The 144,179-nt window shown below is 43.5% G+C and overlaps 1 protein-coding gene across 19 annotated transcripts; it reads right to left on the reverse strand.

Moving 5' to 3' along the window:
* Nucleotides 1-25,393: 25,393 nt before the first annotated feature.
* On the reverse strand, nt 25,394-119,945 carry st3gal5 (ST3 beta-galactoside alpha-2,3-sialyltransferase 5). 19 transcript variants are annotated; one of them, XM_059650113.1, is made up of 9 exons: nt 119,664-119,945; nt 103,801-103,948; nt 98,865-99,022; nt 85,908-86,012; nt 67,584-67,704; nt 58,269-58,612; nt 42,220-42,406; nt 31,348-31,506; nt 25,394-27,675 (listed from the first exon to the last, which is right to left on the reverse strand). In XM_059650113.1, exons 3-9 carry the CDS (start codon nt 98,936-98,938, stop codon nt 27,400-27,402), a joined length of 1,266 nt encoding a protein of 421 aa, XP_059506096.1. In that variant the 5' UTR covers nt 98,939-99,022; nt 103,801-103,948; nt 119,664-119,945; the 3' UTR covers nt 25,394-27,399. The 19 variants fall into 19 exon arrangements, with proteins under 19 accessions (XP_059506096.1, XP_059506085.1, XP_059506101.1 ...); XM_059650102.1 differs by lacking the exon at nt 103,801-103,948 and adding an exon at nt 118,869-118,962; XM_059650118.1 differs by lacking the exon at nt 119,664-119,945 and adding an exon at nt 119,520-119,655.
* Between the last annotated feature and the right edge of the window lie 24,234 nt (nt 119,946-144,179).

Raw genomic sequence — 144,179 nt, forward strand, 5'->3', positions numbered from 1 at the left:
GAAGTGATTTTTCTTCCTTTTCTAACATCAACAAGACGACAGTGTGCCAGAGATACAGCTCAGCAGTGCAAAATAATCACTAGAAAGTTGAGAAAGGATAGGAATACAATTTGCTCGTCTCTGTTAAAAAAAAATTGCAATTAAGTCTGAATGGTTGCACAGAACAATTGTAAGGTGTTGGTTCTCAGCAATGTGTTTAAGGGGTGCTGTCAAAATTGAGCAACTAGGCCAAATTCAGAAATGATTAAAACAAACAAAACATGTACGCACACAACAAACTAAGAAATAAGACTTTCCACAGGCAGTGTTGCGGTTTGATTTATAGACTGCCTGAACGGCTGGTGAGACGTCAAAATGACATTGAGGTGCCAAATCCCCCAAGTATCCTCTTCCAGCTTCTTTTTTATCCCCTTTGCCATCTGTGATCTTGTGCTTTTCCTTCTCTGGGAAACTCCAGCATCTGACAGCGGCAGCTGTCTCCAAGGCAAAAATAAAAGTTTCAATCGAGTGCATGTGACCGAAAGCTCTTTGACAATATAATCAAGCACATGTGTGGAGGCAGGCTAGTGACTTTACAGAATCAAAAAATGCTCACTGCACAGAAAGAGGGCATTCAGCCTGTCTTCTGTGTGCTGGCCCTCTGAAGAAACAACTCACTCAATGCCCTTCTGCCTCTCCATTACCCTGAGGGATTGAATCTGTCTCTACTGCACTCTCAAACATTGCATTCCAGATGCCAACCAGTTGCTGCTTGAAAAAGCATTTCACCATTACGTTGGATTGATCCCCTTTGGGTCTTGTTCCTGCCCAGCAGTGGGAACAGACTTTCCTGACCTACTCTGCCCAGACCTCTGATGATTTTGAATATTGAATCTCTTCTCGAACCTCTCTTCTCCATAAGGACCAGTCCCAACTTCTCCAAATTTTCTACATAATAGAAGTTCCTCTTTCCTGGAGCTGATCTTGTGAATCTTTTCTACACTCTCAGTGATACTTTCACATCTTTCCTAAATTATGGTGCCCACGACTGGACACAATACTCCAATTGAGGCTGAACCAGTGCTTTATAAGATGTTAACAGAATTTATTTGCTTTTGTACTCAAATAAATAAAGTCTAGAAACAAGCATACTGGAGAAACTGAACGGGTCCAGCAGCATCCATGGAGAGAGAAAGAAGTATAGAATCCTGTTTGCTTCATTAACAGTGCTTTCAATCTGTGTTCGTGCCTTCAGTGATTAATGCACATGTACACCCAGGAAGGGTCCTGCCTCCCCCTTAGAAATGTACCCTTTGTCATATATTGTCTTGTCCTACCATAATGAATCACTTCACACTCTCTGCAGTAAGTCTTATCTGCTGGTGGCTTGTCCATCAGTGTTCCCTCTGGAAACAAACCCTTTAGTCCAACTCATTCATGCCGACCAGATATCTTAAATTAATTTAGTTCCATTTGCCAACATTTGCCCAATAGCCCTCTAAACCCTTCCTATTCATATATTCATCTAGATGCCTTTTAATTATTGTAATCATACCAGCCTCTACCACTTCCTCTGGCAGTTCATTCCATACATATACCACCCTCTGCTTGAAAAAGCTCCCCCTTAGGTCCCTCTGTGGACTCCAAAGAGTCACATCTCTCAGAAGAAATTCTTCCTCATCTCAGTCTTAAATTGCTGCCCCTTTATTCTGAGACTCTGCCCTCTGGTCCTAGAGTCTCCTATGATGGGGAACATCCTCTCAGTACTTACCCTGTTAAACCCCTTAAGAACCTTATGTGTTTCAATGAGATCATCTCTCATTCTTCTAAACACCAGTGGGTTTACTCCCAAACTGTTCAGCTTTTGCTCATAAGACAATCCCTCCCTACCAGGGATCATCCTAGAGATAGTCGGAAATGCCGATGCTGGAGAATCTGAGATAACAAGGTGTAGAGCTGGATGAACACAGCAGGCCAAGTAGCATCAGAGGAGCAGGAAGGCTGACTTTTCGGACCTAGACCCTTCCTCAGAAAATGTTTTGTCAGGGATCATCCTAGTGAGCTTTCTCTGCTGCCAATAAAATGATGTCTTTCCTTAAATAAGGAGATCGAAACTGCTCAGAATACTCCAGATGTGGTCTCACCAGCACCTTATACAGATGCAGCAAGGCTTCCCTACTCTTATATTCTAAATCCCTTGAGAAAAGAGCCAACATTCCACAACCCACCTTTTGCCTGCCTCTCTTTCTGAAAACATTCGCAGTTTTCTAGTCCTCCAGAATCTAATGATTTTTGGAAAATTACAACCAAAGTACCCATTAGCTATAGAGCAACTTGTTTTAGGCTTCCAGGATGCAAGCAGAGCCGGGGGACTTACCTGCCTTTAGTCCCATTAGTTTGTGTAATACTATCTCTGTAGTGATGGTGATACTACTTAATTCCTCCCTCACATTCTTTAGTGTTAATGGCATGTTTGAAGATGTTTCCATTGTAAAGACTGATGCAAAATATCTGCTTAACTCCTTGTCCATTTCCTTGGTGCAAAAACATCTCCCCAGATTGATTTTCTAAAGGGCCTATCTTCCTTTTAAAATGTTTGAAGAAGCCATATCATTGAAGAATTGTAAATATTATGCCCTAGTTCAAAAAAGGTGGTAAAAATCAGATTACAGACCAGTTTATCATCAATGGTGGGGAAACTTAGAAGTATTCAGGATAGAAATAATAGTCACATGAAAAAATGTGGATTGATACGGAAGAGTTAGTATCAATTTGTTAAGGGAAAATCGTGTTTAATGAATTTATTGAAGACTTTGAAGAGGTAGCAAAGAGTTAAAAACTGAAAGAACTGCAGATGCTGTAAATCAGGAACGAAAACAGAAATTGCTGGAAAAACTTATCAGATCCGGCAGCAACTGTGAAGAAAAAAATCAGACTTAACATTTTGGGTTTGGTGAGCTTTGAAGGATTTTGGAGCAAAGAGAGTTGATGAGGGGAAGGCAGTTGATATGATGTATATGAACTTTTAAAATGCTTTCAATACAGTGCCATACAACAGAGAAAACTGACAGGCCATGAAATTAAAAGGATATGAACAAAATTAGTACAAAATCAGCAGAGGGATAGGAAAGAAAAAGTAATGGTTAATGGATTTTGTTTTGGGATATCATGGAATTCCCCAGGGGTTGGTATTGCGGCCCTTACTATTTCTGACCTATAAGTGATTTTGATCTTGATGTACAGGGGACAATTTCAAATTTGCAAATGGCACAAAACTTGAAAAAGCTGTGAATAGTGAGGAGGACAGTGTGGAACTTTGAAAACAGTATAGGCAAGTTGGTGAGTGGGTAGATAGACGGCAGATGAAGTTCAATGCAGAGCAGTGTGATTAGGTATAAAGAATATAGATGGACAATATAAAACAAAGGGTATTATTCTAAAGGATATGTGGAGCAGACAGACTTGGGCGAAGATGAAGGTGGAAGGACAGGTAGACAGAGCAGTTAATAAAACATCCAATATTCTTGGCTTCATTAATCATAAAGTGCAAGAGTAGAGAGTTTATGATGAACCTATCTAAAACATTGGTTAGACACTAGCTGGAGTATTGTGTGCAGTTCTTGGCACCGTACTACATGAAGGATGTGAATGTATTTTTGAGGTTTCACCTCACTAGGGTATCGCTATCCTCAGAGTCATCATGAAAATTAAAGGTTTTTTGGAAGTACACAAAGGTTCTACAATTTTCAGACCCATCTTCCTGGGGTGGGAAGTCCAGAACCAGCAGGTATAGGTTTAATGTGAGAGGGGAAAGATTTAAAAAGGACCTGAAGAATAACTTTTTCATGCAGAGGATGGTGTGTGTATGAATGAGCTGCCAGAGGAAGCAGTGGAGGCTGGTACAATTATAGCATTTAAAAGGCATCTGGATGGGTTCATGAATAGAAAGGATTTAGAGAGATATGGGCCTAATGCTGGCAAATGGGACTAGGTCAGATTGTGAAGTCTGGTTGGCGCAGTTGAGTTGAACCAAATGGTCTGTTTCTGTGCTGTATGACTCTATGACCATAGATAATGGAAAGCATCAATGAGGTTTCTGCGTGTAACAATAAACACCGCCTATTATTAGTAATTAGACTCTAACTACAGAAAAACCGTTATAAACTGTCAGCATATAACATGACTAATTAAGACTCTAATGACTTCATAAACATCATCTGCCCATGTGTGCATGTGCACATGGACACACACACACGCACACACACACACAGGAGAAATACGTGGAAGGTTGAGAAAACTAGAGAACAAGGCAGTGGTCTTTGATCACAAGATCTGGTGAGTTCTCGCCTTCTTATCAGAAGCTTTCCTCTTGCTTTTCTTTTATAGAATGTGTCTGTCAATTTGGAAGAGGCACAGATTGTCTGGTTCACTCTTAAAAGGCTTCTGGCTTAACAATCAAATTAAGTCATAACTTAATTGCTGAAGGAAAGATTTCCTCAGGTTTAAAGTGGGCTTTGATAGCAGAGAATAGAAAGACAGCTTCAGAGCTAGGAGAGATGTGATCACTTCCCTGTACCTGTTTCTGGCCCAGCTACCACAGAATCAAGCACGGCTGTTAGCCTTTGCCATTAATAACTGATCATTACAGTCCAAAGACCAATCAGTTTCTCATTCCCAAATAAAACTCCATGTGAATAGAGAACCCCACATCTCTAGTTCATCAGAAACCACTTCAATGATAACAAAGTGTGAAGCTGGATGAACACAGCGGGCCAAGCAGAATCTTAGGAGCACTAATGCTGACGTTTCAGGAACTCTTCATCAGAGAAGGGGATAGGGAGAGAGTTCTGAAATAAATAGGGAGAGAGGGGGAGGGGGACCGAAGATGGATAGAGAAGAAGATAAGTGGAGAGGAGAGTATAGGTGGGGAGGTAGGGAGGGGATAGGTCAGTCCGGGGAGGGCAGACAGGTCAAGGAGGCGGGATGAGGTTAGTAGGTAGGAAATGGAGGTGCGGCTTGAGGTGGGAGGAGGGGATAGGTAAGAGGAAGAAAAGGTTAGGGAGGCGGGGACGAGCTGGGCTGGTTTTGGGATGCAGTGCCATAATGATGCCACCCGAAGGTTGCGGGAACAGCAACTCATATTTTGCTTGGGAACCCTGCAGCCCAATGGTATCAATGTGGACTTCACAAGCTTCAAAATCTCCCCTTCCCCCAATGCATCCCAAAACCAGCCCAGCTCGTCCCCTCCCCCCACTGCACCCCAAAACCAGCCCAGCTCATCCCCGCTTCCCTAACCTGTCCTTCCTCTCACCCATCCCTTCCTCCCACCCCAAGCCGCACCTCCATTTCCCACCTACTAATCTCATCCCGCCCCCTTGACCTGTCCGTCCTCCCTGGACTGACCTATCCCCTCCCTACCTCCCCACCCATACTCTCCTCTCCACCTATCTTCTCCTCTATCCATCTTCGGTCTGCCTCCCCCTCTCTCCCTATTTATTTCAGAACCCTCTCCCCATACCCCTCTCTGATGAAGGGTCTAGGCCCGAAACGTCAGCTTTTGTGCTCCTGAGATGCTGCTTGGCCTGCTGTATTCATTCAGCTTCACACTTTGTTATCTCAGATTCTCCAGCATCTGCAGTTCCCATTATCTCAGAAGCCACTTCAATTTCTGCTTATCCAAATGACTTTTACCCAATGCTTACCATGAGAATCAGGTTACTTGCTTTATGAAACAAATAGCAATCCTTGCAAAACACTAAGTTTTAAAGCAATTCACTCACATTTCAGTCCACATTTTTGTAAAAATGCACAAAAATAAAAATAAAAATAAACAGTCTTTATAAAAGACTTTGTGAGAATTGTCCCAGGTGAGATACTCCAGGAAAGATTAGAAAAGATGTTTTCTTTGGAGAAGAAAAGGTTAAAAGGAGAGTTAATAGAAATAGAACTGGAGAGGGTCGATGTGGAGAGATTGTTTCCCCTATGGGAGAGTCCAAGACTGGGGGCATAATCTCAGAGTGCGGGGCTACACATTTAAGATAGAGATGAGGGGTAACTTGTTCTCTCCAAGGGAGAGCATCTGTGGAATTCTGTCAAGCCTGTGTCATTTAATACATTCAAGGCTGAGTTAGTGTTTTAATCAGTAAGATAACCAAGGGCTATGGGGACAAAGCAGGAAAGTGGAACTGAGGATTATCACATCAGCCATGATTTCACTGAAAGATGGTACAGACTCAATGGGTTGAATAGCCAGCTCTGCTCCTATGTCTCATGGCTCAGTTGTTAGACAGAAATTAATCTCACATTTCAAAAATTCAATGACCTAGCCTTCATTACTCCCACAGACCAGTGACCCACTGAGGAAAAATCACTTCTCTTTACCACCTTAAATAAGAGACTCCTCATTTCATTAAGCCATACACACTAGATCAAGTCACTTCCCACTGAGGAAACATTAGTTCTAGGTTATATAGGAATTGATGAGATCATATCCTCTAATACCATATACTGTTTTGGACTTCTTCTTTATAGAAGAATGTATATGTACTGGAGGTGGTTCAGAACAGCTTTCTAAATTGTTAGCTGGACTGAGTGGGTTGTCTGATGATAAAAGGTTGGACGAGTGGGGCTTGTTTCCACTCAAGTTTAGATCAGTGAGGGATGACTTCATTGATGTTCTGAGTGGTCTTGAGAAGGTAGACATGAAAAGGATGTGTCCTCCTGGGGTGTCAGCCTGGAACAAGGGGCAGCATTTTAAAATTAGGACAGAGTGAGCAGAACTGTATCTCTGTGGGATCGTCAACTTTGCAACTCTGCCTCAGAAAGCGTTTGGACAGGCTCTTTGAATATGTTTAAGATAAAGATGAATAAATTCTTGATGGGCAGGGGAATCAAGGGATTATTGGATAAGTGGAAATTTGCTATTTGAAACACAAACATATCATCCATGATTGGATTGAATGGCACAGCACATTTGAGGGGCTGAATGGTCTATTATTACTCATACTTCGTATGTTCATTTGTTCAGTCTTTCAGCATGGACCTTACTTAGTCACCTCATTCATCTCTACTTCTATCGGAGTCTTTTCCAATCCTTTCTTCGTCATTTTCCCTGGATTACTTATATACTACCAAGCTTCTTGAGGGAATGAGTTAATTCAGCATTTGAATAAAGTTAGTTCCATTGACTTATTTTCATTTGATTGAGTGACTATCTTATATTTACGACCTCTAATTTTGAACTAGGATTTTCTCTATCTCAAGACTGTTGAATACTTTCTCTTTCAATATAGGCTTATCGAATGGAATCTTACAAGACACACCTAAAAGCAGCAGGAAGGCCAGGAGTGGGTCAGGAACTAAAACAGAGATTGCCACACAGACTCAGTATCTGGGGTAAGAGAAACACAGTTAACATATCAAGTCCAGTGACCCTTCTTCAGAACTGTTCTCCAACAAACTCTGCATTTGTTCCAGATTTCCAACACCTGCAGTTCTCTGTTTTATTTTGATGGGTCAGGAACCCACTTGTGGGCGTGGATGGAAGTGACCAAGGGAATGAAAAGTGAAAGTGTGAAGGCCAAGGGTCCCATGAGGGTAGGGAGTTGGAATACCAGTTTCAGGTGCAAATCCTACATTCTGACCTTCTCAATGTATCTCCTACAAAACATTCCTCAGATTGGAAGACCATAATCAGGCCATTTGGCCCTTCAAGCCTGTCCCACCATTCAGTCATGGCTGATACGTTCTCTCCTCTATTCTCCTGCCTTCTCCCCATAACCTAGATCCCCTTACTAATCAAGAACCTATCTGTCTTTGTCCTAAACACACTCAGTGACCTGGCCTTCACAGCCCTCTGTGGGAATGAGTTCCACAGATTAACCATGCTCTGGCTGAAGAAATTTGTCGCCTCAGTTCTAAAGGGTAGCCCCTTCACTCTGAGGCTGTGTCCTCATGTCCTAGTCTCTCTTACTAGTGGGAACATCTTCTATATGTCAAGTCTATACAGGCCGTTCAGTATTCTGTAAGTTTCAATCTGACACCCCCCCTCAACCTTCCAAATTCCATCAAATATAGACCCAGAATCCTCAGCCACTCCTCATATGACATGACCTTTGTTCTGGATTCATTCATGTAAGTATCCGCAGGACTCCGTCCAAGGCCCGCACAATTTTCTAAATGCCATCTAACCTGAAACTTAGACAGACTCAGCAGGACATTTCTGTTCTAGTATCCTAGCCCTGTCAAAATGAATGGTAACATTGCATTTGCTTTCTTAGCTGCCAACTGAATCTGCATGTTAACCTTAGGAAAATCCTGAACTAGGTGTCCTAAGTCCCTTTGTGCTTCAGATTTCCAAAGTTTTTCCTCAATTATAAAATAATCTGTGAATCTATTCTTTCCACCAAAGTGCATAACCTCATACTTTCCCACATTTTATTCTATCTACCATTTCTTTGCCACTCTCCTAGCCTGTCCAAATCCTTCTGCAGCCTCCCTGCTTCTTCAACACTACCCACCCCTGTAGCTATCTTTGAGTCATGTACACAATTAGCAATAATGCCCTAGGTTCCTTTATCCAGATTGTTCATGTGAAACAACCAGCATTATTTACAGCTTCACTCATCCCTTTCTCTCTGTACTGTATCTGAAGAGCCAGCAGGCCTACCCCAGGAAAAGGCTCTTTACTGACAGCTTTCTGGTTGGACACTCGCAGTGTGCCCACCTGGTCCCCCTTGGATGGAGGCCTTGCTCCAAGGGGCTGCAGGTAGCAGCACTGATGTGCCATGAAAGTCAGAATTTCCTGTGTTGCTTACTCAAGAGAGCCGACCCTCTGCCTGTCGTAGGGACATGCCTCCTTACAGGTGGATCTCCGTTCCCATTCCCTTTGCCTTGTGAAGCAATGTGTGGCTGAGGAGAAGGTGGATAGTGCTGCTGCTGCTGCAGTCGCTCATGGTCTTGTTGCTGTAGCTTCTCCTTTTATTCGTTATCAGATATTCAAGGTGGAGGTCTAAAGCTGCTCTGATGCCACCAGGAAGGGTAATAGTGGGGAATTGCAGATCAGTGTGACTGTGAAGTCCACATCAGGTGAACTGACTTTCAAGAAGTTGGAAATCACCTGTCAAGGAGTGAAAACACAGTGTTCTGACTGACAAGGGCTATGTTGAGATTTGTGGCAGAATCAGGAGAATTAAAAGGAGGCCTACCTTATCTCTTCATCAGGACCATCTCGTTCCAGTTTTTATACTTTTGACTAGTAGAATAGCGATTTTCTTACTAGACAGCTGTGAGTTGAAACATAAGGGGGATTATTGCTTGTTAAATGATTTGTTGACTTTCCAATGCGCCTCATTAATATCGAGTTATCTATCTCACGAAACGCATCAACAAAGCTAGATCATAAGAATTCTTGACATGGAAGTCAGAGTGGGTAGGTACCTGGCAAATTCAATGCCAAAGGCTAGTTGGCCACCAACATCAGCAACTCAGGGCACGCTCCATGAGCACCAGCCATACACACCCCACATCCACAGACATTGGCACCTGATGTGTGGCAGCCTCGAAGAATCCTCTTGGCACATCGCAGATTCACTTACAGGATGCTTCTGCACCTCAGTATTGCACCTTCAGCTGTTCTGGGAACTCTCATTGTAACACTGCAGCGAGGACATTGTGTGCTCAGGGACACACACCCAGCTCATGGATTAAACCAAGCTGCAACTGCAAGCTCTTATCTCTGTGAAAGCCCTCGTTCCCCTTGATCTACCTGGACTGTCACAGCATCCTTGCCTTGCCTTTTTGCACCAGACCTCTTCAGCCAGAGCTACCAGGCTTGTATAACACGTCTTGCCAATTACAGCAGACAGAAAGGAAATGAAGATAACAAAGTGTGGGGCTGGATGAACACAGCAGGCCAAGCAGCATCTTAGGAGCACAAAAGCTGATGTTTCGGGCCTAGACCCTTTCTCCAGCATCTGCAGTTCCCATTATCCCAGAAAGGAAATGAAGTTGGACATAGGTCTCAGCCATGTTAAAGCAGATAGTCTTTGATCAGGGAGTCCCAGCCAATAAGTCGTGATAGCCTCGGATACCATCCAATACATTTACTGGGAAATGGCCAATTAGCTACCAATTAGGGTGGTCAGAGTCAGGATGCTATCTGCAGTGAGAAGCCAAATGCTGAGCAATCCACCATATGTCTTGACACCTTCTGGGCTATTTGGGGCTGTTTTCATTCTGCAATGAGAGATGAAGGGAAATGAAAACAGGTCGCACAGTTGTTACTTTTGGTCCAACAGGGAGGCATCCCAAGCAAGTAAGTAGGCAGTGTTCACCAGCCTGGGAAACATTGGTCTCAATCCAATTTGTCATGTGTTGTAAGAATTTACTAAGTTTCAATCAGATCACTTCTCATTCTTAATCTTATTGTAGAAAATACAGGTTCAATTTTCTCAATCTCTCTTTGAACTTCTGTTGCATTCCTTCTCAAGGAATTAGGGATGGGCAGTAAATTCTGGACTAGTATTTTTTTCGTTTATTCCTGTTGCGAGATGTGGGTGTTGCTGACTGGCCAGCATTAATTGCCCATCCCTAGTTGCCTTTGAGAAGGTGGGGGTGAGTTTCCTTCTTAAACGACTGCAGTGCACCTGCTGTGGGTTGACCCACAATGCTATTAGGGAGGGAATTCCAGGATTTTGACCCAATGATTGTGAAGGAACGATGATATATTTCAAATTCAGGACGATGAATGGCTTGGAGGGAAACTTGAAGGTGGTGGTGTTCCCATACATCTGCTACCCTTGTCCTTTTAGACGGAAGTGTTGTGGGTTTGGAACATGTCTTAGGATCTTTGGTGAATTTCTGCAGTGCATCTTGTAGATAGTACACACTGTTGCTACTGAGCATCAGTGGTGGAGGGAGTGAATGCTTGTGGATGTAGTGCCAATCAAGTGGGCTGCTTTTTCCTGGAAGGCACCAAGCCTCTTGAGTGTTGTTGGAGCTGCACTCATCCAGGCGAGTGGGGAATATTCCATCACATTCCTGACCTGTACCCTGTAAGGGGCTAACAGGCTTTCAGGAGTCAAGAGGTGAGTTACTCACTGCAGTACTCCCAGCTTCCGGCCTGATCTTCTAACCATTGTGTTTATGTGGTGAGTCCAGCTGAGTTTCTGATCAATGATAACTCCCAGGATGTTGTTAGAGGGGATTCAGTGATGGTAACACCATTGAAGATCAAGGAGTGACGGTTAGATTGTCTCTTATTGGTCATGGTCATAGGTTAGCATTTGTGTGGCCTGAACGTTACTTGCTACTTTTCAGTCCAAGCCTGGATATTGTCCAGATCTTGTTGCATTTGAACATGGACTGCTTCAGTATCTGAGAAGTCTCGCGTGGTGCTGAACATTGTGTAATCATCCGTGATTATTCCCACTCCTGACCTCCTGATGGAGGGAAGATCATTGATGAAGCATCTGAAGTTAGCTGGGCTGAGGACACTACCCTGAGGAATTCTCACAGAGATATCCTGGAGCTGAGATGACCTCCAACAACCACAACCAACTTCCTATGTGCCAGGTATGACTCCAACCACCACAGAGTTTGTCCCCGATGCCCACTGATTCCAGTTTTGCTAAGTCTCCTTGATGCCACACTTGGTCGAATGCAGTCTTGATGTCAAAGGCCGTTACTCTCACCTCACCTCTGAAATTCAGCTCTTTTGTCCACGTTTAAATCAAGGCTGTAATGAGGTCAGGAGCTGAGTGTCCCTGGCGGAACCCAAACTGGGCGTCACTGAGCAGGTTATTGCTGAGCAGGTGCTGCTTGATATTGCTGTTGATGACACCTTCCATCACTTTACTGATGATCGAGAGGAGATTGATGGAGCGTGTTGGATTTGTCCGCCTTTTTGTGCACAGGACTTACTTCAGCAATTTTCCATGTTGTTGGGTAGATGCCAGCATTGCAACTGTACTGCAATAGCTTGGCTAAGGGAGCAGCAAGTTTTGGAGCACAAGTCTTCACAACTATTGTATGTTGATGGGGCCTACACCCTTTGCAGCAATCAAAGTTTCTAACCATTTCTTGATATCACATGGAGTGAATCCAATTGGCCGAAGACTGGTATCTGTAATGCAGGGGACCACTAGAGGGGGTCAAGATGGATCATCCACTCGGCACTTCTGGCTGAAGATTGCTTTAGCCTTATCATTTGAACTGATGTGCTGGGTTCTTCCATCATTGAGGATGGGGGATAATTATGGAGATGCCAACTCCAGTGAGTTGTTTAATTGGCCACCACCATTCACAACTGAATGTGGAATGGCTGCAGCGTTCAGATCTGATCCATTGATTATGGTATCGCTTAGCTCTGTCTATCACTTGCTGCTTTTGCTGTTTGGCATACAAATAACCCTGTTTGGTGGCTTCACCGGGTTGACATCTCACCTTCAGACATACCTGGTGCTGCTCCTGGCATGTCCTCCTGCACTCTCCATTGAACTAGAATTGATCCCCTGGCTTGATGATAATGGTTGAGTGGGAATATGCTGGGCCATAAGGTTACAGATTGTGGAGTACAATTATGCTGCTGTTGATGGCCCACTGTGGCTCATGGATGCCCAGCCTTGAGTTGCTATATCTGTTTGATGTCTGTTCCATTTAGCACAGTGATAGTCCTTTTCCCTTATTCATTCACGGGATGAAGGACATCACTGGCTAGGCAGCATTTATTGCCCATCCCTAATTTCCCAGAGGGCAGTTAAAAGTCAACTACATTGTTGTGGGTCTGGAGTCGCATGTAGCCAGGCCAGGTAAGGATGGCAGTTTCCTTCCCTAAAGGACATTAGTGAACTAGATCTGCGACAGGTGGTGAGGGCCATACAACATGATGGAGGGTATTTTCAATGTGAAGGTGGGGCTTCATCTCCACAAGGAATGTGCAATGGTCACTCTTAATGATACTGACATGGACAGACACAACTGTAGCTGGCAGATTGGTAAGGATGAGATCAAGTATGTTTTTCCTTCCTGTTGGTTCCTTTGCCACCTATCGCAGACCCAGTCTAGCAGCTATGTCCTTTAGGACTCGACTATCTCGATCAGTAGTACTTCTGCTGAGCCACTCTTGGTGGTGGACACTGAAATCCCTCACCCAGAGTACATTTTGTGCCCTTGCCATCCTCAGTGCTTCCTCTATGTGTTGTTCAACATGGAGGAGTACCGATTCATCAGCTGAGGGAGGACAGTATGTGGTAATCAGCAGGAGGTTTCCTTGCCCAGGTTTAGCCAGAAGTCATGAGACTTCATAGGATTCAGAGTCAATGTTGAAGACTCCCAGAACAACTCCCACCCAACTGTATACCACTATGCTGCCACCTCTGCTGGGTCTGTCCTTACAGTGGGACAGGACGTATCCAGGGATGGTGATGGTGGTGTCTGGGCCATTGTTCGTGAGGTATGATTCCATGAGTATGACTATGTCAGGCTGTTGCTTAACTAGTCTGTGAGACACTTCTCCCAATTTTGGCACTAGACCCCAATGTTAATGAGGAGGACATTGCACGGTCGACAGGTCTGTTTCTGCCGTTGCTTTTCCCAGTGCCTAGGGGGTCAATGCCAGGTGATCCTTCCAGTTTCGTTTCTTTCAGACATTGTAGTGATTGATACAACTGAATATCTTGCTAAGCCATTTCAGAGGGCAATTGACAATAGTCAGCAATGGTCTCAGTGTCCTCCAATGACATGAGGCCATGGAACTGTGTCTGTGCTTTTTCACCCAGCTACTGCTGCCAACAGCTACACACTAATTTGCTATGCAAGGCCAAAGTGAAATGTGTCAGTTAATGTGGAATAACGTATTTGGTGATGCGGCTGTAATGGTTGATAACATATAGCTGGTCGTTCAGTTTAAGAGTTTGGCATTTTGAGGATGAATGCAGTAACCTTAACCACTTTTATGAGGGATTTAAAATACCTTTGTCCACTGCAGTCAGGTCCTTAAGAGCTACACAGTTTGCATTAACAGCTCCCATTTCCTTTCCAAGTTCATCTGGAGAACCTCTTGGCAACTTCATGCACTAAAATTTAGTGTGTTGAAGTGAACTCTGAGCACTGGTCTGCCCTGTTGTGTTGTGACATTAGTCTATCTTCTTACAGTTCAGATTCAGTACCCCTGCCTTAGCCACAATGCACTTCCTCTTTAAGAGCTCTGGGCCAGCTTTCAGTCTCACAGGCTATCTTAAAGTGGCACGAGCCTCACACAAACTAATACATAGATTGCAGCCAATAAACACCACCACATTTGAGACTAGTCACCACTACCATTTAGATGAGCTGGTAACAGAAAGTGTGAAGAAGTAATATGCATGGGTTAACCCAGCATCTATACTCCCAGCAGTTCTTGGAGGCTGAAGGATTTTGTCCCTGGTGTGGATTAAATGTAATGTATCCATGTAACTTGGAGGACGTGGAGTGGAGAAAAGCCAGGCAAAAGCTGACCTCTCCCCAATCCCCTCATGTTCATTCCCTGCCTTCCCACCATATGTTTGGCAAGGGTTTGCTCACATATATTTCATCCTCCTCCTTGGCCATTGCCCAGGCTGGGCCTGACTGTTCACAAACACAGCATTCAACACGGCCCCAAGCTAAAGTTCTGTTCCCAGACCCTCTTTACCAAATAAAGCAAAACACAACCTCCATCTGAGTAGAGCTGCCCCCCGATCCTAAGGCAGCTCTGCTGCTGAAATACTCATGCACGCTTCTGTTGTTTTGACTATTTCAACCTCGTCTCAAGATGACATTCTCACTTCACAAATTTCATCTATTTGACCCGGAAAGTTTTTCCTGACCCCAAATGACATTACAAAGGCTACCTAGTTTCACTTCTATACTATCGCCTGTCTCCACCCTGGCTCACAATTATCTGAGATTTGCATAGGAAACAGGTAACTGCCCAAAGATTCTGACACTATTTAGAGTTTACTATTTGTATCAGTGCCAGAACATCAATAATACAAGCTCTCAAATATTATATACACCTTTTAAGCATTTAAGTGGCAAACCCATTTATCCAATCTTAGAATATATCACATAGAACAATACCACATAGAACAAGCCCCTCAACCCACCATGTCTGTGCCAACCATGATACTATTCTAAACCAGTGCCTTCTGCCTACACATTGTCTGAATCCCACGGTTCCCTGCCTGTCCACGTGTCTGTCTAAATGCCTATTAAACAGTACTACCATATCTTATTCTACTACTTCCCCTGGAAGTACATTCCAGGCACCTACGACCCTTGATGTAAAATATTTGCCTTGCACATCTTTAAATGTTCGTCCTCTCGCCTTACACCTAAGACCCCTTGTGTTTGACATTTCCACCCTGGTAAAGAGATTATATACCCTATTTATAACCCCTCATAATTTTATACACTTCTATCAGACCGCCCCCTCAGTCTCCAACACTCTAGCAAAAGTAATCCCAGTTTATCTAACCACTTCTTATAGCTCATATGCTCCAATCCAAGTAACATCCTGGTAAACCTCTTCTGCACCCTCTCCTAAGCCTCCACATTCTTCCTATAGTGTGAGGACCAGAACTGCACACAGTACTCCAAACGTGGCCTGACTAAAGTCTTATACATCTGCAATATAATTGCCAACTTGTATACGCAATGCCCTAACCAATGAAGGCAAGCATTCCATTGCCTTCTTCACCATCTTATCCACTTATGTTGCCACTTTCAGAGAGATCTGGGATTGGACCTCTGTATTTCAGAGCTCCTAAGGGTCCTCCCATTAACAGTATACTATCCTCTTGCATTTGACCTCCCAAAATGCTTTACACTTTACACTTGTTCAGGTTAAAAGTCATCTACCATTTCTCCTCCCAACTTTCCAGCTGATCTTATCCTGCTGCATTCCTTGATATACTTCCTCACTGTCCACGACTCCAACAATTTTTGTGTCATCTGCAAACTTAATAATCAGACTACCTATATTTTCATCCAAGTCCTTTATATTATTACAACCGACATAGGTTGCGCACTGATCCTTGCAGAAGAACACTGGTCACAGACCTCCAGTCAGAAAAATGTCTATTCAGAACTACCCTCAGTTTTCTATGACAAAACCAATTTTTAATCCAACTCGCCAACTCACCAATGGATTCCATGCGATTTGATTTCTAGACCAGCCTACTTGAGGGATCTTGCCAAATGCTTTTATAAAGTTGAGAATAAGACAACATCGATTGCCTTACTCTCATCAAGTTTGTGAGGCAAAACTTCTACATAAAGTCATGCTGATTACCCCGAATAAGCTCATTCTTCTCAAATGGAAGTAAATCCTGTCCCTAAGAATATTCTCCAATAATTTCTTTACTACTTATGTAAGGGTGACTGGCCTTTAATTTCTTGGATTATCCCCATTTGCCCTTCTTAAATAAGGGAATGACATTGGCTATTCTCCGGTCTTCTAGAACCGCATCTGTGGCTAAAGCAGTTATGGAGATCTACGTCAAAGCCTCAGAAATCTCCTCCCTTGTCCCCCTCGGTATCCTGGGATAGATCTCACCAGGTCAGGGGGCTTAATGTTTTCCACAACACTCAAAATCTCAAGACAGCACCAACAAAGATTGACAACAAAAGGTCCAGGAAAGAAAGTTACTCCATCTACATCCACAAGGTGGGTCCTGCATGGACTCATAACAGCAATAGCAACTGTAGGCCTAGCGAGGCGCCTGGCAGCAAAGGCATCAATGGCAGCAGAATTGACATTGGCAACGTCAGCAATGTGGGCCCAGTGTGGATTCATGGCAGTGGCATCGAGTGCGGGCCCAGCGGTGAGAGACAGCGCCAGACAGTGGCTACTTATGTTCCAGCAACAGAGACGTTGGTGGGTCTGGCACAGGTGGCAGCTAGGCAGTAGCTGCAGTGTCGGTGGCAGTGGTGGGCCCGATGCGATAGGGTTAGGGTCTCGGTCTCAAGGTGGTGGTGGTGGCATGATGGTATCAGACAGTGGTAACCCTTTGCTCCAGTGGTGGCAATATTGGTGAGCTCAGCTCAGTGCTCATGGTGCTGGGTTGAGGGAGAGCCAGGATATGCTTGGACAAGACCTGACGTTTCTTTTCCTTTTGTCTTTCTTTCTTTCATTTCAGCTTTTAACTTCAGTATTCTAATATGGTGCTGGAGAGTGGAGAGTCTATACTTTTGACTGTACTTCTGTGTCCCTACAACTCTCATTCTCCTACTCAAATTCCTCCGTTGCCTCTCCCTCTCTATCTCCTGTGTTTCTGGACGCGGGCATATGTGAGAATAAAATCTCTATGAAAAAGAATCTTAATATTGACAAGCCCTAGAATATCAACATAACCCCTCTCTAATCATACAGTCATCCTTGTCCTTCTCTTTGGTGAATACCAATTCAAAAGTATTCATCATTTGCTTACAAGTTATAAAGCATTTATAAAGCATTGAGTAATAAATAGGCTATGGATTACCCCATATTTGTATTGGCATCTTTTTATAAAAGTAACACTATAAAGTTATAAAACAATGGTTATGAAGGTGGAGCCAACCTGTCTGAATATCAGTTCTTATTATTGGCATATTTGGTTCATGAAAAGAATGAAGCTGAACCTTTGAGGTACTGGTCCCTCGAAGGCAGGATTTCCCTTTTTTTCCAGGAGATGTAGCAGTTCTTTCTTATTCTGTCCATGTATAATCAGGTTTTTAACTTCTCTATTCTTATTCTATAAGTTTTTAACCTAGCTGGCATAAGAGGTAGAAATTGTGATCAGGCATAAGAGGTATCCTGTTTTAATCTTTCATGGGCCAGCATTTAATACCTATCTCCAATTACCTAAAAGGCAGTTAAGAGTTAACCACATTGCTGTGGTGCTGGAGTTATATGTAGGCCACACCACATTAGTGTGGCAGTTTTCCTCCCTAAAAGGCATAACCAAACCAGATATGTTAACTTGGTAGACATGATTTCTCCTTCATGAAGCCAAGCTGACTCTGCTTGATAAGATAATGTATTTCTAAATGTTCTGCTATTACCTCCTTTATGACATTTTTCCAATGACAAATGTTAGGCAAATAGGCCTGTTTTATGTCTCCTTTCCCTTTTTGGTAAGGGCATTTCATTGGCTGTTTTCAATTTCTCTGGGTCTTTTTCAGAATCTGACAATTTTTGGAAGTTCGTTACCAGTGCATCCACTATTTCTGCAGCTACTTCCTTTAAAATCCTGTGATGCAACCTATCAGTTTCAGGGGATTTAATGGCCTTTAGCTCCATTAGTTTTCCTGGTACCTTTTCCTCAATTGTTATGTTAATTTTGTCCCTCACTTTATTATTAGAACATAGAACATAGAACAATACAGCGCAGAACAGGCCCTTCAGCCCTCGATGTTGCACTGACCTGTGAACTAACCTAAGCCCATCCCCCTACACTATCCCATCATTATCCATATGCTTATCCAAGGACTGCGTAAATGCCCCTAATGTGGCTGAGTTAACTACATTGGCAGGCAGGGTGTTCCACGCCCTTACCACTCTCTGAGTAAAGAACCTGCCTCTGACATCTGTCTTAAATCTATCACCCCTTAATTTGTAGCTATGTCCCCTTGTACAAGCTGAAGTCATCATCCTCGGAAAAAGACTCTCACTGTCCACCCTATCTAATCCTCTGATCATCTTGTATGTCTCTTCGGTAATGCGATTAGTATTGCCTAATAGAAAGATTTGATGAAGGGAATATTGTTGACGTTGTGAAAATGGACTTTCAGCAGATGTTTGGCATAGTGCCACAAAATAGGCATGTGAGAAAAGTTAAAGTTCATGGTATAAAATGACAAAAGCAACATGGATACAAAGTCAGTGATAATGGGAACTGCAGATGCTGGAGAATCCAAGATAATGAAATGTGAGGCTGGATGAACACAGCAGGCCCAGCAGCATCTCAGGAGCACAAAAGCTGACGTTTCGGGCTTTTCACAAAAGCTGATACAAAATCAGCTGAGTGATAGGAAACAGACAGTAATGGTTAATGCGAGATAGCAAAGTTTGGAGCTGGATGAACACAGCAGGCCAAGCAGCATCTTAGGAGCACAAAAGCCGACGTTTCAGGCCTAGACCTTTCATCAGAAATGGGGGAGAGGGAGAGGGTTCTGAAATAAATAGGGAGAGAGGGGGAGGTGGATCGAAGATGGATAGAGGAGATGATAGGTGGAGAGGAAACAGACAAGTTACAGTGGCGGGAATGGAGCCAGTGGGAGGTGAGTGGAGGTAGGAAGGGAATAGGTCAGTCCGGGGAGGACAGACAGGTCAAGGGGACGGGATGAGGTTAGGTGGGTAGGAAATGGGGGTGTGGCTTGAGGTGGGAGGAGGGGATAGGTGAGAGGAAGAACAGGTTAGGGAGGCGGGGACGAACTGGGCTGGTTTTAAGATGCAGTAGGGGGAGGGGAGATTTTGAAGCCCAATGGTATCAACATGGATTTCACAAGCTTCAAAATCTCCATTCTCTCACCACTTGTTCAGACACTGCCCCCCTACACCCATGATTCCACTGCCATATTTGACAATTTCCAGTTCCCTGGCCCTAACTGTTTCCTGTTCACCATGGGATGCCCAACCCCTCTCTATGTCCATACCTCACCAGGATGGTCTCGGCTTCTTCCTTGACCAGTGGCCTGAACAATCCCCATCCATCACCACTCTCCTCCCCCTGGCTGAACGTGTTCTCTCACTAAACAATTTCTCCTTTAATTCATCTCACTGCTGCCAAGTCAAAGGAGTGGCCATGCGCAGCAGCATGGGTCCCAGTTACTCTTGCTTCTTTATGGGGAATGTGGAACAATCCTTGTTCCTGTCCTATACTGGTCCCATCCCACAATTATTTCTTCAGTACATCATTGACTGCTTTGGTGCCAGTTCATGGTCTTGCCTGGACCTTGAAAAATTTGTTCATTTTGCCTCCGACTTCCATCCCTCTGTAACTTTCACATCATCCATTTCTGACACCTCCTTTCCTTTCCTTGACCTGTCTCCTTTTCAGAGAATAAACTGTCCACTGCCATCCACTACAAAGCCAATGACTCCCATAGCTACCTACACTACAGTACATCACATCCCACATTCTGCAAAGACTCAATCTCATTCTCCCAGTTCCTTTGCCTACATCATAACTGTTTGGATGTTGCCACCTTCTAAAACAGTGCTACTGACACAGCTTCCTTACTCTATGACCATAGTTTCCTGCCTACCCTGGTTGACAGGTCCTTGAACTGCATCCAACCTATCACTCCTGCTTCCACTCTTGCCCCTTCCCATCACACACGACAGTGTGATCAGGTCCCACTTGTTCTCACTTTTCACCTCTCCAGCCTTGGCAAACAAAGGATCGTTCGCTGCCACATCAGACAACTTCAAAAGGAAGCCACCACCAAACACATTTTCTCCTCGTTCCTGTCTGTATTTCACAGGATCATTCCCTCCCAGACACCCTAGTCCATTCCTTGACCGTCAACATAACCCCCTTCTCCATGGCACCTTGTCATGTAACCACAGAAGGTGCAACACCTTCCCCTTCACCCCTTCCCTGCCTCACCATCCAAGGGCCTAAACAGTCTTTCCAGGTGAAATAGCATTTCACCTGTACCACCTCCAACCTTGTGTATTATATTTGCTGCACCCAATGTGGCTGACTCTACATTGGAGAAACCAAACACAGACTACGCAAATGTTTTGCAGAACACCTCCGATCCATGTGCAAGCATGAGCGCGACCTTCCTATAGCTGGTTATTTTAACGTAGTGTCTCGCTCACATGCCCGCATGTCTGTCCTTGGCATACTGTAATGCTCCAGTGAATAATAGCACAGAACAACATTTTGTCTTCAGACTAGACACTTTACAGCCTTTCGAACTTGGTTATTTTTCAGGCTGGAGGAAGGTTTGTTGTGGAGTTCACCAAGGATCAGTATTGGTGCCCTTGCTTTTCCTCTGACATATCAATGATCTAGATCTTGGTGTTGAGGGCAATTTCAATGTTTACAGTTGACACAGAACTCTAAGGAATTGTAAACTGAGAGGAGGAGTATAGAACTCCAGGAAGTCTTACACTCAACAAACAAAAAAAAATTGCACGTTCTGAGAAAAGGTCACCAGATCTGAAACGTTAACTCTGCTTTATTTTCTTAGATGCTGCCAGATGTGCTGAGTTTTTCCAGCAATTTTTGATTTTGTTCCAGGTCATAGTTGTTGGAGTACGCACCTCGTGGCAGATGAGTTGCACTTAAAGTTTCAAGATAAGTGTCAAGTGATACATTTTGGACAGAACTTAGAAAGACAAAATAAAGGGTACAATTTTAAGGGGTGCAACAATAAAGGAGTCAGGGTATGTCTGCACAGACCATTGAAAGTAAACTATGTATCAGCAGTCGGGAGAGAACACATTCTGAGTGAGGCAGACAGAGTGAACGTGCATTTCTGAGAATATTAAGCACAATATTAAGTCTTTCTTCTTTTTAAATAAAAAGTTCAGTAGATATGGTAAAACGTAAATTTAAGGTAGCTGTCGCAGCAGAGTTATATTTATCAGTCAGTCACACAATGAATGAATAGGCCTCAACTGATGTTCATTACAATTGAAGCTTAGTGAGTGAGAAGCATCTCATCTTCCCTCAGCTTGATTTAAGAACAGGAGTGTTCACACACAATGCATGTATTGCTAGGAACTTGAAGCACGGTAGGAATTCAGCGCAGAAAGGAAACAGTGTTTTTTGCTTTGATTTATGGTTTACAGTTTGTAAGGATTATATTACTATAATAATGAGGACCAGGGAAAAAGGGTGCAAGAGTTATTTAGATTATTCAATGCTAAATTAAACCTTTTCAAAGATGCAAACAAAAAGTAAATCATCGTAGGTGAGCTCAAAGCTGTGATGTGCTCTTCTTGCTGTATGTTGCAAGTTGAGCACAGTTCCAGTGGTTGGGGCCAGAACTCATGCAGAAACGTTTGAGGACTCTGGGACTATACTCGTTGGAGTTTAGAAGAATTGGGGAGAATCTAATTGAAATATTCAGAATACTGAATGGCCTGGACAAGATGGATGTTGAGAAGATGCTTCCATTGGTAGAAGAATTTAGGACCTGAGAGCAAAGCCTTAGAGTAAAGGGAAGACCTTTTAGAAAACAGAGATAAGGAGAAACTTCTTCAGCCAGATTGGTGAATCTATGGAATTCACTGCCACAGAAGGCTGTGAAGACCAGGTCATTGAGTACATTGAAGACTGAGGTAGATAGGTTCTTGATTGTCAAGGGGATCAAGGGTTACGCGGGAGAAAGCAGGAGAATGGAGTTGAGGAAATTGTCAGTCATGATTGAATTGCGGAGCAGGCTCGATGGGACGAACAGCCTAATTTCTGTTCCTATGTCTAATGGCCCAAGTGTCTCCAGTTGCAGCTCCTGCAAGGCCTGTTTTCAGAGCTGGGCTAACAGTCGGGAACACTATACAGCATCCACAAACTAGACAGAATCATGGATAGCACATATAGCGATGTGGGCACGTTACAGGTCAAGATTCCACAGGCAGGAAAAGCATGGATGACCACCAGGCAAAGCAAGAGGGCCAGACAGGCAATGCAGGAGTCTCCTGTGGTTATTCCTTGTAAAACAAATATACTTTGAATACTGTTGCTTGGGTCCTAGTAGTGATCCCTATTAGTACCTTCTAGTCACTGCCTCCCACTCAAAAGAAAATATAGAAAAAATACACATGCTTTAATTTTAACAACTAATCCATCACGTAGGACTTGTTTAAAGCCTTCTGAAAGTCTAAATAAACAATACCCAGTGGCTCCCCCTCATCAACATTACATCCTCCAAGAATTCCAGGAGATCTATAGAGCATAATTTCTCTTTCGTATATCCATATGGATTCTGCTTGATCACGCTACTGTTTTCCATGTACTCTTCTACTAATTATTTTGTAACAGAATCTAGCACTTCCCCACTACTGATGTCAGGCTGACTGACCAGCATGAACTACAGTCAGCCACATTGCTGATGCGTTTTGTGTCTCCCTCTAACTAGTAGGATTATATTAGCTATCCCCCAATCTGTAAATGTTCCACAATCTTGGAAGATGACCACCAGTGCATCTGCTACTTCGAGGACCACTCCCTGAAGTACTCACGGATGTAGACTATGAGGCCTTGGGGATATTATCCCCCTTCAATCCTACCAATTTCCACAACAACATTTCCCTACAAATACAGATTTCTTTCAATTCCTGCCTCTCACTAAATCATGTGTTCCCCAACACTTTTGGTATATTATTTACATCATCCTTTGTGAACACAGAACAAAAGTATGTATTTACTCAGCCATTTCTTTCTTCCCCATTATAAATTCCTGTTTGACTGTAAGGGACCTACGTTTGTCTTCACCTTTTTCTCATCGCATACCTACAGAAATTTTAATATTAATTTTATTTTCCCTGCAAGCTTGGTCAAGAAAACCATCCTGTAAACATTCCAGGAATTCCTCCTCTGAAGTATTGTTACTAATTTGCTTTGCTCATCTATATGCGAATTAAAATCACCCATAATTACAGATACTCCTTTATTGCCTGTGTCTAATTTCCTGGGTAATGCTTTTCCCAACATCACACTACAGTGGGTAGTTGGCCATAATTCCAGTGCCTGGGGCCAGCATTTTGATCTTTTTAGTTCCAAGGATATGGGAGAAATGAAGAAACAGGCTGCCAAGTTGGATGATCAGCCATGATTATAAGGGATGGAGGAGCAGGCTTGAGCTTTCTTCTAAATTCATTTACAAGAGGAGGCCAACATTAATTGCCTAGAGGGCACTTAACAGTCAACCACATTTCTGTGGGCGTGGAAACATACGTAGGCCCAACCAGGCAAAAATGGCAGTTTCCTTCCCTAAAGTACATGTGTGAGTGAGATTGGAGAAACCTTTCAGCAATGGATTTACAGTCATCATTAGACTGTTAATTCCAGATTTTTATTTGATTCAAATTCTGCCATGACAGGATTTGAACCCAGGCCCCCAGAACATTATCTGGGTCTCTGGATTAACAGTCCATTGATAAGACCACTAGGTCATCACCTCCCCTATGTGGTAAATGGCCAATTCCTAATGTCTATGTTCCATGGCAGGACAAGCAGAGGGAACAAGTAACGTACACAGAGTAAAAGAGCAAGGAGGTGATGTTGCCCTTGTAAAGGGCACTATTTAGAGACTTCAGCCCAAGTGTGGGCACTACATTATAAGAAAAATGTGAACATATTGGAGAGAGTGCAGAAGTGATTAACAAGAATAGTTCCAGGGACAAGGAGCTTCAGTGTGAGGATAGATTGATGTAGTTGGCACTATGTCCCTTGGAGAAAAGGCTGAGAGAAGATTTGATAAAGGCTCAAGGCATGAGTGGGCTGATTAGAGTAAATTGAGAAACCGTTCCCGCTCATTAAAAAAAAACCAAGAACAAGAGGGCAATTAAAGTGATCTGCAAAATCTTCAACAATGAAGTAAGGAACCATTTCTTTCACTCAGTGCATAGTTAGGGTACAGCATGCACTGCTTTCAAATGCAGTAGAAGCAGGTTCAATTGAGGCATTCCAGAGTATATTGAATGAATAGTCAGATAAAAATATTGGGGGGGAAAAAGGAGATCAAATCAGTATCAGTATTGGGTGATAATGAGCAAAGCACAGTGGGCCAAATGGCCTCATCTGTGCCATTAACACTTACGATATTCTGTGAAACTTACAATTTCTGAAATAGTGCAGTACAGCCAAAGTTCAAAAGGATTACATTATTACGTTACATCTGTAATGATATTTTATTAATCCCAATCAATAAGCCTTCTCCGCCAGATTAAAACACAAAGAGGTAGATTTTACAAATTAGCGTAGCATAACTGGAACTAGACAAGAAATCCTTATGTGACTTCATATCATGATAGGATCCCCTAGTGAATGAAACTTTACCAGGAGCATTCACTTGATAAATGTACCTAATATACAATTAAAACAATCATTCAAACATCAAGATGGTACAAATACATTGGAGAAATGCAGGTCTTGTAACTTCAGAATTGAGGAAGTCACACCAGACTTGAAACATTAACTATTTCTCTGCCAGATACTGCCAAACTTGTTGAGTTTCTCCTCTGTTTCAGATTTCCAGCATCCACAGTACTTTGCTTTTACAACTATGAAGTAAGTTTCATAAATCTCCCTGAACAGCATTATTATTATTATATTGACTTCTTCTGGTGGCTCAGGTTGTTTGCTTGTTGATGGAATCTTAGAAAAATACTGCTTATAAACACAATAGGCTGAATGGACAACCTTGAAATAATGCTTTCAAGTCATTAAAAATATAAAATGAAAACAACAATGTACAAGTTTTATTTTAAACAGAAAGCATAGTGCAATGCTGAAACAAAATTCTCAGCCTTTGGTCATAACTGTGCTACTGTAAAGATGCAACGTTTCCAGATTTTATAATGACTCTTCTGTAAATACACCTCTTCTTCCAGTGGATGGATCTTATTTGTTTCCATCCATATTTTAACCAAAAAAGTCAGTTAATTGTCACTGTACAAAATATGTTGGTACATAATCATTAGCCAGCTTTCCATGTGTATTGATTCCAGTAATAACATTGCTGCTACAGTAAATATCTGTTAATATCAATGATAACAGTCATTCCAAACATATTTCAATGCATTATCTTTCATTCATCTAAATTAGTGACATCTTTTTCACTAACTTCAGGGGAAGACTGAAAAAATGAAAGCAAAGCAATAATTTTTTAGGCTGCACCAGACTAGTGTTTAAGCAAGTTCTCTCAAACAGACCAGAATTTCAATGCAGTTGAATCATTTACAAAAATCCTAGAGAAAACACAGAGAAAGGATATTTACCACAGCAGCAGTTAATAAATCAGGTTATCCAAAAGATTTTTCCCTATAAGCTAAAATATTTAAAATATAAATCACAGATATTTCCATCTGAAGTAATTAACATTTCCAGTATAAAATTCTAAAAGAATATGCAGTGGTCAGTAAGATTCCACAAGTTTGACATCAGTTAAGCTGATCAAGTGATTACAAATGTACATATAAAAATAGGAATACAGACAAATAATTTTATTTTACAGTAATGTATAGAAGCAAAAAGCTAGAAAACATCTGCAACTAACCACATAGTTGACTGACAGTTTTGCAGATGCAGAATTTTGTGCCATCTAATATTCTACACACTAATCAACAATCACCAAACTATCTTCAGTAAACTCAAAGCTTCTCAGCAATAAAAGACTGAAATTGATTTCAATGGTGTGAAATGGTTGTCAGTAAAACTATTATACATCTGATGCTGTTTCAATGTCTTGTTTAATTTTACTTTTAATGGGCTATTAGTTTACCACCAGTTCTTTAACACTACCACTGAAGTGCAATCTCACCCTCATCACATTCATGTAAGAGCATTTGCATCCTTCTTTGACATGGTCCTATTATCAAACAAGCAAAGTCCCACAGTTCAAAAGGAGATGCATTCCCAGAGAATGTCACAGTTGGTGATTTTTGCAAATGGCAGAAATGATCAACTGCGAGTGCACAATACATGACATTTCTCCCAGAAAATCCTGAATGAGCAAACATTAGAGATGCAGCTGGTAAAAAGAAAAACAGTATTACACATCTAAGCTAATTTGTGAAGGGTATGGCTACCAGCCAAGTCCAGTGAATTCTGAAGATTTCTTTTCTACATGATTGAGAATTACTGTTTCAATCATTTAATATTTAACAAGTGTGCAGTGTGACAAACTTAAAATTGGTTTGTACTTTCCAAAGTAGAGATGCCGTTTTTCAGAATGATTATTAAGACAATTTTCAAAGTACTGTTTTGCAAATTGCCAACTTCATAAGTGAAATTTAAATTGGAATAGTCAAATTAACATTACCTCAATACTGAACGGGGTTTAACATCCAGGGACATTCAAGTAACACATTTTCAAAAACTTGACACAGAAGAGAGAATCATGTGCAGCAGGCAAATGAAAATTTCAATTTAACACATCACAAATGCTCCATGCTGAAAATTTCAAACATTTCATCAAAAGCTGCAGTAACATTCATGATTCCAGTTTAGTTCAATAACCAAATTAATTCAGGTGGCCACATACCTTCTTTTCAAAGTTACACTTGCTGTACATTTGATGGACAATTGATGCACAATTGAGAAAAATAATTCCTATAAAAGACTTCAGTAGGATCATTTAAAACCGCAAGATTCATGAACTGGTGTGCTGACAAGGCCTTAATTTCAAATGATATATACATTGAAGGCCACTTGTTCTTTTTCTAAAAATTGCATACCTTCAGAAGATTGTGCTTTCCTGCTTATTGCAAAATTTGCAGTGAATTCCTCCACTAAGATCTGTGACAACACCAGCTTTAACCAAGTCTTCTAGGAAATTCCTCTCAGTTTCCACATTGTGCATAGTTTGGGCCTTCATAGCATGCATCTGGACATTTTCATAGTAATGCAATGGTATTTGTGGTTGGCTAAGGTTGTATCCAAATCCTGCCAAACTGACTTCATCACACAAATGCGTAGCTAGAACAACAGCGCTGACTCCCAAAGTCGGAATATTCTAAAATATAAATCAGGTAATATTTGTGTTATTAATGCCAGACAGATTAACTTTTATTGAAACAGTACAAGTGTTATATTAGAAAGTAATAAAACACAAATTGTTAGCTGCTTCAAATAACTCGAGGAAGTGTAAATAAGAACAAGCCGACAGGCAAATATTAGCTGGTCCATGTAGCCTGTCCCATATTCACGTCACAAACACAAGTATCGTACCATTGATGCTCCCAGAATGTTCGATACCTATTAGCAGCAATGTAATCTCTTTGGAGAAGCACAGCACACAGCAAGAAAAAGCCAGAAATCAAATATCCTGCAACAGCTGCCACATATCATATTTGAGGGAGATAAAAATCAGAACAACACAGCGCAAACATAACACTTTCAGTTTTTAACGGTTTAATTTGGATAGCTACTTCATACATTAAAAATAGTAATACACAGGCTGAAATAACATATTCACAGTGTGAGATAAGGTCTAGAGCTGGACGAATACAGCAGGCCAAGCAGCAGAGAAGCAGGAAGGCCGATGCCTCAGGCCTAGACTTGTATCAACTCGAAGTAGGTGACGTTCACTTCTCAGACCAATTACAGTTGTTTAAATCTAAACCCAGGCAGGTTAAAAGTCTGATTATTAGTTGTCAATTAGCATTAACAGGTGCTTGCTCCATGGCAATGCCTCTAACAGAGTCCACTTGCCAACCACTCAGCATAAATGTTAGCTTTCCACTTGACTTAGCCCAATGAAAAATGTGAAGCGTGCAGGAAGCTTCGCTAAATGAGCCGTTTTTCAGCAAAACTCAAGTCCTAAACAGCCAAATGACAATTTGTCTTCTTCAATTAAAATTTTATATATGAAGAAAAATATTCATGGAGAGGAGTGTCCTGTGGCTGAAGAACAAATGTGAGTCCCTCATTGCTTTTCCATGGGAAGCCTTACATCATTTCAGTATATTCGGGCACTTGGAACAAATTTGGGGCTCCTTGAATTAAGGTCAAAGCCAGTCAGAAAACTGTTCCCCTTCTTTGCCACAACTCTCACACCCTCAAAGAGTCTTCATCACTAGATACTCCACTGGGATAAATAGTCAGTATCGGTATCACACTTGGACTGTGGAATAACATGTCAAACAGCACCATCAACAGTGTTATCAAGAAGCACCAGCTCAGCCATAACCTGCTTGCCAAATTCTGGAGGTAAGGCAAGAGTTATAGCCTTCAACATCAGGACTGCATTTGACCAAATGTGGAATCAAGGTACCCTAGAAAAACTAGAATCAAGGGGCAAATCCACTGATTGGCATCATACGTGTATAAGAAGAAGATGGTTATATCTTTGGCAGGTCAGTCACCTCAGCTCAGGGGATTTCAGGGGTTCCTTAGGGTATACCCTAGGTCCTTCCATCTTCGACTGCTTCAATGACCTTCCCTCCATCATAAAGGTCAGAAGTGGGGATGTTCGACAATTGCACAATGTTCAGCACCATTCACAACTCCTCAGATACTGAAGCAGCCCCTGGTCCAAATGCAGCAAGACCTCGACAATCACCAGGCTTGGGGTGAAAAAGGCACATAGCATTCACACCACACAAATGCCAGACTATGACCACCATCAATAAGAGATGATCTAGCCACTGTTCCTTAACATTCAATGGTGTCACCATCACGGAATTCTCCCACTATCAGTATCCTGACAGTTACCATTGGCTAGAAACTAAACTGAACTCACCATATGAATTTAATAGCTGCAGGAGCAGGTCATAGACAAGGAATCTGCAGTGAGTAATTCACCTTTTGACTCTGCCAATGCCTGTTTACCATTTACAAGCCAGGAATGCAATGGAATATTTGTTGCTTGTCTGGATGAGCTTGACACCATCCAGGACAAAGCACCTTCTTGACACCAACACATCCACAAACATCCACTCCTTCCACCACCTACACTCAGTAGCAGCAGTGTAAACATCTACAAGATGCACGCAAAAGCTGACCAAACTGTCCTTAGATAGCACTTTCTAAATCCGTAATCGCTTCCATCTAGAACGACAAGGGCAGCAGATAGCTTGGAAACACCATCTCCTGCAAGTTGCCTTCCAAGCCACTCACTATCCTTACATGGAAATATATTGCTGTTCCTTCAATACGGCTGGATCAAAATCCTGGAACTCCCTCCCAACAGCATTGTGGCTATAGTCTATCTTCAGCAGATGGACTGCAGCGGTTCATAAAAGCAGCTCACCGCCATCAGCTTGTACGAGGGGGCATAGCTACAAATTGAGGGGTGAGAGATTTAAGACAGATGTCAGAGGCAGATTCTTTACTCACTGGCTCTGCCTGCCAATGTAGTTAACTCAGCCATATTAGGGGCATTTAACCAGTCCTTGGATAACCAGATGGACGATGATGAGATAGTGTAGGGGGATGGGCTTAGATTAGTTCACAGGACAGCACAACAAAGGGCCGAAGGCCCTGTTCTGTGCTGTATTGTTATATGTTCTATGTTCTGTGTCTTCTCAAGGGAAGCTAAGAGCAGGCAATAAATGCAGGCCCAACAAGCAACACCCGCTTCTCTCAGTGATTCAAAACATTGAGTAATTTTGAAATGATGTTGAATATAAGCAGAGCATGTAAATGATGCCAACAAAAACATTATATACAGGTATTCCTGCTATAACGTGTTCCGTTAACACGAATTGACTGTAATGCGACTGTAATGCTGTTTGGTTAACACAAACTTACGATTGTACAGTATGGTGATTTTCTATAGTGATTTCCTTTTAACATGATTTTCTATAGCACAAGATCACACAAGAATGCAACTATCACGTTAGAGGAGAAATAACTAAGATTTCCACACAGCACAAAAATTGCAGGAAATTAGTTTGTATAGAGTTCAGATCTGAAACTATCCTAAGTAGAATCAGGTCACATAATGAGAATGACAACCTGACACCGGGAAGCATACACTGAATGATGGATAAAATTAAAACACAGTTTATGAAAAGATGTGGAAGCACAGAATGGTTACAATGAAGAGAAGATTAGGGATGGAAATACTTTTTGAAGTTCAGGATCTTTGGGCACAGTCAAGATACATGGTAAGAGCTGATACATTATTTCATATAGTAATAGAATATTTAACAAATACTGATAGGCAATTTAAAAATAGAGGCTACCTTAGAAATAAAGCAATGACAGCCAGAAAAAAAAGGGCCAGAAAATAAAATTTTATGCTCAATATTCAATTCTGTCTATTTATAGAACAGTGACTGTAATTCAAAAGGTATGTCATTGGTTGTAAAGCCTTTGAGCTGCGTGGTGGTCAAGAAATATACTCTCCAAGTGCAAGACGTTTTTCTCTAAATTGTACAAAACAAAAATTTCCTAGCATATCAAATGTCTTGTTATACAACATTCATCATTATGGATACAAAAGTGTACCAGATTGAATGCAGAAAAACATTTTGAAAACATTCAATTTTTGTGTTTTACAAACAGAACTGCATTTTTGCTTCTAGCAAACATTAAAGGAAATAACTTTCACAAATCACAAACCAGTGCAACCCTCTATTAAACAAGCATAATTACATCACCTGGCCCCAAAATCATTTTTCTCCAAACTCCATTTTCCAAACCACATTTCTTATTCAAATATCCCAAATTCAGCCCCTACCTGGTCCCAACCCCAGAGCTTTGATTGAGGTTCAGGTAACTGCAGTAGATCTAGAGCTGTTTCTCGTATAATTTCAGGATTCAGAATTCGAAATTGTGTTGGTTCAATCGGTAATTCCTCCGTAACCTTCTGCCAAAACCAAATTCTTTTCCAAAATGACTAAATGGCAAAGTAAATAGTAGAAGTTAATAAATGTTAATGTGGAGCTACGTTTTTAACTTTTTTCTGAAATTCTTAAACTATTCAAAATGGCACCAGATTGTGGTGACAGGGAAACTTTCCACTGTTTTTTTCCATACTATTCACTGTAAAATGCATGTGACAATCATTCAGTTCAATTCAAAGTTATGGCACTTAACTTACCAACTTCTACATGCTTGCCTAGAGCAACTTCATTAAAACCAATACTAGGAGACAATTCTCCAAATTAAATACATGGTACCTCCAAATCCTGGGACTCAGGAGTAATGTTAAAAAGGAACAGTGAGAGCAGAGAGCACAGGAGCAGACAGAGATGCTTCAACGACATTGAAATGTAAATTCACAGAAGACCAAATAGGTAATTGCTGGATATTTTTCTTGTTGCATGCAACCGGATAGTGACTTAATTTAAGGCCCCAAGTACAGCGTAAAAACTTCATTTTATGATTAATATTTTAGAACTTCAAAACTAAATATCTTCACTTCATAGAGTTAAAGTTAAGAGGTTCTGGTTGTTTGTCTGGCACAAAATCAGAATAAGAAATCTGTTGTCCATACTTAAGTAGGAGAATTGGTAAAATAAAATCACAGGTCCATATTTCATCCAGTTAAAATATATCTGGGGAGCTCAGGACCATAGCCTATAGGTCCTGCACTGCTTCAGAATTCCAAGGCATTCCTGGATGGCCATGCATACAGGGGTGCTTCCAGCTTGTGCAACTCAGAATCTGAGTTTTGGACCTTGAGCTGCTGCTAAGGGCACTATGGAGCAGTTACAGAGCTGAGAGGTGGTGGATAACACATTTAAGTGTGTGGCCACCGCACCATTTAAAGGACTGTAGGCAGAATAAATGGGTGACAGCCAGACAGAAAGGGGCCAATCACATAGTGAGGGAATCCCTAAAGCATCTTTTAACATTAGAAGACAGTGAAAGTGACTCTTACGCTGTGGAAGCCAACCAGAGCCAAGGTCATGATGCTTTGGGAGGTCTAGCAGCTCAGAGGTGCAGTGGATGAAATGTGGAAGGCCAGTACTGGTTGGTGATTTGTTAGTGGAGGAGTAGACAGATAACTCTACAGCCATAGATGTGACTCAAAGATGATAAATTACCTACTGGGTACCAGGGTCAAGGATGTCTCAAGTCTGTGACTCCTGGTTCTAGAATTCCAAACAAAGGAAAACATCCTCCCTAAATCTAGTCGGATTAGCACTGTTGGAACTTTATATTTTCCAATCTTTCAATCAGATCCTGTCTCATTCTCCTGAACTTTAGTGAATGCACGTCCATTCAAACTAACTTTAACTTTCCTAATATTGATTGGAACCTCCTTCGAGCAGAAGATTTGAATGGAGCTGTTTTTGTAAGGTGTGTTCAGGAGGGTTTCCTAACGCAGTACGTTGACAGGCCGACGAGGGGAGAGGCCATTCTAGACTTGGTGCTCGGAAACGAGCCGGGGCAGGTATCAGATCTTGTGGTGGGAGAGCATTTTGGTGATAGTGACCATAACTGCCTCACATTCTACATAGCTATGGAGAAGGAGAGGATTAGGCAGAATGGGAGGATATTTAATTGGGGAAGAGGAAACTATGATGCGATTAGACATGAGTTAGGAAGCATGGACTGGGAGCAGTTGTTCCATGGTAAGGGAACTATAGACATGTGGAGACAGTTTAAGGAACAGTTGTTGGGAGTGATGAGTAAATATGTCCCTCTGAGACAGGCAAGAAGGGGTAAGATTAAGGAACCTTGGATGACGAGAGCGGTGGAGCTTCTAGTGAAAAGGAAGAAGGTAGCTTACATAAGGTGGAGGAAGCTAGGGTCAAGTTCAGCTAGAGAGGATTACATGCAGGCAAGGAAGGAGCTCAAAAATGGTCTGAGGAGAGCCAGGAGGGGGCACGAGAAAGGCTTGGCAGAAGGAATCCGGGAAAACACAAAGGCATTTTACACTTACGTGAGGAATAAGAGAACGGTCAAAGAAAGAGTAGGGCCGATCAGGGATAGCATAGGGAACTTGTGTGTGGAGCCTGAGGAGGTAGGGGAAGCCCTAAATGAGTTTTTTGCTTCTGTCTTTACGAAAGAAACGAACTTTGTAGTGAATGAAACCTTTGAAGAGCAGGTGTGCATGCTGGAATGGATAGAGATAGAGGAAGCTGATGTGCTGAAAATTTTGTCAAACATTAAGATTGACAAGTCGCCAGGCCCGGACCAGATTTGTCCTCGGCTGCTTTGGGAAGCGAGAAATGCAATTGCTTCGCCACTTGCGAAGATCTTTGCATCCTCGCTCTCCACTGGAGTCGTACCTGAGGACTGGAGAGAGGCAAATGTAATTCCTCTCTTCAAGAAAGGAAATAGGGAAATCCCCGGCAATTATAGACCGGTAAGTCTCACGTCTGTCGTCTGCAAGGTGTTAGAAAGGATTCTGAGGGATAAGATTTATGACCATCTGGAAGAGCATGGCTTGATCAAATACAGTCAACACGGCTTTGTGAGGGGTAGGTCATGCCTTACAAACCTTATCGAGTTTTTTGAGGATGTGACTAGAAAGGTTGATGAGGGTCGAGCTGTGGATGTGGTGTATATGGACTTCAGTAAGGCATTTGATAAGGTTCCCCATGGTAGGCTCATTCAGAAGGTCAGGAGGAATGGGATACAGGGGAACATAGCTGCTTGGATACAGAATTGGCTGGCCAACAGAAGACAGCGAGTGGTAGTAGAAGGAAAATATTCTGCCTGGAAGTCAGTGGTGAGTGGAGTTCCACAGGGCTCTGTCCTTGGGCCTCTACTGTTTGTAATTTTTATTAATAACTTGGACGAGGGAATTGAAGGATGGGTCAGCAAGTTGGCAGACGACACAAAGGTCGGAGGTGTCGTTGACAGTGTAGAGGGCTGTTGTAGGCTGCAGCGGGACATTGACAGGATGCAGAGATGGGCTGAGAGGTGGCAGATGGAGTTCAACCTGGATAAATGCGAGGTGATGCATTTTGGAAGGTCGAATTTGAAAGCTGAGTACAGGATTAAGGATAGGATTCTTGGCAGCGTGGAGGAACAGAGGGATCTTGGTGTGCAGATACATAGATCCCTTAAAATGGCCACCCAAGTGGACAGGGTTGTTAAGAAAGCATATGGTGTTTTGGCTTTCATTAACAGGGGGATTGAGTTTAAGAGTCGTGAGATCTTGTTGCAGCTCTATAAAACTTTGGTTAGACCGCACTTGGAATACTGCGTCCAGTTCTGGGCGCCCTATTATAGGAAAGATGTGGATGCTTTGGAGAGGGTTCAGAGGAGGTTTACCAGGATGCTGCCTGGACTGGAGGGCTTATCTTATGAAGAGAGGTTGACTGAGCTCGGTCTCTTTTCATTGGAGAAAAGGAGGAGGAGAGGGGACCTAATTGAGGTATACAAGATAATGAGAGGCATAGATAGAGTTGATAGCCAGAGACTATTTCCCAGGGCAGAAATGGCTAGCACGAGGGGTCATAGTTTTAAGCTGGTTGGTGGAAAGTATCGAGGGGATGTCAGAGGCAGGTTCTTTACGCAGAGAGTTGTGAGAGCATGGAATGCGTTGCCAGCAGCAGTTGTGGAAGCAAGGTCATTGGGGTCATTTAAGAGACTGCTGGACATGTATATGGTCACAGAAATTTGAGGGTGCATACATGAGGATCAATGGTCGGCACAACATTGTGGGCTGAAGGGCCTGTTCTGTGCTGTACTGTTCTATGTTCTATGTTCTAAGCTCTCCTCATTCTGCCATTCCTGGTTATCAGCCTGCTGAACCTTCACTGCAAAGCCTCCATGTTAAGTATATCTCCCTTAGGTAGGGAAGCTAAAATTGCACACAATACTCCAGATATGATCTTCACCAAAGCTCTAACTGCTGCAAAATTTTCCTACATCTGAATTAAAATCCTTTTGAAACAAAAGCCATCATAATGTTTACCTTCCAAATTGATTTTTCACCTGGTTATTTGTTTTGTTAAAAGTAAAATATAGTGTTAATGCTGGAAATCTGAAAGAAACAGAATGCTGAAAATACTCGAGATAAAAGCAGCATCAGAAGAGCAGAAACGCTGACGTTTCGGGCCTAGACCCTTCTTCAGAATTGAAAAATACTCAGCAGGTCTTGCAGCATCTGTGAAGAGTCATACAGCATGGAAACAGACCTTTCGGTTCAACCAATCCATGCCAAACGTAATCTCAAACTAAACTAGTCCCACCTGCCTGTTCCTGGCCCATATCCCTCCAAACCATTCCTCTTCACGTAATTAACTAAACGCCTTTTAAACATTGTAATTGTACCCACATCCTCAAATCCCTCAGGAAGTTCATTCCACATGCGAATGACCCTCCGTGTAAAAAATTTAGCCCCCCATGTCTTTTTTTTTAAATCTCTCTCCTCTCACCTTAAAAATGTGCCCCGCAGTCCTGAAATTCCCATCCTAAGCATGAGACTAATACCATTAAGCCTATCCATACATCATTATTTTATAAACTTTTATCAGATCGCCTCTCAACCTCCTGTGCGCCAGTGAAAAGTAGTCCCTGCCTGTCCAGCCTTTTTTTTTAAAAAAGCTGAAACCTTTCATATCCAGCAACACCCTGGTAAATCTCTTCTGAAACCTCTCCAGCTTAATATCATTTTTATAACTGGGCGAGAAGGACTGGACAGAGTATTCCAGAAGAGGCTTAAATCAAATGTCCTGTACAACCCCAATATGACTTCCGAACTGCTAAGAACAAAGGACAAAGAACAAAGAACAAAGAAAATTACAGCACAGGAACAGGCCCTTCAGCCCTCCAAGCCTGTGCCGATTCAGATCCGCTATCTAAACCTGTCATCTATTTTCCGAGGATCTGTATCCCTGTGCTCCCTGCCCTTTCACATATCTGTCCAGATTAGATTAGATTAGATTCCCTACAGTGTGGAAACAAGTCCCCATCGCCCCTTGAAGCATCCCACCCAGACCTATCCCCCTATATCCCACACACCCCTGAACACCACGGGCAATTTAGCATGGCTAATCCATCTAACCTGCACATCTTTGGACTGTGGGAGGAAACCGGAGCACCTGGAGGAAACCCATGCAGACACGAGGAGAACGTGCAAACTCCGCACAGACAGCGGCCTGAGGCTGGAATTGAACCTGGGTCCCTGGCGCTGTGAGGCTGCAGTGCTAACCACTGAGCCACCGCGCCATCCATCTAGATACATCTTAAATGATCCTATCGTGCCCGCCTCTACCATCTCCGCTGGCAATGTGTTCCAGGCTCCCACCACCCTCTGCGTAAAGAACTTTTGACATCCTATCTCCCTTAAACTTTTCCCCTCTCACCTTGAAACCGTGACCCCTAGTAATGGTGTCCCCAACTCTGGGAAAAAGCTTCTTGCTATCCACCTTGTCTACACCTTTCATGATTTTGTAGACCTCAAACAGGTCCCCCCTCAACCTCCACCTTTCTAATCTAAATAATCCTAATCTACTCAACCTCTCTTTATAGCTAGAACCCTCCATACCAGGGAACATCCTGGTGAACCTCCTCTGCACCCTCTCCAAAGCATCCACATCCTCTTGGTAATGTAGTGACCAGAACTGTATGCAATATTCCAAATGTGCTCCAATCAAAGTCCTATACAACTGTATCATGACCTGCTAACTCTTGTACTCAATAACCCGTCTGAGGAATGAAAGCATATCGTATGCCTTCTTGACCACTCTATCGACCTGCGTTGCGACCTTTAGGGTACAATGGACCTTAACACCCAGATCTCTCTGTGCATCAATTTTCTCCAGGGCTTTTCCATTTACCATACAGTATGCTCTTGAACTGGGTTTTCCAAAATGCATCACCTCACATTGAACTCCATTTGCCATTTCCCCACCTAACTCTCCAATCTATATTCTGCTGCATTCTCCGACAGTCCGCTTCACTATCTGCTATGCCACCAATCTTCGTGTCATCTGCAAACTTGCTAATCAGACCATCCATACTTCCTCCAGATCATTTACGTAAATCACAAACAACAGTGGTTCCAACATGGATCCCTGTGGAACACCACTGGTCACAGTTCTCCATTTTGAGAAACTCTCTTCCACTACAACTCTGTCTCCTGTTGCCCAGCCAGTTCTCTATCCATCTAGCTAGTGCACCCTGGACCACATGCAACTTCACTTTCTCCATCAGCCTACCATGGGGAACCTTATCAACTGCCTTACTGAAGTTCATGTTTATGGCATCTACAGCCCTTCCCTCATCTGTCAACTTCGTCACTTCCTCAAAGAATTCTATCAAGTTGGTAAGACACTACCTTCCCTGCACAAAACCATGCTGCCTATCACAAATAAGCACATTTTCTTCCAAATGTAATTAGATCCTATCCCTCAGTATCTTCTCCTGCAGCTTCCCCACCACTGAAGTCAGGCTCACTGGTCTATAATTTCCTGGATTTGTCTTTATTAAACAAGGCGACAACATTAGCAATTCTCCAGTCCTTTGGGACCTCACTCGTGCTCAAGGACGCTGCAAAGATACCTGTTAAGGCCCCAGCTAATTCCTCTCTCGCTTCCCTCAGTAACCTGGGATACATCCCATCCAGACCTGGGGAGTTGTCCACCCTAATGCCTTTTAGAATACCCAACACTTCTCCGCTCGTTATGCTGACTCAACAGAGAGTAATCAAACATCTATCCCTAACCTCAAAATCGGTCATGACCCTCTCCTCAGTCAATACCAAGGCAAAGTACTCATGAAGAATCTCACTCATTTTTTTCTGACTCCTTGCATAACTTCCCTTTTGTCGTTGAGTGGGCCAACCCTTTCTCTAGTTACCCTCTTGCTCTCTATGTATGAATAAATGGCTTTGGGATTTTCCTTAACCCTGTTTGCTAAAGATATTTCATGACTCCTTTTATCCCTCTTAGTACTTCCTTTCAGACTGGTGCTACTTTCCCGATATTCTTCCAAAGCTTCATCTGTTTTCAGCCACCTAGTCCTTATGTATGCTTCCTTTTTCCTCTTTGCTAGTCTCACAATTTCACCTGGCATCCATGGTTCCCTAATCTTGTCTTTTCTATCCCTCATTTTCACAGGGGCATGTCTGTCCCGGGCTGTAATCAACCACTCTTTAAAAGCCTCCCATTCCACCTTCTCCAGCTCCTGTCAAATCTTGCTATTGTTGGCCTTCCCCCAATTCAGGGCTCTTTCTTTAGGACCACTCTCGTCTTTGTCCGTAAGTATTCTAAAACTTATGGAACTGTGATCACTATTCCCAAACTTCAACCACCTGGCCGGGCTCATTCCCCAACACCAGGTCCAGCATGGCCCCTTCCCGAGTTGGGCTATTTACATACTGCTCTGGATGCTCCTTACAAATTCTGCTCCATTTAAACCCCTAACACTAAGAGAATCCCAGTCAATGTTGGGAAAACTAAAATCTCCCATCACCACCACTCTGCTGCTCCTACATCTTTCCATAATCTGTCTACATATTTGTGCCTCTATCTCATGCTCACTATTGGGTGGCCTGTAAGTACAGCCCCAACATTGTTACCACACCCTGCCTATTCCGGATCCCTGCCCATACTGCCTCACTGCTCGAGTTCTCCATAGTGCCCTCCTTCAGCACAGCTGTGATATCCTCTTTGACCAGTAATGCAACTCCTCCACCCTTTTTACCTCCCTCGCTGTCCCGCCTGAAGCATCCATATCCTGGGATATTTAGCTGTCAATCTTGCCCTTCCCTTAACCAAGTCTCAATAACATCATAGTCCCAGGTACTAATCCAAGACCTAAGTTCATCTGCCTTGCCTACCACACTTCTTGCATTGAAACAAATGCCCCTCAGACCATCTGTCCCTCTGCGCTAATCGTCTGCTCTGTGCCTACTCTTTCCCTTAGTCACACTGACTTCATTATCTAGCTCCTTACAGGCTTTAGTTACTACTTCCTTACTGTCTACTAACCTCCTCATTTGGTTCCCATTCTACTAACTTCCTCGTTTGGTTCCCATTCCCCTGCCACATTAGTTTAAACCCTCCCCAACAGCGATAGCAAAAGCAGCCCCTAGGACATTGGTTCCAGTCTTGCCCAGGTGTAGACCGTCCAATTTGTATACTTAAAAAGGACTGAACAATGAAGACAAGCATGCCAAACACTTTTTTTAACTACCCTGTCTATATATGTCTCAAACTTCAAAGTATTATGTACCTGCACTCCTAGGCCCCTCTGTTCTACAACACTATCCAATTTTTCCAAGTGTGTTATGACTTTTCCAAGGCAGCAATCTGTTTTGAAGAAGTCATACCAGACTCAAAATGCTAACTGTTTCTCTCTCCACAAATGCTGCTGGATGTGCTGTTTTCATTTACTTTCATTGACTGGTGAACAAGGACACTCAGATCCCTTTGTCCATCTACATTTCCCAATATATTACAATTTAAGCCAGTATGTAGAAAGCCCAACAACATAAGGAGTAATACTAGACCTAATATTCAGAAACATGCCTGGGTAAGTGGAAAGCATATCACTTGGGATGTGATTGGAGATGAAGATCATACATCAGTTGGATTTAGGATAGCTATGAAAAAAAATAAGGATGGGTCCGGAATAAAAATTTCTAACTGGAGGATGGCTAATTTCCTTTTAATTCTAAGATACACTTTTGGGTAGACTCTAAACTAGTTTGGCAAGGGGGTGGGAACCTAAGGAGAGGCTTTGGAGTTAGCTAGAGTGGCTGAAAGCTTGAGGAAAAAAAAGAGAATCAAAATTGTGAATAAAAAGCAATAAACAGCTGAGCAGTATAGTACTGAGATGAGTGGAAACTAGATAGTGAGAGGAAAAAAAAGTGAGAATGCCTAAAAACAAAGGTTCTTCTGGTGGTGTGTTAGGATTCAAACAGAAGATAGAAAATCCAGCATAAGGGTACTTTAATTAAATACCTGTAGCACTCAAAACAACGTAAATGAGTTGGCAGCATAAATCGTCACGAATGGGTACGATTAAGTGACCTTTACAGAGGCATGTTTGCAAAGTGGTCACAACTGGGAGTTAAATATCCAGCAATATCAGATTACAGGCAATTCAGCTACAACACGTTTCGTTAACGCAAATTGGCTGTAATGTGATTGACAACTAGTGGACGCTGTTTGGGTAACACAGGTTTAGCAATTATAGAACATAGAACAATACAGCGCAGAACAGGCCCTTCGGCCCTCAGTGTTGCGCCGGCCTGTGAACTAATCCAAGCCCATTCCCCTACACTATCCCATCGTCATCATCCATATGCTTATCTACTGCAATTTCCCTATAATGCAATTTCTAAAGCACAATGTCACACAGGAAAGCAACTACTGCATAATAGGAGATCTACCTGTATTTGGAAGGACAGGAAGGAAAGGGAGAGGTGGTGTAGCTCTGACACTTCAAGATAACATTAGGACAGTAGTGAGATATAGGTTTTATGGAGAAAAAGGTTGAATCAACCTGGGTGAAAATTAAAAATTGTACGGGCAGAGATGTCACTGATAGGCATAGTCTATACGCTACCAAATTACATCATGGTGGGGCAGGCAATAATAAAAAAGAAATAACTGATACATGTGAAAATGGTACAGCAATTATCATGGGGGATTTCAATCTACATATTGATCGGTCAAACCAAGTCAACTGAGGCACCCTTAAGGAGGAGTTCATAGAATGTATCCATAATAGTTTGCGGTGGAACCTACAAGGGAGCAAACTATCCTAGATCTGATCCTGTGTGATGAGACAGGGATAATTAATGATCTCGTAGGTAGGGATCCTCTCAGAAGGAGCAATCAGAGTATGGTTGAATTTACAATGCGGATGGAGGGCGAGAAGGTAAAATTCAATGCTAGTTTTTGATGCTTAAGCAAAGAATGGGATGAGGCAGGAGCTGGATAAGATAGACGGGGAACAAAGACTTACAGCAATGCAACTGAGGAACAGTGGAGTACGTTCAAATCAACTTTTAACAGTGCTCAGCAAAAGTATATACCAGTGAAAAGGAAGGACAGTAGGAAGTGAAATAGTCAGCCACGAATCTACTATAAATGAAGAAATAGCACGACATCTGGATAGAAACCGTTCTTCTGGGCAAATGCTGCATGGGCTCATGAAAGGTGGGTCACGTTTAATTAATTTACTGGAATTCTTTGAGGACATGGAGTACAGTAGACAACAGGGATCTATTGTATGTGGTTCATCTAGATTTTCATAAGGCATTCAACAAGGTGTCACATAAAAGGCTGCTGCATGAAATAAAGTTGCATGGAGTTACATGTAATATATTAGCATGGACAGAGGTTATACCATATGATCTCAATCAATACCAAATTGGATTTGTCAATGCATCCTGATAGTCAAAGCATGCAGGCATACACAAAATGTGCAAGCTGCAGAATAAGCATATTGCATAGAAGTCAAGCATCTCAGCATACTGAGGTACAGCAATATAGCCTGATGACTAAGGTTTGCCAACATCCTTGAAATTTTGCATGGGTGGCCATTTACAGTGGCAAAGAGGTTTACTACATCCCACTGTACTACCACAGGGGCCAACCATTATTCCATATGGATCATTACAGAAATCAGTTGTGGTGCGCTTGCAAATGTACAGCATCAATATGAAATATATTTTATAGAATCTACTCACCACTCTTTCTTTTTTAATCATGGCCTTCAACCAGCTGAAATCTACTCCCTTATACATTACAGCAACAAACAGCATATAATGATCATATTCACGCTGAGATTTTGGTGCTCCTTCCGGATAGCTCATTCTTATAGTGGTTTTGTTACCAACATCGTTAGTAAATCCTTGGATTGGTGCATTGTTCAGCCTGATAGAGAAGAATTTACATTTCTTGGTAGGTAATTAAACTACACAAATAACTTAAATGGCAGCGTTCTGTTTAAGTTTGTGTGTACAGTGAGTTCAGTAAAGTGGAATACTTGAATTGGCGTGGTGTCTGAACAGGCACTTCTTGCAAACAGACATGCAGTGAAATTATTCATTGGTCAGATGAGGAATTTTTCCCCATGATTGCAACAGCATTCCAAATGTCTTAAGGTCATCAGGACACAAAGATCTGTTCTGTTTATCATATGATTTCAAGTAATACCAAATAGTCTTTGTCAATGAATCTTGATATGCAAATTTTCGTTAGACTTGGTTAACTATGTGTCATGCATTCAACCAAAAAACAAGGACATCCAAATGGAATGTAGCCAAAATTGCAAATAGTTCCCACATGCAGGCAACCAGGATATTGTGTTGTTTGCCTGGAGCCAAGTATGAGGATTTCTCTATGTAACTAGAAAAGAACTAGCAATTGGAGGCTTTCATCAGGTTAACATGGCTCACATGGGAACAAGAAACACTGACGAGACAAGAAATTAGCTTCTTTAAAGAGTTGAGCAGCTCCTGAAATTAAAACAAGTCATGAGCAAATGTATACAGAGTACACAGATTAAAAGGGCTAAATTTGCAAGAGGTAAGAAACATCAATTTATGGAACATATCAATTATGGACATCCAAGCTCAGAGAGGACGATGCTATTCCCCTAGGAAACAAAAAAGGACTGTCACCAATGTCTTAGCAAATCAGTAACTAGAGTAGCACAGAGAGCTGGCATCCAGGTTCACGGGATAATAGCAAGTCAAGTAGAATGTTGCCACAATATTTTAAAGGGAATCGAGTAAAAATTAGGGACATTTGTTAAAACTGTACAAGGTATTAGCCAGATCACAACCAGCATACTACGAATAGCTTTTGGTCTCCTTATCTAAGGAAGGGTGGACAGACATTGCAGTCAGGCCAGAAAAGGTTCATTAGGCTGACAGCAGATATAGAGGGACTGTCCTATGAGGTTGAGTAGGTGGGACCTGTACTCACTAGACTGTAGAGTCCTGAGGCAAAATAGGAGGTGTTGATCCTCCAGTTTGCATGTGGCATCATTGTGACACAGGACGGATGTCATCAAGGAAGTGGGAAGGGGAGTTAAATGGGTGGTGACCAGAAAGTGTTGTCGATTATCATGCATAAAGCTCAAACGCTCCCCAAAATAGTCCTCATACCACTCTATCGCATCACTCTCCACCAATGCTGCCACCTACAATCCAAACGTACTGCCAAACAGATTTCCCTCCCCCCAGCTATCTGCCTTTTGTAGGGACAACTCACTCTCCTCTACTCCCTCATCCACTCAACTCTTCCCACTAACTCCACCATACTGGCACCTTTCCCTACACCTGCTCCCACACCTCCCACCTCACCACCATCCATGACCCAAAGCAAGCTTTTCACATCCAACAGGGGTTCACCTGTACATCCTACAACCTGGTCTACTACAGCTGTTGCTCCAGATCTGCCCTCCTCTACATCAGTGAGACAAAGCGCAGACTTGGGGACCATTTTGTGGAGCATTGCACAATATTCATAATAATCAACATCTTCCAGTTGCCAAACATTTTAACTCCCCAGCCCACTCCTTGAAGACATGTCCATCCTGGGCCTCCTCCAGTGCTATAATGATACCACACGCAAGCTGGAGGAGCAACAACTCAAATTCCGCCTCGGGACCCTACAGCCCAATGGCGTTAACATGGAATTTACCAGTTTTAAAATCTCCCCAACTCCATCCCACTTCCAAACCTCCCTCTCATCCCCACCTCCTCAATCTGACACAACCTGCCCATCTTCTTCCCCACCTATCTGTCCTACCCTTCCCACCAACCAAACCCACTATCTCCTACCTGCATCCATATATCACTACCCCACCTACCTTTCCCCAGCCCCAACCATCCTCCCTCTCACCTTCTTGGCCTAACAAACTGTCCACCATCTCTCCCACCAATGCGCTCTACCCATCCCCATGACCGAACCCCACCACTCCCTATCTGTATCCATCTATCACCATCCATCCAATCTACCTTTCCTTGTCTCCATCCCTCCATTTATTTACCAACTCCCTACCCCCTCAACATTTCTCAAGAAGAGTCCCGACCCAAAATGTCAGTTCTCCTGGCCCTCTGAAGCTGCCTGACCTGCTATATTTCACTGTTGTCGCCAACTCCAGCATCTACAGTTCATGCTATCTCTGAGTAATTAACTAGATGGTGATAGTTTAGGAAAGGGAAGGTATGTTTTCAGTGATTTGTTGTCCTTATGCAACAAATCACTGAAAACATACAATTGCAGCAGTTGGGGAAGGAGGTAAATGATATGCCGAACTTCCAACAGAATGAGTACAGGAACAAGTATGTCTTGCTGAAATCATACACTGCCTTGGTGACGGGACACCTGGAGTACTGCATGAAATTTTGGTTTCCTTATCTGAGGAAGGAAGTCTGGCTATGGAGGGAGTGCAACAGGTTTACAAGACTGATTCCTGGGATGGCAGGACAGACGTATGAAGAGAGACTGGACTGTTTAGGATTATATTCACTGGACTTTAGAAAAATGAGCAGGGGATCTCTCAAACTTAAAAACATTCTGACAGGTCTAGACAGGGTAAACGGAGGAGTGTTCCTGATGAGTAGAGTCCAGAACCAGAGGCCACAGTTTAAGCATTTGGGGTAGGCCATTTAGTACTAAGAGGAGGGAAATATTTCATGCAAAGAATGGTGAGCCTGTGGAATTCTTTACCACAGGAAACAGTTGAGATCAAAATATTTAATGTTTTGAAGAAGTCAGAATCAGTTTTTAGGGTTAAAGGGGTGAAGGCATATAAGGAAAAAGATGGAAAACAGGTACCGAGTTGGAAAATCATTATGATCACATTAACTGGACCAATGTTTCTATATTATCAGAAAATGTGGCAACCATACCTTCCATCTCTTCAGCTGTCATTTATATGTATGAGTTATGACCAGGTGAAGGTCCCAGCACGAATTCGTATACCTTAATACTTATTACACCTTGCCAAATGAAAAAGACATTTACACCCACTCATTGTTTCCTATTAGCCAGCCAATTTTCTACTGATGCAAATACATTACATTCTACACTACCTGCTTTTATCTTCTGCACTAGCCTTTGAGGCACCTTATCAAATGCCTGCTGAAAATCTAAGGACAGTACACCCACCAGTTTCCCTTTATCCAAAACATGTGTTACTTGCTCAAAGAACTCCAATAGATCAGATAAACATGATTTCCCTTTAAAAAATTTTTAGTCTGCCAGATTACTTTAACCTTAATGTACCCAGCTACAACCTCTGTTTTAATTAAATCTTCTAATATTTCCTTATGACAGATATTAAACTAACTGGCCTATTCTTTCCTGCTGCCTCCCTCCCTTTCTGAATGAAGGGATACCTACCTTCCAATTTAATGAGACTGTCTCCAAAATCAAGAAAATGAAAACCAATGTACCAATTATCTCACTAGCCAATTATTTTAAGATCCTACAATAAAGTCCAGCAGGACCAGTCACTTGTAAACTGGGAACTCCAACAATTTACACAGTACCACTTTTCTGGTATGTTTGATTTTCCTAAGTTCTTCCCTCCCTTCCATTTCCTGATTTATTGTTGCTTTGGGAAGCGAGAAATGCAATTGCTTCGCCACTTGCGAAGATCTTTGCATCCTCGCTCTCCACTGGAGTCGTACCTGAGGACTGGAGAGAGGCAAATGTAATTCCTCTCTTCAAGAAAGGAAATAGGGAAATCCCCGGCAATTATAGACCGGTAAGTCTCACGTCTGTCGTCTGCAAGGTGTTAGAAAGGATTCTGAGGGATAAGATTTATGACCATCTGGAAGAGCATGGCTTGATCAAATACAGTCAACATGGCTTTGTGAGGGGTAGGTCATGCCTTACAAACCTTATCGAGTTTTTTGAGGATGTGACTAGAAAGGTTGATGAGGGTCGAGCTGTGGATGTGGTGTATATGGACTTCAGTAAGGCATTTGATAAGGTTCCCCATGGTAGGCTCATTCAGAAGGTCAGGAGGAATGGGATACAGGGGAACTTAGCTGCTTGGATACAGAATTGGCTGGCCAACAGAAGACAGCGAGTGGTGGTAGAAGGAAAATATTCTGCCTGGAAGTCAGTGGTGAGTGGAGTTCCACAGGGCTCTGTCCTTGGGCCTCTACTGTTTGTAATTTTTATTAATGACTTGGACGAGGGAATTGAAGGATGGGTCAGCAAGTTTGCAGACGACACAAAGGTCGGAGGTGTCGTTGACAGTGTAGAGGGCTGTTGTAGGCTGCAGCGGGACATTGACAGGATGCAGAGATGGGCTGAGAGGTGGCAGATGGAGTTCAACCTGGATAAATGCGAGGTGATGCATTTTGGAAGGTCGAATTTGAAAGCTGAGTACAGGATTAACGATAGGATTCTTGGCAGCGTGGAGGAACAGAGGGATCTTGGTGTGCAGATACATAGATCCCTTAAAATGGCCACCCAAGTGGACAGGGTTGTTAAGAAAGCATATGGTGTTTTGGCTTTCATTAACAGGGGGATTGAGTTTAAGAGTCGTGAGATCTTGTTGCAGCTCTATAAAACTTTGGTTAGACCGCACTTGGAATACTGCGTCCAGTTCTGGGCGCCCTATTATAGGAAAGATGTGGATGCTTTGGAGAGGGTTCAGAGGAGGTTTACCAGGATGCTGCCTGGACTGGAGGGCTTATCTTATGAAGAGAGGTTGACTGAGCTCGGTCTCTTTTCATTGGAGAAAAGGAGGAGGAGAGGGGACCTAATTGAGGTATACAAGATAATGAGAGGCATAGATAGAGTTGATAGCCAGAGACTATTTCCCAGGGCAGAAATGGCTAGCACGAGGGGTCATAGTTTTAAGCTGGTTGGTGGAAAGTATCGAGGGGATGTCAGAGGCAGGTTCTTTACGCAGAGAGTTGTGAGAGCATGGAATGCGTTGCCAGCAGCAGTTGTGGAAGCAAGGTCATTGGGGTCATTTAAGAGACTGCTGGACATGTATATGGTCACAGAAATTTGAGGGTGCATACATGAGGATCAATGGTCGGCACAACATTGTGGGCTGTAGGGCCTGTTCTGTGCTGTACTGTTCTATGTTCTATGTTCTATGTTTTAGTACATTAAATGCACTCACTCATGAAGACAGATATAAAATTCTTAAACTAAAACTAAGAACTGTGATGCTAAAGACGGAAACAAAAACAGAAATTTCAGGAGAAACTAAGCAAGTCTGAAGGGTCATCTGGGGGCGACATGGTAGCTCAATGGTTAGCACTGCAACCTCACAGCGCCAGGGACCTGGGTTCGATTCCAGCCTTGGAGTGGAGTTTGCACATTCTCCCCGTGTCTGTGTGGGTTTCCTCCGGGTGCTCCAGTTTCCTCCCACAGTCCAAAGATGTGCAGGCTAGGTGGATTGGCCATGCTAAATTGCCCCTAGTGTTCAGGGGTGTGTGGGTTATAGGGGGATGGGTCTGGGTGGGATGCTTCGAGGGGTGGTGTGGACCAATTGGGCCAAAGGGCCTGTTTCCACACTGTAGGGAATCTAATCTAATCTAATCTGGGCTTGAAACACTAAATCCGTATTTTCTTCACAGATGCAGTCAGCCCATCCCTTTGTCTGCCTAACTGCTGTTGTCTCTCTCTCGGCTTCATGTCCGCCTATCACGTATTTTCCCTGCACCCCCAACCCAAAACCATATCTTCAGCATTGACACCAACTACTATCAGTTCTGAAGAACTTGAAACATTAATTCTGCTTTCTCTCCAGATTTCCAGCACTGACAGCTTTGTTTTCTTTCCGAATATTATAGTCACTGCTACCCAAGGATACCTTTACAAAGAGATCATTGACCAAAATTCTATCTCATTTCAAAATATCAGGTCTATTATAGCCTATTCATTGGTCTGTTCCAGAATGTGTTCTAAGAAACTATTCTGAAAACATTCTACAAACTCTTCATTTCAGCCACCTTTGCCCATTTGACTTCTCCAGTTGGTGGGTACATCAAAATCTCTTGTGTGCCATGGGACGGTTTAAACTAGTCTAGCAGTATGTGTGGGACCTCAAGCGGTAGTGAGACAAAAAAGAAAGTTAAGGCCAGTACAGAGGTTAGAGAGAAAATTAAATCGAAAAGTCAGGCAAGAGCACGGCAGAGAATGAGAGAAGAATAATGAATTAAACTACATTAGTTCAATGCAACAAACCTGACAGGTAAGGCAGATGAACTCAGGGCATGGATGGGTAAATGCGAATGGCATATCATACCAATTACAGATATGGCTCAGGGAGGGGATAGGAATGACAGCTCAATATTCCAGGATACAAAAGCTATAGGAAGGAAAGAAGGGCTGTTAGGAGAGGGGGGTGGAGTGATGCTTTTCATGTGTGAAACATCATGGTCGTATTTAGAGGATATTCCTAAGGAATTGTCCAATGATGCTATATGGGTGAAACAGAGAAAAAAAGAAAGAGGTGATCACTTTGATGGGATTCCACGATACAGGCCCTTGTAGTCAATGGGAAATTGAACAGCAAACATGTAGGGAGATTGCAGATAGTGGCAAGAACAATAGGATTGTACACAGAATACAAAACAGTACAGCACAGTACAGGCCTTTTGGCCCACAATGTTGTGCCAACTTTTACCCTAAACCTAAGGTCTATCTAACCTCCGCCCCTATCTTATATTATCATCCATATGCCTATTAATAGCCACTTAAATGATCCTAATACCAACTCCACTGCCCTCTCCAGCAATGCATTCCACGCCCCTATCACTGAGTAAAGAACCTACCTGTGACGTCTCCACTTTCTCTACCTCCAGTCACTTTAAAACTATGCCCCCTTGTAGTAGCTACCTCCACCCTAGGAAAAAGTCTCTGGTTGTCCACTATCTATACGCCTGATCATTCTGTACACCTGTCAAGCCACCTCTCATCCTTCGTCGGTCGAAAGAGAAAGGCCCTAACACTCTCAACCTTTCCTTATAAGACCTTCCCTCCATTCCAGGCAACATCCAGGTAAATTTCCTGTGCACCCTTTCCAACACTTCCACATCTTTCCTGTAATGAGGCGACCAGAACTGGACAATACTCCAGATATGGCCGAACCAGGCTTTTGTATAGCTGGAGCAGAACTTCATGGCTCTTCAACTCAATCCCTCTATTAATGAAAGCTACACACCATACGCCTTCTTAGCAACTCTATCCACCTGGGTGGCAGCTTTCAGGGAACTGTGGACATGAACCCCAAGATCCCTCTGCTCCTCCACACTGCCAAGAATCTTTCCGTTGACCCTGTATTCTGCTTTCAAATTTGTCCTTCCAAATTGAATCACCTCACACGTTTCAGGGTTAAACTCCATCTGCCACTGCTCAGCCCAGCTCTGCATCCTATCAAGGTCCCTTGGTAACCTAGAACAGCCATCCGCACTATCCACAACTCGACCTACCTTTGTATCATCCGCGAACTTACGGATCCACCCTTCCACTCCTTCATCCAAATCATTTTCAAACATCACAAATAGAAGAGGACTCAAATCAGATAATTGTGCTACACCACTCGTAACTGAGCACCATGTTGAATATTTTCCGTCCTGTACGACAGTTTGTCTTATAGGGGTCAGCCAATTCTGATTTCAGTTTGCCACATTTCCCCCTATCCCATGCCTCCTTACTTTCTGCATGAGCCTACCATGGGGAACCTTATCAAACTCCTTACTTAAATCCATGTATACCACAACCACTGCTCTACCTTCATCCACATGTTTGGTCATTCCAATAATTTGCCCCCACTGAAGAAAGACTAACTGGCCCATAATTTCCAGGGTAATCTCTATTCTCTTTTTTGAGCAAGGGAATGACGTTTGCCTCTTTCCAATCTTATGGCACTATACCCGCAGGCAGCGAGGACAAAAAGATCATCACCCGAGGCATTGCGATCCCTTCCCTTGCTTCCCATAGAATCCTTGGATAAATCCCAACAGGCCTGCGGGATTTATCTATCTTCAAGTTCCTCAAAATTCCCAGTACGTCTTCCTTACTAACATCCACCTCCTCCAGCCTACGAGCCTGTTTCACACTGTCATCAACTACAACTAGGTACCTCTCAGTTGTGAATTCCGGAGAAAAGTATTCATTAAGGAGCTCTCCTATTTCTTTAGGGCCTGCGCAAAAATTCCCTTTACAATCCTTATCAGCCCTACCCTTATTCTGGTCATTCTCTTATTCCACACACACATGTAAAAAGCCTTGGAGTTTTCCTTGATCCTATCTGCCAAAGTTTTCTCATGCCCTCTTATAACTTTCCTAAGCCCTTTCTTCAGCTCTTTCCAGGCAAACTTGTATCCCTCTAGAGCCTTTTCCAACACTTGTTTCCTAAACCTTATCTAAGCATCCTTCTGCCTCTTAACCAGTCGTTCAACTTCTTTCGAGAACCAAGGCTCCCTCACTCGGCCACATCTTCCCTGCCTACTAGCAACAAACTTATCAATCACACGCAGCATGCATTCCTTAAGCAATCTCCACACTTCTATAGTGCTCTTCCCTGTCAGCATCTGTCCCCATTTTATGTTACCCAGTTCTTGCCTAAGAGAATGGCAATTACCCTTCCCCAATCATAAATCTTTTCCTGCTGTACCCATCCTTTTCCATGAGTATCATAAAAGTAACAGAGTTATGATCACTCCTGCCAAAAAGCTCTCCCACCAACAGGTCTAACACTTGGCCCAGTTCATTGCCAAGCATCAAATCCAAAGTGACCTCTCCTCGTGTTGGTTTTTCTACATACTGTGTCAGGAATCCTTTCTGAACGCACTGAACAAAATCCACTCCACCTAAACTATTACAACTAAAACGTTTCCAATCAATATTTGGAAAGTGGAAGTCACCCATGACTACAACCCTGTGACTTCTGCAACTTTCCAGTATCTGCCTCCCAATCCGCTCCTTCACTCCTATGCAACTATTAAGGGGTCTGTTTAGAAAAAAACCCACACTTTGTTATCTCTGTTAACCCAAAGTGACTGCTCCTTTCTTGTTCCTGACCTCAACCCAAACTGATTCTGTAGACATATCATTCCTCGATCTGCTTTTCAGTAGCTGCTATACTAGCCTGGTCTAACAATGCCATTCCACTGCGTTTTTTACCACTCTTCCTATTTCTGTTAAAGCAACTGAATCCCAAAGTTTCCAACAACCATTCCAGTCCCCGAGTTACCTAGTTGCTGTAATGGTCACAACATCATAGTTTTAAGTACTGACCCATGCTCTAAGTTTATCCGCGTTATTTCTGATACTTCTAGCAGTCCATTGACTGCATTTCTTTATTAACAACCTCACTCCCTATTGTGTCTGTTCGAAGGCTGAATATCTCATCCTCTAAATTACAGATCCGGTTCCCCAACCCCTGCCAATCTAGTTTAAACCATCCCATATCGCTTGAGCAAATCTCCCTCCCAGGATATTTGCACCCTTCTGGTTGTACTGTAGAGGATTTTAACTTTCTAAACAAATTGGGACTGCCACAGTGTTAAGGGCTTGGCAATGGAGGAATTTGTTAGGTGTATTCAGGGAACATTCCTCAAAACAATAAGAACATGACCCTACTAGAGAAGGGACAAAACTCGACATCATTTTGGGAAATAAGGCAAGTGAGTGAGGCGTTAGTGGGGGAACACTTGGAACCAGTGACCATCATTCTATTAGTTTTAAAACCATAATGGAAAAGGATAGGTCTGCTTGAGAAGTTAAAGTTACAAGTTCTGGCAAGGCCACTTTTGATGGTTTTAGACAGGAATTTCCAAAAGTTTACTGGGGAAAGCTGGGTCAAGGACTGTCCAACAAATCCTTTCAAAAGGAAACTTTCAAATGGGAGGTAACAATTTGAATTGGAAGGATTTAAAGGGATATGGGGCAAATGCTAGCAAACGTGACTAGGTCAGATTGGAATACACGGTCAGCACGAACGAGTTGGGCCAAAGAGTCTGTTTCTGTGCTGTATGACTCCATAAGAGGAGTTCAGGGCCAGCATGTTGCAAATGGTTTGAGGAGCAAGGCTGGCAGAAATAGGGAACACTAGACTACTACGGATATTGAAGGATCTGGTCAAGAAAAGAGGTGGCATATGCCAGATATAGACAGCTGAGATCTTGTGAATCCCTTGAGGGGTACAGGGGTGTAGGAACACACTTGAGAGAAATCAGAAAGGCAAAAAGGAGATACGAGATAGATTTGGCAAATAAGATAAAAGGAGAATCTAAAGTTATTCCACAAGTATATTAAGGGCAAAAAAGAGTAGCTAGAGAGAAACTATGAAACCTTAAAAATCAATTACTTCTCTACATCTAGACCACAGGAGATGGGTGAGATCCTAAATGAACGTTTCTCATCAGCAATTACCATGAAGAAACAGAGGTTACACACTTTGGGGGAGTAAACAGTGATGTCCTGAAAAGAGTCCACATTGCAGAATTGGAGGCTCTGGAGGTCTTACAAATGCATAAAGGTAGATAAATACCCAGGACCTGATCACGTGTATCCCAGGACATTGTGGGAAGCTAGGGAAGTAGTGCAGGGTCCCTTGCAGATATATCTATATCAGTGATACCCAAAAGTTTGTTGCTGGAAGACTGGAAGGTGGCTAATGTTATGCCATTATCTAAGAAAGCTGCAGGGAATTACAGAACGGTGAGCCTGATGTCATTGGTGAACAAGCTAGTGGAGGGGATTCGGACAGATAAGATATACATGTCTTTGAAAAGGCATGGGCTGATTTCAGATGGTCAAAATGTCTTTGTGCATCGAAAACCATATCTCAAATTTGATTGTGTTTTTTTGAAAGAGTTGACCAAGAAGATAGATGACAGCAGTGAGGTAGATGTTGTCTACTTGGCCTTTAGCAAGGCCTTCCATAAGATACAGCATGGTAGCTTGGCTTGTAAGGTTAGATCACATGGGATCCAGGGAGAGCTAACCAATTGCGTAAAAAAATTGCATAACGGTAGAGGGTTGTTTTTCAGACTCAAGGCCTGAGACCAGTGTGCCACAAGGATAAGTGCTGGTCCACTGCTGTTCAGTCATGGCCCACATCAACTCCAGTATCCCAACCTGCCTCAATTCCCTACAGTCTGCCTCCTGACATAACAGATCCACAGAGGATGCCATATCCCTAGCCCTGCATTCATCACTGGAATATCTGGACAAAAAGGACACCTACGTCCAACTCCTGTGAAGGAAAAAGCAGAGTGACCCATCCTCAGAACAGTTTGAAGAAGGGTCACCGGACCCGAAATGGTCACTACATCTTTTCCTACACAGATGCTGCCAGACCTGCGGAGCTTTTCCAGCAAATTTATTTTTGTTCGTGATTTACAGCATTCACAGTTCTTTTGGTTTTTAACAACAGCCTCCTGCTCGTTGACAACAACACCACCTTCAACACCATTATCCCCTCCAGACTGATCTCAGAACTGCGTGTCCTTGGTCTTGGCTCTGTTCCCTGCAACTGGATCCTCAGCTTTCTGACCCATAGGCCATAATTAATGAGGATAGGTAACTGCACCTCATCCACAATAACATTCAACATTGAGCCCCTTAAGGATACATCCTCACTCCATACTGTACTCGTTGTACACCCATGACTGTGTTGCCAAATTCTGAACAAATTCCTTCTACAAGTTCGCTGACAACACCACTGTTGTGGGACAGCCACATTTGGAGGACTGCATTCAACTCTGGTCACCCTGTTATAGGAAGGATGTTATTAAACTGGAAACAATGCAAAAAAATTTTCAAGGATGTTACAGGGACTGGAAGATTTGAGTTATAAAGGAGAGGCTGGATAGGCTGGGACATTTTTTTCAACCTGAGGAGGAGGCAGCTGAGGGGAGACCAAATAGACATTTTATAATATCATGAGAAGCACAGTTAAGGTGAACAGCAAAGGTCTTTTCCAAGATTAGGAGAGTCCAAAACTAGAGGGCAGAGATTTAAGGTGAGAGGGGAAGATTTAAAAGGGACCTGAGGAGCCACTTTTTCCACAGAGAGTCGCACACGTAATGCTTGAATGCCATAGGTGGTGGTAGAGACTGATACAATTACAACATTTAAAAGACATTTGGACAGATTCATGGATAATAAAGATTGAGAGGGATATGTGCTAAATGCAAGCAAGTGGAACTAATTAAGTTTAAGATATTTGGTTGGCATGGATCAGTTGGGCCAAAGAACCTGTTTCCATGCTGTATATCTATGACTCAGTGGCAAAGTGTGTCTTTCTAACAAGGTTTCGTTATTTCTTCCTTTATGGTCCATCCACACTCTGGATAATTAGGAGATTTGTATATCATCCCAAAAGTGACCTACTGTTTTTATAATTTCTCATTTCGACATCTGTTTCCTGAACTTCAAATTCCTCTCTGTTGAACTAATGTTAAATAAAACAGAGCCACATCTCCACTTTCTCCTAAATGTCCTGTACCCTTCAAGATTCAGGCTCCAACTGATGTCATCCAGCAGCCATATCTTTGGGAATGATGACTTTTTACTTCTATTTACACTCGTCATTCACCCACTTTGTTTTGAAATGTATTAAGCGTCTTTAGTGTTTTCCTTAGTAAATTCTAGTCTTATTATAGATAGACTCAGCTTCATTCTCTCTATTAGTTCCTGATAAAGCCTGTTTATCATTTCCCATTTTACTAGCTTTCTCTTTGTCCTCGACTCTACTGATTTACCTGACTCGTAATACCTTGTTTTCACCAGCAGCAGCGCAAGCCAGAGTGCCAAAGGGAAGGTAACATTTGACTTGATACAGGTGTACAAAATGATCAGAGGTATAGATAGAGTAGACAGCCAGCGACTTTTTCCTAGGGTGGAAGTAGCTATTATGAGGCTGCATAGTTTTAAAGTGGGTGGAGGTAGATATAGGGGAGATGTCAGAGGTAGGTTCTTCACTCAGTGATGGGGTGTGGAACGCATTGCCAGACAGGGTAGCAGAGTCGGTCTCATTAGGGACATTTAAGCAGCTATTAGATAGGCATATGGATGATAGTATAAGCTAGGGGTGGAGGTTAGATAGACCTTAGGTTTAGGGTACAAGTTCGGCACAACGCTGAAGGGCCTGTACTGTGCTGTACTGTTTTATGTTCTACCTATTATGCAGAACCTCGTTATTTTACCTGCCAGTGCCATTAGAATCTACATTGCCCATGATGACCAAATCCTCCCCCGATCACGTAAATTCCGTTGCAGTCTTGATCATTTTCTCGTGCCAGATAAGAAACACAGCCGTCTAGACTCCCAGATAACAAAGTGTGAAGCTGGATGAACACAGCAGGCCAAGCAGCATCTCAGGAGCACAAAAGCTGACGTTTCGGGCCTAGACCCTTCATCAGAGAGGGGGATGGGGAGAGCGAACTGGAATAAATAGGGAGAGAGGGGGAGGCGGACTGAAGATGGACAGAAAAGAAGATAGGTAGAGAGGAGAGTATAGGTGAGGAGGTAGGGAGGGGATTGGTCAGTCCAGGGAAGACGGACAGGTCAGGGAGGCAGGATGAGATGGTAGGTAGGAAATGGAGGTGCAGCTTGAGGTGGGAGGAAGGGATGGGTGAGAGGAAGAACAGGTTAGGGAAGTAGAGACAGGCTGGGCTGCTTTTGTGATGCAGTGGGGGGAGGGCAAAAACTGGGCTGGTTTTGGGGTGCAGTGGGGGAAGGGGAGATTTTGAAGCTTGTGAAGTCCACATTGATACCATTGGGCTGCAGGATTCCCAAGCGGAATATGAGTTGCTGTTCTTGCAACCTTCAGGTGGCATCATTGTGGCACTGCAGGAGGCCCATGATGGACATGTTGTCTGAGGAATGGGAGGGGGGGTTGAAATGGTTCGCGGCTGGGAGGTGCAGTTGTTTGTTGCGAACCGAGCGGAGGTGTTCTGCAAAGCGGTTCCCAAGCCTCCGCTTGGTTTCCCCAACGTAGAGGCAGCCACACCGGGTACAATGGATACAGTTTACCACACCGGCAGATGTGCAGGTGAACCTTTGCTTAATATGGAAAGTCATCTTGGGGCCTGGGATAAGGGTGAGGGAGGTGTGGGGGCAAGTGTAGCATTTCCTGCGGTTGCAGGGGAAGGTGCCGGGTGTGGTGGGGTTGGAGGACAGTGTGGAGTGAACAAGGGAGTCACGGAGAGACTGGTCTCTCCGGAAGGCACACAAGGGTGGGGATGGAAAAATGTCTTGGGTGGTGGGGTTGGATTGTAAATGGCGGAAGTGTCGGAGGATGATGCGTTGTATCCGGAGGTTGGTGGGGTGGTGTGTGAGAACAAGGGGGATCCTCTTTGGGTGGTTGTGGTGGGGGCGGGGTGTGAGGGATGTGTTGCGGGAAGTGCGGGAGACGCGGTCAAGGGCATTCTCAACTCTGTGGGGGGCAAGTTGCGGTCCTTGAAGAACTTGGACATCTGGGATGTGCGGGAATGGAATGCCTCATCGTGGGAGCAGATGCAGTGAAGGCGGAGGAATTGGGAATAGGGGATGGGATTTTTGCAGGAGGATGGGGTGGGAGGAGGTGTACTCTAGGTAGCTGTGGGAGTCGGTGGGCTTGAAATGGACATCAGTTACAAGCTGGTTGCCTGAGATGGAGACTGAGAGGTCCAGGAAGGTGAGGGATGTGCTGGAGATGGCACAGGTGAACTGACGGTTGGGGTGGAAGGTGTTGGTGAAGTGGATGAACTGTTCGAAAATAAACTTTAATCAGTTACAAGCTACTCACCAATTAACCAACTTCTTCACCTGAAGCAAAGAATCAATTTGTGGAGGCTGAAAAAGTTGAGGAAAAAGCAAAAAACAATAGGACACCTCTGTCCCAGAACCACTCAATCCTGGAACATTGTATCAAGTCACACTGAATGCTCAAACAGACTAAGATGGCTTATTTTATATGCTCCTAACAAAAAAAAGGCCCATTTGACTCAATGTTGATTCAGTTTGAGCTGGTTCTTAATTAAGGTACTTTTCCACTGGATCCCTTGAAAAGACCTTCTTAAGGCTAGCAACTACAGAACTTAAACTGTGGATTTTCGTGGCATTAAACTGAAACCTAAGTTAGATTTTTACAAAGTGAATATTTAAAAATTTTCTCCCTCAACATCCATACACATTCAGCATGGACTACTAAAGACAGAGATAAGTCTTCAATTCAAAATAAAGCAATGAAAAGCTTGGATACTGGGCGGATTCTAGTGAAATGGATAATATTGGTAAGTGTAACTGAGGCAGAAAATCAGCCACAATCTTAATGAACCTGATCTGCTATTCAACAGAATATATTCCTGATCCTATTTCTCGTGTTATGATGGAACAAACCTTCTGTCTGATGGTACTTGAAGATGAAAGGTCACATCTAAACTGTGACAGCTCCATAGTAAACACATCAAATGCTTAATTTCACCTTCAGCAAACTACGTACGAACACCATTAGCAGTCTGGGGTACCGGGTTACATTTTGGAATCATAGGATTCTACAGAACAGATCTGTACATCATTTAATAATCAATCTTTGAATTCAACCTTCTAAACTTCATGAAAAAGATTAGTCATATTACATTTGGATGCATTTAAGCAAAAACTGGTGCAGATAAGACAGGCCAAATGACTGCCTCTACACTGCAACAATTCAGAGTTTACAAAAAGCAATTTTTTTCAAGCATTTTAAGTTATTTGAGCAATGTTCCTTCGTGGAGATATGATGTCTGCGCAAACATGATGTATTCTGTACCTGATAACAACATCAAATCTGTTCAAATAAGGTCCAAGACCTAAGCCTCGCAGTATTCCACCACTTCCCAAGACAAGACAGCGCTTGCAGCCCTTGCTTTCTAGTTCTTCTGGCAGTGACACTGCGGGCATGAGATCTATGAGCTGGTCAAGACTATTCTGGTGCATCTTAAAACCAAATGGGGTGTTGTACTTGAATACAGAGTCTCGTAAAATGGAATTCCTTCCCAGGAAAGGGCGTATGCTGACATCATATTTGTGAGGAAATAAAATACTCATCTCTTGCTGGACATAGGACTTGCGACATTTTTGACCCAACACCTTTGCTGCATATCTCTGGGCATTCTGTAAAAGAACAAAACAACCAAACATAATTAATATAAGCACTTAAGAACATCAGAAATAGAAACAAAAGTATGTTCTCCAACATGACGGGGTGGGGGTCCCAGACCAAAGTTTGTCCGCTCCACTTCTTTTGTTTGTTTCTTGCTTATTAAACAAACTTTTAACTTTATATCAATGTTTTAAACTGGTGGGCCCCCGTTGTGGGGAGGCATTGTTAGTGACAAGCAAGATAGCAACTATTCACAACCAGTCACAGCTTGCAAAGCTCAAGAACATAAGAACTAGGAGCAGGAGTAGGCACCTGACCCTTTGAGCCTGCTCCACCATTCAATAAGATCATGGCTGATCTTTTTGTGGACTCAGATCCACTTAACCGCGCTCTCACCGCATCCCTTAATTCCTATATTGTTCAAAAACAAAATCTACCTTTGAAGTAGCATCAACTACTTCACTGGGCAAGGAATTCCATACATTAACAACCTCCTGGGTGAAGACATTCCTTCTCAATTCAGTCCTAAATCTCTTCCTCTGATCTCGAGGCTATGCCCTCTTGTCCTAGCTTCACCTGCCAGTGGAAACATCTTCTCTACTTCTATCTTATCTACTCCCTTCATAATTTTATATGTTTCTATAAGATCCCCCCTCAATCTTCTGAATCCCAATGAGCATAATCCCAATCTACTCAGTCTCTCCTCATAAGCCAACCCCCTCAACTCCGGAATCAACCTGGTGAACCTCCTCTGCATCCCCTCCAGTGCCAGTACATCCTTTCTCAAGTAAGGAGACCAAAACTGCACACAGTACTCCAGGTGTGGCCTCACCAGCACCGTGTACAGCTGCAACATAACCTCTGCTTTTAAACTCAATCCCTTTAGCACTGAAGGACAAAATTCCATTTGCCATCCTATTGACTTGTTGTACCTGTAGACCGGCCAGCCTTCTGTGATTCATGCACAAGGACACCCAGGTCCCTCCGCATAGTAGAATGCTGCAACTTTTTACCATTCAAGTAATAATCCTTTTTACTATTACTCCAAAATGTATGACTTCACATTTATTTACATTGTATTTCATCTGTCAGACCTTTGCCCACTCATTCAATGTATCTACGTTCCTCTGCAAAGTTTCACAGCCCTCTGCACACTTTGCTTTGCCACTCATCTTAGTGTCATCTACAAACTTTGATACCCTACATGTGGTCCCCAACACCAAATCATCTATATAAATTGTAAATAATTGCAGTCCCAATACTGATCCACGAGGCACACACTAGTCAGAATAGCACTCATTTATCAACCAATCCTCTATCCATGCTAATATTTTACCCCTAATGCCATGCGTCCTTCTCTTACGTGGCACCTTTGTCAAAGGCCTTTTGGAAATCTAGGTACACCACATCCACTGGATCCTCATGCTCCTAATATCTTCATAGAATTCCAAAAGATTTGTCAAGCATGACCTGTCCTTCATGAACCCATGCTGCGTCTTCCCAAGGGGACAATTTCTATCGAAATGCCTTGCTATTTCTTCCTTGATAATAGACTCAAACATCTTCCCTACTACAGAGGTTAAGCTAACCGCTCTATAATTCCCCATCTTTTGTCTACCTCCCTTTTTAAACAGTGGCGTCACATTTGCATTTTTCCAATCTGCTGGGACTGCCCCAGAGTCCAGCGAATTTTGGAAAATTACCGCCAGTGCACCTGCTATTTCTCATGCCATCTCTTTTAGTTCCCTGGGTGCATTCCATCAGGGCCAGGAGACTTATCAATCCTTAGCTCCACTAGCTTGCCCAACACTACCTCTTCCGTAATGATTGTGTCCAGGTCCTCACCTACCTTCGTCTCTTTGTCCATTGCTAGCATGTTATTAGCGTCCTCTACTGTGAAGGCCAATATAAAATACCTGTTCAATGCCTCGGCCATTTCATCATATCCCATAACTAAATTCCCCTTCTCATCCTCTAAAGGGCCAACGTTTACTTTAGCCACTCGTTTTCATTTTAAATATTTATAGAAATGTTTGCTATCTGTCTTTATATTCAGTGCTAGTTTTTTTCTCATGTTCTATCTTACCTTTCTTTATAGCTCTTTTTGTGGCTTTCTGTTGGCCTTTAAAGTTTTCCCAATCTTCTGGTTTCATGGTGTTTTTTGCCACTTTGTAAGCCTTCTATTTCAATTTGATAGCCTCCCTTATTTCCTTGGACACACATGGCAGATTACCCCTTTCCTTACAGTCCTTCCTTTTCACTGGAATATACTTTTGCTGAGCACTTTGAAAAATTGCTTTGAAAGTCCTCCACTGCTCATCAACTGTCCCACCATAAAATCTTTGTTTCCAGTCTACTTTAGCCAAGTCCTCCCTCATTCTATTGCAGTCCCCCTTGTTCAAGCGCAGGGCCCTGGTATTGGATTTTATCTTCACATTCTCCATCTGTATTCTAAATTCAACCATACTGTGATCACTCCTTCCAAGAGGATACCGAACTATGAGATCATTAATTATTCCTGTCTCATTACACAGGACCAGATAGCTTGCTCCCTCATCGGTTCCATTATATACTGTTCAAGAAAACTATCATGGATACACTCGCTCAACGAACTCCTCCTCAAGGCTACCCTGATCGAGCTGGTTCGACCAATCTACATGTAGATTAAAATCCCCCATGATAATTGCCGTACCATTTTTACAGGCATTAGTTACTTCTTTGTTTATTGCCTGCCCCAATGTGATGTTATTATTTGGTGGCCTATAGACTACACCTATTAGTGACTTTTTCCTCTTAGAATTTCTAATTTCTACCCAAATGGATTGAACCTCATTCCCCATAAAACCTATATCATCTCTCAGCAGCGCCCTGATGTCAAGATTGACAAGTCGCCAGGCCCGGACCAGATTTGTCCTCGGCTGCTTTGGGAAGCGAGAAATGCAATTGCTTCGCCACTTGCGAAGATCTTTGCATCCTCGCTCTCCACTGGAGTCGTACCTGAGGACTGGAGAGAGGCAAATGTAATTCCTCTCTTCAAGAAAGGAAATAGGGAAATCCCCGGCAATTATAGACCGGTAAGTCTCACGTCTGTCGTCTGCAAGGTATTAGAAAGGATTCTGAGGGATAAGATTTATGACCACCTGGAAGAGCATGGCTTGATCAAATACAGTCAACACGGCTTTGTGAGGGGTAGGTCATGCCTTACAAACCTTATCGAGTTTTTTGAGGATGTGACTAGAAAAGTTGATGAGGGTCGAGCTGTGGATGTGGTGTATATGGACTTCAGTAAGGCATTTGATAAGGTTCCCCATGGTAGGCTCATTCAGAAGGTCAGGAGGAATGGGATACAAGGGAACTTAGCTGCTTGGATACAGAATTGGCTGGCCAACAGAAGACAGCGAGTGGTAGTAGAAGGAAAATATTCTGCCTGGAAGTCAGTGGTGAGTGGGGTTCCACAGGGCTCTGTCCTTGGGCCTCTACTGTTTGTAATTTTTATTAATGACTTGGATGAGGGGATTGAAGGATGGGTCAGCAAGTTTGCAGACGACACAAAGGTCGGAGGTGTCGTTGACAGTGTAGAGGGCTGTTGTAGGCTGCAGCAGGACATTGTCAGGATGCAGAGATGGGCTGAGAGGTGGCAGATGGAGTTCAACCTGGATAAATGCGAGGTGATGCATTTTGGAAGGTCGAATTTGAAAGCTGAGTACAGGATTAAGGATAGGATTCTTGGCAGCGTGGAGGAACAGAGGGATCTTGGTGTGCAGATACATAGATCCCTTAAAATGGCCACCCAAGTGGACAGGGTTGTTAAGAAAGCATATGGTGTTTTGGCTTTCATTAACAGGGGGATTGAGTTTAAGAGTCGTGAGATCTTGTTGCAGCTCTATAAAACTTTGGTTAGACCGCACTTGGAATACTGCGTCCAGTTCTGGGCGCCCTATTATAGGAAAGATGTGGATGCTTTGGAGAGGGTTCAGAGGAGGTTTACCAGGATGCTGCCTGGACTGGAGGGCTTATCTTATGAAGAGAGGTTGACTGAGCTCAGTCTCTTTTCATTGGAGAAAAGGAGGAGGAGAGGGGACCTAATTGAGGTATACAAGATAATGAGAGGCATAGATAGAGTTGATAGCCAAAGACTATTTCCCAGGGCAGAAATGGCTAGCACGAGGGGTCATAGTTTTAAGCTGGTTGGTGGAAAGTATAGAAGGGATGTCAGAGGCAGGTTCTTTACGCAGAGAGTTGTGAGAGCATGGAATGCGTTGCCAGCAGCAGTTATGGAAGCAAGGTCATTGGGGTCATTTAAGAGACTGCTGGACATGTATATGGTCACAGAAATTTGAGGGTGCATACATGAGGATCAATGGTCGGCACAACATTGTGGGCTGAAGGGCCTGTTCTGTGCTGTACTGTTCTATGTTCTATGTTCTATGTCGTCCTTGAATATCAGAGCTACACCACCTCCATTACCTTCCTGTCTGTCCTTCCAAATTATCTGGTACCCCTGGATATTTAACTCCCAGTCGTGACCATGCTGTAACCATGTCTCAGTAATGGCTACCAAATCGTATTCCTTCGCACTGAATTGTGCTGTTAACTCATCAACCTTGTTACGAATGCTACGAGCATTCGGGTAAAGTGCCTTTGTGCTAGCTTTCTTACCCTCCTGATTTCCAACATCTCTAATAATATCTCCTGAGTTATCGTTCCTTTTTGCTTCTTTCTTAGTCTGCCTTGAACTTAAACCCCTCCTGTACACATGCTAACCTGCTGCTTACCTTTTTATTTACCATCATACTCCCTTTTCCCTTCCCCACAACTCACCAGTTTATTCTTTTCACTGGAACACTGGTTCCAGACTGGTTCAGGTGGAGACCCATCAGTACAGAACATAATGTTAGATATTTTGTGTTTTTGTGATTGAATTATTTGGAAAATGCTGTCCAGACTGTGCAAAGAATTCCACAGACAAGCAATTTAAGTTCATCAATTGGGCACACAGTGTGGTGGATTTGTACATACTGAAATCTATATACTTCATTGCACAGGACCCTGCTCTTTACTGACAGGAAGAACACGTGCCGGTTTCAACTCAACAAAGTAAGTGACACATGTACTCTGGCTCCTTTCTCAGGGTAATACCTTGATCAATCAACCTGCCCAAGTTTAAATTTAAACAGTCTTGGACAGTTAACAGTCAGTTATTAACTGGTGCATTTTCCATGGCAACGTCTCTATGTTGCACCGATTAAGACGGAGAGAAGAAACAAACAGAACTTACAAGACCTCAGGAAATCTTGATGTTCTCTGCCCAAAACAATTGCATACAGAGTTTTTAAGTATATTCATGGTAAAGACTGATGGACATTTTTTGGACTAAGAGAATCGTGAGGTAGGGGAATAGGAGAGAACAGTACAGCAGGCTCAAGGGACTATGTGGCATGCTCCTGTTCTAACACACAGCAAACCTTTAATCTATTCTTTTGATGGGATGTGAGCATAGTTGGAAAGGCCAGCATTTCTTATCCATTACTTATTTCCCTCAAGAACATGGCACAGGTAGTTCTGCTATAATGTGTTTCATTAACTCTGATTGGCTGTAACGCAATTGATAAATAGTGGATGCTGTTTGGATAAACAAACTTTCTGCTGTACAGGTATAGTGATTCTCCTATAACGCTAATTTTCTAAGGTGATGTTCTTATGCATGAGGTCACGCAAGAATGCAACTATTGCATTATAGCAGAACTACCTGTATCATAGAGGTTACAAAACAAAATAACCCTGAGTCTGAGCCAGTCAAACACTAGCATCTAACTATTCTAATCTCATTTTTAGCATGTGGTCCATAGCCTTGAATGCCGTGGTATCACAAGTACACAACTAAACGTGCTTTAATTGTTGAGTTTTTCTGTCTCTACCAATCTTAGATTTCCAGATTCCCACCACCCTCTGGATGAAATTTTTTCCTTAAATCCCTTTCTAAACTTCTTATCCCTTACCTTAAATCGAAGACCCCTATTTCACCAAGGGGAAAGTTCTTCTTGTCTCCTCCTAGCCACTCATAATTTTATACATCTTAATCATATTTCCCACCTGTCCCCTAACTGAGTCTTCTCTACTCTAAGGAAAACCACCGGAGTCTATCTTCTCTCCATAAATAAACCTCTCCAGTGCTGGCAACATCCTGGTAAATCTCCCCTGCACCCTTTCGAGTTAAAATCACATCCACAGACAGTAGGTAGTGGCACAATATAAACACAATTTGTCTTTAGTAATTTCTATATAGAGTTAACTCAAATGTGTTCATTCCATTGAGGTGGCAGCTCAGTGGTATTAATGCTGGACTGCTAATCAGGAGATCCAGGCAATGTTCTGGGATGTGGTTTCAAATTCTGCCACGAGAGATAGTGGAATTTGAATTCAATAAAAATCTGGAAGTAAGAGTCTAATGATGACCGTGAATCCATTGTCAATTATCAGAAAAACCCACCTAGTCCTTCACTACGTCCTTCAGAGAAGGAAACTGCATCCTTACCTGGTCTGGCCGACATGTGGCCCACAGCAATCTGGTTAACACTTAATTAGGGATGGGGAATAGATGCTGGTCTAGGCAGTGATGTCCTTATTCATGAAGAAATCTTTTAGAAATTAGCCACTGGTATGTGTCTAAATAAATTTCACACTTTTAATTTTAGTGTTAAAGTTAGGCTAATTGTATTATGACAACTTACTTCACTGTAGTCACAATACAGAGATTGCAAATCAGTCCTCTCCAATTGCAAAGCCGATTGCCGTGCTCTCCAGTCTTGCCTGAGGCTGCATTGAGACTGGTCTTCCAATCTTGAAGTGTTTCCTGTTACCGGCAGCAGGTCATCAATAGACCAGCTTGCAAAGGCAAAACTGCCTTAGGTACGATGTTTTTAGCTGGATAGTTTAAACATAGAAACATAGAAGGTAGGAGCAGGAGGCCATTCAACCCTTGAGCCGCTCTGCCATTCATCATGATTATGGCTGATCATCCAAATCCAAAGCCTAATCCTGCTTTCTCCCCATAACTTCACTCCCATTCACCACAAGTGCTACATTCATGAACAGATTCAGTGTTTTGGCATCAACTATTTCCTGTGGTACTGAATTCCACTGGCTCACCCTTCTTTGGGTGAAGACGTATCTCCCTTATCTCCCCCCTAAATGGTCCACCCTGAATAGTCAAGCAGAGAATTAGAGCTCCAACAGAAGCTTGTGCTCCAGAAAGTACCACAGCCCTAACAAATCTGTTTCAGTACAAGCACAGCACCAGCAAGTGCCAATGTGGGAAACTGCCCAGATATATCCTGTACACAACAAGCAGGAGAAATAAAACCCAGCCAATTACTTTTCCATCAATCTATTCTTGGAATGTGTAATCAACAAGTCAAGCACTTGCTTGGCAATGAGCTTCTCACTGGCACTCAGTTTGTGTTCAGCAAGGGCCACTCAGCTCCTGAACACATTATAGCCTTGGTTCAAGCATTGGCAAGAGTTGAATTCCGGAGTGAAATGACAGTGATTGCCCTTTACATCTTTGGCTGCATCCAAAATGACTGGGACATCAAGGAAACCTAACAAAACTGGAGTCAATATAAATCAGGATGATAAATTTTCCACTGATTGGAGTCATACCTGTCATGAAGGAAGATGGTTGTGGTTGTTGAAGGTCAGTTACCTCAGCTCCAGAATATCGCACAATCATAGAATCCCTACTGTATGGGATCAGGCCATTTGGCCCATCAAGTCTACACTGGCCAATCCCCCTAACCTATACATCCCTGGACACTACAGGCAATTTAGTGTGGCTACTCCACCTAACATGCACATCTTTGGACTGTGGGAAGAAACTGGAGAAAACCCAAGTAAGACACGGGGAGAATGTGCAAACTCCATATAGACAGTCACCCGAGGGTAGAGTCAAACCAGGGTCCCTGACACTGAGGCAGTGATATTATCATATGAATAAATAAACACCAACACATTCATATTTAATTTATGGTCTGGAAAATCTTATAGCTTCTTTCATGAAAGTTTAAACACACTTTGCTTCAAATAATCTTTTCAGGATTTTACTGAAGGACTTTTGGTCTGAGAAGAATACTAAATCTCTTATACTAAGATAATCTATTAATAGCCAATCTACACATCATCTCCCTTTCTCAATAGCACTGATTAATACATCCATATTCAACCAAGGACTTTTGCATATAGTCCAAAACATTAACTAAAACAAAGTTTTCACTCTCGTTAAGCTATGAATGTATATCTCCTAAGCTTAAAAAAATATGAAGCCCAGAAATTTTTGACAGAAATCTTGATGCGCAATTGTCTACCTTGTTCAACAGTAAATACTTCTAATATACCCAAGACCAATTTAGTCTGAAGGCTATATATCTCTCAACATGTTTAAAAAGAAAGGACCATTGCTACCTACCAATTTAAAATCCAAACTTCTTCAAATCTAAACAAGGTCAATAACTTATTTTAGTTAAGACATAGCTTTAGCGGTGGTAAACATCAGTTGGCACAGACCTGTCCACCACTGGGATAATTCCAGCAATGACAGGATTAAGTCTTTAGGTAGTCATTAGTTGAGCATTTAAAGGCTTCAACTGGCAATGGGTTGGGAAGGTCAACAATAAGATTTAAGGGGGCAGCAAGGTTCAGGTAATTCACCATCCAAGTTAATTATACGGCCTCCTGGTCTCCAAGCTCAGTACTGACAGGTCACAATTTTCTACCCATGAGACTTAGCATCTTGCTAGCTCGATGCACATCTCAAACAAAATATTTTGACAGTATATAGATTACTTGAGAAAATTTATTTAACATATGGTCAATATAAAATGTATTAAGATTTTCTTCTGGATAAATTTTAAAAATATGATGTCTGAGCAGGCGACATAAATGACTATATTTTGAAAATGGCAAATATATTCCAAAAGCTCTCACCTCTATTTTTTCAAGATTCACAATGTATAAGCTCCATATATCATCATCCAGAGAATGCGGAGACAGAAATGTGTTGAGTGTTCCAAGGAAAACACAAAACACCACAATCAAGACAGTGAACCTGCAGAGATAAAACCATAACCAATTAAATAAATATCTGCATTCATAACTATTTGATGAATACCCTCTGCTCCTCTCAGAAACTTAATGTGTAGTTTGTTACAATTGTGTGCAATTATATGTCTGTGCAAGTAGGCGCATCAGGACTAGTCAATGAAGTACGTTCCATTTCTCTGAATTTTTAAATTCCTTTACAGAGTGTGGGTATCACCAGCATTTGTGATCTCCTCTACACTGAGGAGATGGAGAGAAGACTGGGCTTTGCAGAATGCCTATTTTGTCTACAAAAATGACCCAGTGCTTCCAGTTAACTGCCATTTCCACACATCATCTTTTCTGGCCAACATCTGTCTCACTGTTGCCACAGTGCTCCAATAAAGCTCAGTGCAAGCTGGAAGAATAGCACCTCGTTTTCTGCTTGGGAACCCTACAATCTCCTAGACTCAATATTAAGTTCAACAATTTTAGGGTTTTTGCACGTCTTTGGTCCTTACCCTAACGCACACACCAGCCTTGTCATCACATATGCTGATGCAGGTAGCTCTCCTATGTTGCCATAGTTGCATTCTTGTGTGACCTCATGCTATAGAAAATCAACACAGAATGCTGCATAATAGGGAAGTCGCTATAGAAAAATTGTTATACCTGCACAGCGAAAAGTTTACAGCATCCCCTATTCAATCGTGTTATAGACAATACACGGTAATGAACACATTATAGCGGAACTACCTGTATCACAAACAACTTCTTGTTAGCCACTACATTTTATTTCCCCCCCACTTTATTCATTCACAGGTTGAGGGCATCACTGGCTAGGCAGCATTTATTGCCCATCCCTAATACTTGATCGAGGTGTACAAAATGATCAGAGGTAATAGAGAGAGTGAACAGCCAGAGACTTTTTCCTGGGGTGGGGGTAGCTATTATGAGGGGGGAGTAGTTTTAAAGTGAGCGGAGATAGTTATCTGGGAGACGTCACAGGTAAGTTCTTTCCTCAGAGTAGTCGGAGTGCGGAATGCATCGCCAGAGAGAGTAGTGGAGTCAGCGTCATTACGGGCATTTAAGCGGCTATAGATAGGCATATAGTATGATATAGATGATAGTATAAGGTAGGGGTGGAGGTTAGACAGACTTTAGGATTAAGGTAAAAGTTTAGCACAACATTGTGGGCTGAAGAACCTTTACTGTGCTGTACTATTCTATGTTCTAATTGCCCAATCACATTGCTGAGAATCTAGTAAGGATGGCAATTTCTTTCCCTAAAGAATATTAGTCAACCAGATGGGTTTTTACAACAATCGACAGTGATCTATAGACTCTTAATTCCAGATATTTATTGAATTCAAATTCCACTATCTGCCTTGGTGAGATTCGAACCCAGATCTCCAAAATGCTTGGGAACTCTGCAGCCCAAGGGTATCAATGTGGAGTTCACAAGCTTCAAAATCTCCCCTCCCTCGATGACAAGCTAAAACCAGCCCAGCTAGTCCCCGCCTCCCTAACCATTCCTCTCACCTCAAGCCCCATTCCCATCCCCTACCCACTAACCTCATCCTGCCCCCCTGACTTCTCAATCCTCCCTGGACTGACCTATCACCCCCCAACTCCCCAATTACATTCACCTTCACTGGCTCTAACCCTGCCTCTTTGACCTGTCTGTCTCCTCTCACCCTATCTTCTCCTTTATCCATCTTCTATCCGCCTCCCCCGTCTCCCTATTTATTTCAGAATCCCCTTCCCCATTTGTGAAGAAGGGTCCCAACCCAAAACGTCAAGCTTTCCTGCTCCTCTGATGCTGCTTGGCCTGCTATGTTCATCCAGCTTCACAACCTGTTATCTCAGATTCTCCAGCATCGGCAGTTCCTACTATCTCTCTCCAAAATGTTTTCTGGTCTCTGGATTAACAGTCCAGTGATAATGTCACAAGACCATCACCTCCCCTAATGGCTCCAATTAGTAGCTATTCATTGTCCCAGGCTGACTGAAATGGAGAGTTCCAATCAGACTCGAGTGTCCTTGATTATTATTCACTGAATGCAAGCATGTAAATAAAAGAAAAAAATAGTATATCGGCCTTTATAGCAAGAGGATGAGGGCAGAAGCAAAGATGTCTTGCTGCAATTGTACAGGGCCTTTGAGAGACCACACCTGGAGTATTGCACGGTCTCCTCATCTGAGGATGCTCTGGCTATGGAGGGAGTTCAGCAAGGGCTTGCCAGACTAATTTTTGGAAAGTCAGGACTGATGTATAAAGAGATGCTTCATTGTTTAGACTGCCGGGGTGGGGGAATGTGGGTAGATACAGTCTTGTAGGAATTTGTAAAATTCTGTAAAGACTAAACAGGGTAAATGCAGGAAGGACATTCCTGATCACCAGGGTATCCAGAACCAGGGGTTACAGTCTCAGGATACAAGGTCAGTTATGATTGAGATAAAGGAGAAATTTCTTTGCCCTAAAGTAGTCAGCCTGGAGAATTCTCTGCCATGTGCAGCATTCTAAATGCTAGTAATTAAGAATTAGCAACAATTTCTGTTACAGAATGTTACTCAATAAGGAACTGTATGGGTGGACAACACCATCATAAACAGTGAACATCCACATCTCCATGTTTGGTGGAGAGAAGAAATAACTAAAACAAGCTGAAATACTGTGTTCAGATCAGCACATAATGTGAGACTGCACTCATCTGGCTGACATTTATACAAACCGTAGATTAGCCTTTGGAGTTTTACATTGCCATATGGTAAAATGAAATTGAAGAGGATCCAACACCATAAGAGGGCAGCAGATACAGCACAAGGCATTAATTAAGGAATTAGTGGAAACTGCCACATGACCATTAAAGGCAGCACAGAAGTAAACAAACCCCATTCAAATGGGTAACTATTGTGCAGCTGAGGCAGCTAATGTACCTGTCACAACAAGGCCCAAGCATCAAATAGCACCATTTGCAGCTAAGGTAGTGGCAGCAAGCCCTGAGCATCAAGTAGCAGCAATTTCAATTGTGCTACAGGAAATATGTATAGTATATTTAAACAAGGATACAGATGAGAAAGAAAAAGTGCTGATGGAAAGTGTGGTAGCATCACGTTACATTCTGGGCAGCATGTCAAGGCAGGCATAAATGGGATGATAGCTGTGGTTTTATGGAACAGGAGATGATGTACCAAAATACTCTGGGAAAACTAGTCAAGGTCCACATATCACACTAGCCTAGACCCAAGAGGTAGTGACAGCAGTTTATGAAATCAATTTCACAGGATACCTCTCACTAAGTCAGAAAAAAAGTTGCTTGGTAGATGTTGACCAATTCAAGGGCTGGGTGTAAGTTTATCCCCCACAATACCATGCAAGCACCATTTGACACTGAACAATATTAGAAGGGGTAATCAGAGAATGGGGAATACAATTGCAGGTTACATTCAGATGAGGAAACACTTTTATAGGGCCAGTGATCAGGCTGCAGCAAGTAATTAAGGTGGACACGTGGAATTAGGCCTGTAATTAATAATCAAACAAAAAGTGGGTAAGTGAACGGTAGTCATGCAAGTTTGTTTCTTTTTCAGGCCAAAGGAAAGTTAAAACAAGGTCCCCTAGTGCCTTAGCACAGGGGAACAGTGAATTCAGCTAATTGAGTAAACTGGTTAAATCTCATTCTTGAAGCAGGGTAGACCTAGAGTATAAAAGCAATGCCTACAGTAACTTCGACATGAAATCTAGGAGTTAAGTGTGGGAGTTTAGGGAAGTGGGAAAGGGAAGCATTGCTGTGAGTTAAAGACCAAAAGAACTGCAGATGCTATAAATCAGGAACAAAAACAGAAGTTGGTGGAAAAGCTCAGGAGGTCTGGTAGCATCTGTGAAGAAAACAAATCCAGGATTAACATCTCAGGCCAGTGACCCTTGCTCAGAACTGGGTTTCTTCAGTTGAGATTTTCCACAAACTTCTGTTTTTATTGCTGTGTCATGTTTCCCTTACTACATCCACAGCTCCAATGGGGGCAGAGTAGACCAGACACAACAGTTCAGAAAGCAAGTAGGATCAATAGAAGCAGCTTATTGCTGAGCAAGTCCCGGTAGGTATTTCCAAACCACTATTTTGTAAGTCTTTTTTTAAGCAACAGTATGACTTATTTGGTTTGTGTTTTTTTTAAAATGTCTTCCAAAGTTTTTAAACTTAGGTAGTAGTCAGTGATGTGGTATGCTCCTCCTGTTAGATGTGAGAGATCAGGGAGCAGAGTTGTATGTCCTTACTGACTATATCTGCCAGAAGTGAGTCTAGCTGCAGCTCCCCTCAGACTGCACAGTTCGGTTGGAGCAACAGTTGGATGCTGAGAAGCACACAAGAGGGATGCAGTAAGATAGATAGCAGCTTCAGAGAGATGATCACACCACCAGTTCAGTCAGGTGTACAGGTGACTGCCAGGACAGGTAGGCAGGAAGTGCAGGAGTCTCATGGTGCTATCCCCCTCTCAAATAAATTATACTGTTTTGGATACTGTTGGGTAGGATAGCCTCTCAGGGGGTGGGGGGAAGATAGCTCAGCAGTCAGGTCTTTGCCACAACCTGCTTTACAGCAGAACTAGTTGTGATGTTAAAGTCCAAATGGGCAATTGTGATAGGAGACTATCTAGGCACATCGCGGATCAGTTGCAACAATTTCTCAAAAGGCAAGCATGAGGAGCCAGAGGTCTTTTCACACATTAACACCAAAGCCATCCGTCAAAAATTGGATGAGGTTCTGCAGAGTGAATATAGGGATTTTAAAAAAAAAAGCAGGACCTCAAGGGCTGTAATCTCTGGATTACTCCCAGTGCCACATGCTAGAGTAGGAAGAGGAGAATAGGGCAGAGAACGCTTGGCTGAAAAGCTGATGCAGAGGACAGTGATTCACAATTGCATATTATTGGGACCTCTTCCGGATGGAGGTCGGTCCCTCTTGTACAGGTCACTGTACCTGAACCAGAAGGGTGCCAATATCCTGGCAGGGAGATTTGCTACAGCTACTTAGGACAGTTTAAAAGCTAGTCTGGTAAGGAAATGGGTCCCTAAACAGTAATGAAACAAAAGAGAGGGTAGAGGCCAGTACAGAAGTTAGAGAGCAAGTTAAATGGAAAAGGCAGGAAACAGCATGGTAGGGAATGAGGAAAGACTGTTGAATAAAGATTCTGAAAGGACTTGATATCAGGTGTTGCCACTTGCAGGGTAATCTTGAACTAGAGGACAGTTATAGAAGGGTCACTCATGTAAAACAGAGGGGGAGATTTCTTTTCTCAGAAAGTAGTCAATATCTGGCGTTCACTACCTAGACAGGCATAAATCACAAAGTATTTAAAAATAGGCTGAGATGGAGATTTGAAACATGTTAGAAGCTGAGGCCTGGGGGCATGCTTGCGGCACTGAATGGTTTACTCCTGCACTTATTTATGTTTTATGAAGTTTTTAGGTTGCTGGGAATTAAACAAAACTTCATATCCCCTACCATTTGCAGAGCTCAGACGTGGCAGAACAAATTAAAGACACTAGAAGTACTGGTTAAAGTCATACAAAAGACTAGGTTGGGGGGGGGGGGGGGGGGGGGGGAAGAAATAGGCAGATTTGTTACCCAGAATCTTGATAGGACACAGGGCAATACCCAGGCGCATAACTAGATGGATTCCATACAAGCTGTTGCCAGGAAGGGTTATCAGGTTGCCAGGGAATGCTGTGGCTGGCAAAGTAGTAGGACCCAAAATGAAAACATTAATGATTTAGAAACCAGTACAAGCAGCTACGCGAAGTGCAACAGGATATTAGAGGTCAGCAATTTCTGTGTGATATAGATAGAGGTGAAAGCAAAACGGGTTGCAGGAACAACTGCACCTTAGTGCGTGGGACCAAATGTGGTAATTATGGTGAGCAACATGTCATACAGACAAAAGGAAATAAAGGCTGAAAAAAACTGGTCACAGCTTAAGCATTTTACGAGTTAATTTTTCATTTGTATTCCAGAAATAATCCCAATCAACCAGTGAGAACCAGGACAGTTAATTGTTTAATTGACAGAATGCTGCTTGTCACAATGATGCTGGTAGGACTGGTGTGCTTAGTGGGATCAAGGAGAACTGGCCAACAAACACATACATACAAATTGGACTGGGCTGGACCATGAGAAATACAGAGTACAACATCCAAGATAGAATAGAGCGTAACTGTTGGAGAACACGTACAGTTGGATATATTTGAAAGTGATGCATTTAGAGGCTACGGACATGGGTTTGCAGGGACAGAGTAGCTGGGAAGCTCTTTCAGGAGCTGGTACAGATATGATGGGTTGAATGGCCTCCTCCAGTATCATAAAATTCTTCCTGCTCCTCTGATGCTGCTTGGCCTGCTGTGTTCATCCAGCTTCACGGCGTGTTATCTCAGATTCTTCAGCATCAGCAGTTCCTACTATCTCGTGGATGATTAGGGACTCTTTGGAGAAATTAGGTCGCTTGTTGAATTTCTAATTTAACTCAGCCAGTGTACATTTTAGATTGTCAGAAAATTGATGAAGCAGCTCATTCAGATGATGAGATTTTCTATGCTGATGTACAGCATGAGTTGGTCTCCATTGTTCTAAATATCTCCATTATGATTTACCCAAGTAATGTTCAGATCACACCTGAGCATTATATACAGTTTTGGTCAAATAAGTGACAATATGGGCAATCTGATTCAATAGTGAAGGGTGAAAAAATTACTACATCCCAGCCCATGATCACCTAGGATGCAGGTTGGTCAATAACATTGCCAGGTGCAGGAAAATCTCTCAAATAACATTATCAGAAATGCCTACAGTAACTATGGCTCATGTATATTTAAAAAAAAAATAAGCAAGGGAAAAAAATTGGAGGAACCCTCATAGCAGCTGCCAGCTGCAGGATTTAATATGTATATAAAACTAAAGCAGAATCTATCAGAAATAATAATGTTGATTGGCACTGTTCTGTCAGTCGCACTTTTACCAGAGTCAACATCAATTAAGACACTATCTAGGGCAGACAATACTGGGATAATGGGGGGGGTGGAATTATTATGCAAGATGTTATGCTATACTCACCTTAAGCAAAGAGAAAGTTAGAAATATAGTAAGTATACTTTAGATAGATAACAAAAAATCATCTTCAGCAGTATACACATCCAATATGAAACAGATGAATGGAGACGTGGATTTAATGGATATTATATTGGTAGCAATATGGACATGCACAGTTCAGTAGATGGCATTTTGTGTGAAGATGTAGAGACTGACACCTTAAACAAGGAACTGTGGAACTGGGAAACAAATATACACACAAATTAAGGGTCTATGCCCAAAACGTCAGCTTCTCTGCTCTGAAGATGCTGCCTGGCCTGCTGTGTTCATCCAGCTCTACACTTTGTTACCTTGGATTCTCCAGCATCTGCAGTTCCTATTATCCCTGATTTTTGCACAAAAGAGTTATACATTTATATCCAATATGCTCGAGCTAGTTATTGCACCAGGTGGTCACATCGTAGGAATTCAGAAATCAGGGGAAACAGAGCTTTTAGGTCAACAACCTCAGCTGAAGAACCAAGTAGTATAGATGGTTTCAGAGACAGTAAGAACTGCCGATGCTGGGGGTCAGAGATAATAGTGTGGAGCTGGAGGAGCACAGCAGGCCAGGCAGCGTCAGAGGAGCAGGAAAGCTAACGTTTCAGGTCGGGATCCTTCTTCAGGAAGTGTATTTTCTGCTATGCTTCTCCAGCTCCACACTGATCTCGGACCCCAGCATCGGCAGTTCCTACTGTCTCCAAGATTGATAAAATTAGCAGGAATTAAAGCTTTCTTACTGATTACTGGCTACAATGCTCAAGTACAAAAAAAGGACATCAAGGTTAGTCGCAAGCCAGGGCTTGGGTAGGAACTAACCATGCTGGCAAAAACTGTGGGAAACAGGTACTACAGGACACGTGGATGTTGAAGTGTGGAAATTATAATTGTAATCTGTATGCAACGTGGAGTTAAGTAATTTGGGAGAGCAAGCTTTGGCACATTAAAACTTCTCTCCACATGTCCATGAAATAAACAATGATTAGGTGTTCGCCTGAGGTACCCCTATCGATTTGTCCAAGTACGCCTACAATTGTCACGGTCACCATCATTGATGGTGATCTTTCAATTGGATTTAAATTCCATCAGCTACCATATTGGATTTTGAACCTGTGGCCCCAGGTCTCTGCATCCTTAAGTCCAGGGATATTACGAACATGCCACCATCTCCCTGTTTGTTACAGTATCTCAGCAAATGTTAATGTAGGAAAACATAACTAACCAATCTACAATGCAAGCAGCAAGTTTGACTGAAAAAGTTGCTAGTCATGCATTTTGTATCCTGGTTACTTGCTCATTATTATGCTCCCTCAAAATGATATCACAATATCCGTTGTTTTTCTCCCAATGGAAAATCACATCAAAAATGTGAATGTGTACATTAGGGTAGTTAGGAAAGCTACTTAGACAGGGAATCAAAAAAAAAATGAAGGTTTAATACTCTGTACAACATCTGGTTTGAGATAGTTGTTCTTGACTTAATGTGTTGATACATTGGCTCATTGCACACCCTGAACGCAGCTACAGGTGACCAGGCTCCCTAGATTGGATAAATAATTCTAACTTTTTAAATGATGTACAGACTAGGTAGTTTTACATTGACATGTTTGTTCATGGACCATCTTCATTTGCTCATTGAGATGTTTGCCCTGTGTTTGAGAACTTGGACAGACGATCGCTGGCAAGGTTGTCCTAACCTTCCGAGGTGCAATCCAGCATGATCCTTTGAAGTTCCTTCCTGTGTCAGAACTTGAGATATATCTGCTATGGACTGACTCAATGCAGTTAAATTTCGCCTCTTCTGCCACGATCCTAATCATTCAAAGGGTCACCAATATGCCAATGTTGAACTTGACACACACCGGTAGATTCACTATTGCTAGCCCACTTGTATCCAGCAGGTTAGTGGTTTCCATTCAGACTTGTTATCGTTGTATGTACTGGAGAAAGAAAAAGGCAATTGTAGGTTGTATCGTTAACTTTGAACAATTCAGGTGTATATTCAAGATTTTGCAAATGTTTGCACTTGTTCCCATGAGTGTTAGGTGTCAGCATATTTTTAATTTGCTTCAGGCAAATGATACTATTTGACTTGGTCCACATGTTAATCAACAAGGAAAACTTGTTCGTTTCTGGTTGAAGAGGTTTCTACTCTGAATCTTTGCTGTGGTCTATCTGGCTCCTCTTGCACATTCCCTGTTTTTACTGCCAGTATATGTACATGGTTTGTGTTAGATTGCCTCTAGCTACATCTCCAATCTGACGTTGGAATCAGACATACCTAGCAAAAAAGGAAGTTGGTACAGTCTTTGGGGGTCAGTCAGGTCATTAACAGGACGTCATTGCAGCAGAAGTTTAGACTCACGAGCTGGCCCAAATGCCTTCAGCTGCTTCAGTGACTTTCCCTTCATCAAATTAGCCATGATCTCATTAAATAGCATTACAAACACAAGGGACCAAATGGCCTACTTCTGCTCCTACATTTCATGGTCTTATTGTAAAGAGAAGTGTGTGGACATTCACTGATGATTGCATAATATTCAGGTTTGAGTTGATAACTAGCAACTAATATTCACATCAGGTCAAAACAGTCTCCAACAAGAGATCCAATCATAACATGAAATTCAACGGGGCTGCCATTACCAAATCCCCCACTATTAACATTCTAGGAGCTATCATTGGGTAGAAACTGAACATAAAGGCATTGGCGACAAGACACAGCAAAACAACGTACTGAGTCCTGGAAACAAGGGCCCAGCACCTCAGCTTCAATTCAACACCACACCACCACCCCCCCCCCCCCCACCCCCCCAACCAGACCTACTGTCTCACTACCAGGCACACCAGCATACAGAGAGAACAAGCTGTAGAGCTGGATGAACACAGCAGGCCAAGCAACAGAGGAACGAGGAGGTCTCTGAAGAAGGGTCTAGGCCCGAAACGTCAGCCTTCCTGCTCCTCTGACACTGCTTGGCCTGCTGTGTTCATCCAGCTCTACAGCTTGTTATCTCACACTCTCCTGCATTTGCAGGTCCTGCTATCTCAAACAATTTTAACACCACAGACTAGTCAAAAAGAATTACAACGGAAACTGAAATACTTAAGTTGACAACACACCTTACTTCATCCACTCCTAAGAATTCCCCAACATCAAGGTCACTAGAATAGAACAGGACGAGATAATAGTATCTTCTGATGTAACAGGACTATTTACAACCTTTAACATCAACCTAGCCAAAGACAACTCAGGAAGGCAAATACCCCGCAACACCAACACCATCAAGGACATCACCCCGAAACTACTGGACCTGTACCTCACAACCTACTTCACCTTCAATGGCCATATGTTTAAACAAATCAACGGAACACCAATGGGATCCTCAATATCAGAGCTGATAGCAGAAGTGACAATGGAAAGATTATAATGGACAGCATTCCCCACTCTCCAATCCAAAGTCTGGGTTCGATAGTAGATGACACCTTCATGATTATCAAACACAAGACTCGCTCTGGTTGCCGTGGCGTAATGGTGAGCAAGCTGGTTTCTGATTGCTGGGATCGGAGTTCAAGTCTCAGGGTAGCCTCTTTCATGGTCACTTTAGTGCTCAGCCTGGGGAAGTCAATTTTTAGGGGCAGCACCGTGGCTCAGTGGTTAGCACTGCAGCCTCACAGCACCAGGGACCCAGGTTTGATTCCAGCCTCGGGCGACCGTGTGTGGAGTTTGCACATTCTCCCTGTGCCTGTGTGGGTTTCCTCCGGGTGCTCTGGTTTCCTCCCACAATCCAAAGATGTGCAGGCTAGGTGGATTGGCCAAGCTAAATTGCCTGTAGTGTTCAGGGGTGTGTGGGTTATAGGGGGATTGGTCTGGGTGGGATGCTTCAAGGGGTGGTGTGGACTTGTTGGGCTGAAGGGCCTGTTTCCACACTGTAGGGAATCTAATCAAAGACTACAAGAGACATGCTAGGGAACTGGACCCAATGTGAACCACTGAAGAACAAAACCAGAAGTAACACCAACCACCCTAACAAACAGAGGCATATAAATAACAAATGGGATGGAAAACCAGCTCTTCACCAGAGGAGCACTGACGATGTTACCAAGCAGGGTGAAAAAACATGCAAATCAAACACACTGGCTCAACAAGCAAGACTGCCAACTCTTGCACAACCCGAGCTACCAAACCTTCTCAAAAACTAAACTCCTCCTGTACTATTTGGCATATCAAGAAAACTTCAGTTGTTTCTGGTGACCATGCAAGCAGGAAGTGTCAGTCTGCAGCTACTGACTAATCACATTCAGAGATGGAGCTGTGCGTAAATTCACTGTGGAGCATCTGTGAGGTGGTCATATCATAGGTGAAGACTGAACAGATAGAAAGGGTACATGCAATTACAATGTAGAGTAGGGAAAGGCAAGTAGAACAAGAACAAAGAAAATTACAGCACAAAAACATGCCCTTTGGCTCTCGAAGCCTGCGCTGATCCAGATCCTCTATCTAAACCTGTCGCCTAATTTCCAAGGATCTGTATCCCTCTGCTCCCTGCCCATTTGTGTATCTAGCTAGATACATCTTAAATGACACTATCGTGTTGCCAGCGGAGGTGGTAGAGGTGGACATGTTCCAGGCACCCACCATCCTCTGTGTAAAGAACTTCCCACGGATATCTCCCTTAAAAACCTTTCCCCTCTCACCTTGAAATCGTAACCCCTAGTAAATGAGACCCCACTCTGGGAAAAAGCTTCTTGCTATCCACCCTGTCTATACCTCTCATGCTTTTATAAACCTCAATCAGGTCCCCTCCTCAGCCTCCATCTTTCTAAAGTAAATAATCCTAATCTACCCAACCTCTCTTCATAGCGAGCATCCTCCATACCAGGCAACATCCTGGTGAACCTCCTCTGCACAATCTCCTTTTGCAAATGTGGCGACCAGCCACAGTAGCAGTACAGGAACTCCCTGTAGCCATCCTCCAAACTACATACATGTTGTATACTGTTGGGAGAGATGACTGTGCACAGGAAAGCATTGGGAGCCAAGTTTATGGCACCATGGCTGCAGTAAAAAAGGGGAGGAAGAATAGTGATAGGGGATTCAATCATAAGGGAACAAACAGGTGTTTCTGTGACTACAAAAACTCCAGAATGGCTAGTTCCCTGAACAGGGCACCAGGAAGGCATTGGTGAGACCACACCTAGAGAATTGTGGACAGTTTTGGTCCCTTTATTAGAGGAGATTGTAGTAGCATCGGGGGCAATTCAGAGGAGGTTCACTAAATTGATCCCAGAGAAATTGAACAGTTTAGCCTACACACTCTGGAATTTAGAAGAATGAGGGGAGATCAAATTGAGGTATTCAAGATGATAAAAAGATAGAGATAAAGCACAGCACCGTACAGGCCCTTCAGCCCGCAATGTTGTGCCGACCTATCATCCTACTCAAAACTACAGATCAAAACTAACCTACGTGTCCTTCTATCCTCCATGTGCCTATCCAAGAGTCACTTCAATGTCCTAAATGTATCTGAGTCTACTACCACTGCTAGCAGTTTCACACACCCACTACTGTGTAAAGGACCTACCTCTGACACCTCTCCTACATCCTCCTCTAATCACCTGAAAATTGTGCCCCCTCATGATAGCCATTTCTGCCCTGGGAAAGAGTCTCTGGGTATCCACTCTATCTATGCCTTTCAACATCTTATAGATGGACACTGATATTGACATGGAGTGGATGCTTCCTCTTCTGAGGCATTCCAGGACAAGAGGTCATAGTCTTAGGGTGACGGGTAGCAAATTTAAAACAATTGAGGAGAAACTACTTCTAACAGAGGGCTATGAATCTGTGCAATTCACTCCCCAAAGAGCAGTGGATTCCTGGACTAAGTAAATTTAAGGAGGAGTTACACAGACTTTTAATGGCAATGTGCTGAAGTGGTACAGGCAGGAAAATGGGGATGAGGAGCATATCCGCCATGATCGAATAGCAGAGCAGAACTCAGTGGGCCAAATAGCCTAATTCTGCTCCTATATTTTATCAACGTGTAACCTCCATGGCAAGAAACTATTGGGAATTCCAAGGACAGAACTGCACTTGGAGAGGCAGGGATTAATTAAGTTTTGTTCAGGAGGAGATCATGTCGGACCAACTTGATTGAATTTGCGAAGAATGAGCAGGTTAGCTGCATGAATAGGTCAGAGGCAAGGTATACTGAATGGAGTAAAATTTGAAACCTCTGCCATCTGTAACGACAAGAAATATGGGAATACCACCAAACAAGTTCTCTCCAACCACCATCCTGATTTAATATCAATTGTCACTACACTCCCGGGACTGCAGTTAGCAACAGTCCATAAATTCTGGCCCACATCCCATGAATGAATAAGTTACCAATGTCATGCATCTACGGTCACTCCAAATTCATACTGCTTAACACCCATGCCTATGTAAAAAGTTCCTGAAGCCTGACTTCTGATCTTAAATTCCTTTCTTTTGACTGTTACATGCAATATCTACAGATAAACATCAAGGTAGACCAATCTAGCTTCAAGCCTGATCCAGTACTCAGTAAAATCATGGCTGACCTGACTTTAAACTCAACTCTAATCCTCTACATTGGGGAAACCAAGCGGAGGCTTGGGGACCGCTTTGCAGAACACCTCCGCTTGGGTCGCAATAAACAACTGCACCTCCCAGTCGCAAACCAATTCCACTCCCCCTCCCATTCTTTAGATGACATGCCCATCATGGGCCTCCTGCAGTGCCACAATGATGCCACCCGAAGGTTGCAGGAACAGCAACTCATATTCTGCTTGGGAACCCTGCAGCCCAATGGTATCAATGTGGACTTCACCAGCTTCAAAATCTCCCCTTCCCCCACCGTATCCCAAAACCAGCCCAATTCGTCCCCTCCCCCCACTGCACCACACAACCAGCCCAGCTCTTCCCCTCCACCCACTGCATCCCAAAACCAGTCCAACCTGTCTCTGCCTCCCTAACCTGTTCTTCCTCTCACCCATCCCTTCCTCCCACCCCAAGCCGCACCCCCATCTACCTACTAACCTCATCCCACCTCCTTGACCTGTCCGTCTTCCCTGGACTGACCTATCCCCTCCCTACCTATACTCTCCTCTCCACCTATCTTCTTTTCTCTCCATCTTCGGTCCGCCTCCCCCTCTCTCCCTATTTATTCCAGAACCCTCACCCCACCCCCCCCTCTGAAGAAGGGTCTAGGCCCGAAACGTCAGCTTTTGTGCTCCTGAGATGCTGCTGGGCCTGCTGTGTTCATCCAGCCTCACATTTTATTATCTCTAATCCCTGCATATCCTCAACAATTTCTCAGTCCTTTGGTAATCAAGAAGCTATCTGAATTAAAAATAACCAAAAATTCTGCATCCATTGCCTTTTGAAGAAGGGAATTCCAAAGACACCCAACCCTCAAAAAAAGTTGCCTAATTGGTCTTAAATGGGCAACCCAATTATATTTTAAAACTATGATCTCTAGTTCAAGATTCTCCACAAGCAGAAATATTCTTTTGACTTCCATAGAGTCAATTCACAGGAATTGCCCCGAAGAACAATCATGCATCATTAAAATGCCTACTGGTTTTTCTTTTTGTGATACCAGAACAACATTTCTGGATTTTCTTTCAGCCAACTACAACACAAAATGGATCAAAGTAGTATCTAACCGTCACTGCATCATTCAATCCAAAAATCAAACACTTAATTCCCAAAGCATCCCATCTTTATCACCTACCACTTTTGCTGGTTTCAAAATTAATTCCTTTAAAAAAGTATTTTTGCTGAATGAGAAATTTCAGTTGAGCTGGTTTCCCAGGACTAAGCTGTTAAAAAAGCTGAGTGACATTCGGAAACAAAAACAAAAAAGTTGCTGGAAAAGCTCAGTAGATCTGGCAGCATCCAAGAAGAGAAATCAGAATCGACCTTTCAGGTCTGGTGACCCTTCCTCAGAACTCAGTAACGTTCAAGATCATTTTTCTTGTGGTCATGCAACCTACTCATTTGGATCACTAGTTTCTCTTTTCATCCCCAAAGCTACTAGTCTAGATTTCTCATTGTAAGTCCCTTCCACATACCATAAGACCATAAGACATAGGAGTGGAAGTAAGGCCATTCGGCCCATCAAGTCCACTCCGCCATTTGAAATCATGGCTGATGGGCATTTCAACTCCACTTCCCTGCACACTCCCTGTAGCCCTTGACTCCTTCATCCAAACGATAAGAATGGGTGCCCTCTGACTTGTATACGAACCATCCAAGTCTTTTTGTTTGGCCTCTTATTAATCGGACTTTCATTTCCTCTACCTATCACTTCTCTTATTCCCTTTTCTTTGTTCTTTCCCTTGATTCCTAATCCCCTGATTCCATCCCACTGACAATTTAGTTTACATCCTCTCTCACCACTCACAAATGCTCCCCCTTGGCATCGGTCCCAATCTTGCACAGGCGTAACCCATCCAGTTTGTACTGATTCCATGTTGTCCCAAAAACCAGTCCCAGTGGCCCAGGAATCTAAAACCCACCCCCTCAAACCCCCTCTCTTTAGCCATACATTCATCCAATATATCCTGCTTTTCCTACTGAGTAGAATGGGGCACCGGTGGTAATCCCAAGATCATAACCTTTAAGACCTTACTTTTCGGCTTGCTTCTTAACTTCTTATATTCTACTGTTAGGACCTCATTTCTTTTTCAACCTATGTCTTTGGTACCAATGTGTATCATAGCCACTGGCTGTTTACCCTACCCCCTAAGATACCTTGTATACCAAAGCATTCCTAACCTTAACACCTGGGAGACAGCATATCATCTTGAAGTCTCATTTGCGGCAACAGAAACACCTGTCTATTCCCTTTAGAATATTGCATTTCCACAGTTTTTGCTTTCTTTGTGCAGCAGAGCCAACTATGGTGCCACAAGTTTAGCTGTGGATGTTTCCCCAATAGACCATTCCCTCATCAGCATCCAAAGCAGATTATCTCATTTTCAAAGAAGCGGCCACAGAGATTCCAGCACAACCTACCTAGTGGTTATCTATTCCCTTTTTAAACTGTGGACTCAGCCTGGTGAGAGTTATAACAAAAGATTTCAACTACTCCGATATTAATTGGGATAATCATAGTACAAAGGGTTTAAAGGGGGAAGATTTTTTGAAATCATATGGGAGAGCTTCGTGTGTCAACATGTAGATGGTCCTACAAAAAGGGATAGTGTAATGCTAAGGCTGGATAGGTGTTCAAGGAGACACAGTTAGGGATAATTTAGTGATAGTAACCACAACATCATACATTTTAAGTTTGTTATGGCAGGAGAAAGATGGCCTACAGCATAATGCAGTATTAAAACAAACAGCTATTTGGGGTAAATCTACAGCAGAACAGTTGAAAGCATTCATAAAAAGGTATGGGGGGGTAGTACAAGCCCAACACATTTCACCGTAAAGGGAACATAAGTGCAAAAAGCACAGAGAACCTTGGAGGTATAGAGACACGTATTCAGGTACAATGGGAACAAAATAACAAGGAGGCTGAAGGAGGATATAAAGTGCGGGTGAGAACATGAAAACAATTAGGAGAGCAAAGACAAGCATGAGAAAACACTGGTAGGCAAAATAAGGGAGAATCCAAGATATTCTGCAAGTATATTCTCCATTTCAAACTAACCCACTCAGGGTTTTAGTCCTAGACCAGAAGGATATCATTAAACGACTTACTCCAAAAAAAGGTAAGCTTTCTTGTTAGTTTCTCCCCTTGTCAGGAGCACAGCTTTACACATCTATTCACACCACTTTTCACTGAGTTCAGTCCACCGCTGAAGTCAACACTGCTAACTTTGCCTAGGACAACAAAGACTGTTTGTATATGTTGAGTGCCACACAATTTTAAATACTGAACTAATCGACCGACTGAAGTTCTTTCTTCCTGTTAATGCCCAGCTCACCTGTAATCAACAATACCACATCTTGGAGGTCAGCACTGCTGCCATGATTCCCATATGTTTGATAGCAAGTTTCTGACTAATTTTTGGGACCAGATACTATATAGGGAGATAGGCACTGTTGTCTCGAAGCATGGTGGTTGTTTGAAGTCAACAAAATAAGTTACCTCAGAGTAAGAAGTTTCGTCACAGTCCTGACCAGAAAGATAAAACCCTATAAAAAGGTTATTTTGAAGGAGAATATTGTAGCAGAGATGCATAAAGGCTCCAGTAAAAGTCTAATTTTCAAGACTGGCAGTTGAAGTTACAATCAGCCTGTCTATTGAAATGTTAGAAAAAAAAAACTGTTTTCTCGTGCAAGTACTATATCATCGTGGGGCTTTTAGGTACTATGCTGGAGTGTCTTGAGATCTGCAAGGGCCTTTTTTTAAAATTAGGAGGAGCGTAGATTATCTCAGGTTTAAAAATGTTTAAGTGTTTTACATAAATAATCTGATTAATTCTATTTTATTTTCATCTCTTTTGCTTAATAACCTTCTCTTATTATTAAAACCAAATCAGCAACTTTGATTGCTTATGCTTCAATAAGCTAACCACCTTGTTGAAACCAAAATATGATGTACATCAAGCTTGATTCAGCCTGGAATCTGACTTGCCTAGTGATAATTTCAGCAACAGACTAGTCTATTCTAAACTAGAGATTTCAAACTTGCGTGTTGAGACAGAGAATCATTTATGAATTCATTCAGGAATCTAACACATGAATTTAGGGTTAGGGGATGTGTGACTGCAGAGGTAGTCTTTCACAAGAAAACTCATGTTTGCTAGCTGTCTCACAAAATCAATACTGCAAAGCAATTGAGATAACAAGGTGTAGAGCTGGATGAACACAGCAGGCCAAACAGAGGAACAGGAAGGCTGACGTTTCAGGCTGAGGCCCTTCACAAGAAAATTTCTGAAGGGTCTAGGCCCGAAACATCAGCCTTCCTGCTCCTCTGATGCTGCTGGGCCTGCTGTGTTTATCCAGCTCTATACCTTGTTATCTCAGATTCTCCAGTTCCTATTATCTTTGAAACCATTGCAAAGTAATTTCAAACTAGAGTTGTGAGCAGAAGTGTGGTAAATTTATTGCCAAATATGCACATCTTACATTAGAGCTCCTTTGAAGACAAGTTTAGCTTTCCTCATTTTTCTAGTCACTAGCAGTTCTGTCCCAATTTCTGTGTGGTCCAGTAAAATTTCAAAACAAGGAGAGCTGCAAAGAAAACAAATAATTGACAATGAGACAAAAGAAGAACTGGTGTTTTTTTTTCCCCTCTCATCCTGCAATCTGGAATAAATTTTAATAACTAGAATCTAATTTGGCAATATTCCTCTTTGTATCAAGAAGGTTAAATATCTGCAGTCACAGCCAAAGTAACTACTAACGTAGTCAGTCAATCTACATAACAATTTACAGCTATTTCATTGTGGGCTGAAGGGCCTGTTCTGTGCTGTACTGTTCTATGTTCTATGTCATATTTCTTGCCAGAGTAAAAGGAACATGTATTACTACATCCATGCAAACATACTGGAGTTTATCAGAATAAAAATAACCTGCGGAATTTCCAAGTGAACAACAGGGATGTATAGTCAAACAGCACGGAAACTGACCCTTCAGTCCAACCAGTCCATGCTAAACAATCCCAAACTAAACCAGTTCCACTTGCCTGCTCCTGGCCCACATCCCGATTTTAACTGTTGCAATTGTACCTGCATTCACCACTTCAGTTCTTTTCCCCCCCTCCCCCCTTTATTCCTTCACCGGATGAGGGTGTCCCTGTCTAGGCCAGCATTTATTGCCCATCCCTAATTGCCCAGACGGTAGTTAAGAGTCAACAACATTGTTGTGGGTCTGCAGTCACATGTAGGCTAAACCAGGTAAGGATGACAGTTTCCTTCCATGAAGGACATTAGTGAACCAGATGGGTTTTTCTGAAAACTGGTCATCATTAGACTCTTACTTCCAGATATTTATTGAATTCAAATTGCACCTGCTGTCATTGCGGGATTTGAACCCAGATCCCAGTGAAAAAAGTTCCTGCCTATCCTCATAACTCAAACCCTCTGTACCAAGCAACATCCTGGTAAATCTCTTCTGAACTCTCTACAGCTTGATAATATCCTTCCTATAACCAGGTAACCAGAGGTTTCACGTTTATGGAATTGTATGTTGCTGTTAAATATTTAACTACAACATAGTACACTTCTAGGGAGCTTCATTTTATGAGAATGTGAACTGCTACTATAACTGCTGTGTCTTTTCTACTTGAAAGAATGGCATGATTCAAAAACATTGCTAAAGTTAATCAATAAGATCAGCCAATTGATATCTACAGAATACCTCTAATAGTGAAAAGAAAACAGCTGCATTTTAAGTGTGTATCTTACCATTTTGGAAATGTTGAGCTTGCAAGCCTCAGCAATTCTGAGTATCATACTAATCATTAATAGTTTTACTACTGCCATACAAAGCTTAGCGTAAAAGACATCATATTCTGTCAGACCTCTTCCAGTTATGGTGTGGGATTATCTGCAGAAGTGACCAGTTTGTTACCTGCATAGGCAAAGAAATCACAACTACAACGGTCAAAATCCACTTTCCTCACTATCAGTAGCATGAGGGGCAACACAATTTATACACCTGCAGATTTCCCTCAACCAGGGATTGTATTCCTCTGTGCTGTGGCTGCAGCAGGAATTTTATCATTACAGCATGAAGTTGGAAGCATACTAATATTGAAAGTCTAGCTAAGGTGCCCTCAAGTGTATGTGAGACATCCCCAATGTACCATTCTGATTACACACAGCTGAGCTAGTGGCCTCATGTCCTTTCCTTGACCCCTCTGTCTCATTTTGGGGAATAACCTGTCCACCTCCACCTACTCCCATAGCTACCTTCACTATAGCTCTTCATACCCTATGTCCTGTGAGGATTCTATCCCATTCTTCCAGTTCCTTTACCTACACCATATCTTTTGGATGATGCCAATGCTGACATGGCTTCCTTCTTTCATAAGAGTAGTTTCCTATCCACTGTGGTTGACAGGGCCCTCAACCACATCTGACCTATCACCTGTGCCTTCACCCTAGCCCCTCCCTATCACTCCCAACAGTGCGATCAGGTAACCTTTGTCCTCACTTTTCATCCCACCAGCCTCTGCATTCAAAGGATCATCTTCCACCACATCAGACAACTCCAGCAGAACATCACTACCGAACACATCTAGCCCTCACTCCCTACGTGCGTTCTGCAGGGACCATTCCCTCTAGGACATATCGTGCCTTCCCACGTAACTGCTGAAAGTACAATACATGCTCCTTCAACTTCTCCCTGCTCACCATCCAAGGCGGAAACAGTCTTTCCAGATGAAGCAGTATTTCACCTTTACCTCCTCCAATCTGGTGTATTGTATTCATTGCACCTAACATGGCCTACTCTACGTTGCAGAAACCAAACGCAGATTGCATGACCACTTCGCAGAACACCTCCAGTCCATGTGAAAGCGTGACCCCGACCCTCCTGTAACCGGTCATCACTTTAATAGTGTCTTGCTCATATATACCCACCTGTCTGTCCTCAACTTGCTGCAGTACACCAGTGAATCACAGCACAAACTGGAAGAACGGCATCTTATCTTCAGACTGGGTACTTTACAACTTTCTGGATTTAATAATGAGTTCAACACCTTTAAACTATGAACTCACTCCCATTCCTTCTCTTTCTTTTGGCTTTACTTGTTGCCTTCTGAGACAATGCTTCCACCACCTCACCCTCCAATGCCATTGTTACAGGCTGTCCTTTCCAGTTTGGTAGTTAGACACACCACTGTTCTGCCATTTTCACATTCCGATCTCTTAATCTGGGCTGTCCAGCTGCCTTTCTTCCCCAGCATTCCATCTTGCCACTGTTGCATAAATTCAGCCCCTTCCACCCTTTACATCAGCTCTGAAGAGTCATCCAGATTCACAATCTTAGCTTGCTCTCTCTCCATAGATGCTGCCTGACCACTGATTTCCAACTTATTTTTGTTTTTAATTCATGGCTTCCTCGTTGATCTTGGAGACCCACACCATTCTGAAGAGTGACCGGATTCAATATTCTCTCTCTCTCTCTCACACTCACCCACTGCTCCATCAATTTATTTCAGTTTGTATTTTGATTCTATTCTTACTCACCAGGTGATCAGCTAACTTTCCATCCTGTTAACCTACATTTGTAAACAGTTCTCTCTCTCCTTAAAGGTATTGTGCTTTTTCCTTTTAAATCCATCACTCCTCCTATCAACAACTCCTTTGTGTGAAAAACCTGCCTCAAACAACGCTTAGAATGAGTGGGAACGTAAAAAAAAAGTAGCAATTAGCTTGGATACTAGACAAGGGGGAGGCAATGGCCTAGTGGTATTGTGGCTGGACTATTAATTTAGAAACTCAGTTAATGCACTGAGGATCAAGGTTCAAGTCCTGGCATGGCAGATGGTGGAATTTGAATTCAGGGTCTGGAATGGTGACCATGAAACCAGTGATGCACCCTTGATGACAATAATATAACTGATTTTTATAGTTTCACAAAAAGGAATCAGAGACAATTTTCCATTTAAATAAAGGCAATTAGAAAGAGCATGAAAGCAAAAGCTGGCCAAAATAAATTTGCAAATTGCATTAAATGAATGGTCAAATGCAAATTGCAACACAAAGCAATGGTAGATATTTAAAGGAATAATTTCAGAACATATAGAATTGGTTCGTTTCAATGAATGAGAAAAATTCTAAGGGCAGATTCACCATCCAGTAATTAATTAGAAATGTTAAAGATAGCATCAAACTAAAAACATAACTGTGCAAAGTGAGGTGACAGGTCAGAAGATTGGAAAAAAAAAAATATTTGACTTGTTTCTGTGAATGTTTATTCAGGCAAAATTAGAATACAAGAGAAAGCTACTGACGAAAATTCATGAGGGACTTGATGCACTGTTAGTAATCTTTCAGGAATCCTTACATTCTAGAAAAGTCCCAGTAATCCAAGAAAACTGTCACAGAGCTGTACAGCATGGAAACAAACACTTCAGTCCAACTCTTCCATGCCAACCAGACATCCCACGTAAATCAGTCCCATTTGTCATCACTTGGCCCATGTCCCTCTAAACCCTTTCTATTCATGTACCCATCCAGGTGCCTTTTAAAATGTTTTAATTTTACCAGATTCTACTACTTTCTCCAGCAGCTCACTCCATACACACAATCACCTGCTGCACAAAAAAGATGCCCAGTTTGGTGCCTTTTATATCTTTTCATTCTCACCTTAAATCTCTAGTTTAGTACGCATGGACTATTTCCATGTCCGTTAGGATTTTATAGGGTGAATAGTTGAGATTATTTTCAGAGGGAGCCCAGTGACGGACATGGATAAATATCTATAAAAGTCACCCCTCAGCTTCTGACACTCCAGGGAAAATAGTCCACACCTACTAAACATCTCCTGAGCTCAAACCCTCCAATCTCAGCAACATCCTTGTAAATCTTGTCTGCACTCTAACAAGTGTAAAAACATCCTTCCTATAGCAGGAAGACCAGAATTAAATGCAGTATTCCAAAAACTGGTCCTGTACAGCTACAACATAACCTCAACTCCTATACTCAATGCTCTAACCAACAAAGACAAGCGTACCAATGCCTTCTTCACTGCCCAGTATGCTTGTGATTTCACCTTCAACGAACTTTGAATCTGCACCCCAAGGTCTTGGCTCTGCAACACTCCAAGACCCTACTAGCAACTGGTTAAATTCTGCCTTGATCTGCCTTACCAAAAGGCAACACTTCTCGTTTATCCAAATTAAACTCCAACTGCCATTCTTTGGCCCAGCTGATTAAGATCCCGTTGTTAGTGTAATATTTTTGTTTTCAATAAAGGAAACAAACAGGTAACAAATGTATGCCAGTTAGCTTAACATTGTTACTGGGGAAAGCATGAGTTTTAATCATAAAAGGATGTTACATCACAATATTTAGAAATAAATGATTGAAGACTCAGCATAGCTTCATGAAGAAATTAGGCCTGTCAAACTTAGTAAAATTCTGAGCTAAAAGCAGGATAAAAGAAGAAAACAAAATGGATACAAAATCTGGAATTTCAGGCAGCATTTGCTAAGATGCCCAAACATTAGAGATAATGGGAACTGCAGAGGCTGGAGAATCCAAGATAATAAAATGTGAGGCTGGATGAACACAGCAGGCCAAGCAGCATCTCAGGAGCACAAAAGCTGACGTTTCGGGCCGAGACCCTTCATCAGCGAGGGGGATGCGGTGAGGGTTCTGGAATAAATAGGGAGAGAGGGGGAGGCGGACCGAAGATGGAGAGAAAAGAAGATAGGTGGAGAGAGTACAGGTGGGGAGGTAGGGAGGGGATTGGTCAGTCCAGGGAAGACGGACAGGTCAAGGAGGTGGGGTGAGGTTAGTAGGTAGATGGGGGTGTGGCTTGGGGTGGGAGGAAGGGATGGGTGAGAGGAAGAACAGGTTAGGGAGGCAGAGGCAGGTTGGACTGGTTTTGGGATGCAGTGGGTGGGGGGGAAAGAGCTGGGCTGGTTGTGTGGTGCAGTGGGGGGGGGGGGGGAGGGGACGAATTGGGCTGGTTTAGGGATGCGGTGGGGGAAGGGGAGATTTTGAAACTGGTGAAGTCCACATTGATATCATTAGGCTGCAGGGTTCCTAGGCGGAATATGAGTTGCTGTTCCTGCAACCTTCGGGTGGCATCATTGTGGCACTGCAGGAGGCCCATGATGGACATGTCATCTAAAAGAATGGGAGGGGGAGTGGAAGTGGTTTGCGACTGGGAGGTGCAGTTGTTTGTTGCGAACTGAGCGGAGGTGTTCTGCAAAGTGGTCCCCAAGCCTCCGCTTGGTTTCCCCAATGTAGAGGATGCCACACCGGGTACAGTGGATGCAGTATACCACATTGGCAGATGTGCAGGTGAACCTCTGCTTAATGTGGAATGTCATCTTGGGGCCTGGGATAGGGGTGAGGGAGGAGGGGTGGGGGCAAGTGTAGCATTTCCTGCGGTTGCAGGGGAAGGTGCCGGGTGTGGTGGGGTTGGAGGGCAGTGTGGAGCGAACAAGGGAGTCACAGAGAGAGTGGTCTCTCCGGAAAGCAGACAGGGGTGGGGATGGAAAAATGTCTTGAGCGGTGGAGTCGGATTGTAGATGGCGGAAGTGTCGGAGAATGATGCGTTGTATCCGGAGGTTGGTGGGGTGCTGTGTGAGAACGAGGGGAATCCTCCTTGGGTGGTTGTGGCGGGGGCGGGGTGTGAGGGATGTGTTGCGGGAAATACGGGAGACGCGGTCAAGGGCATTCTCGATCACTGGGGGGGCGGTTGTGGTCCTTGAAGAACTTGGACATCTGGGACGTGCAGGAGTGGAACGTCTTATCGTGGGAGCAGATGCGGCGGAGGCGGAGGAATTGGGAATAGGGGATGGAATTTTTGCAGGAGGGTGGGTGGGAGGAGGTGTATTCTAGGTAGCTGTGCGAGTCGGCGGGCTTGAAATGGACATCAGTTACAAGCTGGTTGCCTGAGATGGAAACAAAGGTCCAGGAAGGTGAGGGATGTGCTGGAGATGGCACAGGTGAACTGAAGGTTGGGGTGGAAGGTGTTGGTGAAGTGGATGAACTGTTCGAGCTCCTCTGGGGAGCAAGAGGCGGCGCCGATACAGTCACTGTACCGGAGGAAGAGGTGGGGTTTGGGGCCTGTGTAGGTGCGGAAGAGGGACTGTTCCACGTAACCTACAAAGAGGCAGGCATAGCTGGGACCCATGCGGGTGCCCATGGCCACCCCCTTAGTCTGTAGGAAGTGGGAGGAGTCAAAAGAGAAGTTGTTGAGGGGGAGGACAAGTTTGGCTAGGCGGATAAGGGTGTCGGTGGAGGGGGACTGGTTGGGCCTGCGGGACAGGAAGCAGCGGAGGGCCTTGAGGCCATCTGCATGCGGAATGCAGGTGTATAGGGACTGGACGTCCAAGGTGAAGATGAGGTGTTGGGGGCCAGGGAATTGGAAGTCCTGGAGGAGGTGGAGGGCGTGGGTGGTGTCACGGACGTAGGTGGGGAGTTCCTGGACCAAAGGGGAGAAAATGGAGTCCAGATAGGTGGAGATGAGTTCGGTGGGGCAGGAGCAGGCTGAGACAATGGGTCGACCAGGGCAGGCAGGTTTGTGGATTTTGGGAAGGGGATAAAAACGGGCCGTGGGGGGTTGGGGAACAATGAGATTGGAGGCTGTGGGTGGGAGGTCCCCTGAGGTGATGAGGTCATGAATGGTGTTGGAGATGATGGTTTGGTGCTCGGGTGTGGGGTCATGATCGAGGGGGCGGTAGGAGGTGGTGTCGGAAAGTTGGCGTCTGGCCTCGGCGATGTAGAGGTCAGTGCGCCATACTACCACTGCGCCACCCTTGTCTGCGGGTTTGATGGTGAGGTTGGGGTTGGAGCAGAGGGCTGCCTGTTCTGCAGGGGAGAGGTTGGAATGGGTGAGAGGGGTGGAGAGGTTGAGGCGGTTAATGTCTCGACAGCAGTTGGAGATGAAGAGGTCGAGGGAGGATAGGAGGCCTGGGGGTGGTATCCAGGAGGAGGACTTGTGTTGGAAGCGGGTGAAGGGGTCAGTGGAGGGAGGGTGAGGCTCCTGGTTGAAGTAGTAGGCATGGAGGCGAAGACGGCGGAAAAACTGCTCTATGTCCAATCGTGACTGGTATTCGTTGATGCGTGGTTGTAGGGAGACAAAGGTGAGCCCCTTACTAAGGACTGACCGTTCGTCCTCAGTCAGTGGGAGGTCTGGGGGGAATGCTGAAGATGCGGCAGGGTCCAGTGTGGCTGTCTCCTCTGGGGTTGCTGGCTGTGGAGGTTGTGGGCGGAGCGATGAGGTCGTCGGCCGTGGGCGGGGTCCCGTCGGCGTCGGCTGTGGGAGTATCGGGGTGGGCGGCAGCAGCTGCGGTGAGGGTGGTGTGTGAGGTGTAGTAACCTGAAGTGGAGGTGGCGACCGCAGCAGCAGTTCCGAAAGTGGTGTGGCCGGCGGAGGCGGATGTGACGTCATCGGTGGGGTCTCCGGCTGTGTCCTCATGGTCAATGGCGGCGGGTGCATGGTGGGGGAGGGGCAGGGACAGACTCGGGATTTGGGAGGCGCAGGGATCCTCTTGTGGGTGGCAGGGGTGTGAGGGATGTGCACCCCGCCCCCGCCACAACCGCCCAAAGAGGATCCCCCTCGTTCTCACACACCACCCCACCAACCTCCGGATACAACGCATCATTCTCCGACACTTCCGCCATCTACAATCCGACCCCACCACCCAAGACGTTTTTCCAAACCCACCCCGTCTGCTTTCCGGAGAGACCACTCTCTCCGTGACTCCCTTGTTCGCTCCACACTGCCCTCCAACCCCACCACACACGGCACCTTCCCCTGCAACCGCAGGAAATGCTACACTTGCCCCCACCCCTCCTCCCTCACCCCTATCCCAGGCCCCAAGATGACATTCCACATCAAGCAGAGGTTCACCTGCACGTCTGCCAACGTGGTATACGGCATCCACTGTACCTGGTGCGGCTTCCTCTACATTGGGGAAACCAAGCGAAGGCTTGGGGACCGCTTTGCAGAACACCTCCGCTCAGTTCGCAACAAACAACTGCACCTCCCAGTCGCAAGCCACTTCCACTCCCCCCACCCCCATTCTTTAGATGACATGTCCATCATGGGCCTCCTGCAGTGCCACAATGATGCCACCCGAAGGTTGCAGGAACAGCAACTCATATTCCGCCTGGGAACCCTGCAGCCCAATGATATCAATGTGGACTTCACCAGTTTCAAAATCTCCCCTTCCCCCACCGCATCCCTAAACCAGCCCAGTTCATCCCCTCCCCCCACTGCACCACACAACCAGCCCAGCTCTTCCCCCCCACCCACTGCATCCCAAAACCAGTCCAACCTGTCTCTGCCTCCCTAACCGGTTCTTCCTCTCACCCATCCCTCCCTCCCACCCCAAGCCGCACCTCCATCTACCTACTAACCTCATCCCACCTCCTTGACCTGTCCGTCTTCCCTGGACTGACCTATCCCCTCCCTACCTATCTTCTTTATTCTCCATCTTCGGTCTGCCTCCCCCTCTCTCCCTATTTATTCCAGTTCCGTCTCCCCATCCCCCTCTCTGATGAAGGCTCTAGGCCTGAAACGTCAGCTTTTGTGCTCCTGAGATGCTGCTTGGCCTGCTGTGTTCATCCAGCCTCACATTTTATTGCCCAAACATTAGGCTGCCTAACAAGACCCACGGCGCTGATGGCAATATATTAGCATCGATAAAGTAGTGGCTAACAAGACGACAGAGTTGGTATGAAAGGGGCATTTACAAGATTACAATCCATAACAAAACAAAACAGGGACAGGGCCTTCAGCCATTCAAGCCTGCGCCAACACATTTTGCCCTTCCATATTAAAACCGTCTTCACTTACGGGATCCATATCCCTCTATTCCCTTCCTATTCATGTATTCGTCTAGGTGCTTCTTGAATGCTGCTATTGTGTCTGCTTCCACCACCTCCTCTAGCAGCACATTCAAGGCACCTACCATCCTTTATATGAAAAACCTGCCTTACATCTCTTTTAAACTCCTCCCCTCCCAACCCTGCACCTTGAACTCATGTCCCCAAGGGATGACTTCTCCGCCCTGGGAGAAGCTTCGTACTTTCTATTCTATCCATGCCATTCACAATCTTATAAACTTCTACCAGGTCGTCCCTCCAACCTCCTGTGATTTAGGGAAAACAAAATCAGTCTATCAAACCTGTCTTCATAGCTAAAATCCCCCATACTAGGCAACATCCTGGTAAACCTTATCTCTACCCTCTCCAAAGCATCTACATCCTTCTGGTAGTGTGGTCACCAGAACTGTACACAATATTCCAAGTTTGGCCCAACTAAAGTTCTGCAAAGCTGCAGCACAACTTGTCTATCCTTATGCTTAATGCTCCTATCAATGAGGGAGTGTGCACTATAGGTCTTTTTTTACTACCTTATCTACCTGTGCTGCTGCATTCAGTGATCTGCGGATTTGCACACCAAAACTCCTAAGGGTTCTGCCATCCACTGCATAATTTCCACCTGTATTTCACCTTCCAAAGTGCATCACCTCACATTTGTCCACATTAAACACCATCTGCCACATTTTTCACCCATGTCTCCATTTGATCTATAATCCTGCTGCGTCCTCTGACAATTCTCCTCACTAACTGCAACTTCACCAATCTTTGTATTGTCTGCAAACTTAACTAGACCAGCTACATTTTCCTCCAAATTATTTATGTAGATCACAAACAGCAGCGGTGCCAGTACTGATCCCTGTAGAACACCATTCAGCACAACCCTCTACACCAAAAAGCATCCTTCCACTGCTATCTTCTGTCTCCTACGACTAAGCCAGTTCTGTATCCATCTTGCAAGCTCACCTCTGATACTATGTACTTTTTGTTCTACGCTGCCATGAGGGATCTTGTCAAAAACTTTGCTAAAGTCGACGTAGACATCAACCATTTGTGTCATCTCCTCTACAAAAAAAAAAGAAACACTAGTAGTATGTCACAGGGATCAGGTCTGAGACAACAATTATTTACAATATATTAAGTGATTTAGATGAGGAAGATGAAAATTTACTATAACCAAGTTTGCAGATGATTCAGAAATTGGTGAGAAGACAAGTAGTCAGAGTGACAGAATATTGAGAGTTATAGACAGGCTAAGTGAATGGGAAAAAATTTGGAAGATGAGCTATAACGTGATGAACTGTTAGTTGATGAACTGTTAGTTTATGCACTTTGGCAGGAAAGAGAGAGGAGTGAATACCATTCAATTGTGGAATAGCCAAAGAAAGTTTGGGAATTCTTATCTGAGTCCCAAAAAAAAGTATTCAAGTTCAGCAGGTAATCAGAAAGGCAAATGATGTTGGCCTTTATTTCAAATGGAATGCGTATAAAAGTAAGTGGTTTTCCTAAAATTACCTTCGGCACCAATTGGACCACAGCCAGAGTATTGTAAAAGTTTGGACCCTTATCTAAGGGAAGATATGCTGACATCGGATCAACCCAGAGAAGATTCATCATTAGGCTGATACCAGGTATGAAGTGGCTTTCTGATAAGGAGAGGTTGAATAGATCAGTACGGTATTCATTGGAACATATAGGAAAATGAGGAGACCTTACTGAAACGAACAGAATTCTGAGGAGCATAACAGAATTAGAAATATGAATTACAAGGGGGCATAGTTTATGGCAAAAAAGGGGGTAAGTTCAAAAAGATGTGATAGCCAAGTCTTTAAGAATGCTCTGCCAGAGGTGGTGGTGAAGGCAGCAGGCATAATAGCAATGCTTAAGAGGCATTTTCACAGATATATGGGCTGTCAGGCAATAGAAGGAATACGAACCACAGAGGCAAAAGGTTTTTAAGTTTAGAAAAGCATCATATGTTGCCATAGTCTTGGTAGGCCAAAGGGCCTGCTCCTGTACTGTTCTTTGTTCCTTGAAAACAAGGAAGATATGTTAAACTTGTATAAAATACTGGTTCAGCCTCACCTGGAGTACTGTACCCATCTCCAGCACCACTTTAGGAAGGGCATGTAGGCATCAGCAAGGGTGCAAAGCAAAGATTCACATGAATAAAATTCTTCATTTTTGGAACCAATAACATGGGCAGTTCAGAGAACTTGACGCCATTCACTTTGGAGAAGAACAGATTGAGAGAAGGGAGAGAAAGAGAGAGAGGGAAAAAAAGAGAGGGAATTAGTATCTGGAAACAGTTAGATTGGGAAAAACTGTTCTCAATATTAGCAGGATTAAGAGCCACATTATACACACAGTCAGTACAGAAACAGACCCTTCAGTCCATACCAAACATAATCCCAAACTAAACTAGTCCCCACCTGCATGCTCCTACCCCATATCCCTCCAAAGCTTTCCTACTCTCATACTTATTCAAATCCACACATGAACCACCCTCTGCGGAAAAATTTGAAGAGGAAGAGGAAGAGGAAGAGGAAGAGGAATTTAAAAATGTACCCCCTAGTCTTGAAATCCCCCATCTTAGGGAAAAGATGTCTCACCATTAACCCTATGTGTACCCCTCATGATGTTATAAACCTCAAGGCTACCTCTCAACCTCCTCCTACGTTCTAGTAAAAAAAAGTGTCCTGGCCTATCTTTACGTCCCATACCTGGCAACATCGTGGTTAATCTCCTCTGAACGCTCCAAAAATACACTTCCTATAACAAAGAGGCCAGAACTGGACACAGAACTACTGTCTGTGTGTGATGCAAACTTTAAAGATTATGTACCTGAACCCCTGGGTCCCTCTACACTAACCAAGGCCTTACCATCAAATGTATAAACTCTGCCCATTTGCTGTACCAAATTATAATACCTCTCATTTATCCAAATACAACTCCATCTGCCATTTTTCAACCCATTGACCCATTTGATCAAGATCCCTTTGTAAACTTAGAAGACATTCTTCACATCTGTGCCACCAAGTTTAGTGTCATCGACAAACTTACTGACCGTGCATCACATGCTCATCCAAATCAACTGTATAAATGACAGAAGAGGACTCAGAACTGATACCTGTGGTAAACGCTGGTGACAAGCATCCAGTCAGAAAAGCAGCCTTCCACCGCCACTGACTCCTGCTGTTAAGCCAATTATGTATTAAATTGGCAAGCTCATCCTGAATCCCACGTGAAGCAACTTTAACTAGTCTACCATGCAGAAACTTGTCAAAGCCTTTACTGAAGTCCATCCAAGTAAACGTCTACTGCTCACCCTCAATCTTTGTGGTAACTTTTCAAAAACAAAACTCATTCAAGTTTGTGGGACAGAATTTTCCATCACACAAAACTATACCCATTATCCCTAAATGTTTATAAATCCTATCCTTTAGAATCACCAACAACTTGCCCACAACTGAGGTCAGACTCAGGTCTAGTCTATTAATTCTCTGGTTTCTCCTTACAACCCTTCTTAGTCACAACTTAGCCACCCTCCAGCTATCAAGCATCTCACCTGTAGTTGTAGATGATGTAAATATTTCTGCAAGGTCCTCCACAAAAGTAACAAGAAAAACAAATTTCAGACATCAAACGGTCAGCGTCTGGAATGCACTCTCACAGGCTGTGGTTAAGGCAGGTTCAACTCAAAACAATTCAGAAGGCTGTTGTTGTCTGAAAAGGGATCACAGTTATGGAGAGGAGAATGAATGGCACACAATGAATTGCTTAGTTGGAAAATTGGTACAGATGATATGATGGGCTGAGTGATCTCCTTCTGAACTGTAACTAACACGATTCTGTCAGTAAGGAAAATAAGAGGGGAAACAACTCTTTCGGGCATTATTCCAGGACAGCAACATGTTTCACTATTCTCCTATCCTAAAAGGGTTCTCTCTTTGTGCACAATGAGTGGTTAGATCTATAATACTCTAACAGCTTAGTGGAAACAGTAACTTCTTTATCAAAAAGAAAAAAAACTACACAAGCGATTTAGACTTCCCTAGCTAGGCCAGCACTTCTTGACAATCCCTAATTGCCCTCAAGGTGGGGGTGATGAGCTGCTTTCTCAAAACAGCTGCAAGAAAAATTGGAATAGATTCTTCAAAGATTTGCAGACCTATAGTAGCGCACTGGCACAAGGTAAACAATTTATTCAAATAGATAGCTACGCTATAATTATTTCAGTTTGGTTGTCAAAATTACATTGTGAAATGTTGTTTGAAAAAAAATTAGATTTAACCGGGCCAAAAAAATGTAGATATTTTAGTGTGTGCCCTATCCTTAGCACCAACTGTTTTCATTTCTCTTCCACACAAAAAGGGTTTATCTTTAACTCATTTAAAATCCATACATAATTTTAACCGATGAAGAAGTGTCAGAATCACGTAGTCTTGGCTATTCAGAAATTTAAAAAAGACTGACTTGCACAAAATCTAAGCCAGGGAAGGAATGTTCCAAAAGAAAACTAAAATTTTAGACATTTCTACAATAGCAATATGCTTCTCTATTCTCCTATGGGGAAAGGATTCTCTCTTTTGGGGTTTAATGTATCTACACAGTGCAATTTCAGTGCATTAAAGTTTATAAGCAACAAGTACAGGACCTGCCAAACTAACATACACTTGGACTAGCTGCTTATATCTGCACTGTTGTTTCGAAACAGCCATAAAACAGCAGCACCCCCACTCCCTGTTTGACAGCTTCCCTCGCTCTTCACCATATGTCACAATAATAGGATTCCCCTAATCCTCACTTTCCCATCCTGTCAGTGTCTGCAATCATAGGACTGTCTTCTGCCATTTTTACAACCTCCAGCTAGATGCCTCCACTAACCACATCTCCACCTTCCCTATATTAATAACATTTCGCAGAGATCGTTCCTTCCAGGACACCCTAGACCACTGCTGTAATTCCTAGCACTGCTTCCAGTTGCTTGTTGTTTCAAAACACCCGCTTATTCCCATGCCAACATTTCCATCCTTGGCCTGCTGCAGAGTTCCACAGAAGACCAGTGCAATCTGGAGGGACAGCACCCCATTTTCTCCCTAAACACTTTACAGCCTTCAGAATTCAACATTTGAGATCAACAATTTTAGAACTTAAGCCCTGTCTTCCATTTCAAACTCCACTGCCTGTGTTTTGATTGTGGGTTCACTCTCAGCAAAGCCAATCCAATTATGACTATCCACAGCTATTAAAATGATTTTATGCATGGAGATCACTCCTTTAATTTGATTTCAGCACGTTCGTTATCTGTTCCACTCATTTATCGCCCTCGTTTGTCAACAGTACAAAAGCTATCATCCTCCGGCCCAATTAATTTTCAAACAAACAGAGTAAATGAGACTCAAAACCAACTCGTTTCTCTTGATATCAGAAACTACCAAACTCACTCCATTGCTTTATTTTTCTACCATGTCTTGTATCAGTATTGATAGGTTCTATCCATAAGATTTTTGCATTTTATTTTTGTTTGTCAGCTGTTTTGAAGTAGTGCTCCTACAAGCAGTCAGTCCAAGTGTCTGTTTAGTAAGTCGGTTCCTGTGCTTGTTGCTTATAAACTTTGATGCGCTGAAATTGTACTGGGTAGATAAGTACATCCCAAAAGGAGAGAATCCTTTTACCATAAGAGAATAGAGGAGCAGATTGCTGTTGTGGAAATGCATCCAAAATTTTAAGCTTTGTTTTGGAACATTCCCTCCTTTGTTTAAATTTTCTGCAAGTCAGTCCTTTTTTAATCTCTCAATAGCCAAATACATTAAATTTCATTTAACCAACTAAGACTCCATCTGCCATTTTACAGCCCATTGACCTGTTTGATCAAGATCACTTTGTAACCTTGGAAATCATTCTTGTCTACTGTGCCGCCAACTTCGGCCAGTGGGAGGGAGGCAAGTACACTCAGCTGGGGAAAACAATGCACAAGTTTGAGGCACCACTTTATTTCAGATGTTCATTTGCCGCACCATTTTGAGGGAAGAGAGATCTGGTAGTTCTGTTTTCTTTGCAAAAAAACATTCATTTTGCAATCACTACTTACACACCAAAATAGCTTTGCAAAACTACATTACTATGAAATTGAAAATACTTTTAAAATTTGGTACAAGTCGAGCTTTTAAAGTTCCCGATATCCCAATTTGGATATCCTGATTTTTCTAGTGAACTCCACCATTTTAAAAACTATAAAAGTCAGTCATATGTTCATATTAAATCATCCTTGGATGACTTGCAGCAGTCAAGTTTAAAATAAATCCATTTTCTTCAATTAACACAGACTATATTATTTAAAATAACTGCCTGAATAAATAACTTAATCAGTAATGGTACTTTGAATCTCAATATTAATTAGTACCCACCTACCTAAAATAATTCAATTGCTTCAAACTATCAAGCTGCACATTTTGTACTTCAGCAACTGATTTTCAAATGACCGATTTACCAAGTTAGGAAATATACAGTGCAAATCTATATCCATACTATGCCCATAAGAAGAAAATTCAAGTAAATTTATACATGTGACCAAAAAGGGTCAATATCAGTATCGTTGTGATGCCTGTGTCCCACACCTCCTGCAAGGCCAATAATTCCTTTGAGAATACCATGACCAGAATTGAATGCAGTGTGCCAAAGCTATTGTACATTTCCAGCCCTGTATTCTCTTTTTTAGATAATATTTCAGGAAGCTGAAACCTTTGTAATTAAGGTGGCTATTGGAATGCTGGCCCTTATTCCAATGAGGTTGAAGTATGAAAATAGGAAGTCTTACTGCAACCATAGGTGATGCTGGACAGACCACATCTGGAGTAGTGAGCACAATTTTGGCAGGTTTATTAAGACAATCCCTCCCTCAAGGGATAATCCTATGAGAAAAGGCTAAAACAGGTTGGTTTCTACTTGCTGGACATTATAGGAATGAGAGGTGATCTCATTGAAACATAGGGTAAATACTGAGAGGATGCTTTCTCCCCCACCCCCAGCCCCCCAAAATGGGGTTAATACCATGGGGCATAGTCTCAGAATAAAAACAGGCAGCCATTGAAGACCGAGATGAGGAGGAATTTCCTCTGACAGTCGTCTTTGAAACTCCTTGTCACAAAAAGCTTTGTGCACAGAGGCCTTGTGCATATTTAAAGCTCAGAGTCTTGCTTAGCAGGCAAAACAGGCATTTATGGGTAAAGAGCAAAAAGTGGTCATGAGGAGTTTCAGATCAGCAATGATCATATTAAAATTCCATGGCAGACTCAAGGCTCCAAACAACCTACATTCTTGTCCTTGCTTTGTTTGGTCATATGATGGATCCTCATACATAAGGAAATCAAATTTCAACATTAGAGGAAAGACCTCTCAGCTCATTGATATGCTGCTCAATTCAATGAGAAAGGGTTGACCCAAGAATCCTCAATTTCACCTTCTTCCTTTCTCCTACAAGCCTAATTCTCTTTCTTTTAAAAAAAGTGATGTGGGTGTTGCTGCTGGCTAGCATTTATTGCCTTAGTTACCCTCGAGGTGGTGGTCGTCGGGAGCTGCCTTCTAAAACTGTTGCAGTCCATGTGCTTTAGGCAGGCCCATAATGCCATTCAGGAGAGAATTCCAGAATTTTGACTGAGCAGCAATATATTTCCAAGTCAGGATGGTGAGTTACTTACAGGGGAGCTTGCAGGTTTCCCATGTATCTATTGCCCTTAATGTTCTAGGCAGAAGTGGCTGAGAGGTTGGAAGGTGCTGTCTGAGGATGTTTGGTGAATGAGGTTGTTGACTTGCTAGACCAGCTGGCTTGGTTTTGTTCAAACATTTAGTGACCATGCTAGGTGACCATCAGTGGAGCCTCTGATGAAGCAATGTTATTCTACTCCGCTTGGAATTTCTCTGTCTGGTCTGTTATGGTGAGCAGTGTCATTTCCAGTTTTGATCTGTATGGGTTTGTATATGGGGTACAATTCTACACACTTGTTGATTGAGAACAGAGAACTATGCCTCTCGGAATTTCAGTGTGCGTGTGTTTGGCTTGGGCTACTATGGTTATCTTTTCCCAGATCTTTGCCAAAACTTTAATCTTTGATGAATTTATGCAGTGCATCATGTGTACAGTACACAATGCTGCTACTATACAAAATCGGTAGTGTTGGGAGTGGATGGGGTGTGACAAACAAACAAAGTCTGTTGTTATGTCCTGGATGGCAATCTTCTAGAATATTGTTGGAGCTGCATCCATCCAGGCAAGTTGGGAGCATTCCATCACAATGGAGACAATGGACAGGTTTTGGGGAGTTGCTCATCATTGTATTCTAGTCTTGCATCTGGTCTCGTAGGCATTGTTTATGTGGCAAGTCCAGGTGTGTTTCCAGTCAATGGTAACCCCCCAGGATGATAGAGGGAGATTCCATGATGATAATACCATTGAATGTTTAGGGGCAGTGGTTAGATTGTCTCTTATTAGAGATGTTAGTTACCTGGCATTTGTTACTTGCCACTTGTCAGGCCAAGTGTAAGATACCATCCAAATCTTGGTGCATTTTAACACTGACTGTTTCAGTGTCTGAAGAGTCACGATGGTGTTGAATGTTGTTCACTGATTGCAAATCTCCACTTCATAGAATCCTAGAGTGTGGAAACAGGCCCTTCAGCAAAAGAAGTCCACACCGACACTCAAAGCATCCCACCCAGATCCATCCCCCTAATCTACGCACCCCTGAACATTACTGGCAATTTAGCATGGCCAATCCACCTTGCCTGCACATCTTTGGACTGTGGGAAGAAACCAGAGCACCTGTAGGAAACCCACGCAGATACAGGGAGAATATTCAAACTCCACACAGAGTTGCCAGAGGGTGGAATCGATCTCGGGTCACCGGCATTGTGAGGCAGCAGTGCTAACTACTGAGCTTCCCTAGAAAGATCACTTCTGATCTTATAATAGATAGAAGATCATTGATAAATCAGTTGAAGATGGTCGAGCCTAGGACACAACCCTGGCGGCCTTCTGCAGAGATCTCTTGGAATTGAGACAGCTGATCAATAACCATGACCATCTTATGTACCAGGTGTGTCACCAACCAATGTAAAGCTTGCCCCTGATTACCATTGATTCCAGTTTTGTTAAGGGTCCTTGATGCCACACATAGTCAAAAGCAGTTTTGATCCAAAGACTGTGACTATCACCTCATCTTTGGAATTCAGTGTTTTTTTTTTGAAAAACAGATTCAGAGGATAAGGTGATGCTGGCCAGCATTTATTGCCCACTCATTGCCCAGACAGCAGTTAAGAGTCAACAACCTTGCTATGGGTCTGGAATCACACGTAGGCCAGACCACAAGCATGGCTAAAAATATTAGTGAATTAGATGGATTTTTCTTACAATCGGCAATGGATTCATGGTCTTCAATAGACTCTTAATTCCAGCTTCTTATTAAATTCAAATTTCACCATATGCCACAGCAGCATTCAAACAGGTTGCCAGAACATTACCTGGATCTCTGAATTAATGGTCCAGTGATAATATCACTGGGTTTCACCTTCCTTCACTTCTGTCCATGTTTAAAGCAAGGCTGCAATGAGGTCAGGAGCCATGGGCCCTGGTGGAGCCCAAACCAGGCATCACTGTATAGGTTATTGCTGAGCAGATGCTGCTGGATAGCACAGGTGATGACACCTTCCACTTTACTGACAATCGAGAATAGATTGATGGGATGTAACTGTCTGGGTAGGATTTGTCCTGCTTATAATCAGACACTGGGGCAATTTTTAACACTGTTCCATGCACTTTGGTAAGAAGAAAAGCAGGGATTATTTTCTAAATGGGGAGAAAATTCAGAAGTCTAAAGTGCAAAAAGACTTGAGAGAGTTCTAGTTCAATATTCTTTCAAGGTAAAATTGCAGGTTGAGTCAGTAGTCAAGAAGGCAAATACAATGTTGGATAATAAAGTGTGAGGCTGGATGAACACAGCAGGCTAAGCAGCATCTCAGGAGCACAAAAGCTGGTGTGTCAGGCCTAGACCCTTCATCAGAGAGGGGGATGGGGTGAGGGTTCTGGAATAAATAAGGAGAGAGGGGGATGCAGACCGAAGATGGAGAGAAAAGAAGATAGGTGGAGAGGAGAGTATGGGGGGGGTAGTGAGGAAATAGGTCAGTCCAGGGAAGACAGACAGGTCAAGGAGGTGGGATGAGGTTAGTAGTTAGGAAACGGAGGTGCGGCTTGGGGTGGGAGGAAGGGATGGGTGAGAGGAAGAACAGGTTAGGGAGGCAGAGACAGGTTGGGCTGGTTTTGGGATGCAGTGGGGGAAGGGGAAGAGCTGGGCTGGTTTTTGGGAACAGCAACTCCTATTCCGCTTGGGAACCCTGCAGCCCAATGGTATCAATGTGGACTTCACCAGCTTCAAAATCTCCCCTTCCCCCACCGCATCCCAAAACCAGCCCAGTTCATCCCCTCCCCGCTCTGCATCACACAACCAGCCCAGCTGGTGAATCTATGGAATTCAGTGCCACAGAAGGCTGTGGAGGCCAGCTCATTGAGTACATTTAAGACTGAGGTAGATAGGTTCTTGATTATCAATAGGATCAAGTGTTACAAGGAGAACGAGGTTGGGGAACTTAATCAGGCATGATTGAATGGCGGAGCAGACTTAGTGGGCCGAATGCTATGTCTTATGGACATAAGAGTAGATACCAGTGTTGTAACTATACTGGAATAGCTTGGGTACAAGAGCAGCGTGTTCTGGAACACAAATCTTCAGTAATCACTGGAATTTTGCTTTTGTAGAATCCAGAGCCTCCAACCATTTCTTGATATCACGTGAAGTGATTGGCTGAAGACCAGCATATTGACAACCACTTTTTCACATTCCATAATATTCTGCTGCATACAGCGTTTATTTACAGAAACCTGTTGTCAATTTGGTCTGTAGTGCCAAATGCAATTGAGCTGTGCCATGCACAAAGAAAGCTTCCACCTCCTTAGTGTCCTCATTCCCCAGGTCCTCAACCTAACATTTCCTTGTTGCCTGCTCCAATTGTGCAGTACACAGCAAGCCGGGATGGTGTAGCACACTGTTCAGACTGTACTGGAGAGTTCTCCCAGACTGGTCCAAACAGTTCCAATCATGACCCTGGTTGAAAATATGGTGGCTTTAAATCTGCACACTGGGTGCACACACCCTAGTCAGGGTGTTTTCCAATGGCATCCTAAACCATGACTGTAGTCCTGCCAGCAGCCAGTCTTATAAGGCACCTAAACCCTCAAATGCATAGGTACAAAAGAGTGCACCGTGATGTACAAATTGTGGAGCCTGAGGACAGCAGGCACACATCTCCACAATGGTGATGGTGATCACAAATCACCTACAAGAACACCTTCCTGTTGGTGAATCCCACAACACGATATGGTCCTCTAAACACCATATGTGTACCTAAAGAAAGCCAGTTAAGTTTCTCGAATCCTACTTCTCAGGCCGCAGTACTGACCTCATCACCTGAAAGTGAAATGAACCAGCAGGGTCTTTCACAATTGCTATTGCTCACTGTCCTGATGCATAAGAGAATGCATGACAGATTCCATACAGATCAATATTAAAGACCATAAGAAATAGGAACAGGATTAGGCTGTTCGTGCCTTCAAGGCTGTTCCACAATTTGTCAGATCAGCCATGATTGTATCAATCTTCATGAGCACTTTCCTGTCTTTTTCCCATAACTATCAATTATCCTACTGATCAAAAACTATCCATCTCAACCTTAAATATACACAAGGACTCTGCCCACCCAGCTTTGTGGCAAGGTGTTCCAAAAACTCTCCACTGTCAAAAGAAATTCCTCATCTCAGTCCTAAATTAGCACCCCTTTATTCTGGGACTGTGCCCTCTGAACCCAGACTCTCCCATGAGGGGAAACATCATTTCAATTTACCCTTTCTAACCCCTTAAGAATTCCCTCATTCTTCTAAATTCCAGCAAGGAGCGTCCCCACTTGTTCAGCCTTTTCTCATAGGTCAATCCCTCCATACAGGGAGACATCCTAGTGAAACTTTTCTGAACTACTTCCAATGAAATATTATCTTTCCTGAAATAAAAGGAGACCAAAATTGTTCACAGTACTGCAGATGTGGTCTCACCAGCATCTTGTACAGTCACAGCAAGACTCCCCTACTCTTACACTCCAAACCCTGTAAAATAACAGCCAATAGCATACTGGATTCTCTGCTACACCAGTGTGCTAGCTTGCTACATTTTATCTACGAATAACATCTGCCCTCCCCCAAAGTCCCTTTGCGTTGAAGCTTTCTGCAGTTTTTGCTCCATTTAAAATAATTTGTTCTCCCTACCAAAATGAACTTCACATTTCCCACATTATGGTCCATTTTCCAAATTTCTGCAGACTTAATTAACCAATCACCATCTTGCTAAACTGTTTGCACCCCTCATCTTGCTAAACTGTTTGCACCCCTCATCTTGCCTATCCATTGACATGTATCATCTACAAATTTGGATAGAGTACATTCACATCCTTCCAAGTTATTAATATGTATGCAAACACTTGTGATTGCTGCACGGATTCTTCTTAAACTCCACTGCCATGGGTCACAAATCACCAACCTGCAAGAAACCTTATCCCTACTAGCTATTTCCTGCCCATTAACCAATTCCAATACTGTGGGCTCCATGTCTTAGCTTTTTTTGGAGGTACCTTTTGCAAGTCCAAATACATCACATCTATTGCCTCCCCTCTATCTGCTGTATGTGAACTAATAGTCAGACAATTTCATTTTCATGAGGCCATGCTGCCTCTGCTTGATTAGATTATAGTCTTCCAAATGTACTTACAAGTACATTCCAATACTTTTCTAACAATAGATGTTAGATTATTTGGCTGTAAATCACCCACTTTTTTAAAAAATAGGCATGTTTTATTAGCTGTTTTCCAACCTTTTGGTACTTCTCCATGTACCAAAGGATTTCAGAAAATTACAACCAACACACCTGCTATCTCTGTATCTAACTCATGCAGGATCATAGGATGCAACCCTTCAGGGTTGATAGTTGGTCTAATACTAATTCTTGAGAGAAGGTAATGGTACTTAATTCTTCCCCATATACTTCATTATTGATAGGACATTTGACACATCTGCCACCATAAAAGACTGATAAGCAGATTTTGTATCACCTTGTTCCCTAAAACCATCAGCCCAGATTCACTTTTTAAAGGGGCCATTTTTGTATATCTAAAGAAGCTTCTATTGTCAGCTAGTTGACTGATTGTTGTTACATGCAATCAAGATAGTGAAAAGTGTTAATTTGCATGCTATAAAGGTTGATCATACTATATAACGTGCATCAGGGTAGCAGAACAAAGTCAAAATAGTATTACAGTAGCCAAGAATGTGCAGAGAAAGAACGTTAACATCTAAAAAGGTCCATTCAAAAGTGTGATAATAGAGAAGCAGCTGTTCTTGAATCTGCTCGTACATGCATTCAAACTTTTATAGCTTCTGCTTGATGAAAGTAGCTGGATGAACATGGGAAAATATATAGCAACACCTCAAAAAAGTGTCCATTTCACAGAAGAGAAGATATTGAACATCTTAAAATGCATGGATAAATGGATAAATCCCCAGGACCTCATCAGGTGTACCCCACAACATTGTGGGAAGTGAAGGAAGAGATTGCTGGGCCCCTTGCTGAAGTATTTGTTTCATCAATAGTCACAGATGACGTGCCAGAAAATGGGAGGTAGGCTAACATGTGCCACTATTTAAGGAGGTGGTATGAAGTCAAGGAACTATAGGCTGAGAGGCCTGACATTGGTGGTGGACAAGTTGGAGAGAATCCTGCAGGAAACAGGGTTTACATGTATCTGAAAAGACAAGGTCTCATTATGGATAGTCAACATGGCTTTGTGTGAGGGAAACTGTCTCTCTCTAACTTGATTAATTTTTTTGAAGAAAAAGAATTGATGAGAGGAGTGATGTGATCTATATGGGCTTCAGTAAGGCATTCGATGAGGTTCCCCATGGCAGACTGGTTTGCAATGTTAGATCACACAGAATACAAGGAGAACTGGCTATTAGGATGCAGAACTTGCTCAAAAGGGTAGAAGGCAGAGGGTGGCGATGGGATGTTGCTTTTCTCTCTGGAGACCTGTAACCAGCAGTGTGCCACCAAAATTGGTGCTGGATTCATTGCATTTCATCATTTATATAAATAATTTGGGTATCAACACAGGAGGTATAGTTATTAAGCTTGCAGATGACACCAAAATTGTAGATGCAGTAGACAGCAAATAAGGTTACCTCAGAGTACAACAGGATCTTGATCAAGTGGGCCAACGGGCTGAGGAGTGGCAGTTGGAGTTTAATTTAGATAAAAATGTGGAGTGCTGCATTTTGCAAAGGCAGATCAGGACAGGACTTATACACTTAACAGTAAGGTTCTGTGAAATACTACTGAGCAAACAGATCTTAGAGCACAAGTTCATAGTCTCTTGAAAGTGGAGTCGTGGGTGGATCGGATAGCAACATTTGGTATGCTTGACTTTATTGCACCGTGCATGGAGTACAGAAGTTGGGAGGTCATTTTACAGCTGTATAGGACATTGGTTCAAAAACTTTTGGAGTGTTATACACAATTCTGGTTTCCCACCTATAGGAGGGATATTTTAAAACTTGCAAGTGTTCAGAAGAGTTTTGAGGATGTTGCCAGGGTTGGAGGCTTTGACCTATAGGGAGAGGCTTAATAGGATAGGACTATTTTCCCTGGAGAGTCAGAGGCTGAGGGGTGATCTTATAACACTTTATGAAATCATGAGGGACATGGATCGAGTAAATGGCAAAGGTCTGTTCCCCAGGTCTCAGCTTGGCAACACTCCCCAGGACCCTACCAATAAATCTATAAGTCCTGCCCTGATTTTCTCTACCATTTACCTCGATCAAACTCCATCTGCCACACCTCAGCCCATCCACCTATCTGATCAAGGTCCTGCTGTACTGAGATAACACTCCTGGTTGTTTACTGCACCAATTTTGTCATCATCTGCAAAGTTATTGACCACACCTCCTATATCCACATCCATATCATTTATATAAGTGACAAAAACAAACAAAGCACCCGGCACCAATCATTGCCATATACTGCTGGTCACGAGCCTTCATTCCTAAAAGCAACCTTCCACGACCACCCTGGCTCCTAACTTTGAGCTAGTTATTACCCAAATGGCTACTTCTCCCTGTATTCCATGTGAGAGGCATATGAATAGGGAAAGGTTTAGAAGGATATGAGCCAAATGCAGGCAAATGGGGCTAATTCAGTTTGGGAAACTTGGACTGAAGGGTTTGTTTCTGTTCTGTATGACTATGCGATAGAACCTTGTTAACGAGTCCACCACATAGAACGTTGTCAAATGCCTTACTGAAGTCCATGTGGACCATGTCCATCACTCTGCCTTCAATCCTCTTCGTTACTTCTTCAAAAAAAAAAACACTCGACCAAGTCAATTCCACATCACAAATTGCAATGTTCAATTTCCAGATGGACCAGTGTTGATGTACATAGATCAAAGGTAAACGTCAGCATTTGGTAAAACACTTGTACCTTGGGCTTTATTAAATCGAGGCATATAGCATTAGAGCAAAGGATTTGATGCTGAAATTGTACAAGGCATTTATTGGACCTTAGAGTACAGTGCATAGCATTGGATGCCACATTATAGGCAAAACAGAAATGCATTCGACAGAGTGCAAGGGGTGATTTACAAAGAATGGTTCCAGGAATGAGAAATTTCAGTTATGAGGATAAATTGAAGAGGAGAAAAGGTACAAATGAGATTTTTGAAATCATGAGTGGGCTGGATAGAACGGATAGAGAAGTTGAGAAGATTTGTAGCTCAGGTTGAGGTTCTGGATGAGAGTCTGCTCGCTGAGCTGGAAGGTTAGTTTTCAGACATTTCGTCACCATTCTAGGTAACATCAGTGAGCCTCCGATGAAGCTTCGTTAGAGGCTCACTGATGATGTTACCTAGAATGGTGACGAAACATCTGAAAACTAACCTTCCAGCTCAGCGAGCAGACTCACATCCAGAGAACGGATAGAGATCCAGCAGACATGGGTCCTATGTTGTGGCCTATAAAATTCTGATAGATTTCACATTTTGAAAAGGGTAGATGACAGAGGGAACACAGCTCGGTGTGAACAACCTCACTAGTGTCTGCTTGATCGTTAGCTAAAGTCACCCCTCAGTCCCCACGTCCCCTTTTACCATACACTACCCCAACAACTCATTCCCACTGATGTTTCTTCTCTCTTCCCCACTTCCCTACCACCCCAACCCCAGTCCTGCTCCCCGCAGGTCCATTACATTGAATTTTGTCACCAACTGTTCTTCTAGTCCCAAGATGATAAACACTTTAAATAACACCCACCCTTGCTACCCTGGGCAAGGCTATGCTGGCGGTCACTACCAATAAAGCCCTCCTTCCCATAGCCATAGCCATAGCCTCTGATGGCCGCTAATGCTGTTGTGTATCATTAGAAGAGTGTCTGTTCTGAAGAACAATCACTAGATCTGAAACATCAACTGTTTTTTCTCCACAAGTGCTCCAGACCTGCTGAATTTTTCCAGCAATTTAATGCTTTTGTTTGATTTTCAGTTGTTTTGTCTTTTGTACCACAACCAGTCATGAAGGATTGTAGACAATTAACCAGAGAAGGCAGCTCTACAATTATCCCCATTCTCGATGATGGTGGAGCCCAGCACTTCAGCACGTTTTTTTACATTGCAAATATTTGCAATCATCTTCAGCCATAAAAGTGTTAAGGGAATGTCCATCTGTGTCTACTTCAGAGGTCCCTGGCAGTATGATGCTGGCATTGTGACAATTTACTTCACGTTATCAAAAGAATGGCGGAAGGAATTAGTTACTGCACATGCTACAAGTCTCACCAATACTACCAAAAGCTTTATCTCCGAACCTACACAGATCCTTAGCCAAGCTGTTTCAGTACAGTTACTGCACTGGCACCTACACAACATGGGCGACATTGCCCAAGTGTGTCCTGTCCACTAAAAGGCAAAATAATCCTAGTTGTTCAAAGCAGTCTCTTTAATCTACCTCAAAAGAAGTAGAAGGTGACATTCTGTGACACTCGCACTGCAGCACCTGTCCACTGACACACAGTCTGGGTTCTGCTAGGGCCACTTGGCTCCTGACTTCATAGGTTTGGTCTGCACATGGACAAGAGAATTGAACTCCAGGAGGCAGAGAACAATGGCCCTTGATGACAAGGCAGCATCTGACCAAAGTATGCCATTAAAGAAGGTTTAGCAAGAGTAAAGTCAATAGGAGATAATGGGAACTGCAGATGCTGGAGAACCCAAGATAACAAAGTGTGGAGCTGGATGAACACAGCAGGCCAAGCAGCATCGCAGGAGCACAAAAGCTGACGTTTCAGGCCTAGACACTTCAGAAATTTGTTAGCTTAAAGTCAACAGGAACCAGGAGGGAAACTCACTGCTGGTTACAGTTAAACCTAGTAAAGAAAAAAAGCTAATTATCTCACTCCCAGGACACTTCACTGCAGAAATTCCACAGCATACTGTCCTTAACCCAATTATTCTTCAGCTACATTATCAAATGATTGTCACACAATCATAATCTGAGAATCAGGCACGTTTATTTATGATTGCGAGTGATGCTAAACATTGCACTACCCAGATACGAAAGCAGTCCACGCCCAAAGGCAGTAAGATTTAGATAATATCTAGTTCAAAGTTGACAAGTGGCAACCAAAAAAGGTGCTCACAACACAAGTGACAGGCAATGACCATTGCTAACGAAAGAAAAAAAATCTAACCATCTCCCGTCGACATTCAATGGCATTACCACCACAGAATTGTCTTAACAATCAAGATCCTGGGAGTTAGCATTGACTGGAAACTAAAATCAACAGCCACATAAACCTATTCTACAAGGGCAGATCAGAGGCTGAGTTTGTGACAAACAACTCAATTGCTGACTCAAAGTATCCTTCCTCTTCCACTATCAACTGTGGCACATGACCTTGCTGGCTAGCATTGGTTGCTAGCTGAGGTGGTTATGCTAAGCTTCCATGAAGAGGTGGTTCCAGGATTGAGTCAGCAACATTAAAGAAATGAGATACTTCCAAGTCAGGACGATGAGTGATTTGGAGGGAGATTTGCAGGCAATGGTGGTCCCATGTATCTGCAGCCCTTATTCTTCTAGTTGCTGGTAATTGTGCACTTGAGGGGTGTTGTCCACGGAGCCTTGGTGAATTTCTACAGTGCATCTCAGATAATACACATTGCTGCTACAAAGTGTCACTGATAGAGGGTGGGAATGCTTGCGGATGTGGTACTAAACAAGTGGGCAGATGTGTCCTGGACAGTGTCATATATCAAGTGTTGTGGCAACTACAGTCATCCAGGCTTTAGAGAAAATGCCAATTTCTGACTTGCAACTTATAGACAGCAAACAGGGAGAGAGATACTCAAAGAATTCTAGCTAGTGCTATGCTAGTCCATTTTGGTTTGTGATCATGAAAATTGTCTTTTAGACAATAAAACAGAAGTTTGCTAAAAAAAAAATCTGTGACATTGCATGCTCATCTTTCAGCAAAACCTTACTAAAACCAAACCAATCCAAAACAAAAATCAAAAATGAATCATCAAGCCATATCTAGTAGTAACATTAGTGGGGACTGGTAAATAAAGTTCTAAAGATCCACAATCCTCTGAAAGATTAGTTCTTTATTTCCATCTAAAATGGGAGACTTTTTTTTAAAAAATGTGTCCTCCATTTCTAGTTTTCCCCTGAAGTGGACAAGTTCACCCACATTATAAACTTTTGCCCAAACACTCAATGTATCTGTATTCCTTTGCAGGCTGGTGTCCTCTTCACAACTTTAATTTCCTACACGTCTTTGTGCCAGAAAATTTAGATGCTATTGCTAGGTCTTCATTTCTTTAATAGAAAAGGATCTTTCCAGAATCTAGAGAGAGTTTCCACAAATAAAAGTGAGTGCATTTACTTTCTCCATATCAAATCCTTTTAAGGCCCAAGGGTGAAGTCTCAGGACCTGGAAATCTGACAACTTTAATAATTTTCTCAGTACCCTGTTCCTGATTATTGGAATTGCTTTAAGTTCCTTCCTCACATTCATTCCCCAATTCATAACGATTCCTACTGTGGTACTAAGCTGCCTTCTGAAACCATTATAGTTCATGTGCTGTAATTAAGCCCAAAATACCATTAGGAAAGGAGTTCCAGGATTTTGACTCAATGGCACTGAGGAAACAGCAATATATTTCCAAATCAGGATGGTGAATGGCTTGGAGGGGAACTAGCAGGTGACGTCCCCATGTATCTGCTACCCTTTCCTCCTAGAAGGAAGTGATCATTGGTTTGGAAGGTGTTGTCAAGGTTGGTATTAGTGTTGGAGTCATACCAAGCATTTGAAAGATAGCTATGGTTTAGGACATCTCTGCAGGAGTTCCTCTGGGTAATATTATAAGCCCAATCATCTTCAGCTGCATCAATGGCCTTCCCTCCATCATAAAGGTAGAAGTGGGGATGTTCAGCACCATTCGCAACTTTTCTGCTATTGAAACAGTCCATGCTCAAGTGCAGAACCAGGTTCAGGAGGATGATACATGGTACGGAAGGATTGTCTTTTGAGGACAGGCTAAAGAGGTTGGGACTGTCCTCACTGGAATTTAGAAGACGGAGAGGTGATCTCAATGAAACGTACAGGATTCTTCAAGGGTTTGACAAGGTAAGTGCTTGAGAGGAGGTTTCCCTTCATTGGAGAGTCTAGGACCACAGAAAACAGCCAAAGAATAAAGGGCACCCAATTCAAGACAATTGAGGAGGAATTTCTTCTGAGGCTAAAGGAATGGAATCCTTGTATATGTTTAAAGGAAGAGATAGACACATTCTTGTTCAGTCGGGGAATTGAAGGTTAGAAGGGAAAAAGCAGCAAAGCATTCATAGATAGTGTTGGGTCAACCATGATCCTATTGAATGGCAGAGCAGGCTAAAGGGGCCAAATGGCCTACTCCTACAGAGTTATAAGTCTTAACAACAACCTGGATTAGGGCTGATGGTCAAAAGAAAGAGGAAAAAAAAAACTAGTAATCCTCCCTGGTGGCTTGACTGTATTGCCAAGGGTTGCCTACAAACCATTGATCAAATATAACATTTAAGGTGAAGTCTAACACTAATCAGCTAGAGCTCACCAAAAATTAAGCTCAAATGACCCTTCGAAAGCTTCTACACATTTATCACACTCCAACATATCATCCTCTGCCACTTCCACCACCTGCAATCCAACTCCGCAACCTCCACATCCCTATATGCCCACTCCACGACTCCCCACCACATCCAATATTTCCTTGCAACCACAGGGCGTGGTACATTTGCCCCCTACACCTCCGTCCAAGGTTCCAAGCAATCTTTCCAAATTCAAGAGAGATTCACCTGTACGTTCTCCATCTTGCTATACTGGATCTGTTGCTCCCAAAGTGATCTCCATTACATCGGTGAGACCAAGTGCAGAATCGGTGACTAATTCGTGGATCATCTGCACTCTGTATTTGTAATCAGCACCACTTTCTGCTGCCAACAATTTTAACTCACCCGCCCAGTCCCTTGATGACATGCCAATCCTGGGCCTCCTCCAGTATCACAACGACACCACATGCAAACTGGAGGAATACCTCCTATTCCGCCTCAGGAGCTTCCAGCCCAATGGCCTCAACATAGAATTCATTGGTTCAAAATTTCCACACCCCCAGCTTCATCCCACACCCAACCCTTCCTCTCATCCCCACTTCCTCAATTTGACATGACCTGTCCATCTTCTTTCCCAACTATCCACCCTCCCTATTGACCAATCTCCACTAACCCCTGCCTACATCCACCTATCAACACATCCTCTTTTTTTATATTTCCAAGCTCCCTTCTTAGTCCTGACAAAGGATGTAAACCTGAAACATCAATTTTCTTGCTCCTCTGGTGCTGCCTAACTTAACCTGCCATGTTTCTCCAGCTGTATTGACTGTGACTCCAGAATCTGCAGTTCTTGCTAATCCTTGCTCTTTTTGTAGCTATTTAATGCATTTTTTTTGCAGTCCTGAATATTCCTATGCATTCAGGTTCTCTGGGTATATTGCTCCTACATTTCACTATAAACTGAACTCCTTTGGCCTGTACTTGTGCCAAATCCATCTTGAATGCACCACCACACTGTTCTACAGGAGATTTACCCCAAAAAGTAGCTGCTGCCAGTCTACTTTGGCCAATCCAAAACCCTTTTCTTAAGAACTTAAGTGTTGTGGTTGCTATCAATGTAATGCTCTCCCTCTGCAATCTCAAACACCAACCAACGATGTTCTCCAGAATTCAATCCTACACCACACATCCCTTATTGGACTTTCTACATACAAGAAGTGCCCCGAATACATTACAAGAAATCAGCCCCCATAAACTCTTTACACTATGACTATCCTAGTTACTGTGGCACAACTTGAGATCCCCTAAAATAATTTCCGCCATTATTGCTTTTACACACACTTGTCTACGTATCTACTCCAGTATTGCCTGCAGACTGTTTGGGAGCGTGACTGCTCCCTTTTTATTCCTAAGCTCTATCTACAAAAGCTTCATTTGAAGACCTTCCAAAATATAAATTCCTTACTGCTTTAAAACACCTTAATAAATAACAAGACCACCTCCTCTTTTACAGCCTCCCCAACCTACCTGAAAATCCTACATTCCCAGAAACAGTCCCAGTGATCTAGGAATCTAAAACTCCACATTCCGCATCAAGGCAAGCAACACAATTTCTCCTTTTTCTGTACTTCCAGCATGCAGCACTAGGAGTAATCAAGAATATTCCACACTTCCAATTTGTCTTGCAGATGGCAGACAGGCGATTTATTCACAGTATTCCTACTCTGACATTGTCAAGGGGCAGTGGTCTCTTATTGGAGAGAAGTGCTGCCTGACATTTCAGAATCCCTACAGTGTGGAAGCAGGCCATTTCTAGAGGCCTGGTTTTCAACCAATGACATATGTGGAATAAGATCCCATATAGAAACTCATGCAGAACAGCAACAGAATTGACACAACCCAATTTAACAGACCAGATCTTGTAAGCACCAAGCACAGTAGAACATCGCTTCACCATTGGTCGCGCTGATGAGGTTATCTAGCATGGTGACAGAACATCTGGACAATAACCAGCCAGTTCAGTGAGCAAGCCAACAACAGGAATCACAAACCCTACAGTGCAGAAAGAGACCATTCAGCCCATCAAGTCTGCGATGACCCTCCAAAGAGGATCACACCTACAGCCAATCCCCCACCCTATCCCGATAACTCTACATTCGCCTAGCCTTACATCCTTGAACACTGCAGAGCAAATTATCATGGCCAATCCTCCAAACCCTCCCATCTTTGGACTGGGGGAAGGAAGCCTCAGCACCCAGCAGCAACCCATACAGACAAGGAGAACATCTGTGTGGCATTTGCACAGTCACCCAACGCTGGAATCAAACCCAGGTCCCTGGTGCTGAGAGTCAACAGTACTACCTGCTTATCACCATGCCTCTTGAAACAGTTCAAGCAATGAGAGATGCTTTAGTTAGACAGAATAAGAAATCAAAAATGATAACTAGCAGAATTTTATGGTGGTTTCATTATGACTCCCAACATGAAAGAAATTGGGCAAAGTACACCAGCTCAATTTTAGCTGTAAATGAGATGTATGCTGCCTTGACATTGCACTACTACAAATGGAAATAACGTAAATTTATTTTGCTACCAGCCCAGTAACATTATGGAATACCACAGGAACCACGAGAGATTGCTAGTGTATAGCAACTGCAGTTCTTTTGGTTTTTAATTTAGAGAGAGAGTCCTTTACTACAGCCAACAGATAGAATGGTAACCAAACAATTCTGAAATATAAAAGAACACATCCTATTGCCATATACTGTCAAATACAATTATTGTAATATGCCAATATGCCTAGATTTCCAAAAATTTTTAGAAAGTTTAACGTTGTACTTCAGACATCAGTCTCACCCACTATACCAGTTGTTAGGGAGGAAATTAAAGTCCTCAAACCCCCAACAAGTCAACAAAAAAAATTTAAATTACAAGACTGCTGAATGAAGCAGTCCTGTAATTTAAATATTTGTCACTGCTGGGCGACGTTGCAATTTTACTAATTATTTGTCAACTTAAAACGTGAAGCATTTTTGAGTATTAAATGCATCAATACTATTGAGACGTTAAACGACGACTTGGGGGGGGCGGAGATGTTGCAGCATTTTATTAAATACGGTTCAGAAGGAACTCGAGGAGAACCGTTCCTTCCATGAGCATAAGTCAATTCAGAATGTCAGCCCGAAAGATTAATCTTTCTTCTGCGTTCCGAATCGTTTGCGGTGTTAGGATTTTTTTTTTTAAAAAAAATCGATATTACTGGTTATTTCGTTGAAAAAAATTACGTACATGTATGTAAGGCGTACATATTCAGTCCTTTTGCCAGGCAACGCCGGCATATTTTAACCATGTACTCGGGTTGAATGAAAAGCATGAGACACTCCTGGAAAAAAAAAGTGTCGATTATGAAAAACGTTCGCGCAAAGCATAGACTGCCTGCCAATGCACATAACGTCGGTAGAATAAATAAGCCGACAGCTTCTTCATGCTCTTTCTGAAGGAACAAAGACCCCACCACCCCCAACAACTCCCTCCAAAACAAAAAACCTCGAAGAATTAAGATACAAGACCGAAACTGCCTTTTCAGCTTACGGACGCTAACTGAAAATGCTTCCCCCCCCCCAGAAAGCATGAATTCTTGGGACCAAACAAAGCGATCATTAAACCCGGTAGATTTACATGTAGTATTTTCTCTAAAAACGCATTTTAAAAAACGCAAGCACTCTTTCCCACAGTTATGTGGGAAGGCTAAAATGCACGGATTACAACACACGTATCCTTCACTGCCGTAATCTTGCTTTTCGGGTAGTATAAAGTGAACATAATACGAAAATTAATAAATGACGCAAAAAGAAGTCAAGTGAGAAATTCGTTCTCTCGCTCGACTGAAAGTAGGCGAAGAGAATAAAACGCTTCGTCCCCACATCTCTCCAACCTTACCTTTCAGCTCCATCCCCTTTCCTCTGTTATTACATCTAGTAACACGCCGGTCAATACCCTTCAACACTTTTTTTTCTTTCGTTCTTTTCATTACTTTTATTGCAAGGACGAGGAGAGGTGCAATTAAGGGAGCAGGTGACTTACACGTGATTTCTGGCTTTTTTTTCCCCCAAACCGAAAAAACCAGTTAAGTTCCACCGAAGCGAGTGTTCCTCCCCCGCTCCCCTCGCAATAACTCATCCATTTTCTTTTAAAAAAACGCGCTTATTTAAAACGCAAAATGCGATCTATCCATCCTATGCTTCCCAAATATTCAAAAAAATTATCACACGACATCAAGTTAACATTCAAGAGCAAAGTCCAGACAATTAACTTGGAAATAAGATTGAAAGGACATCGAGGGATTCGTCGTCCACCAACGGTGGGCGGAGCGAGATCAAAGACACGCGCTTGGGGGGGGGGCGAGAAGGTTTTGTGACGAGCTTTTGACTGACATGAAATCTCCCCAATGACATGTTCGGTTACCCACAACACCACCATCCGCATACGACTGTAAAGAACAGGAGGCGGGCTCATGGAAAAGTTCCACGGCTGTTGGTCAGAAAATGGGCGGGACTTCATGGACATCTTTCGCCCCCCCCACCGTCGGTGGACGAGGGGTCTCGCTGAGAGGCGACGAATGGTTCGAATTGGAGTCGGCAAAAGGACTGTACAAGCTGGGAAAGCGCAGCAGGTCAAACAGTATCCAAGGAGCAGGGAAATTAACGTTTCGGACTGAAACCCTTCGTCAAGATTTCTGGGATGGGATTGCAGAAATAAACGGATGGAGTCAATACATTGAACATGGTCGACTTTCCTGCTCCTTATAGAAACATATAAGATTATGCAGGGAATAGATAAAGTGGAGACAGGGAGGTTGTTTCCGCTAGCAGGTGAAACTGCGACCTCAAAATAAAGGGAAGGAGATGTAGGATTGAGGCCAGGAGGAATTCCTTCACCCAAAGGGTTGTGAATCTGTGGAATACCCTGCGTAGTGAAGCGGTTGAAGCTACCTCGCTGAATGTTTTTAAGGCAAGGCTAGATAAATTTTTGAACAGTAAAGGATTTAGGGGTTATGATGAGCAGTGGGTAAGTGGAGCTGAGTCTCAAAAAGATCAGCCATGATCTTATTAAATGGCGGGGCAAGTTCAAGGGGTCTGATGGCGTACTCCTGATCCCAGTTCTTATGTTCTCCTCTGATCCTGCTAGACCAGCCGTGTTCCTCCAGCTCCACACTGTGTTATCTCTGATTCCAGCATCAGCAGTTCCTACTATTGCTGAATAAATAGAGGGAGGGGGAAGCCCAGAAATAGACGGAGGGAGAGTAGAATGGAGCTGATGCGAGGGGAGCTGGCTTGGAGATAGCTGGATGTAGCTAGTGGGATATTATGGTTAGTAAAATGTGGGGCTGGATGAACACAGCAGGCCCAGCAGCATTCTTTTCTCTCCATCTTCGGTCCGCCTCCCCCTCTCCCTATTTATTCCAGAACCCCCACCCCATCCCCCTCTCTGATGAAGGGTCTAGGCCCGAAACATCAGCTTTTGTGCTCCCGAGAACATCTGCAGTTCCCATTATCGAGATATTATGGTTGGTGAGTGGGAAGGGTGGAGGGGATAGGTGAGGAGGAAGATGGACAAGTTTTTTGAAGCTGCTTTCCTCTCTTCCCCCTCCCCTCATTGTCATGCATTATTACTATCCAAATAATCCAGGTGCTTTTTCTTTGTCCTCAATTGTGAACCTGACTCTGCTATAGTTCCACTTAGGACATTCCACGCCCTGACTACTGGCTGAATGAGAAAGCTTTTCTTTTCCCTAACATAGTGAGATGTAGCAGCAGAAACAGACCATTCAGCCCAACAAGTTCGCTCCGCCATTTGATGAGATCATGGCTAATTTTATAATCCTCAAATCTGTTTTCCTTCCTTTCAGCATAACCCTTGATTCTCTGATTGATTAAAAAATCTGTCTCTGCCCTGAAATACTTACTGCCCCAACCTGAACAATCCTCTGCAGTAAAAAATTTCATTATTCCTCTTCCTCCTCTCCCCCCCCGCCCCACTTCAATGGATGATCCCTTACTCTGCAATTAAACAATCTGGTCCTTATTCCTCCCATAAGGGGAAACCGCCTTTTGCATCGATCCTGTCATGTCCCCTAAGAATCTTGTCTGTATCAATAAGGTCGTTTCATATTCTTCTAGTCCCTGACGAATAAAAGCCATTCAACCTCTCATCACAAGACAATTCCCTCAGTAGCTGGGGTCAGCCTCGTGAGCCTTATTTGGACTGCCTCCAATGTCAGTACATCTTTGGTAAGGGTACCGAAACAAGTTATCTATCCTTCTTATAAGCCCCTCAACAAGTTTCAATAAATTGGCATGGTTTATGCATTTATTCTTTAGAATTTGAAAGGTTAAGGGGTGATCTCATTGAGATCTTTAGGATATTAATGGGGAATGATAGGGTAGACAAAAGATAAACTGTTTCTATTGAACCACAGAATAGAATCCCTACAGAATGGAAACAGGCCTTTCGGCCCAATAAGTCTACACCAACCCTCAGAGCACCCACCTAAACCCATTCCCCTATAACCCACCTAAGCTACATATCCCTGAACACTATGGGCAATTCAGTATGGCCAATCTACCGAGCTTGCACATCTTTGGACTGCGGAAGGAAACTGGAGCACCCAGAGGAAACCGATGCAGACACGGGGAGAATTCGCAAACTCCACACAGTCACCTGATGGTGGAATTGAACCCAGGCCCCGTGGCAATGTGAGGCAGCAATGCCAACCACTGTGCCGTCGTGCTGCCCCAAGCCTCTGGTTGAAGATTCTGGAGCCAGGGAATATAGTCCTAGAATTAGGGTCAGGCTATTTTGGAGAGATTTAGAAAGTACGTCTACATGCAAAGAGCAGTGGACGTTCAGAACTCTCTAAAATGCCAGTTGATGCTAATTTAATTGTTAAATTTAAAGCTGAGAAAGACAATTTTTTAATTAAGTTTTTAAGAAACATGGGCCCAAGGAGTTAGGCCACAGGTCAACCATGATCTTATTGAATACTGGAGCAGGCTCAGGGGCTGAATGACCTACACATGTTCCTATAATTCCTGTAATTTCCCCTTTGTGCAACCATGCCGACTGTGCCTGACCATATTATGCTTCTGTAAATACTCTGCTATTACATTCTTCATAACAGAGGTTAACATTTTTCTATTAATGGATCTTCATTAAAACATTATACATGTTTAGCTAACTGGTCGATTAGTTATGTTTCTTGACACCTCCTTTCAAATGTAGGGCCCTTTTGCTTCTATTGGAAATCACTTTGGATGACTATCATCTCATTTTTTTTGTTACTTTTGCAAGTGAGAATAGTATCTCTGTATCTCCTCTATCAAGCCCACTCATGATTTTGAAAACCTCTATCAGATTTCATCTTCACTTTTTATACAAGGAAGACAGTTCCAACTTCTTCAATCTATCCTCATAACTGAAGTTCGTCATCCCTTGAACCATTGCCATAAATCACTTTTGTCTCTCCTCTCCAATAAGTTCACGTAATTGTTACAATATAATGCCCACAACCGTACACAATATTCTAACTGATGTCTATCAAATATCTTATACAAGTTCGGCATCACCTCCTTGTTCTTGTAATCTATGCCTCAATTAATAATGTTGAGAATATTGAATGCTTTACTTTCTGCTTTCTCCACCTACACAACCACCTTCATCAATCTGTAGACATAGACACCGAAGTGTCTGTGGTCCTGCAACCCCTTTAGAATTTTATTGTCTTTAAATATTCTTCCTTTGTATACCCTCACACTTTTCAACGTAGGGGGTAGGTGATGGCCTAGTCGTATTATCATTAGACTATTAATCCAGAAACCCAGCTGATGTTCTGGGGACCTGGGTTCAAATCCCACCACAGCAGATGGTGGAACTGGAACTCAAAAAACAAGTCAGGAATTAAGAATCTACTGATCACCCTGAAATCATTGCCAATTGTCAGAAAAAACCCATCTGGTTCACTAATGTCCTTCAGGTGAGGAAATCTGCCACCCTCACCTGGTCTGGTCTACATGTGACTCCAGACCCACAGCAACAAGGTTGACTCTCAGCCCCCTCTGAAATGGCCTAGCAAGCCACTCAGCTGTACCAATAGCTACAGAGTTTCAAAGAAATGAAAATGGACTGATCACCTGGCACCGACATAGGCACTGAAAAAGAGAACGGCAGAAACAATCCTGTCGACCCCGCAAAGTCCTCTTCACTAACATCTGTGTCTCACAGACTAGTCAAGTAACAGCCTGACGTAGCCATTCTCACAGAATCAGACCTTACAAACAATCACCACCATCACCATCCCTGGACATGTCCTGTCTCACCGGCAGAACAAACTCAGCAGAGGGGGTGGCACAGTGGTATACAGTTGGGAGGGAGTTGCTCTGGGAGCCTTCAACATTGACTCCAGACCCCAGGAAATCTCATGGCTTCAAGTAACAGCCTGACATAGCCATTCTCAAAGAATCAGACCTTACAAACAATGTCCCAGACACCACCATCACCATCCCTGGATATGTCCTGTCCCATCGGCAGAACAGACCCAGCAGAGGGGGTGGCACAGTGGTATATGAAACCTCCTGCTGATTACCACATACTGCCCTCCCTGAGCTGATGAATCAGTGTTCCTCAACATCGAACAACACTTAGAGGAAGCACTGAAGATGGCAAGGGCCCCAAATGTACTCTGTCTGGGGGATGTCAATGTCCACCACCAAAAGTGGCTCAGCATCAGCACCACTGATCAAATTGGTCAGATCCTAAATGACATAGCTGATAGACTGGAGCTGCAGCAGGTGGTGAAGGAAACAAAAAGAGGGAAAAACATACTTGATCTCATCCCTACCAATCTTCCAGCTGCAATTGCATCTGTCCATGACAGTATTGGTAAGAGTGACCATCGCACAGTCCTTTTGAAGATGAAATCCCGCGTTTACATTAAGATCAACCTCCGTGTTGTGTGGCACTATCACTGTGCTAAATGCGGCAAACTTCACACAGGTCTAGCAACTCAAGGCTGGGCACCCATGAGGTGCTGTGGGCCATCAATAGCAGCAGAATTTTACTTCAGCACAATCTGCAACCTCAAGGCCTGGCATATCCCCCACTCAACCATTGCCATCAAGCAAGGGGACCAACCTTGGTTCAATGAAGAGTGCAGAACAGCATGCCAGGAGCAGCACCAGACATACTTAAAGATGAAGTATCAACCTGGTAAAACCACCAAACAGGACTACTTGCACGCCAAACAGCGAAAGCAGCAAGTATTAGACAAAGCTAAGCTATCTAACAACCAACAGATCAGATCTAAGCTCTGCAGTCCTGCCACATCTAGGTGTGAATGATGGTGGACAATTAAACAACTCATTGGAGGAGGAGGATCCACAAATATCCCCATCCTCAATAATGGAAGAGCCCAGCACATCAGTGCAAAAGATAAGGCTGAAGCATCACAGCAATCTTCAGCCAGAAGTCCCAAGTGGATGATCCATCTCGGCCTCCTCCAGTGGTCCCCAGTCACCTGCCAATTCGAGTCACTCCATATGATATCAAGAAACGGTTGGAGACACTGGATACTGCAAAGGCTATGGGCCCTGACAACATTCCGCAATAGTACTGAAGGCTTGTGCTCCAGAACTTGCAGCTCCCTTAGCTAAGCTGTTCCAGTACAGTTACAACACCGGTATCTACCCAACATTGTGGATAACTGCTTGAGTCCCATACACAAAAAGCAGGATAAATCCAACCCGGCCAATTACCGTCCCATCAGTCTTCTCTCAATCATCAGTAAAGTGATGGAAGGTGTCATCAACAGCAATATCAAGCAGCACCTGCTCAGCAATAAAAACAAATTTGCTGGAAAAGCTCAGCTGGCCTGGCAGCATCTGTGAAGGAAAAAACAGAGTTAACGTTTCGGGTCCGGTGACCCTTCCTCAGAACCTGCTCAGCAATAACTTGCTCAGTGATGCCCAGTTTGGGATCCCCCAGTGCCACTCAGCTCCTGATCTCATTACAACCTTGTTTCAAACATGGACAAAAGAGGTGAATCCCAGAGATGAGGTGAGAGTGACAGCCCTGAATATCAAGGCTTCATTCGACCGAGTGTGGCAACACTAGCAAAACTGGAATCAGTGGGTGTTAGGGGGCAAATGCTCCAGTGGTTGGACTCATACCAGACACATGGGAAGATGATTGTGGTAGTGGGAGGTCAGTCATCTCAGCCCCAGGACATCTCTGCAGGAGTTCTTCAGGGTGGTGTCCTAGGCCCAACCATCTTCAGCTGCTTCCCATCATCATAAGGTCAGAAGTGGAGTGTTCACGGATGATTGCACAGTGTTCAGCACCATTCGTGACTCCTCAGATGCTGAAACTGTCCATGTTCACGTGCAACAAGATCTGGACAATACCCAGGCTTGGTCTGACAAATGACAAGTGACATTCGTGCCACACAAATGCCAGGCTATAACCATCACTCAATAAGAGACAATCTAAACACCGCCCCTTGACATTCAACGGTGTAAACATAACTGAATCCCTCACTATCAACATCCTGGGGGTTACCATTGACCAGAAATTCAACTGGGCTCACCATCTTAACACCGTGGCTACAAGAGCATGCCAGAAGCTAGGAATACTGCGGCGAGTAACTTACCTCTTCACTCTTCAAAGCCTATCTGCTGTCTACAAGGCACAATTCAGGAGTATGATGGAATACTCCCCACTTGCCTGGATGAGTGCAGCCCCAACAACACTCAAGAATCTTGGCACAATCCAGAAAAAAGCAGCCCGCTTGATTGGCATTATACTCACAAACATTCATTCGCTCCACCACTTGTCGCTCAGTAGCAGCAGTGTGTACTATCTACAAGATGCACTGCAGAAATTCACCAAAATCCTCAGACAGCACCTTCCAAACCCATGACCACTTCTATCTGGAAGGACAACGGCAGCAGATATATGGGAACACCACTACTTCCAAGTTCCCCTCCAAGTCACTCACTATCCTGACTTGGAAATGTATCGACGTTCCTTCACTGTTGCTGGGTCAAAGTCCTGGAATTCCCTCCCTAATAGCATTGTGGATCAACCCACAGCAGGAGGACTGCAGTGATTCAAGAAGGCAGCTCACTACCACCTTCTCAACAGCAACTAGGAATGGGCAATTAATTCTGGCCAGTCAGCAAAACCAAATCCCACAAATGAATAAATTAAAAAAACTTATCTGTCACCTATCTGCCCACGTTGCCAATGTCTTTCTGGAATTTTACACTGTTTCCTCACAGTTTACAATTCTTCCACATGTTATGCCGTCTGTAAATTCAATCATTGAATCCCTACAGTGTGGAAATAGGCCATTCAGTCCAACAAGTCCACACCGCCCCTCCGAACAGCATTGCACCTAGACCCATTCCCATGTCTAACTCACTTAACATAAACATCTTGTGGCACGATGTGCAATTTAGCATGGCCAATCCATCTACGCTATACATCTTTGGACTGTGGGAGGAACCCCACGCAAACATGGGGAGAATGTGTAAACTTCACACAGACAATTACCCGAGGCTGGAATTGAACCCAGATCCCTGTGAGGTAGCAGTGCTGACCACTGAGCCACCATGCTGCCTTGTGCTTAAGATTGGGACTATTAATGCTTAACAAGAAAAGCAAGGTTCCCAGTTCCGCAAACCTTCCTCCAGCCCAAAAAATATCCTTCGAAACTGTTCGGTTTCTTATTTTTCAGCCAATTTTGTATTCACATTGCTCATGACCTTTTTGTACCATGACCTATAACTTCCCTCACAATCTGTCTTGTGGCACTGCATTAACCATCTTCCAGAAGTCCATGTATACCCACACATCAATACTGTTACTTTCATTGTGCCAGGGAGGAAATGATAAACCATCAGTTAGCTCATTAATAAATACCCAAATTTGGTTTTTGGGAAAGGACAGAGGATTTTAAAGAGCAAAACCTTCGTACTTGGAATTGGAACAAATGATGTTAGTTCTTATTGTCATGATAGGCTGTTCCATGTAACAATTGGAGTGTTAAAACCTGGAGATATGGTCAACTGCTTCTGTAAAGCTGCAAGCCGCAGCTTCTTGCACAGGCTGGGTCAAAGTGATTAAAACAAACTGAAACAAAATTAATGCACTTTTCAGATAATCAGATTCTCACTAAAAAAAGATTACATGGCTCTGGGGTACAGCACAGAAGCTGTATTCTGATCCCATTTTTAAAATCATTTCATATGAATTAGGAGCTGCAGTAGCTAGTCATTCAGTCCTTGAGCCTGCTCCACCATTCAACAAGATGAAGGCTGACTGCATTGTGGCCTTACCTCCACTGTATTAGAATCCATACAGCGCAGTTCGAGGCCATTTGGCCCATTACGTCAGTACCAACCCTCCAAAGAGCATCCACACGGTCCAATCTCACTCCAATTCCTGAATTTACCATGGCCAAGCTACCTGGCGTGCACATCCTTGGACACCACAGACAATTTAGCATGGCCAGTCTACCTAACCTGTAAGTCTTTGGACTGCGGGAAGAAACTGGAGCACCTGGCAGAAATCCACACAGACTGGGGGAGAGTTTGCAAACTCCACACATAATGTCGCCTGAAGTTAGAATCAAGCCCAGGCTCCTGGCACTGTGAAGTGCTAACTGCTTTTCCATCGTGCCTCACTACACTATGGATAATTTAGCATAGCCAATGCACCTGATCTGCACATCTTTGGACTGTGGGAGGAAACCGGAGCACTTGGCAGAAATATTCTAACTGGAGTCCTTGATTAATTTCTTTCATCTTCTCCCATTCTACCAGGTGGTAACCAGACTGCTGGTTTATCAATCTTTTCTTGCTCCTTACATACATGCTGCATTGAATTCTCCTGCTACCATATGTTTTCATCTGGTTTTAGGCCTTCCTCTTCTGCTCCCTGCCAGTCTGATGCCCATCACTCAATTCACCAGTTGTAGTCTCATGCTGTCCAAACAGATGACCATACATTTTTCAATCTCTTGTCAGCCACTCTGTGTGGCATCCCCAAAATCTTCACTGACACCCTGATACCTGGTTCCTGTTCTGTCCTTTCTCAACATTGCACACTTCCATCTCAGCATCCACATCTCATGAAGATCCAATTGAGTTTTCTTCCTTCTTGCTGTTGCCCAGATTTCTACACTGTCCAACTTGTGTTGTTCTCACAACCGTCTTGTAGATTCTTCCTTTAAGTTTCAACAATAACTTTCTCCCGTAGGTCAAAACATGGTAATAGAAACAAAACTCAATATTGCATTTCTTCCACGTACTCCAACCAGAGCTAACCCATTGCTTAATTTCCATTTCTAGATTTCCATGTTGTGCTACCAATACTCCAGAAACAATACACTTTCTCAAAGGCATTCTCCAAAACAAAACTAATAAATTCTCCAGACAGCTGTGGGGAGAGACTGCATAAGCTAACACTCTTATTCAAAAGTACATTAAATAGGGAGAGACTGTTCCCACTAGTAAAAGGTACAAGATGAGAGCTCATATATTTGAAGTGGTTTGCAAAAGAAGCAAGAGGATGCTTTACAAAGAAAAGGCATTAAAAAAAAGTTGGTAACTCTAGGCCAGTTAGTTTCCCATCTGTCATGGGAAATTACTATCGTCTATTGTAAATAATGTAATAGCAGAGCATTTAGAAATACATAACATGATCAAGCAGAGTCAGCATGGCTTCGTGAAGGAAAATCATGCCTGACAAATTTATTTGAATTCTTTGAGGAAGTAACAAGCAGGATAGATAAAAGTGAAAGATAAAAATAGAAGGCACATATAATATAAATGTAACATATTTGGATTTCTAAAAGGCAATTGATATACTGCATATTAGGCTGCTTAATAGTATAAAACCCATGATGTTGGGTGTTGTATATTAGTATGCTGAGGGGATCAGCTAACAAAAAGAAGGCAAAGAGTTAGAACATAGAACACTACAGCCTTCGGCCCTCGATGTTGCGCCGACCTGTGAAACCCTCTGACCTGCACTATTCCATTGTTATCCATATGTTTATCCAATGACCATTCAAATGCCCTTAAACTTGGCAAGTCTACTACTGTTGCAGGCAGGGCATTCCACGCCTTTACTACTCTCTGAGTAAAGAACCTACCTCTGACATCTGTCCTGTATCTATCACCCCTCTATTTAAAGCTATGTCCCCTCGTGCTAGCCATCTCCATCCAAGGAAAAAGGCTGCCACTGCCCACCCTATCTAATCCTCTGATCATCTTGTATGTCTCTATTCGGTCACCTCTTAACCTTCTTCTCTCTAATGAAAATGGCCTCAAGTCCCTCAGCCTTTCCTCATAAGACCTTCCCTCCATACCAGGCAACATCCTGGTAAATCTCCTTTGCACCCATTCCAGTGCTTCCACATCCTTCCTATAATGTGGCGACCAGAACTGTACGCAATTCTCCAAGTGCGGCCGCACCAGAGTTTTGTACAGCTGCAACATGACCTCACGGCTCCGAAACTCAATCCCTCTACCAATAAAACCTAACACACCAGATGCCTTCTTAACAACCCTATCAACCTGGGTGACAACTTACAGGGATCTATGCACATGGACATTGAGATCTCTCTGCTCATCCACACTACCAAGAATCTTACCATTGATTCTGTATTCCTCTGTATTCCTTTTACTCCTTCCAAAGTGAATCACCTCACACTTTTCCGCATTAAACTTCATTTGCCACCTCTCAGCCCAGCTCTGCAGCTTATCTATGTCCCTCTGTAACCTGCAACATCCTTCTGTACTATCTACAACTCCACCAACTTTAGTGTCATCTGCAAATTTACTAACCCATCCTTCTACGCCCTCATCCAGGTCATTTATAAAAATGACAAACAGCAGTGGCCCCCAAACAGATCCTTGCGGTACACTACTAGTAACTGAACTCCAGGATGGAACATTTCCCATTAACCACCACCCTCTGTCTTCTTCCAACTAGCCAAATTTTGATTCAAACCACTAAATCACCCTTAATCCCATGACTCTGTATTTTATGCAATAGCTTACCATGGGGAACCTTATCAAACGCTTTACTGAAATCCATGTAGACCTACCTTCACAAAACCGTGTTGGCTATCCCTAATCAAATTATTCCTTTCTATATGATTATAAATCATATCTCTTATAATCCTTTCTAACACTTTACCCACAATCAAAGTAGGGCTCACTGGTCTGTAATTACCAGGATTGTCCCTCCTCCCCTTCTTGAACGACATGACAACATTTGCTATCCTCCAATCTTCTGGCACTATTCCTGTAGACAATGACGACATAAAGATCAAAGCCAAAGGCTCTGCAATTTCCTCCCTAGTGTCCCAGAGAATCCTAGGATACATCCCATCCGGCCCAGGGGACTTATGTATTTATCTAACACCTCCTCCTTGTGAATCTCAATCCCGTCTAGTCTAATAGCCTGTATCTCAGTATTCTCCTCGACAACATTGTCTTTTTTCTGTGTGAATACTGATGAAAAATATTCATTTAGCACCTCTCCTATCTCTTCCGATTCCACGCACAACTTCCTACTACTGTCTTTGACTGGCCCTAATCTTACTCTAGTCATTCTTTTGTTCCTGACATGCCTATAGAAAGCTTTAGGGTTTTCCTTATCCTACCTGCCAAAGACTTCTCATGTCCCCTCCTGGCTCCTCTTAGCTCTCTCTTTAGGCCTTTCCTGGCTAACTTGCAATTCTCAAGCGCCCTGACTGAGCCTTCACACGTCATCTTTACATAAGCCTCCCTCTTCCTCTTGACAAGAGATTCAACTTCTTTAGTAAACCACGGTTCCGAGCTTGACCACTTCTTCCCTGCCTGAAATGTCCATGCTTATCAAGGAGACACATTAGCTGTTCCTTGAACAAGCTTCACATTTCAATTGTGGCCATCCCCTGCAGTTTCCTTCCCCATCCTATGCGTCCTAAATCTTGCCTAATCGCCTCATGATTGCCTTTGCCCCAGCTATAACTCTTGCCCTGCGGTATATACCTATCCCCTTCCATCGCTAAAGTAAACATAACCAAACTGTGGTCACTATCACTGAAGCGCACACCCACCTCCAAATCTAACACCTGGTCTAGTTCATTGCCCAGAACCAAATCCAAAGTGGTCTGTCCTCTTGTTGGCCAGCCTACATACTGTGTCCGGAAACCCTCTTGTGAACATTGGACAAAGACTGACCCATCTAAGGTACTCAACCTATAGCTTTTCCAGTCAAAATTTGGAAAGTTAAAGTCCCCCATAACAACTACCCTGTTACCTTTGCTCCGATCCAGAATCATCTTGGCAATCCTTTCCTCTACATCTCTGGAACTTCTCAGAGTCATATAGAAAACTCCCAAAAGGGTGACCTCTCCTTTCCTATTTCCAACCTCGGCCCATACTACCTCAGTAGACGAGTGCTCATCAATCGCCCTTTCTGCCACCATAATACTGTCCTTGACTAATAATGCCACACCTCCCCCTCGCTTACCACCTTCCCTGATCTTACTGAAACATCTAAACCCCAGAACCTGCAACAACCATTCCTGTCCCTGCTCTATCCATGTCTCTGAAATGGCCACAACATCGAAGTGCCAGGTACCAACCCATGCTGCAAGTTCACCCACCTTATTCCAGATGCTCCTGGCATTGAAGTAGACACACTTCAAACCACCTTCCTGCCTGCCAGAACGCTTCAGTGACCTTGAAACCTTATCTATAACTTCACTACTCTCTCAACCTCCTGGACATTGGAGCTACAATTCAGGTCCCCATCCCCCTGCTGAATTAGTTTAAACCCTCCCGAAAGATTAATAGCAAATTCCACCCCCCCCCCCCCAGGATATTGGTACCCCTCTGGTTCAGGTGTAGACCATCCTTTTTGCAGAGGTCCCACCTCCCCCAAATGAACCCCAATTATCCAAGTATCTGAATCCCTCCCTCCTGCACCACCCCTGCAGCCAAACGTTCAACTGCTGTCGCTCCCTATTCCTCACCTCACTAGCACGTGGCACGGGTAACACACCAGAGATAACAACTCTGTTTGTTCTAGCTCCAAGCTTCCACCCTAGCTCCCTGAATTTCTGCCTCACATCCCCCTCCCTTTTCCTACCTATGTTGTTGGTGCCTATGTGGTCTACAACTTGGGGCTGCTCCTCCTCCCCCTTAAAGATTCCGAGAACACAATTTAAGACATCACAGACCCTGGCACCTGGGAGGCAACACAGCAACCGTGAGTCTCTCTTGTTCCCACAGAATCTCCTATCTGTGCCCCTAACTATGGAGTCCCCAATGACTACTGCTCTCCTCCTCTCACCCCTTCCCTTCTGAGCAACACAGACAGACTCTGCACCAGAGACCTGTACCCCGTGGCTTACCCCTCGTAAGTCATCCCTCCAACAGTATTCAAAACGGTATACTTGTTATTGAGGGGAATGGCCACAGGGGATCCCTGCACTGTCTGCTTGTTCCTTTTCTGTCCCCTGACTGTAACTCATCTACCTTTTTCCTGTACCTGAGGCGTGATTACCTCCCTGTAACTCCTCTCAATTACACCCTCAGCCTCCCGAATGCTCCTAAGTTCATCCAGCTCCAGCTCCAGTTCCCTAATGCAGTTTCTGAGGAGCTGGAGTTGGGTGCACTTACTGCAGATGAAGTCTGTGGGGTCACTAGTAGTGATCCTTACCTCCCACATTCTACAGGAGGAGCATGCAACTGCCTGGCACCCATTCCTCTGTTCTAAATTCACGCACCGACTATTGAAAAGGAAAAAAAAAGTAATCTTACCAAAATCAGTGCTCAGATCCTTTTTTTTTGGTTAGAGGAGGAGGGTAGGTGGGAGACACTACCTATGAAGTGTTTCAGGTAAAGCAACCACCCAAACATATTACCTCACTTACCTTTCCATCAGCACACTGGCTCACGCTGATGCTACTGAAAACAAGTGGGCCACTGCTGCACGAGGTGAGTTTTTAAACCCAAAAAAGAAACAAGTTGGGATATGGGGGTTGTTTTCAGGGTGGCCACCTTAAGTTAGTGGTGTGCTACAGGATTAGAAGTGAATGAACTATAGTCAAGTATTCAGACGCACACAAATAAAAGTGAGAAAACAAGTGATAAGAATAACAGGATAATATAGACAGGTTAAGTGAGTGGCCAACAAAAAATTGACAGATAGAAGATAATGTGGGAAAGTGTGAGATGATGCAAGATTGGCAAGAAGAAAGGAAGAGCTGAATATCATTTCATCAGACAAAGACCACAGAAAGCTGCAGCACAGAGGATTAAGTGGCTGCTTGTAAATAAACCACAAAAAGACCAAAGGAAATTGAAACAGGAGTAGGGCTTTGGCCCCTTGTGCTTGGACCAACATTCAATGGGATCAGAGCTAATCCAAAATTCCTCATACCCATTTCCCTGCATTTTCTCCACAACCCTTAATTCCCCTACTGATTAAAAATCTATCTATAGCAACCTTAAAAGATACATAAGGACTCTACCCTCACGGTTCTCAGTGGCAAGGAGTTCCAAAAACTCAGAACCCTCTGAGAGAGGAAAGTCGTCCTTAAATCGGCACCCCTTTATTTTGAGATTATGCTGTCTGGCCCTAGACTCTCCCATGAGGAAAACAATCTCTCAGCATTTATCCTGTCAAGCCCCTTCAGAATCCTATATGTTTCGACTGGATCATCTCTCAATCTTTTATACTCCAGTGAGTAGTGTCCTAACCTGTTTAGCCTTTACCAATAAGGTAATCCATGCATACCAGAGATCATCATAGTGCACAGATAATGGGAACTGCAGATGCTGGAGAATCCAAGATAAAAAAGTGTGAAGCTGGATGAACACAACAGGCCAAGCAGCATCTCAGGAGCACAAAAGCTTTGTCCTCCTGAGATGCTGCTTGGCCTGCTGTGTTCATCCAGCTTCACACTTTGTTATCATCATAGTGCACGTTCTCTGAACTGCCTCAAATAAAATGATATCTTTCCTTAAATAAAGGGACCCAAACTGCTCATAGTTCTCTAGTTGTGGTCTCACCAGCACCTTGTACAGTTTCAGTAAGATTTCCCTACTCTTATACTCCAAGCCCCTTAAGTAAGAGCCAACATGTTCAGCAGGTAGTAAGGAAGTCAATTGAATATTGGCCTTTATTTCAAATGGAATGAAATGTAAAAATTAGTGCAGTCTTGCCAAAACCATGCAAAGCAGTAATTATACCACATGTGAAAAACTGAACAATTTCAGTGTGCTTATCTTCTGAAAGATATGCTGGCATTGGAGGGAGTCTAGAAAAGGTTCACCCAGATATGTAGCCATGGTGATGCCTCCTTAAAACAGGTCTGGCAGCTTGGAGATTAATGGGAGCGAGTAAGAACTGCAGATGCTGAAGTCAGAGATAACACATTGTGGAGCTGGAGGAACACAGCAAGCCGGGCAGCATCAGAGGAGCAGGAAAACAGATGATTTGGGTCGGGACCCTTCTTCAGAAATGAGTGAGGTGGAAGGGAGCTCAGAAATAAATAGAGAGGAGGGATGGGGCTGGGGAAGGTAGGTAGGATGGTGATAGGTGAGTGCCGGTAGGCAGTGGTGGAGATTGGTCAGTGAAGTGGAAGAAGCGGATGGGTGGGAGAGAAGGTGAACAGGTCAAGCAGGCGGAGCTGAGAGGGAGGTAGAAGAGAAGATGGACAGGTCCAGGATGCAGGGATGAGAGGGGCTAGGGAAGGTGGGTGGGAGGGTGATAGGTGAGTGCAGGTAGGCAGTGGTCAGTGAGGTGGGAGGAGTGGATAGGTGGAAGAGAAGACAAACAGGTCAAGGAGGGAGGGAAGAGAGGGAGATAGGTAGGAGAGAAGATGAACAGGTCAAGGAGGCGTGGATGAGAGGAGCTGTGGAAAGTAGGTGGGATGGCAATAGGTGAGTGCAGATAGGCAGTGGTCAGTGAGGTGGGCGGAGTGGATAGGTGGGAGAGAAGATGCCTTCTCTCCCACCATTCCACTCCTCCCATCTCACTGACCAATCCTCACCACTGCCTACCTGCACTCACCTATCACCATCCCACCTACCTTCCCCAGCCCCACCCCTCTTTATTTATTTCAGGGTCCCTCCCCCGTTTCTGAAGAAGGGTCCCAACCCTAAACGTCAGCTTTTCTGCTCCTCTGATGCTGCCTGGCCTGCTATGTTTCTCCAGCTCTACACTGTGTTATCTTGGAGATTAATGGGAATTTATTTACATTAGTTAAGTTTACAAGGTCTTTGAAATGTAAGAGTAGAGAATTCTTACTTCATAAACAGTGTAGTTCATTCTGATTTCAGGTAGAAGACGTTGGAATTTTGGGGGGGGTTAGCTTATAGAAACATGTTTAGCTTGGAAAAGCATTCTTTCAGTTTCATGTTGCAGAAGTCTTGAATGTTCAACTGAAGCTGGATATGTCGAAGTATTGATGCTGAGAAAAGGAGGTCATGTTATGACTCTTAAGAAAGAATGTAAAAATGTCAGCTTTTCAGAGGAGCTATATGGATCTCAATGATCCATAATGCTTATCCACCCTCACCAGCATCATGGTATCTTGCCTGCCTATAATCAGCCCAGAGGATCTATGATCTTATAGCCATCACAGAAACATCATTATAAGGAAATCAAAACTAAGAACTTAACATTCAGGGCTACTCGACCTGCTGGGGAGAAAGGAGGGATGGAAAGTCTCAGGAACACCAACACAAGAGATGAACTGAGGACAGTAGTGAAAGACAATCTCGGCTCAGACAATATAGAGTCCATTTGGGAGGATGTACAAAATAGCCACGAAAGAAGACATTGATAGGAGTAATGTACAGTAATAGTAACCACGCTATAAATCAATAAATAATAGGAGCATGTAAAAAGAGTATAGCAAAAATTATGTGTGATTTGAATCTTCATGTTGATTGGGCTAACCAAATTGGAAAGGGTAGCTACAACAACTAATTCAGAGAATGCATTAGGGATATTTTCCTAGAGCAATATACCATGAAGCCAACAGTGGAGGAGGCCATCTTGGATCTGGTAATGGGTAATGGGCAGGTTTAATAAATGACCTCAGAGTAAAAGATTCTAACATGACAGAATTTAATATTCAGTTTGTAAGTGAGAAATGTGGGTCGAAAACATCTGCATTTAACTTAAATAAGAGGAATTGCAATGAAACGAGGATACAGTTAGCCAAAATGATCTGAATGAATGAATGATTGTATTGTCACATGTATTTCACACAGTTAAAATATCGTAAAAAGCTTCCACTGTCACCATGATCTGGAGCCATTTTGAATAGTTTAAGAATAATTTTTAGAAAGATATAGCTTAAAGAGAGTCCATAACCCTTCTGCCACCACTTGGTCACCGTCAGCACTGGACCTAACCAATGTTGAAGTCACTGGGCCTACCTTACTGATATGCCTCCACTGACGTAACAGCAGGTGCTGAGCCCGATGCTCAGTGGTTCAAAAGGCAGCTCAGTACTGCATTCTCAAGGGTATTTGGCAGAGATTTAAGAAGGTAATTCATGATTCTCAACAAAAATACATCCCAGTAAGGAGGAAAGGTTCTAAGAGAGGGATTAACCAATCATGGCTAACCAAGTAGGTTAATAAGCCAATTAGTTTGAAGGAAAAGTATGTAAGGAGGCAAAAGTCAATGATAGGCTCAAAGCGTGGGTGAACTTAGAATCCAGCAAAGGAAGACTTTAAAAAAATAGAAGCAGAGAAAATCAACTAGGAGAGCAAACTAACAAGAAATATAAAACTGGCAAGAACTTTTTTAAACGTACAAAAAGGAAGAGAGGGCCGAGTGAAGATAGACATCTTAGAAAATGAATCTGTGGAGATGCTTACGGGGAACAAGGAAAAGGCAGAGGAGTGAAACAGATATTTTGCACCAACCTTTACAGTGGAAAATACTTCAAACATCCCATTAATTCTAATGAACACAAGGGAGAAATGAACTTTCAGGACCATTATTAGAGAAGTAGTATTCGCCAAATTAATTGGGCTAAAGGCAGGTAAGTCCCCTGGCCTTGATGGCTTGAATCCCAGGATCCTAAAAGAGGTGACTACAGGGCTAATGGATATATTGGTTGTAATTTTCGAAAAAGCCTTGGATTCTTAAGAAGCACTGGAGGATTGGAACACTGTCATTATGATACCTCACTCAAAAAGGGAAGGAGATAAAAAATCATTTAATTATAGGCAGATTAGCCTAACATCTATTGTCGGAAAAGTATTGGATTCAATTGTTAAGGAAGTAACAGCAGCACATTTAGAAACTCATAATTTAATCAAACAGAGTCAGCATGACTTTATGAAAGAGAAATCATGTCTGACTAATTTATTAGGGTTTTTGGAAGAAATCTCAACCAGAGTGGATAAAGGGGAGCCAGTAGATGTGTTATTTTTGGATTTCCAAAAGATGTATAAGGTACCTCACAAAAGTTTCAATCATAAAATAAGAGTTCACAGTGTGGAAGTGATATACTGATGTTGATCAAGAAGTGACAATGGGCAGAAAACAGCAAGTGGACAGAAGGGGGTTCTCTTTCAGATTGGCAACCTACGACCAGGGATGTTCCACAGGGATCAATGGTGGGACTTCATCTATCACTAATATATACATATCAATGACTTGGAGGAAGGAAGTGAATACAATGTAGCCACATTTGCAGATGACTGAAATAAGTGGAAAGGCAGGTTGTGAGAGATGTTGACAGATAAAGTTAGAGGGCAACATGTTGACAATTTTTTAAAAACTCATTCACAGGATGTTCCGCTGTGGCGTTTTACATCCAATGTGGCAGTCTGACACAGGGGTGGTTATCTTCAGCGCAGGCTTTCAGCCCAGTATTTCCGGTGGCTCAGCATGTCTGTTTTGTCCCAGCATGACATTCTCGTCATGGATTGATGGTCTCCTTTCAGCTGTGTGTCTCATCTTTTGAATGGCTTCCTCCGAAACCAGGAGCGTTAAATGGACTGCGATGAACTTTTGTCTTAAGTTTACTTTTTATTGTTACTTATAAAGTTACTCATGGCTTCTGTCATTAATACAGGTGCCATGGTAAGGCAACTTATAACACTTTTCGTTATATTTTTATTGTAAAAGTAGACATGACAATAAATTCAAAATTCATGTGTAGGCATCTCTGGCTAGGCCAACAATCATTGCAAATCCTTAATTGTCCAGAGGGCAGTTGAAAGTCAACCACATTGCTATGGGTCTGGAGTCACATGTAGCCCAGACAAGGTAATGATGACAGTTTCCTTCCTTAAAGGACAGTAGTGAACCAGATGGAATTTTCCTGACAATCGACGATGGTTTCATTGTTATCATTACATTTTTAATTCAAATATTGAAGTCAGATTCTACCGCCTGCCAAGGTGTGATTCAAACCCAAGTCTCCAGAGTTTTAGAGATAACAAGGTGTAAAGCTGGATGAACACAAGCAGCACCACAGGAGCAGGAAAGCTGACGTTTCAGGCCTAGACCCTTCTTCAGAAATGGGGGAGGGGAAGGAGGTTCTGAAATAAACAGGGAGAGAGGGGGAGGTGGATAGAACATGGATAGAAGACAAGATAGGTGGAGAAGAGAAGATAGGTGGAGCGGAGACAGAACCATCAAAGAGTCAGGGATGGAGCCAGTAAAGGTAAGTGTAGGTGGAGAGGTAGGGAGGAGATAGGTCATTCCAGGGGGGACCTACAGGTCAAGGGGGCAGATGAGGCTAGTAGGTAGGAGATGGTGGTGGGGCTTGAGGTGGGAGGAGGGGATAGGTGTAAGGACAGGTTAGGAAGTGGGGGACAAGCTGGGCTGGCTTGGGATGCAGTGGGGGGAGGGGAGATTTTGAAGCTTGTGAAGTCCACATTTGATACCATTATGCTGCAGGGTTCCCAAGCAGAATATGAGTTGCTGTTCCTGCCACCTTCGGGTAGCATCGTTGTGGCACTGCAGGAGGCCCAGGATGGACACGTTGTCTGAGGAATGGGAGGGGGAGTTGAAATGGTTCACGACTGGGAGGTGCTGTTGTTTAGTGCGAACCGAGCATAGGTTTCTGCAAAGCGGTCCCCAAGCCTCCGCTTGGTTTCCCCGATGTAGGGGAGGCCACAACAGGAACAGCAGATGCAGCATACCACATTAGCAGATGTGCAGGTGAACATCTCCTTGATGTGGAAAGTCTTCATGGGGCCTGGGATGGAGGTGAAGGGGGAGGTGTAAGGGCAGGTGTAGCACTTCCTGTGGTTGCAGGGAAAAGTGCCGAGTGTGGTGGCACTGGAGGGGAGTGTGGAGCGGACAAGGGAGTCACAGAGAGAGTGGTCCTTTTGGAAGGCCGATAAGGGTGGGGAGGGAAAAATGTCTTTGGCGGTAGCGTCAGATTGTAGATGGCGGAAGTTTCGGAGGATGATGCGTTGGATCCGGAGGTTGGTGGGGTGGTAAATGAGGACGAGGGGGATTCTCTTTTGGCGGTTATTGCAGAGGCGAGATGTGAGGGATGAGTTGCAGGAAATGTGGGAGACACGGTCGAGAGTGTTCTCGACCACTGCGGGGGAAGTTGTGGTCCTTGAAGAACGAGGACATCTGGGAAGTATGGGAGTGGAATGCCTCATCCTGGGAGCAGATGCGGTGGAGGTGAAGGAATTGGGAATAGGGGATGGAATTTTTGCAGGAAGGTAGGTGGGAGGAGGTGTATTCCAGGTAGATGTGGAAGTTGGTGGGCTTGAAATGAATATCGGTTGCTAGGTGGTTGCCTGAGATGGAGACAGAGAGGTCCAGGAAGGATGTGTTGGAGATGGTCCAGGTGAATGTGAGGTTGGGGTGGAAGGTGTTGGTGAAGTGGATGAACTGTTCGAGCTCCTCTTGGGAGCATGAGGTGGTGCCGATACAGTCATCAATGTAACAGAGGAAGAGGTGGTGTTTAGGGCCAGTGTAGGTACGGAAGAGGGATTGTTCCACGTAACCTACAAAGAGGCAGGCATAGCTTGGGCCCATGTGGGTACCCATGGCCACCCCCTTTGTCTGTAGGAAGTGGGAGGGATCGAAAGAGAAGCTGTTGAGGGTGAAGACGAGTTCGGCTAAGTGGATGAGTATGTCGGTGGAGGGGGACTGGTCGGGCCTGCGGGACAGGAAGAAGCGGAGGCCCTTTAGGCCATCTGCATGGGATGGGGATACAGGGAACGAAAGAGACTCATGATTGGTGTGTTGCCTCCCAGGTGCCAGTGTCCGTGATGTCTCGGATCGTGTCTTTGGGGTCCTGAAGGGAGAGGGTGACCAGCCCCAAATCGTGGTCCATATAGGCACCAACGACATAGGTAGAAAGAGAGATAGGGATGTCAGGCAGGATTTCAAGGAGCTAGGGTGGCAGCTGAGAGCTAGAACATACAGAGTTGTTATCTCTGGTTTGTTACCCGTGCCACGTGATAGCGAGGCAAAGAACAGGGAGAGATTTCAGCTGAACACGTGGCTGCAGGATTGGTGCAGGAGGGAGGGTTTCAGGTACATGGACAATTGGGGCTCATTCTGGGGAAGGTGGGACCTCTACAAACAGGACGATCTACACTTGAACCAGAGGGGCACTAATATCCTGGGTGGGAAATTTGCTAGTGCTATTCAGGTGGATTTAAACTAGCTCAGAAGGGGGATGGGAAATTGAGGTGTAGTCCTAGTACACAGGAGGATGAGCGTAGGGAGGACATGGTCAGGACATCACTGTCACAGGAGTGTGCTGGTAGACAGCAAGCTGGATTGAAGTGTGTCTACTTTAATGCCAGGAGTATCCAGAATAAGGTAGGTGAGCTTGCAGTTTGGATAGGTACCTGGGACTTTGACGTTGTGGCCATTCCGGAGACGTGGATAGAGCAGGGTCAGGAATGGATGTTGCAGGTTCCAGGGTTTAGATCTTTCATTAAGGTCAGGGAAAGTGTTAAAAGAGGGGAAGGTGTGGCTTTGTTGGTCAAGGACAGTACAACGATGGCTGAAAGAACCTTTGATAAGGACTCGTCTACTGAGGTGGTATGGGCTGAGGTTGCCGAGGAAGGTTTGTCGACTGAGTCAGTATGGGTGGAAGTTAGGAACAGCAAGGGAGCAGTCACCTCACTGGGGGTTTTCTGCAGACCCCCAAATAGCAGTAGGGAGATCGAAGAACTCATTGGCTGGCAGATTGTTGAAAAGTGCAAACGTCGCACGGTTGTTGTTATGGGTGACTTCAACTTTCCCAATATTGATTGGAACCTCCTTAGTGTAGATGGTTTGGATGGAGCGGTTTTTGTCAGGTGTGTTCAGGAGGGTTTCCTTACTCAGTATGTGGACAGGCCGACGAGGGCGGAGGCCATTTTGGATTTGGTGCTCGGCAATGAGCCAGGAAAAGTGTCAGACCTCGTGGTGGGAGAACACTTTGGCGGCAGTGACCACAACAGCCTCACATTTACCATAGCCATGGAAAGGAAAAGGAGCAGTTACCAGGGGAAAATATTTAACTGGGAAAAAGAAACTATGATGCTATCAGACAGGAATTGGGAAGTACAGATTGGGAGCAATTGTTCCACAGAAAGGGCGCAGCAGACATGTGGAGGCTGTTCAAAGAGCAGTTGTTGCGAGTGATGTATAAATTTGTTCCTCTGAGACAGGTAAGAAGGGGTAAGATTAAGGAGCCTTGGATGACGGGTACAGAGGTGCTTCTTGTCAAAAAGAAAAACGCAGCGTACGTAAGGTGGAGGAAGCAAGGGTCTAGCACAGCTTTAGAGGATTACAGGCTTGCTCAGAAGGAGCTCAAAAGTGGACTGAGGAGGGCCAGGAGGGGGCACGAAAAAGACTTGGCACGAAGGATTAGGGAGAACCCGAAGGCATTTTACTCATACGTGAGGAATAAGAGAATGATCAGGGAGAAGGTAGGGCCGATCAGGGATAGCGTAGGGAACTTGTGTGTGGAGTCTGAGCAGATAGGGGAAGCCCTAAATGAGTTTTTTGCTTCGGTTTTCACTAAGGAGAGGGACCTTGTTGTGAATGAGAACTTTGAGGAGCAGGAAAACAGACTTGAACAGATCAAGATTGAGGAATCCAAGATAATAAAATGTGAGGCTGGATGAACACAGCAGGCCCAGCAGCATCTCAGGAGCACAAAAGCTGATGTTTCGGGCCTAGACCCTTCATCAGAGAGGGGGATGGGGTGAGGGTTCTGGAATAAATAGGGAGAGAGGGGGAGGCGGACCGAAGATGGAGAGAAAAGAAGATAGGTGGAGAGGAGAGCATAGGTGGGGAGGTAGGGAGGGGATAGGTCAGTCCAGGGAAGACGGACAGGTCAAGGAGGTCTCCCGCATTTCCCGCAACACATCCCTCACACCCTGCCCCTGCCACAACCCCCCAAAGAGGGTCCCCCTCATTCTCACACACCACCCCACCAACCTCCGGATACAACGCATCATCCTCCAACACTTCCGCCATCTACAATCCGACCCCACCACCCAAGACATTTTTCCATCCCCACCCTTGTCTGCTTTCCGGACAGACCACTCTCTCCGTGACTCCCTTGTTCGCTCCACACTGCCCTCCAACCCCACCACACCCGGCACCTTCCCCTGCAACCGCAGGAAATGCTACACTTGCCCCCACACCTCCTCCCTCACCCCTGTCCCAGGCCCCAAGATGACTTTCCATATTAAGCAGAGGTTCACCTGCACATCTGCCAATGTGGTATACTGCATCCACTGTACCCGGTGTGGCTTCTTCTACATTGGGGAAACCAAGCGGAGGCTTGGGGACCGCTTTGCAGAACACCTCTGCTCGGTTCGCAATAAACAACTGCACCTCCCAGTCGCAAACCATTTCCACTCCCCCTCCCAGACCTTAGATGACATGTCCATCATGGGCCTCCTGCAGTGCCACAATGATGCCACCTGAAGGTTGCAGGAACAGCAACTCATATTCCGCTGGGGAACCCTGCAGCCCAATGGTATCAACGTGGACTTCACCAGCTTCAAAATCTCCCCTTCCCCCGCCGCATCCCAAAACCAGCCCAGTTCGTCCCCTCCCCCCACTGCACCACACAACCAGCCCAGCTCTTCCCCTCGACCCACTGCATCCCAAAACCAGTCCAGCCTGTCTCTGCCTCCCTAACCTGTTCTTCCTCTCACCCATCCCTTCCTGCCACCTCAAGCCGCACCTCCATCTCCTACCTACTAACCTCATCCCACCTCCTTGACCTGTCCGTCTTCCCTGGACTGACCTATCCCCTCCCTACCTCCCCACCTATACTCTCCTCTCCACCTATCTTTTTTTCTCTCCATCTTCGGTCCGCCTCCCCCTCTCTCCCTACTTATTCCAGAACCCTCACCCCATCCCCCTCTCTGATGAAGGGTCTAGGCCCGAAATGTCAGCTTTTGTGATCCTGAGATGCTGCTGGGCCTGCTGTGTCCATCCAGCCTCACATTTTATTATCTTGGATTCTCCAGCATCTGCAGTTCCCATTATCACTCACTCAAGATTGAGGAAGTTGAT

The sequence above is a fragment of the Stegostoma tigrinum genome, chromosome 1 (genome assembly GCF_030684315.1).
Source record: "Stegostoma tigrinum isolate sSteTig4 chromosome 1, sSteTig4.hap1, whole genome shotgun sequence".
Classification (NCBI taxonomy): domain Eukaryota; kingdom Metazoa; phylum Chordata; class Chondrichthyes; order Orectolobiformes; family Stegostomatidae; genus Stegostoma; species Stegostoma tigrinum.

Excerpts from the sequence above, each read along its gene's own strand:
- st3gal5 (XM_059650074.1), bottom strand. The coding sequence starts at position 98,938 with ATGTCTGAAATTTGTTTTTCTTGTTACTTTTGTGGAGGACCTTGCAGA. Across the intron at positions 67,705-85,907 it reads GTCTTCAAAGGAGCTCTAAT|GTTCACTGTCTTGATTGTGG; the intron begins GTAAGATGTGCA and ends TTATCTCTGCAG. Across the intron at positions 27,676-31,347 it reads AGCTCTGGGGTTGGGACCAG|AATATTCCGACTTTGGGAGT; the intron begins GTAGGGGCTGAA and ends TTTATATTTTAG.